Source organism: Leptosomus discolor, chromosome Z, assembly GCF_034619465.1.
Source record: "Leptosomus discolor isolate bLepDis1 chromosome Z, bLepDis1.hap2, whole genome shotgun sequence".
NCBI classification, from domain to species: Eukaryota; Metazoa; Chordata; class Aves; order Leptosomiformes; family Leptosomidae; genus Leptosomus; species Leptosomus discolor.
Window position 1 is genome coordinate 10,606,156 of NC_141419.1, and position 144,179 is coordinate 10,750,334.

Genomic DNA, 144,179 nt, shown 5'->3' on the forward strand with positions numbered 1-144,179 from the left:
TGTGCAATTCTAATTTGCTGAAAAGATGCAGACAGTTTCTAAAATGACTAAATAAATTGCATTTTTTTCACTTTTATTTTATTTTTTTATGTAGTTATAAGGCAGCTATCATTTTGTATTTAACTATGAAACATTTTGATTCAGATTCTCATTAAAATTATTCCTTAGTAACTAAAAAGAGAAACACAGAGAGACACCTCTAAGCCAGTTCAACCAAATATTTTACTCATTTGTAACATGAACCTCTGATTGTAGGGCAACATCTGCAGTCGAAGTTTTGCAAATGCAATCTTGGAGATGCATCAAAGGTGTCTTGTGTTAGGTCCTGGGTTTGGACTGCTTCTAGGACTCCCACTGCTGCGGCCTTTGCCGTCACCTTGCTATTTTGCTTCTCTTTTCTGCCTTTTCTGGAGAAGTCAGACCTTTTGGTGACAATTATCTATATGGACAAGAACTGTGCTGTCCTGACACGTGGTTCAGGTGTTACTGCTGTTGTTGAACTACGTGCTTGACTGTTACCTTTCAGCCTTTGGAGACTGGAGGATAAATAAACTGAGAGGAAAGTGGAGGTCCCCAATATCTTGTAAAGGGATTACCATCAGTATCTGTGTGTTTGAGCAGGTCATATCTTTTCATTTCAGAGCTATGCAGCGGTGAACATCAGAGAAGAAGGCTTCAAGTTTAAATGACAGACCACCTTAGGAACTGAAAACATAATAAGCTAACAGTTTTCTGGCATAAATGGGAAATGAAGGATCAAGTCTGAGATTAGTTACAGTACTGAGACTGTTTGTCTTCCAAACACACTCTGCCCCTGTCCTGCTGATAATTACAGCCACCACATCATTATCCTCAGAGAGAAATTAGGAAGTATACTTTGTCAAAGTCACTTTGGTGTCCAGCTTGTGGTAGGACTGCTCATGATTTATACGGATTCAAGAGTCACAAAATAAGTACATGTTGCCCTTAGCTTAGATAGCATTATGCTGAGTTGCTTCAAGAAACAGGAGAGGTGGTCAGGTGTGAACAAAATGAATGCATCCAAAATACGCAGTATTGTGAGATCTTTTGCTTTAGATGGGTCCACAATCTCACTGGAGCTTGTTCTCAAGATGTTTAGATTTCAGGGGGTCTTAAATCTGCAGGCTAAGTGTTTTCTGTTTTTAGTCTTTTGTCATAGTTCTCCATTTTCTGCACGAGACACCTCTGATTTGTGAGAGCATTTCTTGTTTAATCTCAAATCCAAGAGATTCTGTTTCCCTCATGATGAGAGAACCAGGAACCTCTTGCTCATCAAGATGAGTGTTATCTTTAGTTACAGCTAAGTGGAACTAAACATTGTGATGACTGTATCTATCAAAATATCCCCTATCAGACCAATTCTGTACCAGTAATGGTTCTGTCTTTTCCTGAATGGACCATAACCTCTGGGAGAATTTGGGCTGACTCCACTTTGTGGTGTGCTAAGCACAAGCGCTAGACTAGAAATTTTGTGAAGAGTACGGAGAGTAAGGTGAGAAGAGCAGCTGAACATCGATTTGCAGAGAAAGCAGAGTAAATTTCTTGGAAAAAATAGAATAACAGCTCATTTCAGCACCTCGCTAAATGCAGAGGGTTGATTTGCTGGATGAGATATTACAGATGGCTCTGTTCATTGATAGCTGACTATATCCACTGCCTAAGTGGGAAGGCATTCATTGCTTACACCTACAGCTGCTGTGGGGCGAGGTGAGACCTACAGAAGAGATGATCCATAGTGCCTCTATGTCCAAAGGCCTGCCGAAGGCTAGGGCAATCTTGAGTTCAGTCCAGCTTAGTTCCTTTTGTGTTCAGTTAATTTTTCAGTGAGGAGTGGACATGGAGTTTTCCAGGAAAATCATGTCTATAGGGTAGATGAGTGCAACAACTGAGGATAATTTTCTCTTTTATGACTGATGATATGTATACATTCTGTGTTAACTACCACAGCAATACTGTAGCTAGAATGGCAGATTTAATGCTTTCTCCTGTTAAATGTTGAAATGTTTTCCAGCTGAGGGTTCTGTAGAGGCAAAACCCTCACAAACCGATGGCCAATTAGTGTTGTAATTCCCATATTTCCAAAATTAAGCTAAAGGTTGAAGTAATTAGTGGTTATTTCCTGTATTAGGCACAGTAGAAATTAAGTCTTTCATAACACCACAATTCCTAAGTGACTGAGGATTACCTTTTATGTAACGTTTCCTGCTGGATTTTACTGTGCTACTGAAGTTGTATGATTCAGTCAAGACTGGACATGGATTCTCTGCATCTCAGAGATCCGATCACAATTACACCATCTTTGTGAGGCTCTTGTTTAACTGCTGTTACATGGTGATGTGGCTGAGCAGCTTGTTCTTACTCAGTACAAGTTGCTGAGGGACACACTGTCTGGGATATGAAGTTATTGAAGACAGGGATCTACTCCACAGCTTAACTCTGATGGAAGCAATTCCGGTTGGAGTTCTTTGCTTTTGTGCATTTCTCTAAGTGTCATGATCCTTCCAATTTATTATTATGTAGACTGTATGGATAAACAGATATTCTGATCATTTTTCAGGGTTGTATTTTTCTTGATGTTTTCAGTTCAGAGCAGAATCATGCCAACTTCAGGACCATCAGCTATTTCACTCTCAGCTATTGGTCAAGACATTTCCCAGTGAACTATTAACTACTCATACTAATAATCTAAAGATCAGTAGAATATAACACCCTAAAACTTTGTATTTATTTTTGAGGTACTGCACCATGCTAGCAGACTTCTATCATGTCACATTGTGTTACACAGACTTACAGTGAGAAGAAATTTAACTGGAAGTGACATGGTGTAAGTGATGCACTGACATGTATAATTTAAAGACTATACTCTTGTTGGAAGCAGACACCTGCAATTAATTCAGATATTTGGAATTCAAGATGAAATTGATGATTAAAGCCAGAAGGGACTTAAGATGCATATTAAGCTCATGAACTGGTGAATTTCTCTGTTTATCTAGCAGAACAGCACAGTTACAGTTACTAAATTTCTTCTGAGAACTCATCTGTGAAGTACCATGGCTGTTGCTTGGACAAGGTATTATCTATAAGATACACAGAAACTCATGTTTCTTCAGTTCCTATCCTCTCCATGAAGACAGAATTTGATTTGAAAGCAGTTTAAAAAGGAAATACCTTTGTCTTCTGTTCTCTTGATATTTTTTATCAAATCAATATCCAAATTGGTGACTTATTTAATCTAGGAAATTTCAGTTACTTTCTGTGTTGTTACGTTAGTGGCTTTAATGAATGCCAGGCAGAGATACTGCTTCATGGGTGTGACCAGAAGTCATAATCCTGTATAAGCAATTCTGCAAACATATGATGCTACATCTTATAAATACCTCTTCATAAGAAATATTAATGTAACAAAATACACTAGCCTTGAAGTGTGCCTACCCATCCTTCGGATTTTTTTTCTATAGTTGCATACCTGAAACCTGAAATTCAGTATTTTGATCATCTGTGATAGTGGGAAAATACTGCTTTGTTTAGCTGTGCCCTCCTATGAAAGCCCTAAATGAGCCCACAACTTGACCCCTGCATACTAATAATAATGAACATTGTGATCCTAAGATTGAAGAAATGTGTACTTTTTGTCCATTGAAATAATTAAACACATGAAGGCTGTAGATGTCTTTGCAACTATTTACTTAAAAAGACCTTTAAGAAAGCTACTGGAACAGCTTTGAAATATGCATAATGTGAAAAACATAAAAGAACAGCAGCAGTAGCAGAATTCACTATGACACCAGTAGTTTCCACTTTAAGTTTACACTTGCTAGCTTTATGGATAGCTTATCACTGATTAAGTGTTAACCTGTTTTATTTACACCTTGTCTGTTATTCCCACTGGACTACAGACAATCAAAAAGACGCTGTTGACAGACATGTAAATTAGTAAACTGGAGATTAGGATCTTTGTTTAAAAATATTCATTGTGCAAATGTTAATGCTTAGGGCTCTGTAAAAAATTTTGGCTTTGTTCTTTAAGTGTAAACCTTTCTTTTCCTGACACTGCGAAGGTTGACAGAAAAAAAAAGTAAAACTTGGAGCGTGCTCTGGAAATGAAAGATTACTCTGGCATGAAGTTCTCACATGTATTGAGAAATCCCAACAATTAAATAATAGTGTAGGTACATGAAATGCATAGCAAACTCAGGGGAACGTCCCAGGTGGACCGAATGGGTCAAGAACAAAAATCTGTGCAATCATTGTACTCTGAAGTGAAGGCAACATCGCCAAGATCCGCCCTTCTGAGCTGAGGCAGCCCTCCCTTGCAAAACTTCTGGAAGATGCATTTTCCTGGCATTGGAAATATATATAGTTGTATTTCTAACAAGGCTTTTAAGTGCAGGCAGTCTGTCTGATGCCCCCTAAATTGCTGGTTATTCATTTTTCCACATCCTGTCATTTCTGGGACTGTTTGATTAGGCAAACATTATTTTTTTTTTCTTGAATTTATTTTTTTTCCTGGCTAAGATACCTCTATCAGCCAATAACGGTGGTTTGAAATGTGAGGCTGGCCAACCTAATACAACGTACTTCATTTTCCCTGAAGAGTTTGGCAGTCCTGAAAGACATGCTCAGTGTAAACGAACAACTGAGAATGTAATTAAGAGGCATGTTAAACTATAAAAAAGGGGTAGTAACCACAGTATGCTTTCATTAATTAAAGCACTTTCTAATATCAGCCAATTACATCAACCTCCTCTGGCCCTTATATTTCTTAGGCTTTGTGTAACTGGTCCCTTTATCTCTAATGGGATCCTTATAATGCTGACCATGTGGCTTTAGAACGACACCAAAATGCTAATCTAATCCCCAGTGTTGCCCAAAGGCATTACATGGGCCCTGACATGGATCCAAGATTGGTGGCACCCTAATTCAAATAAAAGCAAGAATTAGAGCTGATCAGGTGTCTCAGTGACAACAGCACAATGAGCGACTGGGGGAAGGTGGGGGCAGGTTGGGGAGAGGGAGATGGCAGCGGCAAACGATCAGGCACATTTCAAAAGTAATTGGTCTCCAGGGAGGGTGCGGGTTGCTTCCTAGACCACTTCTACAGAGCCCTTTGCACTTTGCCAGCTGGAGGGAAAGTGCAGCCACTTCCAGAGAATAGCAGCAGGGCTGATGGAAGCGCATGTATGTGTGAAAACGGAAAGCAGGCAGCCTGAAACCAAAGGAGTCGATTAAAATGGGACTTCCTTACAGATTTTTCTTTTTTTTTTAAATTCAGTCTGGTCATTTTGCTGATTTCACAGATAGCTAGATTAAATATAGAAAGTCAGGATCCCTAAAAGAACCAGTTTAAAATCACAGGGCTACAGTTTCATCCCTGTCTTGCTGCATATGCAGCATGAAATGAGATGACTTCAAAGGCACAGTAAGGCTTTTCAGTATTTTTGTAGGGTTTTTTTTTTTTTTTTTTTTTCCCCATAACATTGCCTTTTGTGGAGCTGTTTTATTCTGTAGATCTGGAAGCATTCTCCAATTGTGTGACTGCACCATCATCCTTACTTTGTGCAAAGGGGAAAGATGCTGAGAGCTGGTGTTTTGTGCTCAAAGACTTTGAATGCAGCCTCCAAAAAGGACATCTTCCGGGCTCACACAGCTAGATTACAGGCATTGTCCTAAAATGAAATAAATAAAATAAATCTTTGCTGCACCTCTAAATGGAGCCACCGAACAGACAGTGGAATAAGAAACCAAATAACCCTGGAAATATTTCAACTCATTTTGGCTGTTAGAAACTCCCCAGGAATCGTTTATCAGACTTACCCTGGCTTCTTGCTCTGCCAAGTCAGGTACCAGCAAGTCTCTAACTTTAGCCTGTAACCACTATTCAGGCATGACTAAGCTTTTCCAATGCAACTAAAACACAACATTTAGTCAGTGGAATTTAACACTCTCTTTCAAGATCCGTCTCTGGGTTGTTGTGTCCTGGGCAGCTTGTCCAATCCAATCTGTGCTTTTGGGCATTAGGGCAGAAAATTTCACATCTTGTTGGGAAGGTGATTGTCAGATTTGCCTTCAGAAAGCTGTAAGAGGACCCCAATTTTTTTATTACTTTCTTCTGTACCTTTTTTATGGCTCTTTTTTGTGACAGAAACGTGTCACAAATGATTAAGCCTTCAATATTTTTTTGATCTGCTGGGGAGGTATAGAAAGATCTCAGAGTGCTTTAGAAGATAGGGCTTGCTGGCAGACTAGATCAACTTCTGTAAAATAATTTCTGAATGGGTAGCAGAAATACATTTACATACATAATTTTTATCATTTTTTTCCCTTTGACAATAAAAAACTTCACTTAGTTCATTATGACTTTACTACATAAGAAAACACAGCTTTGAATTGTGTTAGTTCACCTGAAAAGCCATAGCTTAGTGCAGAAAGTTTCTAGAAAGAGACAGACTGTGGGTTTTGTGTGTTTTCTGTCACAACCAGTCCTCTACAAAAACAACCTACCTGTCATTAGAGCAACCTGCTTTGTGTCCTCTTAGTACCATCTGACTCTTACCAAAATATTTCAGTCTTGCAGTCCAATTTACTCAATACTTTTTTTTGTGTCCCAAGATATTCTGATGAAGATTTAAATAAAAAATTGGCTACTATACTTTTTTTATCTTCTTGCTGAAAGAATGTTGGACTATGAGGGCCACCAGGCTATACATTTTTTAACCTGATAACAAGGCAGATTAAATCGAGACACATTGTCACCATCTTATGTCGGCAGGAAGAGCGGAGACAGAGAGACTTTGGATGAAAGGATCACGTTTGTGCTGAGAGATCATTCCACAGTGGCTTCCCATTCTTATAGAAGTTGATGGGATGCCCCTTAATGTAGTGCAGGACCTCTGGCTACCATGTTGTCACTTTTTTTCAGCCTTTCTCGGGAGGTGGCATCTAAAATGGAGGCACACCAGAGAATTATCCACCTCCTCACCTTGCAAAGAGTGACCTTCCCTTCACATGGAGAGACTGAGTGGAATATACCATGCACATGTTGCAGTTTTGCTTTTGTCCTCCTCTGAATGCATTTGCCTATTAGCAGAAATATGCTCTTAATTCCGGAGAGCGTAACAACTTTGATTACTTTTTTAACCACTTTACAGATCACACAACAGACCTGTAATGCATGTCCTCAAAAAGACAATTAGTTTTCATTTTCAATCAGCTTCTCCACAAGAGTTTTCACATAGCCTCCCTTCACACCACTAATTTCATTTTAGACCTGCCATGATATCACACATCCCTTTGCCTGCTGTGCTAACATGTTTTCACATGCTTGTCCTTTATTACTGCAAGAGAGGCAAGACTCATAACAATGCTCACCCTAATGGTTTGCAAAAGTTCTAGGGCAGGACCCTGGCTCTACCAGAACAAAAAAAGCAGAGAGAAAAAGGATTTAAGGATAAAGGAGAAGAGCAGGAGAAGAGCAGGAGAAAACAATTCAATTAAGAGTAAATAGAAGCTCTAGCCTAAGCATACTCTAGGTGACTTCAGCAGCACTTAGCTATCTAGGAGAGGAACCTGAAATTGCATTTCTTTGAAATACCCTGTGTAAAGCTATAAGCTCTGAGACAAGGGAATTTTTTAGTTCATATTCAAGCAATTTCAGTTCAGTTCAGGTAAGAGTCCCTTGTTACAGTTCAGCAAGGTTTTCACTTGAGCTATTCTGTATGACCATACAGAGGCAGCTTTTTGCATTCCAGATGCAGTGGATGGTGCTTGCTCCAGCTTGGTGGTCACCTCATCTGCGCAGTGGAAATAGCTGGTGGAGTGGAAGGGTTTTGCAGTCAGACAGCTTCTATGCATAGACATATGCTAGAATGGTCACCAGTGATAAGAAGACTTGATCCTCTCATCTTTCCAAAATGGCAAAGCCAAGGCTTTCATCTTTTATGGGAATTAGGTGTGCTGCAGTGATCTCCTAAGGCATCTCCTTTCTCTTAACAGAGACACCAGAACTATATTTTAAACATGCTCCTTGGCTTTCCTCTTGTGAGGGTGGAAACAGCAAAGGGAATAATTGCAGATCAAAGATCATGCAAGGAAAATGGTTTGACCACCAGCGTGGTGGGTCCCTGATCCTGGTGCTCCTGCTCCCACCTTGAGTGCATCAGCAGCAGCTCTGCACCCACCAGCTCCTGGTTGGTCACTGTAATAAGCTATTATTTTGCAAAGGCCATCAACTCTAATTATTCATGTGCCAGGAGCAGCGACATCTCTGCTGATGGTTAGTGCTCCTGTTACATACCTCGCTGAAATGCCCAGCTTGTTCCTTTGCGTTTGAGTGGCTCAGAGTAATTGGAAACAGAGCATAATATAAGGTTGCTGGAGTAAGATAAAGGTACAAAATATATTAGCGTTTCACGTAACAGTGACAGAAAAGTGAAGAGAATTGATTGGCTGTTTTTGCATGTTCATTGATATTAGCTTAAGTGAAGATCCTCTTCTACTCTTCAGCTCGAACGTGTGCCATGGTTTAATCCCAGCTGGCAGCTCAGCCCCCCACAGCGACTTGCTCACTCCCCACTTGTGGGATGGGGGAGAGAATCGGAAGGATACAAGTGAGAAAACTCGTGGGTTGAGATAATGGCAGTTGAATACATAAAGCAAAAGCTGTGTGTGCAAGTAAAGCAAAACAAGGAATTCCTTCACCACTTCTCATTGGCAGGCAGCTGCCCAGCTGCTCCGGGAGAGCAAGGCTCCATCATGTGTGATGGTGACTTGGGAAGAAAAATGCCATCACTCCCAATGTCCCCCCCCTTCCTTCTTCTTCCCCCAGCTCTATACACTGAGCACGATGCCATACGGTAAGGAGTATGGGGTCAGCTGTCCCAGCTGTGTCCCCTCCCAACTCCTTGTGTGCCCCCAGCCTGCTCGCTGGTGGGGCAGGGTGAGGAGCAGAAAAGGCCTTGGCTCTGTGCAAGCACTGCTCAGCAACAGCTGAACATCCCCGTGTCATCAACGCTGTGTTCAGCACAAATCCCAAACATAGCCACATACTAGCTCCTTTAATCTATAATACTTAACGAAGAAAATTAACTCTACCCCAGCCGAAACCAGTACATCATGAAATGGAAAAGTCTCTTGTGCGCCACTGCTTTTCTCAGCTGAAACAAAATTAATCCAGAAGAGAAGTGGGAATGAGCAGAATTTTTTTCTCCAAGTTTTGTTGTTAATTAAAAAAACAATTACCAAGGATTTCTAATTACTTTACAAGTACACTATAGCCTGTACCTCCTCCTCAGCAAATTAGAGAGATAATACTTGAAACATCTTATTAAACAGAATTACTCTTCCTCCACATCCATTCACACTTCTGCTTAATGGTCTTTTCAAGCAACATCTCTGTGAAACATTTATGTCCATTAAAGTACCACTATTAATATTGTTCAATAGTTTCCATGTTTGTTTTTTTTTTTGTTGAAAATGCAATAAAGTGACAAGATTAGGCTAAGGGGCAGTGTTGGAAAGACCTTCAAATATATGTCATAACAGATGGCCCAAGAAAGATGGCTGCATAACATGTTGAGTGCTGTGGTAAGAAGGTGACAATCACTTCAGAAAGTCTACAGGCAAACACTAAACACCATGGATATAGAGAAGGGGGGATGGGTGAAAACTTGACACAGACTTTGAGAGGAAGCTAATAAAGTTAGAGTATGTCTGTGATCTGTGGTGCAGTGAACAGAAAATCACCCTGGAATTAATCAGGTGAAAAAAGCAGCAATCGGTGATTTGGGGCAGCAAATATATAAGCATCATGGTTTTGCCGCCAGTGGTGCTGAGTGTTCCTCAGAAATACCGTGTTTAATTCCAAGCAATGAGTAACAGAAAAGTACTGACTTTGAGGAATTCAGCAAGAAAATACCAAAACAATAGAGAGATTAATGGTGATGGCAGTGATTAACATGTAGTTCAGAAAAAAAAAAAGGAAAATTGATAACTCTTGTGAAATATTTAAAAGGTGTGAACAGAGAGCATGTGCTACGAACACAACTGTAACATGACCTTAAGAAACCATATTGCTGTTTAGAAATGGTTTAAAAAAAAAAAAAAGTGAAATAAAGGAAAAAAAAAGGAATAAAAAAAAAAAGGGTGAAAAAAAAAAAAGAGAAAAGCTTCCTGACAAAGATGGTTTAGAGTTTGAAGTGGTTTTCAAAGAGAAGCAGTAGAGTCCCATTGATTTAGGTACTGGACTTTAGCTAAAGGGCAAAGCAATAGCTAGTAAAGCATATAGGCCACCCTGCTCAGGACTTCTAATGGTCTTATATTCTTTCCCAAATGTCAATGGTGTAATTCTTTGTTTCATAGCCTGAAATCCTTGGACTTCTTTCAATTATAATGAAAGAAACTGAAGTGAAATAGAAAATAAGAAAATTTCACAATGGTATTTTGGTGGGGGGTGTGTGTGTGTGTGTGTGTGTGTTACAACTTTCAACTCTGTAATGTGCGTTACAAGGTCCACTTCCTTTTTTCAGTGTAATTAATTGGTCACTTCCTGACATATATGGATACTACAAACATTAATCAGTTGAGGTAAGACTTTAACTTCTTCCCTACCCAGGTGCAAGTATGGAACCAAGAACTTACTTGCATTTCAAACAACCAGCTCAGGGGTTTTAGATGCTTTTAAAGAAAGCTTTCACATTTGAAATACAATTTTTGTGATAATTTTTAAAAATTTCTATTTTTTAGCATTGGATCAGTTACTGTTGAATCTGGTTGAATGTTACTTCGGATATTCAAATATTATTTAGGTTACTACTTACTGTCAGTATCAGCATTTTATATTTTAGATAAAATGTGACCATGCCAAAATGTAACATCTATTTCATAGTTTATTAGTAAATACTGCTTAAAAATCAAAACACCAGGAAAAAAAACCTCACTTACCTTGTTAATACCCTAGAATGAATTTTTTTCTCATTTCAATGCTTAGTAACCATATCGTTCACAATCGTAAAATATGTGCTATGAATGCTCTTCCTGAGTGTTTAAAAACACTTTCTAATTATTTATTTATTTTTTTTCTCCCTTACCCTGCGTGGATTTTCATATACTTTGGGAGGAGAAAGAGTCTCTGAGAAGTGAAAGGTCAACTTGGGCTTGTTAAACACAGCATACAGTTTCGTTACTCCAATTTGCTGCTTGCTTATGAATTTCATTTAACCATTTATGTTGTGCATCGCTCCATATTTACATTCAGCACATAGTAACAGTAACATACTTATGCAAAATACAAAAGACGGAACTTTTCCTGAAATAAGCAGTTAGTCTTAGAGTTTCTGTACGATCTCCCTCTTGAGTAAGTAATAAGAACAAAATCACATATTGAATGTTATTCTTAGGAACATATGTTTTAATTGGTTCCTGTGCACCATCATGTTTTCCAAGATGGCAGTATCACGAAGCAACATTAATATCTATTCAAAGCAAAGTAGATCACAGCTGGCAGGTAGATTTTATTAGAGACTTATGAGGAAGAAATAAATTAAGCCACAAGGGATAAAACTGAATAGGTTGAGGGCTGACTGAACCCAGAATGTTATCCACCCTCCTATGTCAAATTTGTCTGGCTTGCAACTTTAACTAGGTTGTCCTTGAAAACAATAAAATGAGGCAGTGTGTTTGTTGTGGAGGACCTCTCTTCCAGAAGGCATATATGGCACTAGCATTCGTCTGGGGTCCCTGTTTCTGCAAGGATCCTGCTTCACTGGTTTACTTTTCTGTGTTGCAAAGAAAGGGGCTGTTGTCATAAATAGAAATTTATGCCATAAAATTGACAGGTCTGCCCTGGCTGTTTATGTGACCCAAAGCTTTTCTTTTTTCCATTCTATCAGCTGGCTTAATAATAACGTAGCTTGTCCCTTAAAACCTTTCTCCAGTTTGCAGTATACATAGGGACTGAAGTTGGGTCTTTCAAATTTAGTTTAAATCATTACTGACGAGAAATTATTGCCGTCTGATAAACAGTGGTCTGTGGGTCTTGTTAAAAAAGGATAATTTATGGCCTATGAGATGCAGCAAAGCTCCGATGACACGTATTTGAGAAGGACCAAGCATCCTTCTGCACCCATACTGCAGTGTGATGCTTCCAGTAATGTCCTCTACTTGCCAGAAGTTGGACAAAGGAATTGGGTCCATCAGCTTCATCTCCCACAGATTCTGTTTAATTTGCTTATATTAGACTTCTGCACACACCTCCCTTTTTGAGGCTATGGGCCCCAGCAGGTCTGGGTAGGACTATCAAATCTTTGGTGATGCAACAGCTGCTGATTGATGAAAATTAAACAATTTTTTGTGAAAGTGCATGGATTTAATTGAGGTTTTTCAAAAGGAAATATTTCCTTCCAATAAGATCAAGTATTTAGTTTAATCTCAAATGATGCTAAAATAATAAAAAAAAAAAGTCAATGTATTGCATGCTCAGCTAAGAAATGTGAAATACTGTGACCTCTGCAAGTGATGCTGCAATTACCTTTTTTTTGATAGGCAGTCCTAAGCATACATAACCAAAAATAGTCTGAGAATCAAAAAGTTTAAAAACTTGACTTAATTTCCGTTCCTATAGGTGAGCAACGAAAAGTGCTCCAGTACCAGTGAAAGCAAAAACACGATACTTTTTAAAGAAGCATTTTTTTTGACACTTTTTTTGTTCTTTTTCACTAGTTTTTGCAAATCCATCTTGAATACCAATAGAATTATGGGATGGAAATCTTTATTCCTATTTGTTTAAACTTTGTTGTGGTGTATCATCTGTCGATTGTAAAACTTAGAGAAAAGCAGTGGTATACTTGCATCTAAAACCAATTATATGTTAAAGCATTTAATATTTTATTTTTGAAGGAAATTCTTGAGATTTTTATAATGAAAGGACTATTAAATTACACCTATTTACGTATTCATTTTCTTAAACCTGAAAGCACTCTGTGTGCATTTCATCACTTCCCTGCAGATAGGAAGCTCATTTGTCAGATTCCATTTCTAGTCATGCAGGTCTTCTGCAGTGCAGAAGTGGAGAGAGAAACATTTATCAAAATAAGAAACTTATATAAAGCAGTGGAAATTGGTGGGCAGCTTCAGGGACAGATCTGATTTCTTTTACAACATTTAAATTACTCTTTGCAATTGACTGTATTTCAAGTTGCCAGTGTCCCCTTAACTTTCAGGTCTTTGTGAGGACAGAAGTGCTTTATGCAGAAGATGACCTATTTTTATTTCCCTTTTCATGTATATTTCAGCACAGGAAAGTTAGTAGCATCCTAATAGATCATATACTGTAATTATGACATGGTTGTATTTGTGTAGTTTCAATGCAGATGCACTTTTTTTTCATGTAGCATGAACCAGTTGCCTTCAATGAGAACTGAAGTGACCTCTTTCTTTCAAAAACTATTTATTACAGTTGCAAGACCTACATTTTCTATTTCCATATGCGCTGCTGCTGGTTCTTGGAATATGCCGGCAGCAGGCTGTTTTCCTTTAGCTGTGATAATAGCCAATACAAAAACAAGCGCTGCTATGAATTCATTAAACCGGCAAATAAGCATTAATAAAATCGGACAATAAAGGATTACACAGACTCTTAAAACTATGGAAGGAAGCTTTGAAGGTTTAATAATGTTCTAGATGTAATGGAATAAGGATACAAAGATAACAAGGGAGAAGCCTAAGGAAAAGTGCTACTTTTATTATCCCACTGATAAAAAGTTGGAATAAACATTTCATGAAGGGCTTGCACATTCAAAAAAACGTCCATTTTTTCTAGTCATCTGCCTGACATGTCCAGCTTTCCATGTCTAAAAGTTTTCTTATGTTTTCCAAGTGTATGAGTTCTGAAAATAAATATTTTGTCTTCTTACTATCTTTTCATTTCTTGGAATCTTAAACAAATTAAAAAAAAGGAAGTATGAAATTATGTAAACTTGCAAAGGTATAAGTTTGCAAAACACTCTGTGGGTTGTTTATTAGCTACATCTCAGGTACTCAGCTTTTATCTCCTACATGTCTATACATCATTTCTGCCCAAACTGCCTCTTGGTTGCAGGTATCACTCTGGAGAGGTTGGGCCTTTCCCTGTCTACAAGTCTCTAATGCACTAGAACCTGAGAATTCTTTCAACTTGTCTAAGTTAGAAATGCCCCCTATTAGGCTAAGTCTTTTCTCAATCCCCTGATATTCCTGCTATACCATTTCCATGTGGCAGTAAGCAGACACTGACAGAGGTGTTAGAGAAGCAGCCAAGATGCAAAAAATGGCCCGATTTGATTAAAAAAGAAATTCTGTAGAAATCTTTCCTCATAATACAGGTTTGCCAGTAGCAATGTTCTTTATTATAACTTTTCTGCGGCAATCTCATGATGCACTGGCAAAAGTTTCCTGAGGTTTAAAATTGGTTTGGCCAAGTTAAGCTGTGTTTCTTTGATGTTAAACTCAAAACAAATCAAAGCTGTCTCCTTCAAGAAACTCAGTTTGAGGATTGAATAGAATTCAAGTAGTTTTTACTGTATTTTGTCTGCAATGTCTTACTGTAGAAATGATGTCCGTGTCATGTTACTAGGAGAAGTGTGTCCATGGCATGGTGCTGGACTTGACAGAGGCTCTTACGTATCCCACAAGCCTGCTAAGTGCCCCCTTGGCTCTGATTACAATCCCTTCCAAAGGCACTGCAGATCTACATGCTTCTTAATTTGATTACACCAGGAAAGTGGACCTCTGAGGACTCAAAGCACACTTGTACTTTATTTATAGTAATGCTCAGACAATGCACTACAATATCGTGTCCAGCTTTGGGCACTGCAATGTGAAAAAGAGATCCATAAGCTGGAGCAAGACTACCAAAGCTGGTCAGGTGCAGCTGCACTTGCCCCACGGTGAGATGTTAAAGGAACTGAGCTTCTTCATCCCAAACCAAGGAAGCTTTCTCTCTAAATGTCATCTAAATGTCTGCAAAACTGGTCTGCAAAAGTACCAAGATACGGATTTTGTAGCTGGTTATTTCTTTTTATTTTCTGGAAATTGGAGTACAATAATTCTGTTCCTAGTGGGACTCTCTCCTCAAACTATGGGTCTTGCAACCTTCAGAATAAAGTACCTTTAAAAGTGGTTTTCGACATAAAATATGATACCTGTGTACAATGATCCATGCTATTTGATTTTTATAAAACTCAAGGTATGCTTTTGACCATGTATACGAACTTTGAGATTATATGGGTCTCATCTATCTCAGCTATTGCTCTGGTATTTGTAGTCCCCAAAAACTGTCCTCTCCCATCTTAGTTTGTTCAAACAGATGACTCAGCAGTGGAGAACCAATTGTGAAGGACAATGAATATTGGAAAGGCGGCACTTATTTCGTGCATGTGTAGTACATTTTGCTGCCATTTGTAAGGATTTTTAGTCCTTCCACTTTAAATACTATAAAAGTAGAAAAAAAATCAATTAGATAAACTGGGGGACTGAAAAATATGACTAACTCCAAAACCCGTGAAACCAATGGCCAAAATACATGAGGGTCAGCTGAAGTAAAAACATTTAATCTCTGTACTGTATTATTACTTTTTCCTAGCCCTTTCTGGAGTGTGTGTACCTATAGGAAAAGCAATAGCCACAGATAATAATCATGCTGCCAGCTGAGGTATCGTACCTAGGATTAGCCAGGGCTTAGGAGGAGGACAAGGTCATTGCCAGGGCTCTCCAATTACTACTAGTATCACTACCTTTTCTAACATGTCAAGCGATGACAAGCTTTTGAAGGCTAAATCCAACAGCATCAGCTTCTGGATGGGTTAGTGGTAAATGAGTGACACCGAGTCTGAGAGTTTGATGTTGTTTGTCAAGATAACTTCACAATGAAGATGACTTTCATTTCCAATATAAGCTATCATAAAAAGAATTGCACCTATAAACTGTGCTGCTAAATGCTTGACCCTGTGTTCTGATTTTGGCTGACAAGAAAGAGGTGCTAAATAAAGTTAATGACAAATTCCCAGGGCTATTTGGGATAATTTATTTATTATTATTAATTATTATTATATAATAAAATATTATATATATATATAATAAAAATTATAAAAAAATATTATTAATTTATATTTTCAGTAGCTTTTGTTTCACTTTTTAGAGTGATAGCTAAATTTACAATGTTCCTTTAATTAACGGGGTTTTGGGGATGCTAACTTGTCAAAGGGCTATGCTGTTTCCTAGCGATGTTTTTCAACATTTATGTAACAAGATTCAGTGAGTGGAGAGAAACCCTATAACCAGAGGGCTCACAAGCTGAATGTTATTTGTTTACTCTTTAGCATAATTTGATTCCTGCTTCCCTGATAAACAAAAAACGACTTGATAATTCTCTCCCTCTTGGGGGCAGGGAGGGTAGAAGGGGAAGAAAGGTTGAGTTTGCATGCAATATGTCAGTTTCACAACTGAAATTCACAGGATCCCCTAGAATATGACTCAAAATGCTTAAGGAGTCCCTAGGATATTCTGTCAGTAAGTCACAGAGCAATTAGGTGTTTCTGGAAATTGTATTTATTCTCCACTGTTAGTTAAGCAGACAGGTTACTTGTTCTTACCTACCTTTAATTGTCAGGATCTGAAAAAATGTTGAAGAAAGTCAGCCCTTAGGGTCATTGCTTTAACCTGTTTGTAAATCCTGTGGCAGGAGGTGAATCTGGCTGCAGGGTGTGAGCGCCCCATGCTCCTGTGGCACACGGCTGGGTACGCTCCCAGGGAGCACACCATCGCACAAGTGGGATGTCCCAGTGTTGGATGTTACCAGGCTGTAGTGATCACTCTGGAGCACAGACTTGGAAACTAAGGTCATTCTTTGAAGGGTATAGTTTGAAACTTTTGGGGTTTTCTGAAGGAAATGCAGGAGCACAACCCTGTAGATTTGGCAGCAAATTTGGCAAGCCCTGACTTGTGACATGCAAATATCTAGAGAAAAGTATACAACAAATGTAGTATTTGTAAGCTGTTCTTTCTAAAGCAAATTGAAGTTTATAAAACTAGCATAAAGAATTTACCTCTCCCCAAAATTGTATAGTAGGGTCATTTACTCACAGTCCTCCAGAAAAAACGTCTGAGTGCTGACCCCAGTCCTTACTCTCCCTTGCTCAACTTGCTGCCTTTCTGCAGTGAATACAATGAAGTGTTTTGAAAAAGTTGCCATTCATCAAATGCTAGGCTGCATTTCTTGTAAAGACTTAAACTGCAGGATATAATAGTGTTCTCATCCTCTGTTTAGACCTTTGGTATAAATAACTTTTAATAATCTCTTACCTTGTTTTTATTTCCACGCAAATAATTTTGTCATAAAAAGGCTCCGATATGAGCACAACATTGTAGAAGACGTATAGACCATACTAAAGACCTTTGAAATAAGACTGTCTTCAAATGTGCATCTGACTTATTTAATAGGATTGTTGATTGTGATATAGATTTAAAAAAATCCACCCACCTACTCAACCAAAAAGCTGATTCGTTTCCATTCTATTTCAGAAGCTGATTTTACAAGTGGAAGGTTTTTTGTGTCCTACAAGAAGGGCTTTTGAAGAGGAATCTTGACCCTGAAGTTGAAAGAAGACTTACCTTGATATTTCTAATGGTGAACAAAAGACCCAGTTTCCAGCAAGAAAAGATAACATGCTCGTTCTATTAATTATGGCTTTTAGCTAGACGCAGTGATTCAGAAGAAGCATCTGACTGTAGTTTTATCTACTAGGGCTACAGCCTGTCAGGCAGGGGGTGTTTGTATCCTTTCATATAATACTCAAATGATATAACCGTAACTGTATATTGAAGAAGTCCTGTTTGAAATTTGTTTTGTTTTGTTTTGTTATGGTGTCCAATATCCCTCTGTTCTCAAAAATCTAACTTAGTCCTAAACCTTAGTTGGTTTTTCACAGAGCTCATCAGTTAAACACTTTTGCTGAGTGACTCAGCACTCAAGTCTAGACACAAACATACAGAAAAACTCCAGTCCGTGTCCTGCCCCCCCCGCCCCGTACTTTCATTCTGAGTTTCTACTCTCTTGACAGTGATCCCTTGTGACTCAGGTTCCATCTTTTTTTGGGAACTCATGGTTGTTCTCCTTCCTGGCAAGTTTGTATGCCCATGAAGCTGTACTGAGATTTAGCTGAGAGTAGCAATATTTTCCAAACACAGACACAGGGAGAGAGAGAGAAAAATGTGGGGTTTTCACTTGCATTTTTTGCCTCTCTACTTTCAGATAGTTTACTAATTATATGTACTGTGAATCTACTGTGTTGCTAGCAGATTCTTTGTGGGATGGTTTTGTTTCTCATCATCTAAGTTATTCATTCTCTACAACACAAAGTTGAGACTTCAAAGGAAGAGAATGTGCTTTGCATCTATTCATTATTTTTTTTCTCTTTTTTTCCTGTAAGATCTCCCATGAGCCCTGAAATTAAGCTGGTCCTGGCTCAAGAGGTACTAGGATGAGACCAAATGAGAATATGTTTGCAGGAGACCGGTGACCCAGAGGCACTCATCTTGAAGATATCTGCTTTCCGCCTTTCTTGATGATATTCTGACCCCCGGTAACTTCTTTTCCAGGAGGTACAGTGTTTTGCCATTATTGGTATCATTCAAGCTTGGCATGAAAACAGATGTCTGGTCCAGAAGCTTTTAGGAGTTGCATCTGCCCTCAGATGCCCTAGCTCTTTAATTTTTTATCTCCTTCTTGAACACATACAGAGCATTGAGCTGTTTCATTTTACAAGTGATTAGATCTGCGTGTATCTCCTCCCATCAGCCACTTCTTTCCCAGAATCTTGCATGTCAGTATATGTTGATGAAGGTTGTATAACAAACGAGTAATTACCAAATCAGAGGACAACATCATACATCAGAAAGACATCAAGAGTTTCTGAATACTTGTGCTGAATGTCAGTAGCCTTTCACCTCATCTAGCAATGGCACTGGTGTTTACTTAATGGTCCTTCAAGAAGATAAACTAACAATGTCATAGGTAAAAGTCTCCATAGGTCGACATCTAAGCGAAACTCGACAATGCATTTAAATTATTAAAATATTTGTATTAACTCAACTGTGCTTAAGTACCTTTTAAAGTGTCTTTACAGAATTTATGAGCAGCTGCTCTGTTGGGTAGGTTGAAGAAAGTACCCACTCCCCACTACAGCGTGATCGTTAGTTTAACATCTTGTTCACCACCACTGTTTCCATAAAACCTGAACTGCTGCCCTCCCTCTTACATGAAACAATAAATACATTTCCCTACTCAATCTTCATCATGGTGACAATGAATCACGATGCTACAAAACTCGAACTACCTCCTCTTTCTTAACAGTGTCACAAGAGTTTTGACCAGGAATGAGCAAGCTCTTAATTATTTGGCTTTGTGTCCAGGCTTAGACTTTAAAGGTAGAATTTAATCCAAAGCCACCTTAAACAGTTTCTTATGGGTTTATGTATTATTTTTCTTTTTTTTTTTAATGACTTGGACATCTCACTGCTACAATTATTGAATGACAAGAAAGAATGGAATAACATGAAGACAGTAAAATTAGAATCCCCTAATTCAAAACTTGCACTTAAACTGAAAGCAGAATAAAAAATGGTTTGAATTAACAACATAGAACCTAAAATGCAGGGGAGAGGTACTTTTCTGTCCAAGGTGTGTAACCACCACTGTATGAAGAGTCAAGCTGAGGTGTATACTGGCGCACAGCAATACCAGTGTAATAAGTAATCTTTTTTTTTTTTTAGTCTGTTTTTCTTTTGTTATACTTTTCTTTTTAATGATTTTAGAGCAGTTAGATTCTGTCCTTGTGGAAAGGGCACAATTTTCTCATCTTTTCTCATTTAGGTTTATGTAAGCTGACATTTGCAGTGCCATTTCTCTCACTCTTAGCTATTTAAAGGCGCTTGCCCAAAGAATCCTTTTGGGAACTGGCTTTCTAGACTCGGGGCTGATGTAGCTTTCTGGGTGAAACCTTCTAACCTCTTCAAAGAAAAGACAGGTTTGACCCCAAAGCCCTTATTTATAACAAACAGTCACAAGGTGACCATCCTGTATGACCTGTGGGATATACTACACACTATTTTTAGATACCACAGAATGCACTCAAGGGCAAATGACACAGTCCATGATTAACAAAGAATTCCTGCAGAAGTATTATTCAATATTAAGCCACAAAAATGAACCCAAAGAAAAGAAAATCAAGAAAACATAGATAGAGGTTTCAATGGTACTTGACTTCTTCTTGGGCATCTTGAAGTAGTGACTTTTTTCACTCTAAAAAAAAAAAAAGCAACTCTCATTTAAAGGTTAAATTAAGTGCCTTAGTTTTGTGCTTATACACATGTGTGTGTACCTGTGCATACACACATAAACTTAAATGTCCTATCCTATACATGCTGAAACTTCACAGACTTCTAAAAATGTTTCTTTTCCAATCTTTAATTTTCCACAGAAAATGGTCCTTCATATCTGTCAACTGACTGCTAACATGATTTAAGCAAACAAATATATGGTGACAATCGGTGGTCCAAATGTAAATTGACCACAAACATATAAATAAATACAGACTGAAGATAAATAACGACAAAAACCCCTTTTTACTTTACTGCATGTGGGTTGAAAAGTTTCTCTGCAAATAAATCATCAGAACACATGTTTGACAGAAGGCAAGACTTAGGGGTCTATGAACAAGACAGGAAATCAGAAAGAATTTCAGTATTTAAAAATTGTCTTCTCTGGAGGCTAGAAAGTCACTTAATCAGCCAAATTCAAATACCTTAATAATCGGACAATGGTTAGACAAGAGTACTAAAAGTATTTAGGTATTTAAAGTGGTTTAACAAACTTTTTTTCAATTGGATTTTTTAAAATTCCAAGTGATATGTTACTTGTTCAGCTCTCAGAAGTATTAAGAAATACTTTGATGATCAAATGCAACACTGCATGGCTATTTAATGCAAAAAAGAGAAACTTAGTAATTACTTTAACTTTTTTGATGGTCAATTATTACAGTAGGACTTGAAAAATTCATGTTGCTTTGCTAACAGTGGTTAGTACCTAGTTATATAGCTCTCCAGGTGAGCTTTGCTACAGGTACTAAACTCAAAATGTCTTTTTGTAGTCTTGTGAAAATGGACAATTTCGTGTTTTTACACAACTATTTAACTTTTGTTTAATTCTGAAGAAAATTTGAAATGCTGGTTAGGTAGGTAAATACTTTTGTGATGAAGAATAATAACACTTTGTTTTCCTCTGAAAGTTGTAATATTTCCATTTTAAGCATCAACTGTCAAGAATTTAAACTCAGTAATAGAATGCATTCCTTTTAGTGAAATTTGGCATCAGCATCCCAAACCAAGAAACTTGGAATGTTTTCTTTTTATCTAGGGATATATACACACACACACACACTGAACATAAATTATATATAACATAGACATAATTTCATAGGTAAAAGATGTTATTTTTAAGTAGAAGAAAAGCCCTCCCCCACCTTAAGTTAAAAGCACACTTCAGAGATGTACCTAGAAGTTTTAGAGGTCATTATTTCCAAATCTCTCTATCAGCACACATACTTCCAGATTTGTGACTATTATCAGATATTCTTGTGTCAGCTGGAAAAGTTTTTCCTGGAAATTTTCAGTCGTGCTGGCCTATGCTTTCAGCAGATCTCACCAGTTAAATAAGGTCAGCTCTGTTCTTTCTATGGCCAAGGGAAAAATAATGGTGCTGATTCACCCTTCCTCTGAATCAATATTAAGCTCAGTGTTGTGCTAGAAGTGAAGCTATTCTTTTTAAGGAGGTCAAAAAAAGATCTTGATTGCTTCTGACTTAAGGAATCCTTGATACATTTTGGGTGTGGGAGGCCATGTCTCAAAGCCAGATTTAAATTCAGAGGTAGTTTTCTGTTGCTTTAAATTATCCTTATGGTATCAATTAGCCCTGATACTCTGTCCTAAAGCTTTGATAATGCAGCCATGTGTTCATATGCATGTTATGGTTCCCTCTTGTGAAAGCCTTGAAAGCTGGGTGGGTTTTTTTTTCAAATTGTGATCACAGAAAGAAAACCAAGTACCATCTTGAAATGTAAAGGCAGTGGTGAAATAGACCCTTTTTTAGAAAACATGTGTTTTTTAGCAGTTCTTTCTCTTTCAAATTTGATCTCTTTATATGAGTAACCCTCCAGAAAACAGATATCTTTGAAAAGCTGGCAACATTTAGAAGTAATGAAATGCAAAAACTAGTGTTGGTCTCTATTCCACATATTTTTTATAATTTAAGAAAAATTAATTCTTGCCTCTGCAAGCCACTGCTTACATCAGTGGTACAGTATAGTTAGGAGTGCTGTATGTAGTCTCAAAATGAGATAACAATGAAAAGGGTTCACGGAGGAGATGAGAAAACATGCAAGGGTTCAGAAAAACTTAGTAAAAATAACACAAACAGATTTTAATTTTTTGATTAAAGAGAAAGTAACTTCGGATATTTTGTTTCTGCTTGTCTGCAAGAGAGCACAGCAGCATTCAGCTAAATCAACCAGATTTGAAGCAAACCACTTCGCGCAGTAAATATCTATGTAAGCATCAAAATTATCCAAAGCAATGATTAAAAAACTCAAGATATTTTTGAAAATCTGGTATTTTTAACACTTAAGCCAGGGACAAGCAAGAAAGGTAAACGTTTCTCTGTAGCTGAGTTCTTGCACCTTCTTCACTTAAATCAATGATTGTTCAATGATTGATATCAGTTTGAGGGACAGAAAACTGGGCTAAATAAGCCTCTTGTGTAGTCTGGTATGACAACATCTACATTCTCTTCTTGGAAACTCTCTGTCATGGTAAACAAAGTTTTCCAACATTGTGTTTTATTCTAACGGTTTCCCTGAGGTAGTAGAAGTAGGACAAACACGCTATGTGAAGACAGAACTTTGCTTTACATGATGAATACGTATAAACTGAATAAAAGTCAGTTCTCCGTTATTATTTTAGTCACCATTACATATTAACTTTTTTTTTTTTTTTCCAAAATAAAGCTGAAATAACCCACATAATTGCTTAAAACACACTAGTGAGCCAGAAAATTCACTTCCAGATTTATTTGAAATACACCCCAGAAACAGTTTGACAATTCTGTTTACATTCAGGAGCAGAAGTGGCAGATATTTCATGGAAGAGATTAATTTCTGCATGGTATTTAGTTCATTCTTGTCAGCAGAGGTGAGGGGTAAGCAATGAGAATTTCTTGATAGATCATTTGTTCTAAATGCACAAAATTAAAAAAAAATTCCCACATTTTCTGTGAAAGATGTTCTAAATTTCTTGGAAAACAGTTGATCCGTACAAACATATGCCCCCTGGAAGACAGCCAAGATTTTGTTGTGATGTGCTGTTCAGTAACAGGTAGCACAAATCTAAGCCACAAAAAGGAAAGTTTTAACGTCTCCTTTCCCCTCTCCAGTTTAGGGCTGCTATAGCAAGACGAAATGCCTGTTAGGTGTAGAGGGGTGGCTGCTGCAATGAAATTCCTAACGTAAGCAGTCCTAGACACACTCAAAGAGAAATGACTCTTCTAGTGCAACAAATGGATTGCCTGTTCCTGCACCATGCTGGGCTGCTCACTTTGCAAAGATTTCATTGAGTTAACACTACTCAACACCTTGCAAGACTCAACTTCTTGCAGGATCAGGCTCCAAGTGCTGAAAACTAATCTTTGCAAGCACTTCTTGCAACATATCTTTAGGTGACAATGCAGTAAAAGAAAAAAAAAATTGCAGCCAGCAGTTGTATTTTGCATACGATTCCAAGGAACTGCTAATGAGCTGCACAATTTATCTTCAGAAGAAAAAAAAAAAAGATGGAAAAGGGCTTACAAAACATTTTTGGCAGCTTCTTCAAAGTGCTTTAGAAAAATGCAGGAAAAGGTTAAATGCCTTAAAATGGGTATTTTTGACATTTGCCCTTTTATCTCACTGAAATTCTACCAAGAGTTTTTTCCTGTTTTTAACCTCATGCGTCAAACGTGCAATGGAAGAAAAGCCGTGCGACAAACTTGAGATCTGGCAAAACCTTAGCAACTGGAGTACCTGTTATTTTTGAAAGGGTATGAAGGTTTGGAGCCCTTCGGAGAGGAGCGGGGGGAAGGTATTTCTCATGTTGTTTTCAGCTACAAGCTGGCCGTGGTACTCTGTGTTTTCTTTAAGTGCGATTTCAGCGAGGTCTGTGTTCTGTCTGCAGTGATGTATCTCAGTGCAAACAGCTCACTGTTAGCCATTATGTACCTATTAGCACTGATTACTTTCTGATAGCTCTTCACCAGTTGGTTTCACTCACTTTGACAGGTTTGGTGCTTTGTTTAACCTTTAAACTAGTGGGGCAATAACATTGCTGACAGAATTGGAGAAATAATTAAGGAAAATTTAGCCAAGGCATAAGAAAACAACTGTAACAAGGCAGGTCTTTCTGGTGGGTTTGAGAAGTTGTCAGCTGACATGCAGGAAAAGGATGGAGCATCCATGTGGTGATAGCAGAATACAGCATAATTACAGCTATTTCCAGTTTAATCTGCAGGATCCAGCTAAAAGAGATTATTACTGCTTTACTAATCTTATTTTTTCTCTCTGTACGTATGTACTTTCTAGGCTAGGAAATAATTTATTTCTGCATTTGTTACAGAATGTATAATAGCAGTGAGAATACTAATAGCTTAGAGAGCATTTCTGTTTTGATTTATATAGGAAAAAGAAAACCTCAGTATTTTTAAATAATGTCTGTAAAGCTGTTATGAGAAATGACAACCTAAAATCAAACATTTGATCCATTAATGTTACAAAGCAACTTGAAGGTTACCATATATGAAAAAGATCAGATAGTAAAAAAAAAGCTGTTTTCCACAAAACTCTCCACCCAGACAATTTATGTTTGACGGTGTTTTGGAGGAAATGCCCTTGAGTGATACGCACTTCACTCCCACTGAGCCTTTACAGGGAACTAAGGTATGAAGTCCCAAGCAGGAATGAATTAAACTTGGATCAATTTGGTTATTAGTACATAGATAACACAAAAGAAACATCTTCTAAATGGCTGCGGTTAGTAGGTTGCTGTATTGTCATAAAGAGGCTCCAACCTCACTTTGCATCATTGCACCAAGCTGCAAACTGCATCACCTGCAAAGCTGTGTCCTGAAGTGCTGCAAGGGTAGGAGCTCTTGAGAGAAAAAAGAGCTGGAGGGAAGCTGATATGCTACCTTGCCTAGACAACTAGCTTCAATTTATTGCTGCTTGGAGGAATAACACTCTCTCAGTATTAGAAGATGTTTTCTTTCCATGAGAGAACTGCTTTGCTGGGGCAGAATAACCCTTGTGGTCCTCTGACTCTTGAGATATGGCATGCCAAACCCTCAAAGGGACTCCTTTCCTTAGGTGATCCTTGCCTGTCTCTAACCCTTACTCTCTCTCTGCAGCACTATGTGGATTAGCATGACTCCCAACATGGCTCAGAGCTTGCATGGCACAGACAGAAATCACATTGATCATCTCAGATTTCTTTCACTCTTCTCAAATTTGGTGGTTTCCTCTCTTTCTTAAAATTAGGAACTTTCTTTTTTTGTTTGAAGGATTATTCAGCATTGCCACAGGAGGAAAAAAAAATTTTTGAAGAGGAAAATGCGGCTGTTAACACACAGAAACAAAGAGGGCATTCACAGCAACTGCTGTACACATTCAGCTACTTTAAAGATGACCACCTACTTTAAACCTAGTCAATTTTCAAAAATGAGCTTTCACGTTGCCACTCTTCTCTTTTACTGAGAGTGATTCAACCTGTTTTGGAAGAAATATAGTGCTCCCTTTTATGATCAGCATATGTTCAGGTTTATGATCAGCATAATTTTTACAAAAGCTTAGTGAAGAGTCAGAGTTCTGAAAGGCAGTCTGCTATTCTGTAACTATTACAGCTCATGAAATACAGGTCTTTATAGCTGGGACAAGATAAGCAACCCCCACAGAAGCTTTTGTAGAATTTTTCTTGTGATCATCTTCTTTTTTTCTTTCTTGTATTTAAATAACTTGGCTAAAAATGGAGTTGGTCATAAACTTTTTGTCTTTCTGTCAGCCCAAACTGGCATGCAAATTACAGAGCTTGGAAAACATGTTTCATTACTGCATGCAGATAATTAAAATCTAAATAATATTCCAATACAGTAGCCAAAATAATATGAGAGACCATTAATATTTGAAGAGTTTGTGAGTCATTGAAATATAATGCAATGATTATTTTCCTCAGGTTGACTAGTATGTTACATGACATGATGTATTTATGATTCGTATCCCTCCTTGCTTTAGTTGTACTTTCTTTGGCCATGATGATAAGTAAAATAGGCTACTTACCCTTTTTGTCAGATGTAAGATACTGACATCAAACAAGTAGCACAGTTGTCTCTTAATTAAGTGTGGTAACCAGTCTAATTTAGTGTCCTTTCTTCAGTCATTTATCATCACTTTTACTGCTCATAGTATTATTTCTTATGCTAATTGCCAACTGTAATGCTCCTAAACTACATAACAGCATAAATATTTCCTTGCAAAAGAGTTCAGCATTTCTCACAGCTCATTTTAAAAATACTCTGTTGAGTGCATGGGTAGGAAATATCTAAAGGAATGTGAGTTTGTCTCTGTCCTGGTAAACACAGGGAATTTATGGGTTCTGCACTTTAATAGCTTCAACAATCAGAAAAGTCAAGAGAATGTAGATATTAAAGACAAAATGCTCTCCAGCCCCAATAAAGAGGGAAGTCCTGAGGCCTCCCCTCATTCTTTTACCACATATGTTTTTATTAAAGAGTAGCTGGAAACTGGAAGAGCTTTTGGTAGGCATCACATTTTTCACCCCTGTGCATTAATGTCTCTTGACAAATACATCATGTAAAGGAAATGGAATGATGTTTCCCCTACTACAGTATGTGAATTTGAAATCATCCTTATCTCATTGTAAAGTGTACAACATGCTTGACAACTCAAGAGGGTGCGGTTATAATGAGGGTAGGGATAAAGATATCAAGAATTGTGTTAATTAGAGGATTATAGTGCAGTTCTTGTAACAGAAAGCAGGAATACACAGAAACTATATATGCAGAGACTGTTCTAAAGCCAGCCTTACTATTAAAGATGCAGGTACCATTACTTGTGGTGAAAAATAAAAGTATTTATTTTGATAGAGCAGATCCGCGGTACTACAGGAATAAAAGGAATTGGGTCATTATATGTAAACTGAAATCCCCTTCTGTAACTGTAAGGGTAGAGCACTTATACATGAATTCATAAACCCAAATGGATTGGTTAGAGATCAGCAGCCACATGAATTTCTCAGTAAATGTCTCTCACCCCATTGCCACTTTTTTCAGTACTCCATATGCTAGATTGCAAACTACAGATTTAGCCCTTTTGCCCAAAGGCATCCGAACCTGTGAAAAGCCTAGCTGAAGCAGTGTCTATTGTTCATTGACAACTTGTCAATTTACTTCCAGGCAAAATAACTCATAAACATGATAAGTAAGGCAGATAAAACAAGAATTCTTTCACACTTTGCAACTTTACTGCAAAAATGCCTTATTTTTCATAAATGTGTGAAATCTCCCCTCAGAATTGTGACTGTGCACTGAACTTTAAAACTGTGTGGAAACCGCGCATGCATCTCACGATTTCTGTCTATAATAAGATGAATGTTAAATATTAAAGATGCATTAAAAGTGATAAAATGAAAGATATTCAAGGTTCAAAAACACTCTCGTATCGCTAGCTGGTTTTCCCGAGTTAATAAAAGTTCATTTTAAGGAAAAAACTCCAAAAGACAAATGTTTGAATACCAGTCTTTAAACTGACATTCGTGTATTTCTTTAATGGTTATTATATAAATCTTTCCACTTCTGGAACCATATACAACTCCTTTACTACCATAGACAGTGGCAAAGAGCATTAAATAGAAATCAATGACTTGCCAATTTAAAATATATTCATACAAATAGCTTCCTAGTGTTCAAGAATGATGATGATATTGTTCACAAAAGATACTTAAAGGATTAATTTTTTATGCATTGACATACAGACAATTTCACAATCACACACTCAGTGTTTAGCTGACTGCACATTTGCACACACATACTAGTTATCTGCGAGGAAAACTTCAGAACAAGTTGCCAAAAAGCAGCTACAGAAATGATATTATTGCACATGCCATTAGGCTGAGACCATGTTTATGATGCTAAAGATATTACTTTTTCTCCCCAAGACAACTGGCAGTCTCCTTTTCTCCCTTTGTTCATTTCCTCACTGTCTCACCAAGTGCTAAGCTTGCAATCCCGTGGGAGCAGAGGTGGTCTTTCGCGTGTGTGGGTGTACTTCCTCCAGCACCCGGTACTTCTGACCTCCAATCTGGCGTTGCCGCAACACATGCCTTAAGTCCTGCGAAACAGTATTATGAAAAGTTGAAAAGTGACGAGATAATTTTGTAGCAGGTTGCTGTTGGGTCATTGGTGAATCCAGCCAGGCATGTTGGGGCACGTCACCTTGCTGGGTGGGCCCAGAGCTCCCAAAAGACTCCAGCAAGCCCTGCTGGGCCTTGCTCCAGCAGAAAGGTTGTTCTCCTCCATAGTCTGATGGCACAGCCCGTTTAGATCCAAAGCTTATGGTGTCCCCCATTAATTAGCTAAGCTGTGAAATGGAGACATTGGGAAGCAGTTACTTTCCAGATTTGATTGCTTTTTTACAGATGCAACAGTCTTTGGACAAGGGGAAGAAACTGGGGAACAGTTTTCTGCTAAATTACCATCTTCTGAGTATCCGGAGCCCGTAAATGAGTATGTGGTGGTTTTCTTCTTGTTTTCCAGTTATACTTTTTCACCTGTGACCGTGGAGTATCTTGAGCATTAAACTTTTATTTCAAGTAAGGAATTAGAGTTACCAAACATTAAAAATGCAAACAAATATTTGTGAAACTTTTTCTCTTAATCCAGTCATAAAAAAGATTCCAACTTTAAAAACAGTATTTGCATTATGCATATCTTATTAATATTAGATGATTCTTTGCCACGTATAATTAGAAGAAAAAAGGAAAGCAGAATTATGAATACATCATCATCTATTGATTCATTACTGAAATTCACTTTCTGTTTACACATCCTTTCAGTTTTTTATTACACATTCATTTTAACCAATTACAACTATAATTATAATTTACACAGCATAGTGAATCCTTTGTTTTCAGTTTTATCTTTGGGTAGTATAAATCATTTGTCACTGTTTTTCAAAGAACTTCATTTCACTACTGTAGGAATAATGGAAGAGAGATTTTTGAGAGCTATACTTCTAATAACTCTGATATATAGTATGTATAAATTCACAGAGTGATTTAAAGTTTAATGTTCTCTAATGTACAAACACCCACACATGTTACATTTCTGCATATATGCATTCACAAACACACCTGAATTATATAGTCATAATACTCATCACTTCCATCTAATAATACACAGGTCCTCTTTTTTTTTTTTTTTTTCTGTCAAGATGTTGGTATTACTGCACATCATGTATCAGACACAGATCCATAGCACTGTGAAAAATTAAAAGCCCTGTAAGGATAAGTATCTCTGTCCGTTACAGGCACAGGTTTTACCACTGACAAAAGTACCAAACTCCTCAGAGTACGCTGGACCACCTTACTTAACATCCTCTCCTTCCCACACCATTTTGCCAGACTCTTTACCCCCAAGTTCTGGTATTAACTAGTAAAAGGACGCAAACAGAGTGCTTGGGGCTGGAAGATACTCAGCAAAACGTTGTGTGTGCAAAGACCATAAAACAATAGGAAAGAAAGCCAGCTTTAATTAGTTTGGGACAGAGTTAAGGCAACACTGAACTTTATACTAGTGATACTTACTGATCACCAGTCACCCCTACTAATATTGACTTATACATAGTAAGTAAAAGACTGTTACATCATCGATTTCACCAGCAGCCCTTGAGATACTGCTCTGCACGGTGCCGAGCATGCTTTCCTCTAAGATTGCTATGCCACTCTCAGTGACAACGACACCCGCAGAAACATCTTTGTTAAACTATCTATTTACATGTGATCATGAGTGAAGATCCTTTTATTAATAAAACTTGTTATGCAAAATTTTTCTTACCATCCCTCTCTTTTCACCTGTGATTAAAATACCGAACATTGCCGTGGGCAAGTTGTGAATGAAAGTCTACAATATACCTGTGAAACATGGGAAGCAGAGAGACATATTTTCATTTCACAAGCCAGGAAAGTTAAACTCAGTAACTAGCTGCTAAACGAATCATTGGTTCCTTTGAAAAAAAAACCCACAAGTGAATTTGAAAAACATTTTTGTCATTTGCAAGCCATTAAAAGGATTTTGATGCTGAGATTTTTTAAAAAATATTTTAATACAATCCTGAATGACAGCATGTTCTTTAAATAACTGGAAACTGCAAAATAAATGGGGAAGTTAACACTGGTATTTTGTATAAGACAAAGACTAATATGACTTTTAATTAAAGGTGGTTGATTTGACATTTGTACTCCACCAGTTCAGAAAATAAATGCATTAACTGTGAATTAAAAGATGTAATATTGATGATGTTATTTCTTTTTCCTTTTTAGTTCTGTTTCTCTCTGCCATTCCATAATGCTGCACTATTTAAAAATGATTTCACTTTTGCCTGAAATATACTTCTTAATGTGATGGAACACGCATTTAATGTTTATAATTTTTGATCAGCTATAGGAAATTAGTGTACCAATATACTCCGATGATAGCAGCGGTTGTTGGATAATTTCTACTAAAAGGGAAAGAGAAGGAAGGAACCAAGGCCCTTTTATTTTCTTCCTGGTCTGGATGCACTTGGAAGAAGGAGCAGTAAGATCCTTCAATGCACCCATCTCCAGCATCGAGAAGGAGCACCGATGATTCTTTACAGCCAAGATATTTTAAAAGCTGACCAAAATTCAAAAGAGGCTGCCTCCCTGTAAATAAGAAAGAGAGGTGGCAGGTCTGAAAGGCTTAGAGCCGAACTTCAGCACTGGTGCAAATGCTAGAAATATTTTGAAGCTGGGGTAGCTGTGGGTGTCAGTGCCATGGTGGGTTCCTCTCAGACTCTAGGCACTTTTCCTACCACCTCTGACATAAGAGTAATGGCAGATGAAAACGTTTGAATTAACTACCCTCAATTAATGGTTTAGTACATTGACTTTGGGGATTAGTTTTTTCTTTAGTAAATCAAATTATAAAACTGTCTTATTATGACTCCCAGTGTTAATTACGTGACACTTGACAGCTTAAGCTGTATGAGTTTGATGTTCTGTAACAGACCTCAATTCAATGGGAACTCTGTTTCAGAGGAAATTTGTTTTTGTAGAGTTCCAGGTAGTTTTAAGAGGTACCTGCCAACTTACATATTGTTCAGGATGTGGATTACATTGATCAACCCAAATCTCAGAAAAAATAATTTGAACACATCAATTCTTTTTCATTTAAGTATCATGATGCTCTTTTTTCTTGGTGTTCAGATACATCACAAACTGTAGTTAACTATCACAAACTGCAGTTAACTATTTTCACAGCCATTTGCTGATAAATAATGGAGGAGTAGAAAGATCAGAGATCACATTTAAATTCTTTTAACAAATTATTTTTAAAAACTCATGTCTGGGTGAATCACATCTTGACTTCTGGAAACAGGAAGTCTAAAATCAACACCTGCAATGAGAGATATTTACAGGATTATTACTGGAAAATTTCCTAAAATTCTTACTCAGACTTCTTCTGGGCAACACTGAACTTTATGGAACTTTACTGGGCAGGTTTATGGACATATTCTCCATGCTTAACTCAGCATTGGCAAGGACAGAAGACAAGATACACACCTGAGATAAAAGCAGTAGAGTAAACAGTGAAAAGGAAGGAAAGACACAGAGCAAAGGAGAACAGTTTTGCCCTCTGTGTTTGACTCTACAAACATAGATTGGCATTTGGGTCAGTTTCTACCACCATCTACAACTACCCAATAATTCTCAAGAAGGTAGCTTAACTGGAGAGAAGTTAAAGATCTTCTGCTAACTGAATGTGTAGTTAAAGTTTAGTTCACACTAGGTATTCTTAGAAATTCAGTTCTATTAACACGGTCAGCACTACCTGCTAACAGGATATCTATTTTTGCAAGTCATGCAAGTCCTTCCATTTGTGCTCAGAACATAGGTAAGCATTACATTTGGGTCATTATTTTCTTTCTTATAATGTGATGTACTGATGCATGGCTGCCACTCCACTGAGGAGAGAAAATTACAAGCCCAGCCTATTTTGGTTTAGTTTGTCTATGGCATACATCTTAGCCAGGCTCCCAAAACAGTGCTGCTACAGATAAACCACAGGAACAAAACAGCTGTTTTTTTTCCTCCATCTTTCCCAAGTACTTTTCTACACAAATTACTCCACTGAACCAGTGCATTATAAGACACTTACTCTGCAGTTACACATTGCTGCTTAATATATAATGTAACATAAGACCTTTTACTCAGCTTCTTAGTTAAAACAGTTTAAATAGACTTGTAGCAATACCTTTACTTATTTATTTTGCAATTTTGCTTTGCCACCCTACTCTATCAACCTTCCTTTTGGTCAAGTCCATTTACAGAGGCTCCAGTGCTACATCCTCTATATTCAAACTAATGGCAACCTTCATGGGTGTAAAGAAGTGGATCTTCTGAATGCATACCCAGAACAGAGTTTATTTGCAGAGGTATGAGCTACTTTGAAATAGTGGTTAATGAGAAAGGGGAGCTGGCACTTACAGTTGCAATAAATCCTTAATGCAAAGGGCACATTTGCAGATGTGATGCTATAAACACCATACAGGCAGGAAAGGGACCTGTGATCCTCCCTCTCAGCCAGGCTGTTCCCCAGCTGGTGTTATCCACAGCTGGCTCAAGTCAGAATGCTTCTTATCTTGCAGAGAGCCAGTAAAAAACAAGGTAACTGCGTTGCAGGCTCTCCCAGGTACCCTCTTGTCTTAACTCCAGCTAGTGCAAATCCTCTGGATCTTTTGAAACCAGTGCAATTACAAGACTTTACTGCAGCTGAGAACAGATGTCTCTGTTTCTGATGGTTTGGAGGTCATGCAGTGAAGGAAGTAGTGATAGCAGCGAAATGGCTCCAACTGCCATTGAGGGCATTTGGTGTTTGTTTTGGGCTTCTCTCTCATGCATCCCTACAAGAGTTAATGTAAATAACAAAAACATTCTGGTACAACTTCATAAATTCCACACATTACAGGTCGATCTCTCCGCACCCTCTCAAAATGCCCCAACTCACAGATATGGTGGAACTAGGAATCTGAATAAAATCCTCAGCAACAGTAGAACTGTGAATGTAGTTTTATCTTCTGTCCAGTGTGGAAAAAAGTAAAAAATATTGCCTTCTTCAGTGAACATGCAGTTTATCATTGCTCCAGATAAAACTTGCAGGAGTTAGGATAACAATGCCTCTGCCTAACACCTAAAGGTTGTGCTGTGGCTTGGTATTTGAATCAGGGACCATGTCTAACTCACATCTTCTATGTCCTTATTGTGTACTAAGATATGATTTTATGTTAAATTTGAGAATAAAAAGTACATCCTCATGGCTTCTTTTTTTTTGTATACTGCACATGGCAGGTTAAAAGGGCTTCGCTGTGTTGATTAACTATCCAAATGTTTAATCAATATGGCAATAGTTAGATGCATTCTGGCTGTGAAAGACCTTGGAGAAGTCCCATTTGCCTTATTCCCCACCCCCAAGTGGGACATCAATGAACTATTACATGATCCTTGCATATCAATGCAGAGGGGCTTAGACAAATATAATGCTAATAGATAATTGTGGGTCACCTTGTCAAAATATGTTAAATGCCCTGTAAGTATTTTTTTTTCCGATTAAAAAAAAGATGCCAGTAAACTGACCTTGCTGATATCATACAGCCTTTCAGGAAGCAAATACTACTCAGTCTGCAACGTGCTCATTGATTCATGGGTCAAAAATCCATTCCAACTAAATTATAAAAGACACATCCTTGTGTGTTGATACAACCCACGGTAACCGCCTGACAAATTGTTAAAGAATTGTACTCTTTAGCATGGGCAGAACAAGTTTTCTGACACTTATTCAGAAAATACACGTAGGGGCCTCTGAGTGATTCATAAGCAAAGGCTGTGGATCCCTGGGTGCGCTGGATGTTAATGCATCACAAAGTCAGGGAAAGTTCATCTTGTGACCACGGCTCCTGGACTCTTTCCAAGAATATGCCATTTGCAGAGATGGCATTAACTGCAAGAGGGCCGTTGTGGGATTTGGATTCCTGCCCCTGTATTTATCTACTCACAATGTCATTAACACCCACATTGATCCTGAACTGCTGCTGGTGCCGAGGCTGCGCTCGGGATTGCTTGTTGGCTGGTGTCACAAATCACAAACCAGAGAAAATCGTTCTGATAAAGATAACAGCTCTGTGGCTTTGCATTGTTATAAATGAGCCGTAGGAGCCCTCCATACCTGCTAGTAATGCGCTATAATGGTTTTACTTAGCTATTATTCAGAAGCATTGCCTTTGCTTTGGCTGGCAAAATTAGTACTAGGAGGACTGTAACATGATTTGCACTGGGAATGTCACAATGCATCTGTCATTATCTTTCTGGTCTTGGTATACTGCCTAAGACAATGCTGTAGGTTAAAATTGGCAACAAGGACAAAACATAATTAATTAGCTAAGTACTGCCTTCATCATGAGACTTGTTTTCAAAGGGTAAGAGAACTACACAGAGTAGCATGGTTATTTGCTCTAATTTCTTATGTATTACACAGAGGTTACTTGAATCTCCAACATAGTGGCACTAATTGCATGTATATATATAGCTACATAAATAAACACAAAGGTAGAAGCCTGTACATATGCATAAACGTGTATGTATAAAATATACATGCCGCATATGGGTTTTTTATAATCGCACACAAGCACAGATTCAATATTCACAAACAACCTATGATTTTGTAGCCATAACTACATCAAGCACACCAAGAAATCTCACAAGGTTTACTCATTTTGTGGTTGCACCATCCCATGTTGGAACACTGAAAGCAACACCTAGTAAAATACTTGCTGCAGCTGCTATACCAACTTTCGGGTCTAAATTGGTGTGGCACACAGAAGACCAAAATAAGACGGCTTGAAGAGGACCATGCAGCAGATCAACAGCAGAGAAGCAAAATCACTTTTAGTGTTTTCCTAATCCAATGTGCAGCGGTGGTTATGGGAGGAAGTGGGTGTTCACCGTCACTGTCCCGCATCAGCTTCAAACACTGGGAAGCACTTATCTATGAAAGCTTTATGAGAAATACTTAAACAGCCACAGGTAATAGTAGGCACTAAGAAGCCTAAATATTCAAGCATGGAACGTCATCCCTTTAAAACATTTTATTTGTAAGGAATGGAGAAAAACCATGAGAAGATTATTTACACCCTTGACAAAAATTCTTAAAAACACTTAAAATCCTGCCTCCATGATAACTTTGGCCACAGCTCCTGTTTAGCGAGAGGTCCTCAGACTCAAGCGCTGCTGGTTGTCACCAGCACAGTGGATCCCAGGCAGGAGGCAGGAGGAGGGTGAAGTACTCGCTTTGTATGGGTCTGAAGTACAGCGGTTCCAAAAAGCCTAACTTCTAAGGAGCAAAGAACATATTCCCACAGACCAGTTCAGTTTCCCTCTGAGTCCAATATTTCCCTACATCCTTTAGTCTTCTTGAAATATTCTTGTTAGTCCAAAGAATAGTTTTGACCTGGATTGCGATTCCAGGTTTTTTTTCCAAGCAATGCTGTGTTTTGATGCCATTCTGTGTTTTAGACTTATTGGTGAGGCTTACTGCCTGTGAACACTTCTGACTTCTCAAAATAAAAACATGGGGTTTTTTTACACCATATCTCAGAGCAGCATTTCATCTCAAATTGCCAGCTACAAGCATTGATCTCTCTGGAGTCTTCATGAGCTCAGCAAATGCATTTAGCTTCCTCTAAGGATCTGCTCATGGAAAGATTTTAAGAGCTCAGTCCGTTCAAAGACTTGTTCAGGCACTGAGTCTGCTGAAGGTTTGCAAAGTACAAATAGGCTACTGACAGAAGACAAAAATCTGTAAACAGAAATGCAAAGAGGACAAGCTTTAATATTGTCCTCTCAGTGATGTCTAGAAGTTGCTGTTTTAAGTATACCGAAATCTACACTCGTCTTCTGCTTACATAAATGAAGTGTGTTTGACACTTTGAGGTTAAATGCTTCCTTGCAGATGAAATAGAAGATTCTCCTATGCTTCAGTTATCACAGGGTCTATGCCAGCAGTAGCAATGTTCACAGTAGTGGTTGTTCCAGTGTTTGAGACCAAACTAAAGAAAATTTTGCTTGGAAACAAACCAGCTCACAGGTATTTGACAGGTGAAAACAAGGAAAGAGGATTTGAGTCTCTTCTGTCTAGGTGGTAAGTGCTTCCAAGGGAAAGAATAAGTCTTCCCCTTTCAAACATCATGGTTACATTGAGTCTGTCACCAAGCCCTGGATCTTGCTGTTTTACCAGTGCAATACTCGTCTTCCATTTGCAGTTTTACTGACTTGCTTGCAGACTCTCATGCTGGTCCATTCTCTCCTGTCTGGCACAGAGCAGGAAAGTGTAAAATCCATCACTGATTTGTAAAATGGCCATATAGAGAGGTTTTTGGGTTTGTTGCTTTTATTTGTTTCCCAGTGACCAAGGTCCCCCAGGATATAAAACCTTAGGAAAGTATCAAACAAAGAGGTACTATTTAAAATATTGTATGAACTGTAACCATATCCTGCATTGCACTGTTACTCATAGGACTATTATACACAAAAAAATATTTGTAATTGCTGTGAGGGAGATCTATTCTCTCTTTTACTGAAAGAAGACAAGGTGATTGTCTGTCTTACTCAATATGCATCTGTAAAGAAATGTTGCATCATTTATGCCTTTACCGAATGCAAGAAAACCACATCAACCCAGTAGGCTTCAAATAAATGTCTTTGATGGGTTATTCACAAATGTTCAGGCCCTAGTTAGTCTTGTATTTTGGCTGTTTCTTGCCTACAGCACTGATTGCACAGCTAGAGGGCTCACAAACAATTTAAAGACATACTAACCTATTCATACACAGAAGGACATGAAAAAGCCCTTTTGTATTCAGGATGACTGGTTCCCCGCCATTGAAAAAGGGCTTTGTTCAGTGTGTGACAAATGAGAGACTTTGGATAGCTGATTATGTGGAAGTTTCTCTCCACTCAAGTAGATATGGTGCTGGAAAAGCTGCAAAATTCAGCTGTTTGCTGTGTCATACTTCCACAGCATCATGGTGCAAATATCTTATGTGATCTCCACTGTAAGCTACCACTGCTCTGATGAGCAGAAGTTCGCATCTGTGGGTTCTGTCTTTCTCAGGGGCTTTGAACGAGTCAGGGATGGCAGAAAGATCATGAGGTGAGATCTCACTTCAGGTCTTGAAGATCTGCATGGCAGTTGAATTGAGTGTAATGGAATGTACAACTCACAGAGGGATCACATGCATTAATTGGGACACCATTGTATATTGAAAATGTTAGCTGCTTGCCTTACCAGGCATCAGCCTTCTGGTCCTAAGGGAATGGTGTATCAGACTCTTCAAGGGCTGCACAAGTACACAATGCCTGTGTTTACCTTCATATGTGGTTTTACTCAAAAAGGGGAATATATGGCCTATAGTAGACCAGGAAAATAATCCTTAAAAATGGAAGTACACAACAGTTCTGAAGGATTTTCTTTTCCTGCTATTTGTTTGTTTAAAATCTGAAGTTATAGCCTTTGTTTAGAGTCCTTGGTGAAGTAGTCCATCACAAGAATGTCCTTCTCAAACAAAAGAGAATCTTCTGACTCCAGATTTCAGTGTTTGTATTTAACTTCACATGGATTTTGATGTGATAAATAGTCTTGGTGGTCTATCATCGTGCATTGCTCTCACTGTCAGGGGAATGTTAATCATACTTGGCAGTCCCTCTTCTTCAAAGTCCAGTCTTCCTTGGTTTCAGTCTGACACCAATTTGCCTTTCAGCTGTGAGCTGCCATTTCAGTGCCATGCCTGCCATAGCAAGCAGTTCTGTTCCCTGCTGTAGGATTTACCTGGTTTTCCTTTTGATATTTCAGAAACAACAACCTGGGTTTTATTCTAACATTTACTCCTCCCTTGTACACCTCCGACAGAGTGCATAGCAAATGTATGACTTCCTGCAAGATTTTCTTCACTATTTCAAACTCTCCCAGGCTTACGTTAATATCAAAGTGACTTTGGATGACTTTGTAGGCCTTGTGTAATCTGTTCGAATTTCTTAATTCTCAACAATGCGCTGAGAAACGATAACATCTTTGCATGGTGTATTTCAGTTATTTTCCAGACTTTATTAAGTCACAGCCATGACGGGTCCTTGTCTTCCAATATTTTGACTCTTCTGCCTGGCTGTTACAGCACAGACCGTAATGTTAAAATGTAGAGAAAGATTAGAAAAAACCGCATGCAACTTTTCTGAACCTCAAAATATTCTCGCTATAGCTTTTCATCAGAAATTATTTGTGATACCCTTGCATGTGAATTCTTAGGAAAAAAATGCAGAACCCTTTAATTAAATTAAGCAACTGACTTTGCATGGAATCAACAAATACCAACAGGTCATTTTGTGATAAGGAAATAGCTAGTATTCTTACTGACCAGAAGGGATGTAAATTGAAATACTCACAGATCTAATTTTTTTCCACTCAGAATCAAGACAAATCAGTAATGGAGGACATGCATCAGCAGTGTTAGGGAGAAAAAGACAAATTATGGGAACTAATCCTATCTCCAACGTACAGCATACGACTATTGAATCACGAATCAACCACAATAGATCTCAGAAGAACGTCACATATCACAGGAAAATAAATGTAACTTCTGCAAACAAAACAGATTAAGGGCAGGGTATACTTTACCAGAGTGCACAGGGACATGGACGCACATCTTGCTTTAGCATTTGTTTTCTAAGCATGCCGCTCAGAATTTTGTTCAACAGAATGAAAAGGAATATCAACCGAAGCAATGACAGCACTAAGCAAACAAAACATAAGTCAGGTGAGATACATGCAAAAAGGTTAAGAGTCCACAGCCATACTGAGGTTACTAAAAAGGTTAATATTTAGCAACAGTTGCCCCATAGGGTGTGTGATAATGCTTATTTCCTATTCTAAAAAGCTATAATGTTCACAAAAGTACCATTAATTTTAATGTGGGCTATTCACAAGCGTCAAGGAAGGCTCTTAATTTTTAAGCAGGAACTGAAAACATACTTGTTTGGTAATGTTTTCAATTATTAATGTATTTAACTAGGTACTGTGATAGTTTTGGTGTTAATATTTCATCAATGATATTATAATTGTATATTGGCCCAAGCTATGCAAACTATCACGAGGTACATTTTTACTCCATATTTAAGCCAGTGTCTGCTACACTCAGCTGAAATACTACCTTGCCATGTAAATAGCTCCACATACTTCAGTGAAATGAATCTTGAGGTTTAGATAGTAGAATCAAATTCTAAATATCCCTACACTGAGAAAGCTCTCCAGCCAGGTTTTAATTTTCACTTGAATTTCTGTTTTCATGTTCAAGTGTACAATAAGCATTTTTTTTGATAGGTATCTTTTTGTTTATGGTCTGTTATCTCTTCTGCAAAATATCTCGTTCATTAGATAGTCTGCAAAAGGCATATTTTATTTTAAAGCTTCTAAAGTTGAAAAACCAAAAACCAAAAACCAAACCCAAGCAAACAGCCCAAAAGAAATGAAGTCTTGATTTTCTGTGGCACAATCCCATAGTCCAATTGTATGCCATCACTATTTTCTGAGACACTGTTCTCAGCTATGAGTGATAATGTCTGATAACTCACTGAGGTGAAACATTGCCTTATTCAGAAAAATAATTTGGGCCACTGCCGTAGAAAATGAATGCTACATTCTTTACACGGAAAAAGAGCATGGGATATGATTTCCTATATAAGGAATGCTCTTCTGCAATACATCAAATCTCTTTTCTCCTGTGTGTGCAAATGCACTCTCCTTTGTTACATTGTAAGAGGGTGCATAACTCCAAAAGAAATGGAGTTAGATGAAAAAGAGCCATTCCAAACTCTACTGATTAAAATAAATGTGCTCATAAAAGAGACAGGAGAGTAAATTACTGCATCCCCAGAACAGCAGTAACTTATACACCAACAAGTTATTTTCAAGTTTGCCAGAGGAAATAATCTGCTATCAACAAGGGGTAATTGCCTGAGCAAACTAGTCTTTACATCTCACACATGCTGTCACCTTGTGTAAGAAAGAAATACACCACATATCATTTCAGGAAAAAAAAAAGGAAACATTCCTTTAAAGGCTGCTTCTCTCAGCCATTTGAAAAAGAGAACATATACACAGCTTGGAACATATCTAATCTCTGCTCTTTTCTTATCGCTGAAGAGTGTCCTAACACACCACAAAATTCATAACCTAAGCAGCCTCAGGCAATATTAGAAAGGATCCATTTTAGATTGGAACAGAAATTTTAATCTGAGATTTACCTGTGGCTGTCATAGGTGAAAACAGGTTAGCGACAAAATCCTTTAGGAATAAATGAAGGCACTACCAAGTCAAAATTTTCAGATTTTTATACTGTCTGCTTAGAGACCTAGATGAATATTTACTACAGTGAGTATGCACAGACACGTACCCTCTTTTATATTCCCACTACACAAATATTCATTTGACTAAAATGATGTTAAGCCAGGAAAAGGAACTTTCAGCATTCATGTAGATGACTTTTTTGCTAAAGAAAGGTGAAAGATTTGCCTGTACATAAGTATTTAGCATGCATTTTGCCACATAAGACAGACTGCAACATGTATTCCACAAATATAAGTAGAACAGACAGAAAAAAAGAAGTTTCTCATTCATGAGAAGATCAATCCCTTCTCTAAAACCTTGTACTAAAAACGGCAGCAACTGTTAGTCAATAAAAACCCCATAAGTAGTGGCAATCTCTTTATTGATATTCTGTGAAGTAACAGTGGGGCTAGCTGTCATAGGTAAATAGTTCTTTTTTGAGAAACAGAAAATAATCTGCTTCTTACTAGGCAGTGCTGTCCACACTTTCTATTAGTATTATTTTACCTTAAGTTAAATATTGAACAATATTCTCTTAATCAGAAAAACACATTTTCCTCTCTTCCTCCTTAGCAGAGGAAACTATAATTGTCTTAATTTCCTCCAGTCTATCTCTTTGACGTTTATTTAATTACTTCAGCTCCCTTATGCTACCTGTAGCACTGTCAGTGTGAGGCCATGTAGCTAAAAATGAATAGGAACAACCCCCCCTGCCCCCGCAACTGGAGTCATCCCGATTAACGTTCTGGGATGATCACATTCTGGAACCTGGTAGGATTGCTTGATCAAGACAGTAGGGAGTGCAAAAATAGTCAGAACCTGAATTTTCCTAAATTAAAGATTATGGTGCATGTGGGAGGATTTCTCTCTTCCATCCAACCCTTATGATGCTCTTCCAACAAAGACAAATGGAAAGGTCTTAAAAGATTTTTGGCAGCATTCTGGCAAAAGTTATAAACTACTGTCAAGCATAGTATGGAAGAAAAACGGTCTCAGTTGACAGAAACAATATGCTTCAATTTTTCTCGTGGTCATGATTTTGTATTCCAACAGTACTTTGAATTCCAAATTAATCGTTACGGTTATTAAAGAAAAAAGAAACCTCCTTGAACCACAGCAAATGTTATGAATGAGATCTGTCAGTGTAGTTGACAATCAACTTTTTGGTCTCCCTGCCTGGCCGCCTGCACATACTGACCTGTGATTGGCAAGGTCTGAATTTTGGTCTGAAGTTTGAAGAACTCATACTGTACCCTAGCATGGTTCTATTTGTAAAGCATCAATTTCAGCTGGACAGGATCTGACCATGGAGTTGCAATTTCTCCTTAACTGTAAACCGAAGAAAAATCACAAGATTTAAATAAAAACAAAACCAGCCCAAAGCGGAGTACATAGACTGATATTTTGCACTCAAAAAATTAAGCTTGCTGTGTCTTTAATGTCAGTTTGTGTGGGTTTTGTGTATTTTATCAATGATAATTCCTTACACAAGAAATACACCACCTATAATGGATTGCTGCATGCAAGAAAGAAATACATCACCGACACCTGTCCCTAGTACAGTAATAAAATGTTACAGATTTCAGAGATAAAAACATCATAATAAAATATGCTCTGTATGCAAATAATAAGACTACTTCTTGAATTGAAACAAAGATGGAAACTTTTCTGAAATGGAAAACTGGAGGATTAAAATTGAATCATTGCTTCTATCCCTCGAATAAGAGAAAATAAAGGATTACAAATATCACTCAACTTTTATTAGTGCATGGCAGTCATCAGAAATGGGACTATTCACCCTGGGAACAAAGCTGGTGATGTTTCTTAGGAGTGAACAGTCTCATTTTGTTGTTCAACAATATTGAGACTGAAACTAGAACTGAACTACTGGGACACTCTTAGCTTGGTTTGAAGAAAGAAAACAGACTGTATAGACTTACTTGATGAAGAAAAATGGCAGAGGTGAGCTCTTCCTGTCTCCTCCTGCCTTTGGTGAGTTCATCCCTGACCACTGCAGCTTACTTCACATCATTTTTTGTCAACCACACCTTATGTCTCCCAAATTGAATATTTTTCTATGCCAAACTATATGTCGTCGATCACTAAGTAACACAAAAGACATATGCTTTCGTGACATCAAGTTATTTAAAAAAGTCTTATTTATTGCAGAAGGATGCATAGGTTACATTTGCCTCATCTAGCAGTAGCTCATCCTCAGAAACCTGTGCCCAATAATGGATCAGTTTCCAGTCTTGTCAGAAGATTTCAGAACATAAAAGGGAGTTTTCCTAACTGCAGCAGGTGTCGGAAATTCACAGAAATGTGAAAGCACAGACATATTGGCTGTGCCACATCCTCGGAGATGGAGGACGACTTGCAAAAACTGAAGGGATACAACAAATTACCTTACATTTTAAGGGTTTTTCCCCACATTTGTTTACACTTTCCATGATAGTTTCTAGAACAGTGCATAAGACGTACCTAAATAATATTCTAACAACTACAGCTCATTATGAAAGAGCGGGTATTTCAAAACATTGTAGTATGTGTTAAATACACCATGGAAGTTAGGATAGGAGCCTTCTTCACAAGTGAGGAAGGCAGAATGAGGGATACAGATCAATCCAGACACATACCAGTGGAATTCACAAACCAGTTTCATGTTTGTTGCTTGCCTCCCAACTATGGTTCAAAATATGCCAGCAAGTGTTTATAAATATATATGTGTATATATATGTTTGTGTATACATATTTTTACTGGGAGTCTATCTTGTGTTTCTTAACGTCAGTCTTCTCTCCTGATTCACAGTTGGACATCTCCATTCCGGCTCTCAGCTTTTTTGCTTCTGCATTACTCTTTCTTCTCTTTGCAGCTTCATTGAGCTTCCATTGTGGATCCCTGAAAACAGGAGCTCAGATGTTGAGGGCATGGTCCAGGCTGGCATCATGCATGCATGAAGAGGTATGCACTCTTGGGACTGGTGTGAGCTGAGGCAAATAGGAGCTATTGTATTTTTCATACTTCTCGTAGGGCACCTGCAATGGGAACCTCTCTTCCTCTGCCTTCGCTGTCTACAAGGCACAGGTTATTTGTTCATCCCCTGCCTGCCAGTGCTGGGACCTGCTGCCTTGTTGGTGTCCTCATGTTGCTCCATAAAGGACTTAAAGAGGCACTTTTGTCCCTCTCGTGTTTTATCAGTAGGAAAGCAGGGAACATGACACAAAAGATAAATGAGGATGGTCCTTGATGACGTCAGTTAATCAGTCAGCTATTTTTGAGTACTGACTGACTACTCACTAAATTGCAGGCTAAAAAGTCCTCTCGTACAGACATGCACCAATCTGACTGACATACTCTGGCTGCTGAATGCCCTAGCGTTTGAAAACACTTGAGCACTATATACCTAATTCAACAATTTCAGTCTTTATCAAGATTTTACTTAAAAAAATTACAGGAAGCTTCATGAAGGAACTCAAGAGAGACTGAAGTAAACATCTGGTTATAATTCTGAAAATGTGCTCCAAAGGAGCATTTTAAAATACGAGGCCAGCACACAGTACTCCAATTTTGCATATGTTTTAGGAAAAATTAGACAGATGTAAATTTAAAAAATGCATAACTCTATAACTGTTCTCATTATTTATCTAGATTGTAAGCCACCTGAAAAGGTTTTATCCCTAAGTTTGCCTTAGGTTGAAAGAATGTGAAGTGAGCTAAAGATGATTGTAACCCTATGACCCCTATAAGCTCCTATTTATAAACTCTATGTCATAAATATCTATTACAAAAATATTATGAGCGGGAGGTGAAAAAATCAATAAAAAATAAAAAAGAAAAGTGTGCCTTATAAAACAGACTGTCATGAGTTGAAACACCTTCAGTTAAATGTATATATAACATACATCACATATAAAAGCTATTAATCCAATTTAACAACATCCAATGCATTTATGCTAAGAAACTGCTAAAAAGCACTAAATGGAATTTACTGAGATGAATAAAAAGCACAATTACCAACTAGATTTGGGAGATTCCAGTTAGTAAATGAGGCTGTGAAATTGCTTTGTGTTAAAAGAATATTAATGGCTATGCTAGCACTTGCCTAATATTTTATGATGCAGGCTGTTACTAAATTAGGCCCTTTGCATGTCTTCCTGTAAAGTCATTTAGCTATACTTGGAATACTTCTTTTTTTTTTTTTTTTTTTTTTTTTATTTTTTTTACAACATTTTAAAGAGTTTTCTGTGTTTTGGAAGTTCCTAGTCCCGAAGACTTTTCTGTAAGCTGAAGCTACTCTTGCTGCCTGTTCCTTGCAGAGACTTTGGTAGTAAAACAGTGCTGGGGGTCAACCCTTGTTTCAAAGGTGATGGCAAATGCTCTCTTTTGGCAAGTGGTATGAGCATCAGTTAACTCAAAGGAAATCATGCCAGGCTAAAGCACATTCAATACCATAATTGCATGTTTTTGTGTGTCAGCGATGAGAAGTGGTGTGAACTTTGAATCATATTATAGCTTGCAGAACTGTTGAGCACAATTTTTCCACCCTGATTCTGTCCTCCCTCCAAGGCTGAGACTGCAAAGATGCTTTTGGACAGGTCTTCTGCAAAGGCAAAGGACCAGTTCCCAGCTCTGTGCTAGAGGACCTAGTCTGAATAATACTACTGCTCCTTGCTTCTAGTTCGCAACTCATTCTTCTTGTCTCTTGCAGGTTTCAAATTTTGTTGGGAAAAAACAATACTATGGAAATAGCCTTTATTAGCTGTCTATAATAATGACCATAAATGACAATGTCCTGGCACTTTTCTTTGGAAAATATTTAAAGATTATATGTACCTTATGATGGAAGCAGGAAAAAACTTAGATTTTTCTTAAATAGAGGAAAGCAGCAGACCTTGCATCAACACTTAATTTATTGCAGTCTTTTAAAACTTTGGATATAAAAGTCTGAGCAAATCTCTTGGAAAAAAAAATTAATTAAGGCATGCATACAAAAGTCCTACTGTGCTTAAACTGCTATTTCTCTGAACAAGTATTATAGTGTTCTATGAAGTGGTACCATATTCAGTGAAATTTGAAGGCTGTATCGCTTTAGTCTTTCCCACCATGCTGTTGAGCAAAACCCACTGTTCTGCATGGGAAAGTGCTTGGGATGCAGCAGACCCATCACATCACAGAGTGAGGTCCCAATATCAAACTTTTAGACGCCTACGCACAGTCAAATTTGCCATATTAAAAACTGATTAAGATACAAATTCTTGTCTCAATTAACCCTGACCTGATGCAATAAAAACCTTCCTAAACTTCCCCAATAAGGATGATGTGCAAACTACAGTGAGGAGAGCAGCAAACTGGACAGAAAACTTGACTGAGGGGCACACCACAGTCTCTGAACAGAACTTGGAGAAAAAGCAAAATCCACCGTAATGTACTGAGTCGTTATTGCTAACAGAAGCATAGCTCTTCTGTAACAGCAGTAACATTGGTCTCAACTGGGGAAACACGGCAGGAGGTTTGCAGAGTGCTCTTCCAGCATGCTGGGGAAATGATCCCTGGTGAACGCCCAAATGCAGCTTGAAACATCAGAAGTGCTGGTACTCAGATCATCTGAAGCACCAGTTACAAATATATTACAAGGATGTACACTCTCAAAGCTGCTGTTATATGAAGCATGTCATCTGTATAGCCCAGAGGAGAAGAATTAAATTGTGCAATCCTAGTTAGAAGCTGAATGGATGCACTAATACTTGGAGCTGGAAGGGGTAAAATGCAATAGCAAGCAGTCAGAAAAGAAACAAGCTTTGGCCTTTCCTGGGCTATTTCTACACCCCAGAATAAACCTGCCTTGCCACCAAGGGCTAAGTTAGCTATAGCATGGGAGCACTGAACCCCAAAAGTAGAGGGCGGCCAGCTGGATTGATTGAATTTAACGTTATGAATGGCGATAAATAAACCCAACACTACAGTGGAAGCTGGAGCTCCAGCTTTCCACTATAAAAGATTCTTGTAGCTCTAAAACCTCCATGGCTTGAGCCGGCAGAGGCGCCTGGGCGGGAGGAGTGCTCTTTTATTTGTCCCATGAAATCCCATTCAGGTTCTGCTGCCATATGAATAGCTGATAATTGCCATTTCCTTTCACTCGCTCGTGTTCCCCAGGAAATCGCAGCTGGCTGCCAACCCTGCCGAAGGCAAGTGGGGCGGGGAGCAGCACAGCAGCAGCTGCAGGCAGCACAGCTGCCCTGGGAGGGTCTGGGAGCTGCCAGGTCACCTGTACCGGGTGCGAGCCCCCGTGGGGATGGGGCTGAAGACGGACCAAGAAGAGGTACTTCAATGCCACTGACCAGCTCAGTGGCTGGTTATATTTTTCCCTTCCTTTTCTTGCAACCACAGCCATCACTGGCTGCTGAACAAAGCAAAACTTCATAAGTAACAAAGCACAACAGCACTTGTTGACATATAAAAGAAAAGAAGTTTTTTGTAATTGTGAAGAGAAATTCTGGGACTGGGGGTAGGAGTGGGTTTTTTGTTCTGTTTTGATTTTTTCTTTTTACAGCTATAATTATACAATATTTCTTGATTTTTTTTCTTGAAGAAGATACTTATGTGACAATATGATTTAAAAAATAATTTAGAAGCAGTGTTTAGGTGAAAGTCATGCACCTCAAACTTAAGAAACATGTTGCTTAGCACTGTCCATAAAAATTCATAGTCCCATTGTGCCTATCAGCAAAAAAAAATGAATTGAATTATTTGACTTTTCAAAAAGTACTTCCTTCATCAGTAAGTAGGTACACAGGACACCCTAGAAGTCCGAATTAAGTTGCATGGGCAGAGAGACGTCTGGCATTTCATGCATCACAGCTTTCACACGCTTAACTGAACATAGTTTCATTTGCAAGGCTAACATAGGGGGATTTGTAATTAACATGTATATTTCCACAGATGCACACTCAGGCACATATAGATGTAAATGTGTGGGTGAGCTTAGACTAGAAACCACGCCTGCCATGCAAAGCAATGGAAACGGATTATTCACTTCACTGGGGCAGTTTATAAGGCAGCTTAACACAGATGAACAGCAATGATATAACATTATTAGTACAGCACGAGCATCGCATGATGGAAAACATGCATAAAGAGCACCTGACATAAAGGCCTATTGGCACAGTTTCTGCTCAGGCAAAATTTCCACTAATGCTTTCAAAACCAGAGGGAGGCAGTGACCCTTTACTACTTACCACTAGCATAGCTTCAAAGAACAATTGCAGGACTGGGCCATTATACCACACTTTCCATTCTACAGTATCCCCTGCCGCTCTCCAAATTATAACTATTTACAGGTAGACAGACAATACTTTATCCATGTCAGACTTAGTGACCTACAGGGTAAAACGCAGCAGAAATCCTGCACACCAATTCAGAAGGGCAGCAGTGATCTTGGATCAGCATGTGCCTGTATTGGCTGAGAACCGCTGATAACTCACTTCTACCAAAAAAAAACCAATTAAAGCAGGCCTTTAAGGAACATAAGTGTCACCTGCTTTTGTCCTAGCCCAGACATGGCATCATCACACAGGAATGTTCACCTGCCTCTGCTCCAGAGAAGCAGTGGGAGCCCAAGTTTCCCTCCAGGTTGTGTCACCCAGCTGCTAGGTAGGACGGATGCAGCATTTATGAGATCTGACAAGATATCAAACCAAGGTGACTCTGTGGTGAAACACTTCTGAAATGGAGTTCCCATGCAGGCAGCCCGTATGCACTAAGGGTGAGATCATGATATACTTCTTGCAATTAACATTTTACACAGCAAATAGTCTCAAGGAAATCCATGAGACAACTCGTGGCCTTAAAGAGCTTTTTAATATGGGCAAGAATATCACCACTGGGCTTTGGCATGCTTTGTGTTTGATACACAGAATCCCGTGACTGACAAACAACAAACAAGCTGAAAATATTAAATGAATTCCTTACAAGCAGCAGTATCTTTCCTGGCTAAGCTTGCTTACAGCACAAGTCTGATGCACTTTTATGAATAAAACTCCAATTCCAAGCTAAGGCTGCATACGCTTCCTGGGTTACAGAAAAACCTCAAAACTGGGTCCATTATGAAAATGCTGAGAGGCACTTCACCATGGCAGCCTTAGCTGTTCAAACTGAAATGCAAGAAATTGCTAAGCATTACGTGGTAATGCTCCTACTGACAGGTACAAGTCTACAGTCTTTGGACTTAGAAATGAATCATTGGAATTTTGTCATTATCTCTGGAAAGGTTTCTGGCGTGACTTATGGTGATTATAGAAGAAAAAATAAATAGCATTCAAAACTATGAAAAATAAGACTTGATGGCCATTAACTACTAATGGAAAAAGTTCATCAGGGGCGTGATGTAGCCAACAATTTCTATTTTAACATACTGATAATGTATCCCAGCATAACCATTCACATCAAAGTCAGTATCTTTTCTTTTGTCCCTATGGAAATTTAAATCAATAATACTGGCATTATCCATATATATCTTTATGTATATCTGTGCACATGTATTTTGGAATTACAAAGTACTATTGCATCATTTTACTCTCATTTCAGATTTTTAACACAGCCGTGCACATTTCCATTCTTCCAATCAATTTATTCTGTTAGTGTTTTTCAGCATTTTAAATCCCTAAGCTGAGTCAATAATGTTGATTACTTACCATAAGCACTGTACACGCCATTCTAATACAAGTTATTAGCAATTTGACATCCTCATCTATATGCATTATTCCACTTGGAAAATTAAATGAAACCCTTGATTCAGAATCTGAAACACTTAGAAGTAATGATCCTGTTTACTGATTGACTGAAGTTGTGATTTTCAAGCACTATTTAATAGAGGAAACAAAAAGCACTATTAAGTAAAAAGGAAGCATCTAAGTTACTTTAGGAAGCATTTGTACTGTATGAATAATAGACATTCATTGTGTTTTTCATTGTTTCATTCCTCCAAGACAGTTACTTAACACTGTTAGCTTAATACTGCTTCAGATTTCTTACTATTCAGAACATGAACCTAATAAACTCAGTGTAAAAGAGTTTACATTTAATAACATTATTTTGTCAGAATCCCTTTTCCATATTGTTTGCTTATTAGTGTGTAGCCAATAACAGCTGTATTTTATTGACAAAGATTGAAATAAATTTGAGGTTCTTCGGTCCAGCGTGAATCATAAGCCCAAAGAAATGCAAAAAGTTACTTTTACACCTCCACTGACGTTGGTACCTTTAATAACAGCAGTAACAGTGATGGGCAAAGCTCTGGAGTACAGTGAGCATCTAATGGTGAGGATGACATGATATTTATGCTCAGATAGGGCTCTGCTGAGGACTACTTTAAAGAGAGGGAGCACCTCACAGAAACTGTGAGGGTACAAAGATGGAACCACCTGGGGGCACAAAATTTGGTCCGTGAATCACAGGTTTAGTTCTGATTTCAGACGTGACACAAATTAGGCATTACATTGTGCTTCGGGTGCTAGCATGAAGGGAAGACAGGCTGTCAACAACATCAAGGGTGTTTTGTTGTTAATCAGTAAATGGTAGTGAATAACACCGAAACAAGAGAAAAGTGGATTTTGGAGGGCAGATGATTAGTTTTTTTTTTTTGTTTCCCCCTTCTACTAGAATCCAATTTGAGGTCTTGGTGAAAGTGGTGCTTTTAAGTGGTTCATCTCTATTCAGATAATATTATTTCAAATTCAAATTTATCAGCATAAATTTGGGGAAATTCATTCTCACATATCCACAACCTTTCAAAGATTTTATCAGCCACTACTACATTGCAGATAGACAGTGTACTTCCTGATCTAAACCTTTCACTTGAGATTTTAAATGTATTATTTACCACAGAAGCATCATGAATTTAGTACTCGTACTTATTAGCATAGAATTAGAATAAATCTGAGGAAAACAATTGAGAGAATTAGAAATATGTTGCATACTAACTTTAGACAGTGTAATGAGCAGATGCTGAAAGCTTGTTTGATGGCATATTTTTATTCAGAATTATTTTAAGGATTATCTAAGAGCTGCACTGTGGATTATAAAAAAAGAGTAATTTCAGTTTAATTTAGCCCTATGAACATGTGAAAGTGTTTCAGACAGGTGAAGTATACTGAGGGATGTCTTAAGCTACCACTCCAGGGACTACGAACGAAAAAAAGTCAGTTGCCAAGTGGAATTGGTATTTTACTAAGTCTGGATATAATTGTACTAGAAATCTTGAGGATACTTTGAAGCAGTCTTAAGAGAGGATATTGCCTACTGGAATTCCTCCTTAGTGCAAGTTTCACTGCAATTTATTTTAGATCAAATATACTCTTGACATAAGATTATACTCCTGCTCTGGATATGTATATTCATTTAACCAACTGAAATTGTTGGGAGCTACGTACACTCACTTCTGTGCCAGCTGACCTACTTTACGGGTTCATGTCTCGCTATTGGAAAATAGTCATGAAAGCCAAACCAAGCTTTTTATGATGGACGTGCACTTAGCTGCCGGTCCATTTGAACTGACTGCCCATCAGCCCATGTGTTTTTACTGCTTCTGTTGGACTTCAGCACTGCCTTTCTGTGGTTTCTCTGCCTCATTTGCTGCACCCAGATCCTAACCCGTGCAAAGCAGACGCCAGCCCTAGGACCAGCAGTACCACTCACAGTACCCCAGCAACACATTTATGGACATTGGGGTTTACAGTGAGGTGCAGCCAGAACATGTAGATATTCTCTTCTGTCTCAGCTTCCTTCCACAAAATAATGGTAAGAGCTCTGGAACTTTTATTACTTTTCAGGAAAAAATCCTACATCTGCTATCACCCTTCACTTTTTTCCCCAGCCTTTCTGTTTCTGACCTTGTTCTTTCTTTAGTGGTCGATAGGAGAGCCCCCTTTTCATGAAGTTGCAGTCCCCTTTGTCAGGTATCCCTTAATAATCAGCCTGTTAAAGGCTCTGTCACTTAGTTATCAGCATATTTTAGCAGACTGATTTTCCTGCTCTGACCAACTATTTTATCCCAGGAGACCCTACCTGAATCAGTTCTAATGATCCTCTCTTATTGACTGTTGATCCTCCACTGCTGATTCTCTGACAAGTGCAATAATTTCTCCTGATGCCCTCTAAGCTTATACCACACAACATAATCAAGTTTACTCAGAAAACCAGAATTGAAATGGGGAAAGAACACTTGCAAACACATATTTGGAATAAACCAATCCTGCCATTTATTTATTCCATCATTTGAGCCTGAAGTAGATCTGTATCACTGGAGAACAGCAAACACAAGAAAAAAGTGACAAAAGTAAGATTCTTTGTCAGAGTTTAATGATGTGAAAGCATGCAGAATATGTTTTGAAAACAACAATAATGATGTTGAGATGCAGGCTAAATCAGCACAGAGTACTACACTAAACTACAACTATGGGCTGGAGGGAAGGAGTTCTGCAAAAAGCCATTTATCTAAATATTTCATTAACACATCTACTGCCTTGAGAAGGATGCAAATCACACCATTCAGGTACTGTGAGAGTTTTGGATCCTGCTGCTAAAGGACACTGAAAAAAAGACCCTGCAAGGTGGGCAAGTCAGCCCTGAGATTACTGAAAGAAAATACATAAGGCTTAAATAATAGCAGATTGTTTTTCTTTTTTTTTTGTAGTATCACCGAGGAAAAAGCATTCAGATGGATATAAGTGGCAGAATTTCCAATCTTTCTGCCTTCTTACTTTTATCAAGAAGGCAAAGTCTCCTATGTCACAAGTGAATGTTCTGACCACAAGGTTAAAAAACGTAAGAAATGTGATCATTCTCAAGCTATTCTACATTTATAAAAACTGTTTTCAACAACATGAACTCTTTCTAACCTGAACTGGAGAAAGTGCCAGAATTTGTGACTTCTGCATGAACATCCCATTGACAAGGCTGAAGAGTTATACTCCTTGCCTTTACATTGACATTTTTGGTGCAACTTGCAATTAAAAGAGATTTTGCAATATTGGTGTAAAAGAGATACAGTGACAGCAGAAAAACAGAAATCCTCAAATACCTAATTTTCAATACTGAATACTTCAACCCCCCCCCCCCAAACAAGATTTTAAGACCTTATCATCAGAAGTCCCAGTGTCTTTGTGTTCTGAAAATGTGTTTGCAGCTAAGCAATTGCCAGCTAAAAAGAATACTAAGAAATAGAATGTGAAACCCTTCAAAGTGACTGCATCTGCAGAGGTTCCTCCCCATGTTAAATACTCACAGGGATGCACACCCTGGAAGTGATAAGGAGATACAAAGCTGATTAAATTCTGACTCAAGCGTGAGCCTTGCCAGGACAGCAGCACAGACAAGTACTCTCTTAGGCTTATTCCTGCCTGTCTGTCAGTGGCGTAAAGCCAGATGCCATCAGTGGCACTGTTTTGTCAGACACTTAGCAGAGACTGTCTAGGATTTACTGTTTATAAATTAAGTATTTGTTAAAGTACAGTATGTAACTATGCACTCCACTTATCTTTGCTTTAGAGAGATTGACACGGTGAATTATGAAGTCAAACCCTAGGCTAGAAGATGCCTATAAAGATTAAGTCATTTCATTCTTTTCCAAACAATTAGCAGCACTAGACTGCTAAGCGGAGATCAATCGTAATTGGGGAACTGAGAGAAGGCAATAAACAAATTACTAGTGTTTTCTCTGAAGCCTGTTGGTTTACAGACTCACTGTTATTTAATCCAGAAGCTCAGTAGATTGTAAATTATCCATTAGAGTTGTCACTGGCCCCTTGAAAAGGATTTACTTTGTGATAAAGGTACAAGAAAGGAAATCTCCCTGGTTATTTCAGGTGAAATAGGATAATCGCAGCTGATTCATCATCATCATCATCACATTTGTACTGCCTGATTCTAGACAAGGGACAAGAGGTTTAGAGGTTTTGGCCGACAAATATCAACATTTGGACTTTATCAATTTAGGTGGGAGGCACCTGGTGTCCTCTCCATCTTTTGGTACTCATTGTGTTATTCATTGTGAAAAATGAATGAAAAGTGAACAATTGACTTACCCATTCAACAGAAAATTGAGATAAGTGGCTAATTACAGCACTAGAAAAATGATTTCTTTTCGACAATTAGAGTTGAAGCTTTGAGGATCTCCTTCCTAAAGACTATGCTATACCTTGGAAGAAAGCAGGGCTGCCTTACTGTGTGGCCACAGCCCATGGATGGGCCACGTTAGATGATATTAATAGGGTTGGAAGGACCTAGAATCCAGCCTGTGGAGTTCACTGCAGCCTTTGGAAGGATTTACAAGGGTTTTTTTTTGTTATTGTTGGTTTTGTTTTGTTTGGTTGGTTTATATTTTGTGGTGGGTTTTTTTTGTTTTGTTTTGTTGTCCCCCCTCCACCTAACATTGGTAGCAAGGACAGGAATACTGTTTTTGCAGCAGGACAACAGCCTGTGTGCTAGTATATTAGGATATCTGCATACTGCAATGAAGTCCGCAGTATAGACATGCACAAAGATAGTTATTTAAATGAAAGAGACCTTATTCTTTGCCTATCCACTATCCCAGTGCAATAGCTACAAAGCAGAGGAATTAATGTTTTTCTTCTCTTCTAAATCCCCTCACTCAAAGGATGAAAGATGTTAAAGAGACTCTTTGTTTTGTTTTCAGCTCTTTTTATTTCACTTGTATATGTTGGCAGCTGATAGAGCCCCAAATCTTGTCAATCCCAGTATGCTAGGCACAGAAGTATAAAGAACATTACAATTCCTGCTCAGAAGAGCTTAAGGACAAAAATCTAAAGGACAAGACATGGACAAGACAGCAATATCATTAGTCACAAAGCTTTTGCACCCAGTCCCGGAAAATAATGAGAAACAGTATAAACCCCATGATATTTAAAAATTTGTATGTATATTACAGTTTTTGAGTTCAAGTTTCCAGAACTTTTTCCTGCAACAACAACAACAAAAAAACCCCCACCAAACCCAACAATTCTTTTAATTAAGAGTACAAATCTTATTTTGATCATGGGACTCGTGTGCATATGTAATCTTAAAGAAAGCACTGAATACAAAAATAGTATAAAAATTATTAAAAAAAAGGAAAATTAAAAATGTTTAGTGAGCACACATTGGCTTATCTGTCTCCACAAACACTGCCTCAAAGCCCAGAAAGCCGTAAAACAGGAGGAAAAAGGAATGTGATACATCAGAGGGTATAAAGGAAGAAAATGCAAATACAACTACATTGTTGGTTTCTTCCTAGAAGCTGCCAAAATTTCCTTATTGACAGAATTTCTAGTGATCCAAAATGATGTAGCTACAAAGGGCAGATAGACTAGAGAGCTAGAATGTATAGCCAGCATTTACTTGTCTGGTTTGTCTAAAACTCATACAACCTCTCTTGTCCTCAGAATCTTATGGCTGTTTGGATCATCATTAACCGAACCTAAAAATTCTATTTTTCAGTAACAGTTACAGAGCACAGTCCACGACAACCCGGAAGCCAATGACAGCAAGATATCATGCAACCTTGCAACAAAAACTGAGAAAAAATATCCAACTCACAGAAGAAAAAAACATGTCTTCTGTGGATTTGAATTTTACCTGTCTTTAGCTTCACCCCTTGGCTTGTAGGCCACATACAGTAATAGTCAAGCAAAAGAACAAAAAATGCATTCCCAAGTGTTGTTTTTGCCCAGTTTGCTCACTCTGTGCTTGATGACAACAGTCACTAAAAGTAATCATCCAGGTTACAAAGAAATAGTGATAATGAACAAGATAATGCTGCCTCTACCCCACTGTCCCCCCAAAATATAGTGATATCTGCCTATTAAATCTAGAATAATAATAAAAACCTCTTGGCAGTGCTATCTTTGTTCAGCACAATACAAGAAGCTTTCAGAGAAAGGAAAAAATTCCTGAGGCAATATTTTCACATACATTAAAAATATATATGTGGGGTGTGATATGCCATTAACAGACTTCATATGCCTCCTCTGGAGATGTTAATTCCTAATCTCATCAGGGGAATGTGTGTATATGTGTGTGCGTGCTGTGTGTATGTTCACCAGTAATGTTCCATAAATTGTCTGTCTCTAGATGAGAGGTTATATGCACCTGAAAACTTACATTGCTCTTGGTGTTAAACAACTAAAAATCAGTTGTGGTTGTTCCCATATTTAGCATATTTGCCATAACACATTGTAGCTGCAACTGATGAACAATGAGAAGGAGTGTTGCTTTTAATGAATGTGAAGAACTGCTGGATTCAGTCTTGACCTCTACTCTAACGAATCTCAAGGAGATTCTTCCAAGTAACGAGTTTAGGGAAGGGTCTGTTTACAGTCTTGATGTATACCTTCTGATTGAAAAAACTTAGCATTTGAGCATAAATTTTTTATCATAAATGACAGAGTTTTGCTACTGTGTTTGGCAACAGGCAATCCCTCTTAAAATTAATGCAAACTGGAAAGCACACTTTTACCTTCAAAAGCTGATTATTGTAGAATTTTTCCTCAATGAACACTTTAATAGGCTTCCACTGTGAGCTTTACCTTTACAGTTATACCTTTCTAAATTATGCAGACAAATATATGCAATTTCTCATGAGGTCTGTGTATTTCATTGGGTAAGGAAATTAAAACTAATGGAAATATAAAATGAATCAGATGATGTTCAAATCAAAAGTCTTTTGTGTCATAGAGGATTTATAACCCTTTTATGTGAACATCTTTCAATGAAATTACTTGATCTTAGTTTCCTTACTAGGATTTGTTTTAACTTTTATTCATGAAAACTGGTATTTCAGTTTGATTCAGAATTTTGTATTAAATTGCTGTACTTCTTGACATTAAATTTTCCACTATATGCACTTATATCACTCTGCACTGTAGTTTTACTGGAGTCTGAGTCACTCAAAAACAGTGAAAATGTTGGAGCTTTAGGGTCCTTTATAATGGAACTAACTGGATGAATGTGTCTTAACAACCGCATGATGAAATGCACTTTTTTGGTGATCTGACAAAAAAATGAGTGTCAGGGTAGAGGTGGTTTGTTTTGTATGTTAGGGCTGTGAATCCTGAGGTGAGGCGATAGATGTGACAGAGAGTAAAAGCTCCTGATGATTTTATAAAACCCTGATGAACTACTGAATGCATTTATATACCCACACAAGTTCTCCTGAAAGGTTTATAAAACGGCAGGAGCTCCTATGGTGGCTATAAAACCTCCTGGACTCCTGAGGGTTTGTCAAATCCACGTGAGATCTTGTGGAACTTGTAAACTGTCTGTGAGGTCCTGCAGAGTTTATAAACTCTGGCTGGACCTTAAACAAAGTCTGGGGTTCCTGCAGCAGTTACAAAGCCCACCAGGACTTTTGTTCACTGTGTTAGTACTTCACTGCGAGAAATAGACCTAACTGTTCCAAAATGTAATGTGTTCTCTAGCATCACACAAGTATTTGTAGGAGCAGTCAAGGACATGGAGAAACACCAAACTACAGAGTTGCTATCTACATCTCAGCTTGCTGGCAATGAAGAAAAGTCTTAAGAGATTAATGATGTTATTCTCTCTATTACAACGCTCCAGACAAACTTAACTGTATGCATTTTGCAAACAAACCCTGTAAAAATTTAAATCAAGGGGCCTACTGGAAATAAAACATTTTCCCCTCAAGAAGTAGAAGTGAAGACAATGTGTTCTAAAGAGTGGCTACACAATTTTCAGTTGTTTCTCTAACTCAAGAGAAAAGGTGCAAGCCTTTACTTTACTTTGTCCCTGCTGCTAGGGCACCTACGTATTTTGGTCATCAGACAAAATATATAAGAACAAAGAGGACATGAGTCATCATAAAGTGTTTGTACATTGGGGATTGACCTAAGGGGAAGGAGTCCTCACATAGCATCTCCCTTCTCCAAGGACTGCTTCTGATGTAAATGATTACATCATCTTCAAAAGATCTCTGGTAGCAATTAGCTTCTGTTTTCCTCCAGGAGCAAAATCAGTCAAATCCTAATTATGCTGTAATGTCCTCCAATGAGGTATCATCATGCCATAAATAAAAACCTACATTTATGCTACTGAGCTTTTAAATATTATTTTTATTTCACTGATATGAAGCTGAAATTTGTGGGTGTACAGGAAGTTTTTGTCACAAATGGAATTTCAGTTTAAATAAACAGTTTACAGTCTCTTCAGATGTTAGGTCATGCTTAATGTTGACTTAAAAATACATCTTCTTAAGGATATATTTTTTGCTTTCACTCCTTTGTGTCTCTCAGCAGCTGCACCTTAGAACATCATCTTAGGGGAAGGAGGGTTGTTGAATGTTGTGTGTGGAAAGCAGAGCAGTTCTTTGTAAACGTCTGTCATTGCTTCTTACGTGGATGAATACATAACACTTCCAAGTACACAAATCACATTTTAGATTTAGATCTCATCTACATAATACATAAGAATGCAGAAAATGTCCCAGAGGGCAAGTAAGCACTTTGAGCATAAAATGGAAAGAAATTTTGAGAACTGTTTCATTGTTGGATTCTGCAATGTGTTTTAAAACCGAAGAGATGGTTATTGCAGAAAACAACGTTGTTCTCAATCTATCTGCCTGTAAAGGTTGTTTTGGATGAAGCAGTGTCTGGCCCCACTATTGCTCATCCTGCTGCAGGAACTTCCCTCACACTGGTGAATTTCAGGAATGCAGTTCCAAGTGACATGTGCTTGGTTATCCGCATAAAAACAATCATGTATCTAGAAATGCAACAGAATAATTTGTCTGAAATGTTCAAGTTCTGTATTAAACAAGACGACCTCAACTCCTGCTCTATTAAGCTGAGAACACTATTTGACCTCTGTTGGAGAGGGCCACTTTGCATTTTTCATGATTTTCTATGATTGTGACTGGATCAAAGTTTGCACTACAAACACAGTTTCCTGCACTTGAGACCATGACAGAGCTATCTCGTGGTTGCAATACCTTGACAGTCTTTTTGTCAGCTGGAGAGCGACGGAAAACAGAAGAAAGAACACATTAAGATTAAATTCTTGAGCAAGTAGTGACAAACTCCTTGTCCTTGAAGCTTATATAAATAACTTTCTTGTGTTTTTTTAACCTGTTTCCCCCTCTCCCCAGCCACCCCAGCAGCGAGGCATGTCACTCTGATGGTTCACATCCATCTCCTTTTATTGATGTCCACTTTGGTATCTGCACAGGTCATCAATTTTGCTGCCTCTCCAGCAGTCGCTGGGAACGGCAAGGCAGTCTTGCATGGCTCAGCATGTGGGGGGGAGGCTCGGCTCACCGCCGGACTCGTGGTTCCAATCGGATGCCGGTACCGGGGTCTCATAAATCTTGTAGGTGACCCAGGTGAACTCTGAGGCTCAGAACTCACTGAAAACTGATCAGGCCTCTGTTTAGTTTAACAGGCCCTTTTCAGTGACAAGTGAAGGGTTCAACAAATGCACAAAACAGATATATATTAGTTGAAAAACTAATGGCTTTTAAAAGAATGTTTGACAATTGTTTAGGGCTGTCTGTAGATCCATTATACTGATAAACGACCAACTTGGTCTACGTCAAACTGGAGATGACCAGCAAGAAAGCAACCTTGGTTTTTATTTTTTTCGCCCCCTACTTCCCTGCACACTTCCCACCTCTTTGGTGGGTTCATAAGAGCCACATGTGCTGTGGTGGTCAGGAAGACTTAAAGAATGCAGAAAAGGATACCTGTGCAGCTTATAGTTAACATTGCAATCAAACTGGAATTAAGCAAGAGTGCAGATGCCCCCACTGACCTGCTATTGACCGCCTGAACTTCTAAGTTAGGGTCAGTTGGGGCCCAGAATAGGAGGTCAAAAGCTGGTCAGTGCTCTTCAGCTCCAGCATGTTGAATAGGGAGACTTTATTGCTGTGATTTATGCAACTTGCACAGACAGGTTAAGGAGACCTTAAAACATGCCACAGTGCTCACTTACACTGGGTACACCATCCGCTTGGAAAATAAATTCCGATTGTCCATATGAAATCTCTTGTGGATACGCCTTGAAGTTTTTTACCCTCTGTACTCCAGAGATTCATTCCCACACTCGACCCCTGAACGTGACAAGGTTAGTGTTTCCAGATTTATTTAAACAATATGAATACACCAAATGAAGCACTTTACAAAGCTGATTAATTACAAAGGCAGAATAACAATCAGTAATGAATTATTTTTTGAGGGGGAGGAGCAGCTAAACTCGTAGAAAAGTTAAGATCTTAAATCAGTCGCAGTGGCAATTTTGGCATAGTGAAGACTAATTTTTAATCTGCCCACAGATACCAAAGTCTGGTGTTTCTTTCTCAGTTTTAACATATCTTCTTTTATGTAAAAAATTTCTAGAGTTGGTGTGAAACTATCATATCAAACCTAAAGAAAAACAAAATAATTAAGAGCTCTTATCCCTTTGTAATCCAAACCGTTTTTTCTCCTCATGAAACTTAATATGGATTAAATTAATTTTATCTTTCCCACCAAAACCAGTTTCAATGTCTGTGCTACCTGCCACCCAAGATCTTGGTCTTTCTCAAGCAGAATCTGCCAGAGGTGATGTGGATGTTCTGACAGACTTATCTCTGATCGCCAGACTTGTTTTCACTTGTGATCAAAGCAAGAAATTGAACCCTGGTCGTCGAAGGTGAAAGTGTAAGGCATTTTTAAAACTTTTTAGTGCTAGTTCTTCTTCATTGTAGTAGTTCATAATTCTTCAGTGTGTGTTACCCTGATTTAATACATCTAATTTAACAAGATATTAGTCCATAATAGGGTATAATTGCATTTGACATAATGAAGGGGAGGAAAGTGTAAAATTTGCCAAGCTCTACTGAAAAAAATGGCTTTACCAAATGTAGCTACGCTACTCATTTTCATAAGTATTTTAAGGATACAGTTTTAATAAGCATATTCTATGTCCTAAATTATATTTACATGAAGCTCAAGAACAGCTGAGCATAAACTGTTTGAACCTATCAGGTAAGTGCACCGTTATTAATAAATATATTTATAACCAGCTATAAAACAGAGCAGCTGTGGTGGTTAAATAATAATTTGTTTTTAAAAGACTTATACATATTATTTAAAGTGATAGACTAGTCTATCGTAAGCATAATGCATATTTTTAAGGCTGCCAAAATGTGTATTTATCTGAAAGCCTGGAACAGATCCAAAAGACACTTCTCAAGTCAATAACACACATCACAACCTCTTATAGAAGTATCTTTCTCTTTTAATGAAATATAGGAAAAGCTATCAGCTCCTTACTTATTTCTTTTAAATCAGAGGCTAAAACACACAGTGCTGACCACTGATTTACACATAAAAGTGTCTGCAAACAAGTAACAGGAGTAGAGTATGATCTCTCACTAATCTGCAGTGCTAGCGCTGACAGCTGTGGTCTTGTTTTAGCCTGCTGTGTGTGCTTACTTAAAAGCAAGGCAGACAGACTTCCCGAAGCACAGAAGAGTGCTGTTTTTACCATAAGTTTCCACAGATCACCTTAAACTTTTCTCAGCCAGAAGAACATAAGTTGGCCACATATATTGTTATTGATCAATTGGCATTTTTAAAGGGTGTTGTCATGAGTCAACTTGTAGTTTCATGCTTTGCTTTCCACTGGTTAGCAATGAGTGATAATTACTGGGCTCCTGAATGGTTACAAAACCTCCACGAAATAGATTCTGGGAATAAGGAGGTAGTAAGTGAGGGACCTAACATCCCACGTCTTTGATTACATTGTGCAGTAGAAGCATAATATAGTATAAAATACAGAGAATAGTAATTCTTATTACTTTCATTGTGAAAAGGACTCTTCCTAGTAGACTGTCTGTCCACCCAAATTCCCACTTCCCATGGTTTTTTCATGCTATTCTCGTCCTTCTGAGGTGGTCACCTGGTAGAAGAGCCCATTGTCTATATCTCATGGTCCAAAGCTCTAGCTGTTGTTTTATCACTGTGGCTTTCAGATGGGAGTCTATCCCACATTCCTAAAGAATATGCGACAGAAACCTAAGAAAAGAGAATCTCATTTCGAAGCAGGTCTAAATTTGTTTAAGCATTTCTGTAAACTTAGAAAGGTTGAAACCCACCAGTATAAAAGCAAAAGATTTCTTGAAGTTCAGTTCAGAAAAGCTTCAAAGCTAATTTGAATCCTATTCAAGTTTCATATAAAACTTGAGCTAGATTTCTCACAGGAACATGGTCTTTCAATGTATTTCTGAAGTTCAACTCTGGATAGAACTGCAAATACTGCAATAATGCTGGATAATTCTTTGTGCATTGATGGTAATGAAAAATAATCCCAAAAGGAAAAACAAAACCTTCCCTGAACACTCCAAAATACTTCATGACGGGTACAATGCAAAAATTTTTTTCAAATTTTTGTTTTCCGAGTATAAAAAATATTCTAGACCAGCATCGAGAATTCTGAGAAGAGAGAATCTTACAGCTGCAAGAGGCAAACTTTTTCTGGAAAATACACCAAATATAAACAGCAGCATTTTAAGAAGAATTCTGTATCTGAACCTAACACAACACTGACAAAGAAGTAGTTTTGACACCAGTTCATCAGTTTTGGACCAATATAGTTTTTAAATTACCAAAAAATTGTGTGATTTGGGAAATGACAATCCTAAATATAAACACAGCTTCAGTATGGGGAGGCTGTTTCTAAACAACTGGAAAGATGAATAGAGTCACAGGTTGGATATACATAATTTTCTCTACTTGTATTGCAACAGCCTTTCCAGGGGCAGTTAATGAATTCTGATGCTCCTTACCACTGCCAATGCAAAAGCCTTTTGACTTTTACCACTTGCAGCATAGATCAGAAAAACCTCAAACAGCCCTAAAGTTTGGGCTGGGAAGAGTCTGCCTTTACATAACATTGGGCTGAGTTTTGGTGCATCTGAGGTCTCAGCTGGTGAAAAGTGAATGAAAAGCTGGATGAATATGTTAAGATACTTACATGTTTGTATGTAAAGTAAAATAAAAACTGTTATCAACTGACAGGATGTGGTCCAAATAGCAAATTTCACTGCAAGAACAGATCAAGACTAAGCCTGCATATGGATGAAGTAGGTCCAAAATGAAGGTTAATCCAGTTATTAATAATATAACATAAATGCTTTGTCAAAGAAATGTAGCATGTCTTTCATGTTTGTGTGAGGGAAGGGCAAGATCAAAAGGGTTTTGGTGCTTAATGTTCACCCAAGTGCAACATTTACACTTCAAGTACCTGGTGCCTAGCCCTAAACCCCAAAACTATGCATGAAGTTCAGTTTTTGGATTTGTCTGCATACTCTACAAAGAAATCCCAAACTTGACCTGCTGACATGTTTTCTCACCTTTGACAACAGACCATAAAGACAGAGGGTTGAGTATTTTCCTTAAACTTTCTTTTACTCTCTTTGAAAAGCAAATTCTTAGCCTGCAAATTCCTAAGCAGTTTGGATATCTGGGTGTTCAGCACTCTGTACACATTGAGAGAAAAAGCTTAGTGTCTTCAGTTAATTTTATGATCACATTACTCAGTCTGGCATTCAAATAGAGTCAGCTTTCCTGTCGTTTACCAAGAAACTTGGAAATCGACTTATTCTTCATTATCTTATACAATGAAGACTATTTATTATATTTGATTCCTTATATTAATATCTTAAATATTTCATTACCATACTGGGATTAGGGAGTTACTTAGACTGATGAGCACAGAGGAATCCTAAAACTCTGACAATGTGAAACATGTTCTTGAGTGGCTTCTATAGAAGGATGCTCTAAATAACTAGATTTGTAGCTAGGCTTTACATTTTAATGTGAAAACAGGTGGCTTCTTAGTTTTATCTTCTGGGAATACACAGTGGAACAGACAAATATTGACTTGGCTTCGTGGCTTGCAAAATCATCTCATGGACTTCATACAGAGTGGCTTTACTTTCCCATAAATAAAGGAATCTATAACCTCAAACTCAGGTATGTGGCTTATTTTCACAAGGCTAATTGTAACTTGTGTTCAAAAGAGCCTCATGAGAAGTCAGGTTAGAAACAAAAATGCTATCTGCTTTTAAGCGAAGCATGAAACCCTGTCTGAGGTCAAAACTGAGGTCATAAAGGGGATAATATGGGTTTAGCATGCAGTGCAGCTGCTGTATGCTGTATTTAGCCTGCAAATAAAAAAGGAGCTTTTGTTTCCACTACTGTTACTCCCTGCATCATCCTAAGTAATTTCTTCACTCTTCTACCAGTTAGCTTTAACGTGTATATATGTGGCAGCCAGCTATTTACTTTAAAATGTTTGATTTCAGAAATAAAGCAAAGAGTCACCATAGAAGTTTAACAGGCTGAATCTCTCTTGAAAAAATGTATTATGTAGGCACATGCTCCTACAATGGCAAAACCAATTTTTTTTGGCGGCAGAAATCAGCGAAACCCATCATGTGGTGGGGTGGCATTAAATTCTGCAATATAGGGGGAATCAACAACAGAGGAAGTTCTGACTTATTTATATTAGGACAGAGGATCTAAGGAAACAAACATGGTTCACAAGGAGCTAAATTGAAAAGAAATTGAATAAATAACCTGTTCTCTGTGATATATCCCTCTCCAACTCACAGTGACGAACCGGAGAACAAGGCAGTCAAGGTTTTTTTTTTTTTTGCAAACACCAGGAAAATTTGGAAAAGGCACATTCCAAAGAGGAATAGAGAGTATTGCACAGATTTAACCCACTAAACAGAACCATGGAAAAAATCTAATTCCATTATTCAGAGGCTGCTGAGTGTATATTACCTTAGGGGAATGTGCTTCTACTCATTTTCAGCAACTCTATAGTCCATTTCAGCCTCTATGCTTGAAAATTAACAGCACGTTAACAGGACTATTGCCTGTACTTGTGGAACTGTCTGTTTAGGATTAGGTCATTAAATATTGATGGAGATAATTGTTCCTGCACTTGAACAGCAGAAGGGTAGAACTGAAAGTAGTTTAACCAGCATTTGCATTTATGCTTGGTAAACAGAGCTGGGTTTGAAAGCGCTGAATATCCAGTATTGCCTTCTGCACAGTTCGCATTCCAAAGCATCACTGATCACAAAGATCAGTTTGATAAAATGTAGAAAAGGTCAAATCAAACCATTTCAGCAGTAATTTATCCCATCTAAATAAATAAATGCAATGGCAATACATAATAAAATACATCTAATTGTCCTTTGGTAATTATATTTTCTTTTTTGAAGGCTCATCAGTCACAATTTCTCATGATTCGAATTTTAAGTGTCACCTTTTGTCTGCACATACTTTCCAAATTGTATGTAACTTGAACAGCAAGATTTTCAAAGACAGCTATGCACTGGAGGAGAGCTGCCTTTTTGTTTCTTTTATGTTTTCCATTAATTTTACTTTTTAACCTTTGTTCCTAAATCAGAAAGTTTGTGAATTGCTCTGTGATGTACATCACCCAGGAGGAAATAGTTTTCTCACACTCGGTTTTCTGCTTCATTAGGTAAGACAATTTATCATGCAACTGGTCGATTAGATAAGGAGGACCTCACCCTAAAATCATATAGTCCCCAGCACTATTTTACTAAGAGTTATTCTAAATAAACTCAGTATGAGATCTTTGCAAATATGATGCAGCCAAAACACATCAAGGTGAAATGACTGACAGTTCTGCTCAAGAAGACCATTTAAGTGAAGCGTACAGCACATTTTGAAGGAAGGCTGTCCTCATGGGGGGATGTTCAAGGTGCATTAAAGAACTGAAGGGAATGGACCCTTTCTCTGCAAACAGCTGTGTGCCTGATGTTGTCCATGCCTTGTATAGGTGAGTGATGCATAAAAAGCCATTCAATTCAATAATGTGAATTACCTCTGGCTTGGGTATAATAACTGCTATGGGCTCTCTCTGTGGGAACTACACTTACTTGAAGGCAAAGAAAGTGTCTGGAAGTTATATCAAATTAAAAAACATGCTGCGGCTGTTAATGAAGGGCCTCCTGCACTGGCTCTGAATATGATGCCCATATATCAAAGACCTCTGACATTGCCTGCCACTTGATCTGGACACAGGAAATACAGGATTCCAGGCAGATGAGAGCTGAAACTGAAGCTCCAAAAACCTTCCTTGTGCAAGTGATTAGGCGCAGCTGTTTCGCTTCACATTTCGGAGCACTTGAACTCTGCAATCTGCCACATTTTTACAGGACTGCATGTGCAGAGGGTAAAAAAAGGTATCATGCCCTGGCTAGACAGCAGATGTGGGGATAAAGAAATATCTCCATTAAGAGAAAAAATAAATGAACAAAAATTGAAAAAAGCACAAATTGGGAGGCAAGAGGAAGAAATTAAAGGGAGGTTATCAGAACAAGCATAGGAAATAAATCTGTTTTCCCAAGACAAAAGGGGTTAATTCTGTAAAGATTTTCCACAAATGTTACAAGAACAACATATTCACTCTTTAAAAACCTCTTTGCACTTCTAAATCTGCCCAAAGACACAAAGTTTTTAGGTACAAAGACTAGGGGGTCTGGAAACTCAAATGCCACCTCTACATTTGCTGATTTTGTATAATAAACCAGCCTGCTCAACATTATTTCAGGATGAAGTCTCCTTGAGCTCAGATCAGCAATACTAGGCTACATAGGAGAAACAGCACAGGAGAAACGTTAAGCATGTCAAGCTTAATGTTTTCACAAACTCTTGGTGCTCTTAATTCTCCTAGATCCTGGTCTGTACTGTAACAGGACAACAAAAGGATAAGGATTTGCTTGAGAGTAACTCCCATAAAATGAGGAAATATTTTTATTCTATAGTTTTGATCAAATAGCTATTTAAAGTTCAATCCTGCCCAGAAGCATATGGGACACTCTCACTTTCACTCCCAGTAAGACCAGGATCAGTGCTTTCAGTGACAACTTCTTGAAGCTAGAGAATGGGTGGCAGTACAGCTTTTTAAAAAAATGTATTAAATGAGGAGGCAACCGATATGTTCAACAAAGGAATATGGCAATTCAGCGTAAAGAGTCTGAAATATAGTAAGGAAGATACATACATTTGCAAACATACATATAAGAGGAAGCAGTATGAAAGATTTAAAGAAAAGTTTACTGTCTCTCCTGTCCACCAGTAGAAAGCTTTTTTCAGCAAGAACTCTTTGGGTTCTTTCTGTTAATTTTCTATGACTCAAACATGTTCGACTAGAGGTGCTTTTCTGATCACAGTGCAACACAAAGAAAATGTTATTGGACAATCAGACTGTCCTAGGTGTCCTGAGCCAGGACCGTTTCACAACGCAGAAGGCCCTGACTCCTGGGCCATCAAGTTATCAGGGAAACGGTCAGTCTTCGACAAAGGGGGTGAATCCCCTCCATCACAAGAGCTGCAGAGTGGCTGGAAAGAAGGTTTATTTTAATCAGCTTCCCATTTACACAAAAGCTTCTCCGAGAATTAATAATTGAAAGGTTTATCTTAACTTCTGCAAGGGTGTGGGACTTTTTTTCACCCTTTGGGATAACAGATGCTGTCTATTCCTGTGTGTAATAACAACAGACGCACTCTCATTTTACCTGGATTAGGAATTACGTGTGGTAGAGGACAGATTTCATCTACTGTGGTTTAAAAGTTGTGATTACTGAGCTCTCCTTCCAGTCCCACCTTTTACTAAGAGAAGACAAAGCCCTAAGGGTTTCCTCCATCACAAAAGTAAAGCTGACTTCTCTTATACTTCCTAATAACACAAAAGAAAGCGTTTTCTTATGCCCCAATTACAGCAAAGTTTCAAAACTGGCTGGTGATGGGAGAAAACCAAAAAAGCTTGATGCTGGGGCAGGAGTGAGGTGAGTAAAGTTCTTGTCTTGTGAAGAAGAGGAGGATTTTATCTCATTTCTCATTGTTCTGTGGGCTCTGGGGGTCTGGGAGGAAGCTGTTCTAAGAAACTTTATCATACCTGATACCTTTCTTGAAACCCTACGTGCCAGCATAAAATTAGAGCAACGCATCCTCTGCTGAAAGATAAATCATAATCATGACAGGCTCAAAAATAACCTGAAATCATGTCCCAAGAAGACAAAAAGAAAACATTTGAGATGTTTTGGTGTTTTTTTTTCACCAAGTGATTTCCTTGGTTTCAAAACAAATTTGATTTAAAGGGATGAGCATGGGAAAGAAAAGGGGGGGAGAAGAAGAGGAAGAGGAAGAGGAGAGGAGAGGAGATGAGAGGAAAGGAGAGGAGAGGAAATGGAAGTGGAAGTGGAAGTGGAGAGGAGATAGAGCAAAATACAGAGCAAAATAAGCTTAGTAAGAATAATCAGATACAGGAATAACGTTATGCTCCATTGAGTAAAAAGCTGAGAAAGAGAGCATTCAAACTATCCAGAGTTGGCAAGAAAAATTGAATTCAGAGTAAAACACCTTAATTAAATAAAGTACACCCTAAACCTGGTAAGTCTTTTCAGTAGTTTCATATTGCATTGATATTTCTCAGATAGGGTAAGGAGAAGAAAATATCTTTTTATGAGATACAGGATGGGAGAGGAAAGAGACAATATACTGACAATAAGAAGTCAACATGGTATTGGAAGGAGGTAAAAAATTCTAAAACCTAAACAGTTGATTGTAAGAAAGAGAAATAAAAGGAGGAAGATTTCAGTATATTAATAACAACCTAGAAGCTTGACATGGAAACTTTGATGGACATTTAGAAACACACAACAAATACAGAAAACACATGGGTGGCTGCAAAGACCTCTGTGTGTGTGACACTGTGGAAGTCTGCAGTAGCTCGAGTCAGTTTTCTGAAGATCTTTGAGGAATGAGAGTTTCTCCACAGCATGACACATGGCTTTCCTGGAAAGACACTGTAGATCTTTGACTCATAGCTCAAAAAATGTAAGAATAGGACAGGAACATGGCAAAGACTCACAAAATATTTGAAAGCGTACAAAGACGTCTCATCGCTGCTGATGTTCATCTTCTCACACACTTTGTGGAATTACCCATCACCTGAAGTCTGGAGGAGAGAATCTCTTGGACAGATATGGAGGATGGTTATGTCCAGAAGGAGTGAAGGGAATCCTTTAAATAGATTAACAAAAGATTGCAGAAGCTGTAAAGGAAGTCTGCTCATGGATGAAAGTGTGGTGAGAAGGCAGTAAGGAGGCAGATGAATCATGGATGTGAAGTGTTCAGCATCCTGGTGTAGGACGCTTTAAAATGGTGACTCAGGCCCCAGCAGAGCCTCAAATGAGAAGGTTGTCAGATCTCTAGGGCTTGTTTAATTTCAGGATTTGTTGTAAAATATCACACTGAAGTTTGGTTTCCCACAGAAGGTCTGCAAATCTCAGTGTTGATCAGAAACATTCACTTTAACACTTCTGCCTCCTATAATTCAACTGAAAATTGGAGCTCTATGCAGACAAAGAGCAGAAGAGTCTGTAAGTCAGAAGCACATGTCCCAGTTTTCTCTAAATCTCTCAGGTCCATCTTTCTATTATTACAATATCTCCCTTTTCTTTCTCCATTCTCTTCTTTTTGTGTCCTTCTTTCTCAACTGTTTCTTCCCCCTTTCATAGAATCATAGAATCACAGAACAGTTTGGTTTGGAAGGGACCTTAAAGCTCATCCAGTTCCAACCCCCTGCCATGGGTAGGGACACCTTCCATCAGACCAAGTTGCTCCCAGCCCCATCTTGAACCTGGCCTTGAACACTGCCAGGGAGGGGGCAGCCACAGCTTCTCTGGGCAGCCTGTGCCAGTGTCTCACCCCCTGACAGTAAAGAATTTCTTCCTAATAGCTTATCTAAATCTAACCTCTTTCAGTTTAAAGCCATTACCCTACATCCTTTCTAGCGTTTTGTTTTCTTTGTCCTAAAAAACCTGCTTTTTGCCCCCATTTGTATAAATGCCCACTGTTTTGTTCTAGCCCTACATTAACACAGTCACCTTTCCACTTTGCTCTCCTCTACCTTCCCTACCTCTCCTCTATGCCACTCCCTTACTTTATTCCTCTTTTATTTTCTTCACTTTTTCACTACATTCTCCATGCCAGAACTTCAGCAGAAGATCAAAAGGGAAAACCCGGCAACACAAATTAGAGATTTGATGGCAGTCAAGTGTAACTAAATAAAAATGCTTTTGCATTAGCCACAGTTACTAACAGCATTTAATAGTTGGTGATCTGTAGTTTTTACTAGGTGAACGAGAGGTTGAAAACATAAGTAGGCATAGCAGGCAGCACAGTAAAAATTGCATTTCTTCATACAAGCTTGTTCAAAGCAGCACATCTTTTCTGGGTAGTTTTTTTTTTTCTTCTTTAGTATGAAGTGAAAGCTTAAAACACGTTTGTTGTAAAATATGGTTTGAGACATAAGTTACCTAAATTTGTATTCTCCCTCCCCAGCCCTGCAATGAACATAATCCCATTTCACTTTCTGTCACTAAAAGGCAGAAGTGAGAATGACATTTACTGATTAGAGAATTAGTACTATTCCACACGGCTTGATTTAAAGGATGCAATCACCCAGATGTTGCTGCTGTCAGTAGAGCTGCAATACTGTGCATGTTCACACTTCAGTATGCACTCAAAGCATAGTTTATAAACGTATGAGATGCATAACACTATGTCTGTATGGAAATATTATTCTAACACACCTTAATTGTATTCAATAATCACATTTTATAACCCTTTAATTGACTAGTATTTAGTGTTTGACAATTAAATGATTCTAACCAACCATCCATTGAAGTTAATTATCTGTAGAGTGTGTTGGTCACTTTAAGCGTTTCTTTTACTATGTTCATGATGTGGCATTTTTCCAATTTCTTAATGGGCTACGTTTAGAAGGAACTACAGAAACCTGTTATCTGTAGCGTGTGTATTACAGAAGAATAACTCATATGACAGCAATCTTGTTAGAGACTGTTATGAGCAACATTCACCACAGGCCATATCTTAAGCTGTCAGTGTAGTTACTCTGATTTACACCAGCTGAGGATTAGGACACATCCATGATTGCAAAGAATGGTAACTCCTTTAGATGCATCAAATCTTTCAAGATAAAGAATGTCAGTATAAAGCATAGCTGAGTTAAAAAACAGTGTTTCTGGGAACAGAGGAGTAAGGTAAGAATAACTACACTGAAGATAATGCTAGTTCCTCTACATTTATCTCCATGTAGGACTCAGTTTGGTCATGTACAGAAGGAGCAGTTGTGAGGTCCTGAAGGCATTCCACTAGTGCAAAAATAAGGCTTGAAATTGAGAAAAATTTGAATTAATTGCTCATGTCAGGTAGCATTCTCTATTTTCAAAGAATGTAATAGAATATTAATGTGACAAAATTAGCTTATTAAATGGTCTCACATATATTTAATTATTTTTCTCTGTTAGGCTAGCATGGCATACAAACTTTAGCCCTTTGACAATGTGTCAAGTGGGCCATTCACAGAAATACAGGAGGGTAATAGAAACCGAGTCTACAAGTTTTATAAGGTCAAAGTACTCTGATTTCATAAACCAGAGCTGACCAAACTGCAGGTCAGCAGAGGCCATCTGATACAGAAGATTCAGATTTTGTGGCTCATAACAACATAAAACTTTCTATACAAGTCCTGCTAGAACAAGTGGTTTTTCTGAGCTAATATGTACAGGTGAAGTTTCAACTGAAAAATATGAAGATCTTTCTGTGTAATTTTAGGCCTTTACTGTGTAATGAAGGTCTTTACAATGACAATGCCAAGCTTTCACTCCTTAGTTTGATCCAATATTGCAATCTGTGATTCTGTACGATTGTAAGGATTTTGAAACACAACCTGCAGCAGAGCAGTTACATTGAATCAGTGCAAATAATTGCTGCAGAACCGGTATTTTTGTTTGTGATTTTGAAGAACTTGGGCTGAAACCATCTCTTTGCCTTCACATCCATTTTCTTCTCTTCAAGGCGATTTTTCAACTTGATGTAGTCATGTGTGATCTCTTGTGGTATGCTGCTTAGAAAATAACATTCCCAGTTTCTTAAATGGATCTCTGTAAGCTGTGTGCAAGGGCTCACCTAAATGCAAGTTCTGTCCAGGCACCCAAACAAGCAGGATCACAAATGATACGGGAACAGTAACTTCACCTATGGGATGCTGACACAAGATCTAGAAACAGACGCAAGGCCCTATGTTAGACGGACAGATGTACGCCGATGCTTTGCCTTGTCTTTTTATCTGTATGCGTGATACTTTTTGAATCTTAATGAATCTTGAACCTCAATTGTTGGCATACCAACAACAGTAACACCTCTCTCATCAGCACATAGAAAACTAGGTCTCACCACATCTTCTGCTGAGCCCTGGCCGTTGGACTTGTTGCCAGAGCAGGCCCAGGATAAGACCTTCCAGTGTGATCAGCAGAAAAATACCTTCTTACCCTGAAAGAACAAAGGCAAAGTGGGTAATGTGTCCAGCTTCTCAAGGCTGGAGTGTTTCTATGCACAGTTAAACCAGGAACAAGTTTTTGGTGCCAAGGAAATATTGCTGCTGGTAACCGAGGCATGGGTAGAAATGGGCTCTTCAAGAGCTGAGTTTTGTGTTTGCTCTGCAGAGAATTGTGGTGACCACAGTCTGGGTCCACTCTGCCTTAGGAATATAAACCTCTCTCCATGATTTACTGAAATCCTCATGCAAAAAAACCCTGTTACTGTTATCTTCAGTCTTCTGTTTCTGAAAAACAAAATTTAAAAATGGACACACAAGGAATTTGCAAAGAAAATGTGCTTAAAGATTCTTTTTCCAGTGGTATCTTTTCTGCAAACCTGAGTTGTACAGGTTTATATGTGCAATGTAAAAATGTTTTTTAATGAATGCTAATGGATATACTAGGTTGTCTTGAATGGATTTTGTTGCTTTTTTTTACAAATAACATTGGTCTATTGTTTCAAATTATTTTGTTGTCTTGCATTGGGAGGATTTAAGAAAAAAATAAAAAGAACTGATCTCTGCAGAAATTTTTGGCATTCTGGAAAGAGAAATCCTTTGATAAATAGGGAAAAGAGTAAAGGAGACAGAAAGGATAATCTTCACTGGACTCATCTAATTAAAAGGAAACTCAAGAATACAAACAAATATCTTTCTAACAAAGTATCAAGTAGATCATTCATGCACCTTACTGCAATAATGAATAGGGCTTCACTAACATTTCAAAACTTTATGAAGAACTAGCAGCAATTGCAAGCCACGGATTCTGATCAGCTTGCTCCTCATATTTGGGACACCAACTGTGTAAAAATATTCATATATAGTCATGATATCTGAAGACCTGAAAGAGCAAAGACATCAATATCTTTCTTTCAGCTTAACATTGCTCCTCTGCCAAGGGACAGGAGACTTTAATACCTTGTATAGCAATTTATATATGGAAGAAACAGCACTGCAGAGCTAAGTGGTTCCTTCATGTGAAGTTATCTTATTAACTTTTTTCTTTGCACAGCCAGCTCATTTCTCTTGCCTCAGCTACATGTATCTGCCATAGTACTGTTTTTGCCAGGTTACTAATTGCCTGTCACTAATTGTAGCCTACCTGGAAACATTGTGCATATAAATGAGGCCAGATTAGGTCTGCCCAGCTCAAACAAGCTGCATTAATTGAGTATAAACCACGTTTAGTAACATAGGTCTAGATACAAGGTGCTTCGTTTAACCCTAGGAGGAGATAGGAAGAGATAATCATAATGAACAGGCCGATGAATTAACGAATTCTTCAGGATCCATGTTTCTTTTTTAAAACTTGTAGTTAATTTTGCTCTATGAGAGAGTAGAAGGCCCAACACACACACATGGAGTAAGTTGCTGTTACTTGGTTAAGGTTGTAGAAATCTGTAACAGGGTGACACCAACAATTATGCCGTTCTAGATCTCTCACTTTCCGGCTAAGGTGACTGAACAAAAATTAAGCCACGTTTACCTTTGAGAAGGTTGATGTTTTTCTCTCCAAGAGTATTTTTGAGAGTACGATTCACTTACTCTGGTATTCTAATTTATGCTGAGCTGCTGATGTTAGCATACCCGAATATAAGATAATAGCTTTCTTTGCATTTTCAAATGAGAGTTGAAACTGGTTCAGTGGAAAATTATCAGCAACTTACCTTTTTATGGCTGTGGAAAGAGCTAAGACATTCACTACTTATTACACAAGTGTCAACAACATTTACCAAAACTAATAGTGTCAAAATCCTCAGTCCTTTTTCAACAGGACAGTCTCTGATGGGTATGTTATTTAATTGTTTAATGACTTCCTTAAGACCAGTTAAGTTTTTTTTTTTTTTTTCTTAATGGAAGCCACAAAATATATTTATAAATGGAGGTTTAAGACTTTAAAATGGGCAACAAACACATTCAAGATATGAGTAGGAAACTAAAAAATATTAAACTTTAGTATCACTTAAGTCCCACATAACAAGACCTTGCAGACTGAAGAAAGCTGGAAGAAGACAACGTGATGAACATCTCCTGAAAATATGAACTGTGGCACATTACAGAAACTGCTAGGAAGGTATCAGTCTGCATCTGACTGACCTGATTTCATGGTAAGTGAAGGCAGGTTGAGAACCTAACGACAGTGTGGCACTTTGCCTGAGAAAGGATTACAGAGGTAATCTAACATCGTTAGAGTTGCAATGGTTGGTTCAGCCTAGTTAACTGTTTCAATAATGGTCTACTAGTTAAAGGTTTCCCAACCAAGTTCCCATGGTTTCCTATCCCATCCCACCCCCCTACTGAATGCATTCACATGCACTGGGAAAGAAGTGTGAGCTGGAATGTGTTCTGCTACCAGCCCTGGGGCTGTGTTATTTCAGGTATATAAGGCTATCCGGTCCAGCACAGCAACATGGGAAGCTTCTAGAGAGACTTTCCTTTTTCAGAGCCAAAAAATCAAGCCAGATTCGTGCATTTTTTTGGACTTAATAGTAGGATTTCTTCCAAAATAATTACATTATAGATTTTTTTTTTTTTACATGATGCATGCAGGAAGTGAAAAGGAACAGTATAAGAGACTTCAGTTTCCTAAAAGCCAGCATTTCTAGATGCAATTTTTCCCCAATTACATTCATATTTTACAGAAATTACATTGCAAATGCATCTAACCTACCCTATTATAAGTAATGCACTCCAGCTCCCTTGTTTCTTAAGGAACCAGTAGTGTCACGAGATGGCAATACTACAAACAGAGAAAAGCATACTAATCCTGTGCCACACAAAATTAAGTACTCAGAAGATTCCTGTGTTTGTCCTGCTCTTAATTACAAGCCTTGGAAAAAAGCATCATATATCATGCACAGAACTTCAAGGACAGCTTTGTTGGTTTATTAATCCTAATGTAGTATCAGATCATAAAAATAATTTGAATGATTTGGTAATGTGCGTTGGTAATGTTCTGATTAATGCATTACCATGAGCAGAAGAGACAGATTAACCATACCATGAATTGTAACACGCTAATTCCTCACTGCAGCTCTAACAACAGTCACATGCAGTTTCAATTATTTTACATGTTTGGCAGCCATTCTTCCCAATGGAACAATAAGCATTAACACAATAATCTGAAAGAAGCTTATGAAAACATGGTTGACATAAGTTCTCTCTATTAAGAAATATTTGATGTTACAATGCCAGTTTTGTTTTAACCATACTAACTTCTACAATTACAAGATCTTGATCTGAATGCCTTGAAAATACTTTCAAATTTGTCATGCTCCACTAATATGTCAAATCATTGATAGTCCAATAAATTAGCGTTATTTTAAGAGAAATTAATGAAAAATTACGGGCCGCAGGTGTTAATGTACTCTGATCAGAATGAGCTCTTCTGAATTAAACAGTGCTTTAAATTGGAGACACTTAGTAGAAGAATGATGCTACAACTGCTGCTGCTTCTAATGCCTTGTGCTTCACACAGAGCTCTGCACTTAGAAATTCCCAAACACTTTACGAAAACTGTAAATATAATACTTATATCTGCAGAAACTACAGCCGAGAAGCAGATTGACCAAAGAAACAGAAAGAATCAGTGTCAGAGTTGGGATAAAAAGTTCTTGTCTTTTCTGTCCATCCTACAAAACTCAGAATTCTTAAAAAAAATGAAAGAGGCATGCTTTCATTTGTTTCCATCATTTACATTTTAGTCCAGCTTCGTCTACTCTTCCATCCATTATGCTAAACAGGATACATTGTCCTAACCTAACTTGTGAACAAGGCATGAACATAGGATCTGGACAACTGTTTCAACTCCATTACGTTGCTTGGATGAAAAAGATGTATAAGACCAATAGATGCGCTGTGCAGGTTTTACAGTGGAAGATGTGTGTCCTACACACCCTCTTGCCCCCAAGGCAGAAAGTGGGCAGTTGTCCTCACTCAGCTTCCTTGCGAAGAAACTTTCTCCTACAGTGGGACTCTAGCTTCTTGGAAAGGGTGGCCATTTATCACAGCCCTAAATGAAAGCATTCCTTGGACACAAATGTCTTTTTCTTCCTTTGTCTGATTACTGAGGGGAAAAGTGAGAAGGAAATGTCAAAACAGTGAAACAGTGGTGTATAGAGAGCAGTCACTCTGGAGCTCAACCAGCTTTTGTGGAGGCCTGGGCGATTTGTCAAATGGTTGTGGCATAAGTCAAGCCCTGAGGTTGAAAGGTCTTGACCTAAGGAGTGCTGAAATCAGGCAGTATAAGCAAGAGGGCTGCTAGAAGTTTCAGCTGTAGTGGAGATGAACAATGATGGGTGTTGGACACAACAAAACCTCATCTGCATAATTCAGGTAAGGAATTTTATTGAATCTGACAAGTATGTGACAGGCTAAGAAAGAGAAAAGAACATGCTCTTGCTGGGAACCTTTAAAGCTCTTCAGTTAAGGTATGTGGAAATAAATGACAGCTAATCTCTTCACTAAAAAAACTGTAAACAATGCCATTTTACACAGGGCTCACCCATGACCTTTTCATAGATCAGGCTATCCACTTTCAGGCCAGGCCTCAGAACTTATCACAAACAATGCGGCAAATTCAGATTGCACAAGGAGAGCTTTACTTCTCCCAACTGCTTCATGTAGAGCTGCTACTCGCTTCGACAGGTATGCTTCAGCAGAAAGGCTATCACTTAAATCTAGTGCATAACCCCTCGTGACAAATGGAAAATCCATGAGGACACTTTTCAGTGGAAGTTTTCTTTTGCGTTTCTTTCTTTTTTTTTTTTTTTTTTTTTACAGTTTTGGCCTGCATGGGTCACACTGCAACTACAAATCTCAAGCTAAAGGTCATACGGTGACGAGACAACTTTTCTGCACTGAGACCTGTTGATACTATTAAAGTGAACAAGGCTTTTAGCATCCTTCGTTAATCTTGACATGTCGTTTCCCAGAATTTTTCTTTTAGTTTATTTTAACCACTTACCTCCAATTTCAGTCTTGTCTAGGTAAACAATAGAATTTAAGAAGAATATGTAATTAGCGCTTTCCAAAATACAAATAAGATACTGACCACTGGCTTTAGAGGACAAAATCTTTGTATGCAACTTTAGTTCATAAGCACTAAGACAAGTATAACCTTAATACACACAGAAAACTCAGAAGTAATGGTTGAAAATCAAATCTAGCCTCTATGTAGGGTTTAACATAATCAAATAAAATAAGAAATGACCTTGCAGGCAAGCAAGAGATTTTATTTTGTATGAATATCTGTATTCTTGAGAGTTCTTTCTTAACATTGAATTACCCACAAAAACTAGAACTCGACATCTATATAAGGAGGGTTTCTTGTTAGATGCAGACGTCTAAGCCTGACATGAAAACAATTTGTTGTACAGGCTGCTGAGTGATCGGAAGGAAAGCTCAAAATCTAGAGGAACACGGTGCAACTGACGTTCAAGAGCAGAAATTCAACTCTAAAACTCTTCAAATAAATACAAAAACAAAGATTAGACTGACTTTGTTGAGCGTGAGTCACAGAATCCCCAAGCACTTCCCTGGATTACTGGCACAGCAATTTCTGCAGTGTACAACACACATGTATGTTTTTACCTATCTGTGGATCATTCCACCTAATGGGAAGCAGTTAAAAGTCCTGGCTGGATCAACTATGGATCTTGGTGCTATATGCAGACCAATGCATAATTCACAAGGCTTAATGAATATTCCAATTCATGACAGCCAACTGGCTCCATAGGTCACACCTCCCAGTCTCATATAAATAAAGAATGAGATACTGGAAAGCATACCAGCTGAACCCCAATGAGTGCCAAAACCATGCATATTAATGAGGCACAATAAAAGATATACTTGACTCTCAGGAAGTGCCTCTATTGTTTTCCAGCTTTAGAGAGGGAGAGAGGAAAAGTTTGCAGTGTACCTTTCAATATACTGCACCAAGTGCAACGCAAAGATGGTTTGCCCTGGGGCGAAGAGGGAATAATGATTCTGGCAACAGCATTTCACATCCAGCTTCATCAGGTCGATGACATCCTCCGTCATTCCCACCACAGTAGTGATATCCATGCTGGAAACATCCCCACCCTCTGCTCCCATGTTCCTCTGCAAGTCCCTGTTTGGTAACTAAGGAAAGGAAGTGCTTCAGCAGTGCTGTTCTTTTATGTGCTCTGTTTAGACCTTGGAACAGGATGAATGGTAGCTTAGATGAATGCATTTGTGCCATTTTTCTTGGCCCTAGACGATGTTTCCTCACTACCATGACATCTGAACAGAAGGAGAAAACATCTCCCTTTTGTGGCAAGCTAATTTAATTTGTACCTTCCACCTAGGGGTAAATATGTTTGTCTGTCTTTCTAAGCTCTCTTTGCCCACTTTCTTTTCTCACGGGAAACCCTGCTGAGTCAAAAGCAGGATATTGCTTAGTGCCCTAACTTTATTTTAAAGTAATTTAATTTTAAGCATACTCACACCCACCCTAAAGTGAAGCAACTGTAGGAGCTCAGCTGGGACAGCCTTAATGACTTTTGCATGTCTCTTGTGTCAGAGACATCAAGGGCTTGTTGTTAGGGAGGTATTTGTCTTTTAAAACAAATGCTTTAAAACAGGACCTCTCTTTTGCAGTATCCTCAGCTCAAGATGTGTTTCTTTATTTTCAAAAATCCTACGGCTTTGCACATTGACCTACAACCTTTAAAAACCAGCATTACAAACCATTGACCTTTGATCTGGTGTTATATGTGATTTGACCTTGTTTTGTCTGAAAACTTTGTAAAAGGATTTAAAATAAACAACGAATGCATTTCTTTATGAAAAATGGTGGTGAAATGTGACTCAGATGACTCAAAATTTACATCCTCATCGTCTGATTTATGCATGTCTTCTTTAAATCGGCAAATATATTAAGTTGGGGGCATTATTTAATCCAGTACTGAAAAGTTTCTATAATTGGAAAAGCAATGTAAGGTAAAGAGTGGGAAAAGAAAACTGAAATCCAAATTGAAGCATCATTTAAAGCCCATTTTGCTTATAGTAACACCTCAGCTTCTTTTATTTGAACCTTGTTATCTCATACTGAAGTGTCAATGACACACACAAGAACATATATATTAAGCAACTTCTTGCAATTTCTTCCCTTTAAAAAAACTCCATTTCAGTATTACTACCGGGTAAATATTTTGTCATCCTGTCAGATGAGAAAAAGAAAACATACAATACTTAAAATGATAAAGTGTATTTCTAATACATACAGTAATAAATATTGCAGGTACTGATTTTACCTGTAGTTACCAGTTATTTATTATTTGCGTAATATTGTATCAATATTTTTTTACAATAATTTACCCTCTGTGTTCTAATCAGAAATGGGCATTTCCGTCACATTCAAAACAGAAAATGTACAATGCTTAAAGTCATAAAGTATATTCCTAATATCTGCGGTAATAAATATCACAGAAACTGTGATTTTACCTGCAGTTACCAGTTACTTGTTATTTGCATAATATTTTGTCAGTGCTTTTTCACAATGATTTGCACTCTATGTTTTGGATTTATCATTTATCATCAGCAAATCACACAGACTTACAGGGAAACAAGTCTTGGAATCAGCCACAACATTCGGGAAGATTAATCATTACAACATTGCTGTTTTGCTCGGAAGACTTCCCTCCATTCTGTTTCTATTGCACTGGTGGTTTGTTTTTATAAACAAGCTGCATTTGTTAGGAAGAGGAAGCAGCTCTCTTATTCAGACTTACAGTTTTTGAGTCTAAACATGCAATACTATGACAAACAAATAACAGCCAATATGTCCTCTGGAGCAACAGGAGAAAGTGCAAATGCCTCGCCTGTCCTGGTCTGCTCAGTGTACAAAATATACAAGCTGTAAAATGGACAGAATGCCTTTCTTTGCCCATGTAGAGGGTTGTTCAGCCAGAACCCATCGCTCCCATGTGCCTTGTATGATTTTACACCAGTTTTGAGAATAAAGGAAGCAATTCCCAAAGTAGGATGATGCATCTCCACAGCCCTGAGCTGAGATGGATCAGGAAGCAAAGCTAAAGGGTTGTTGTAAATTGGTCCTCTTGATGGATGGCCAGAGGACGGATCCTGCCCTCGTACCTCTCTTCAGTTGAGGTCTCAGCCAACATTTGGACCTCAGAAACTCTGCCTGGACTAGTGTGGGCCTGAGGCGTATGTTAACAAATACATGGAAGCCGTGGTAGCCCCTGATGGGGGGCAGCTGGCCTGTGTACTGTGTCAGAAAAACCAGAACCGAGGTGCAAAGAGAGGGAGAATGGCAAAAAAAAAAAGGGACTCTGAAGTACTTCTTTGAATTTCACCTACTGGCCTCTTAAGTTCACAGTGCTTCAAACAAATTGCTTCAAGGTCTGGAGCTTTCACTTTAAACTCCAAAGCTGGGTCTCAAGACCTGGCCTCTGACAACAGTGGAAAACCTCGTTAGCAAAATCCCTTAAACATTTGCTTTGTTGCGCAGTAAATTTGCCGTCTTTAAGGGTTATAAAGTGGTCACAAAATGCCTGGCGTTAAGAAGATAGTTATCTTTAGGGCTATAAAAAGGTATTTCCAGCCTTATTGCTGAACTGTGTAAATCAAGGCCATCCACCCCTCCATTAGAAGCTAAGCTCTTAAGGCCTATATGGACAAAGGACTTGGTTGTTTATGCAGCAACAACATCTGCTTACACTCAGCCTCATTGTCAAAGAGCTGTTGGTTAAAAGCACAGGATCTCCTTTCTCCCCATTTCATGCCGTATTATGTTTCATGCGGGAATATCTAGTCTCTGAGGCTTGACCACTGCTTTTATCTACTGGACTTTAAAGACTTAGCTGCTTGTAGTGAGAATCCGATCATTGCCTCCCTAGCAGTCCGGAGGGTGTGTTTCGCCGGACACTTGAAAAATTTCTTTTGGTCTCCAGACACCTTTCTGCAAAGTATTAACTTTCCTGTGCTGCTCTGAAGCTAAAGCTCCTGTGTAAACAGCTCTCCGGTTCAGTTTAAGATTAAATATGGTGTTTGGATCTGAATTCCTCAAATACTACATGTGCACAAGAAAAGACTATCAATTACACTCAAGCCACAAAATGCCAATGCACTCTCCAGACTGTGTGATTAGTATTGCTATCAAATAAAACACTTCTGAGCTTTGCTTGCTGACACAACACAGTTTTTCTTAGACCCGCATCACTAATACAGTCAGAAGAGAGAACATCATGTTGCAGTTAACCAGGTTTTTATATTTTTTTGAAGAGAAAGCACCTGAAGAAACCTGCCCTGCAAATTAGTGAGGTTTCATTTTGCTGCTCTTCCCTATCTTTCACTCAGTATGCACTCAAAGATAGAACATGCCTGATGTATAAATTTAAATAGTCATATGTTAAGTGTTCCTGTCCCTAATCTGAAGGGTATAGTGGATTGAGACATTGTCCTGACCAGCTCAAAAATGCGTGCCCAGAATAAACCCAAGACATATTTAGAACTTATATAAGAAAGCCGTGGCACAGTTCACAGAGATGCCTTTTTTTCCCTGAGACATTATTTTCACAGTATTGTACCCATTAATTTTACTGCAGCACCACAGCACATGTTTTGATAATATGATTATCGAAACCACAGTCTAATACATGTGTCATGCATGAAAATTTGAACAGATTTTGCAGAGGAAAAAGGTGTAAATGTTGACATCTGACTTATTTAGGCATGCTGAGGTGAATATGTACCCTCATGGCCTAAAACTTTAAGAAGAAAAGCGAAAAGTGAATACAGGCGCAAAGCAGACTCGTGGCAGGGAGGTGAGGGCAAAGTGCAAGCAAAACAAAATGACAGCTCAATGAGCAGGAACCTGAAGGGCATCATGGGAAAAAAAATACCCAAACCAACCATCTTTGAAGTGGAAACAGTGGGTGACATAAGGATTTCTGACCCAACAACTGGTGAGTCCAGCCTCCAAATATTGCCACCACTTAAATCATGCAATGCCTTCTTAGAAGTGAACAAGTCCTGCTTAAAATAATTTTGCTGTTTCAAGTCTTTTTCCCCTGACTTGTGTTTTTGTTCTGGATGCTTGCTTCTTTGATAGTTAGTAACTTCTACTTTCTGCTGTAAAAATGCTTATGCACAGCTGAAATAAATGTGTTTCTCTTTCAGCATTTTGGCTTAAAAAGTTTTTCTCTCCCCCGACTATTTACACATGCCGTTATTTATAGGCACCAAGTCTGCTTGGCCCCCATTTTGCATAGGAAAACAGACCACTAAACTGGCCTGCTCCCTCAGTCCCACTTCCTATCCTATCTGTTTCCCTGACTAACTCAATCCCCCTTTCCTGCAGTTTGGTTTTCTCTTTTTCAGAGATACACAACCAATCTATTACAGAGTACTCTAGATGCTTTCACCAATGTCATGGATGGAAATGTTAATATTCTGTTTTCCTAGCAGACCGTATGGCACACTTGCTTTTTTTCAGAGCTATGTCAGTAAGGTCATCTTCTTCCTTGGCTGCCTCCTACTCTCAGCCTCCTCTGTATACCCACAAATTCCTGCTATTTATGTGCCTACAATTGCACTTTGTACTATTAAATTTCAACCCATTCCTAATAATTTAGTTCAGAAACCCACAAATATTTTGCCACCAAGCAAAAGGAAACACCTGCTGTTTGGTAGATCATGTGCCACTTCCAAGCGGATTGCACTCATGTCACATGTTGATAATCATGTGTTAGGATTTCACCTGGCTGGTCACACTCCTGTGTTCCTGTGTTCTTTTACCTTATCTTGTATACTTTATTACTTCATTCTCTTCTTCTGCAGAATCAAATGAAAAGGAAAGATAACGCACTACTTTTTCAGTCTGGTCTACCTGCAACAGCGGCTTCCATAAACCTCACTTACAGAAAGATTGGTACCCTGTTTCACCAGCTACATCAGCCAAATGTACATTGAAGCTTTGGTAATTTTAAGTGTTTAAGAACGTAATAGAAATTTAATTTTGAATCTGGGTATGCAAAGTGAATCAGCTGTCTCCCTTCTGAGGGCATGTGTTCCCAATACAAGAGCTTGCGAAAATACTTTCACAATACTTTCTTGCAAAAACTGGTGAACCACTGATACAGCATTTTGTCATCACAGTTGTTAAGATACATAGACATCTGTTTTTGTATTCATCAGAAATAAGTCCTAGGCAAATGAAAAAACCTGAGTTGATGCAATATTAAGATATTCAAGAGGGATGGGTTTTTTTTTTGCTTCTGCCTTACTTTGCATACAGAGAATTTGTACCTGTTTAACAGAATGGTCAGACTTAAGGATTTCAAGAGGGAGACAGATCAGTAAAGCGGCAGAGCTGTCAAAGAGGGTACACTGCCTTCACACAGGACATGTATGATTCAGCACTTGCCCCCTGAAAGGAAACTGTGAAGCTTTGCATCATTAATCTACTTGTGTACATTGGGATAAATATGTGGTGGTGTGCCATCAGTGGCTAAGAACAGAGTACAGGGGTGTAAGATCAAAGAAAGAAGCAAAGAACCAGATTCGGAGCAAGGGTAAAATATGGCAGCACTTCTTCTGCAGGACATAAAGAATTATTTGCATGTGCCAATTCCTTCACCTGGAGAGACAGCAGATCTGACTTTATCAGAAACATTCCTCCAAAATAAGATCTCTGTCCTGAATTAGATATGACGTTTGTTCTTTTGAATTCAAATGCAATGTGTTCTTACCTAGTAGTTTATGGCTCCTGAGGATGTTTTCATACAGCCAGCCTCCATTTGTGGCTTCCATGGAAAGCAGTCACTCTTTTTTTTTTTTTAAATTTCCTTTTTTTTTTTCTTTTTCTCTCTGATCATTTTTCTGACATATTTAATTTACGGGAAAAAGCAAAAAATTAGAGATGGAGCAGATGGTATCATTGAAACTCGCTCCTCACTGGTGTAATGCAAACAGCCAAGTGTCCCTCTGCATTTCCCACTGAGGCCTTGCCACTCATGGTGTTGAGTAGATGACAATAGTGAAAAGCTGTCTTCTCCTGCAAGCAAAGAATGCAGTAGTTCAGAGGTTTTAGCTCATGAAGTAGTACAGCTGACATTCTCATTACCATCATAACCCCCCATGGGACCCCTGTATGGCATTAACCTCAATTCTGTAGTCTTTTTATTTATTTATTTATTTATTTTTTAAGATGTTCAGGACTGAATGTACGTTCCTCTTTGCTCAGGGTTGCCAGTTTCAGGAGTAGTCTGGGTTGTGGCTGGCAGGCAGTTTTGGGAACATTGCAAACACACGCTTCTGGTTGTGGCTGGAAGCAGGCACAGCAATATTAGTCCCCCTTTCCTGCGATTTGCATGAGCAGTATCTGGAAATCCTAAAAATTAAGAGAATTAATTGGTTCAGAGTAACAGTTTCTGCAGCAAGTTAAAAGCTTCCCCCCCATATTAAAAGCCTCCAGGAATAAATTGCACGGCATGACCTTGCTAAGACCAGCACAGCACAGCCCCACAGTCTGTTTTCTCCTTCTCGCCACTTAGAGTACACTAGCTGCAGTTTTGCTGTGCAGTCGGATTGTGGATGCAAAGATTAATGCTATATGTTGCCATAGTTTAGTCCAGGTGGTTTGGTCTGTTTAGCTGTGCATTACCCTTTCCTGTTGTCAGCTGTAGTGTATACGTTCCTTAAGTTTATCTTACTTGCTCAGAAGGAGTAAGGGTTAGGATTTTGGTCATGGATTCAAACCTGGGAGCCCCATAATAGATCCGATCCCACCACCCAGCTGGGTTTATTGGGAGGTTTTCAATGCATGATACCATGGCAGAGCTTCCACTGACATCTTCAGAATTAGTCAGGCTATTATCTGCATCACCACTTTGAGCAAAAGTTGGATGTTTGAAAGTTGGGGGAATGAATTGTGGAAGCTAACAAGTAATTGAGATTAAGACAGTTAGGAAGACAGCAATACCTCTTTGAAATCGCACTACATTTCATTGCCAGTAGTTTATGTTGGTATGGAAGAAAATGCAAACCACAAATATTTCTTATGGCAGAAAGTGTTTGATAAATGTCAGTAACCATGTCGTTAACCACACTCAAGTCCACTGATCCACAGGGGGAGGAACGTATCTCCAATGCATTAGGATGTGTTACACTGGAAAAAACTTTATTTACCAAAAAACCACTGAACATCCTACCTACTGTTTTATTTCCCGAACAGTAACTAAAGCTTATTCACATCTTTAGAAGATTTTTTTTTCACATATCCTGTGTATAAAAGAATTTGTGAAATACGTTTAAGAACACAATATAAAAATGGAAGTAAAACACCACCAGTGTAAAAAAGGAACAGTTAAATAAGAGATGTTGACTTTCATCCCTGCATTGAGTGAAAAAATAGATGCTGCATACACTGCCTTCATTTAGAAAAGGTAATCATTGTTGACAAAGATAAATGGAATATTAATTTCATGCTACTTCCAGAGCACAGTTTCTTCCCTCCCACCTTTCAATACTCCAGTTTCTTCTATCGTTTTTTACCTTCTTTGCTTCATCACTTCTTCTCTGGGAGACAGGTTAAGAAGAAACAGCTGTTGGTGTACTTCAGGGTCTTTTGCTTGGTTTGGGCCAGCGCCTTTGTAATCTGTTTCTTCCCTTCCCTTCCCTTCCCTTCCCTTCCCTTCCCTTCCCTTCCCTTCCCTTCCCTTCCCTTCCCTTCCCTTCCCTTCCCTTCCCTTCCCTTCCCTTCCCTTCCCTTCCCTTCCCTTCCCTTCCCTTCCCTTCCCTTCCCTTCCCTTCCCTTCCCTTCCCTTCCCTTCCCTTCCCTTCCCTTCCCTTCCCTTCCCTTCCCTTCCCTTCCCTTCCCTTCCCTTCCCTTCCCTTCCCTTCCCTTCCCTTCCCTTCCCTTCCCTTCCCTTCCCTTCCCTTCCCTTCCCTTCCCTTCCCTTCCCTTCCCTTCCCTTCCCTTCCCTTCCCTTCCCTTCCCTTCCCTTCCCTTCCCTTCCCTTCCCTTCCCTTCCCTTCCCTTCCCTTCCCTTCCCTTCCCTTCCCTTCCCTTCCCTTCCCTTCCCTTCCCTTCCCTTCCCTTCCCTTCCCTTCCCTTCCCTTCCCTTCCCTTCCCTTCCCTCTCCTTCCTACCTCTTCTCTCTGCTTCCCAACAGCCCATGCCACAAAGCCTAACAATGAAGTTTGGTAGCAGTTTCATATCACTGAGTTCTGTCCTGATCCCTGCGGCCAGCATGGCCTAAGTACAACTGTATCAAAAATAGTTGTGAAAGTAAGAGTGGAGATGACGTAAAGCACTGCCAAGATTAGCTTCCAAAAATATTTCTTATCTATAGCCTACTCGAATGGACAGGACCTCCTTGCTCTGATACCTTTCACACATTTTTGTCTCAGTTTACGTGGTATGTGAATTATTCATTGTCTGCTGGGGCGTAACTTTGTTGTCTATTACAGTTTTGGGTAAGATGCACTTCTCTCACCTGATCCACCAGCAAACATACCATCCCCATCCCCATGATGAGCCCTTCTGTAGTACTTGTCTGGCAGGCTATTGTGAGGAAAACCTCCCAGCAAATGGTCTGTTAGGGTCCTGGAAATGGTTAGTTCAGGTCCTCTCTGGACTCTTTGGATGAGGTAACACTGGAGCCAGAAAAAGTTAAAGTCGATCTCCTGAGGCTATTGGGTGACTACCTGCAAACATGAAGAGATTTTTGGGGCATGGATGCGTGCCCAATATCAGAGGTAGAGGAAGCCATAAAACTTCTCACAGGTATTATTCTACAGAGGTATAAACAAATACTAAAAATGTACGCAAATATTTAACTAGAATGAATATATTCTGGTTTGGATTTATGTATGTATTTTGAGTGTGGCCCAGGATGTTTTCTGTTTACACAGATACAGTGAGAGGCAGATACTTTACTAAGATAATACAGAAAGTGAGGTGATAATATCTGTGTCACTAAAGTAGTGATTTCATTGAAACAAAAAAGATAAGCTTTTCAATGACAAACTGTATATGCTAGTACTATATTGTTGTTTCCCCTGATAATATGAACGAATATGCATGTAAAAGACAAAATGTTCTCCCCCACACCAAAAAAGACACCAGCCTCCCCCCATTCAGAATAGATTGCCCCAATCTTGTCTTCCAAAGATGAAGTCCAGTTATGGCACTTTCGAACCCTCATCTTTCAAAGGCTGTTAGATCTTTTAGCAGCACTGTCCGACATTCCACAGTGTGCATGACTGAACTTCCAGGATTTGCTCCCAAACACTCTTGTACTTTGTGGCAATAAGTGAGCTCTCAGTACAGGAGTTGCAACTGTCAACACTGAAATACAAGTCAGCCTGTGTACTCCACCCCACGTACACATCAGGTTTGTGAAGAATCTTCTTCAGGGCCAGGGTCCTGATTTTCGGGCCCAGATGCATATCGTTATGTTTTGTGTCTTAAATATTCCAAGTTTTAAATATGACATACTTCCATCTTTACCCATGGAAGTGTTTATGTTTCTACGGATACACACTTTCATTAAAAATAGACATGCCTCTTGATCTTCACGCTTACAGAAAATATGCTCAGAAGCAGTGACTGTTTCGGGAGCAAGTAATCATAAAAATCTGGCATGTATTTCAGTATCGACATGCAGTTATGCACATTCGTTCTGAATTGTATGACAGTATTGTTTGTTTGTGCAAAGCAAATATCGTATATAGCACAAATCACCATGAAATTACTGGTTAGTTACTTGATCAGTTAATTATTATGCAGTTACATAATAACTCCATGACTATTGAAGCCCTTCAGATTGCATTAATTATACTCAGAGTAATTATTGCCATCCGCTGACATGGGTATATGTCATACAGTTTGCTAGACAAGACAAATTTTTCAGAATCTCATGGCTGAAGAGAAGGTTTTAAAAATGGGCTGGCCAACACAGTCTTAATTATAACACTTGGCAGTGAGAATTTATTTCACCTAACATTGCATAATGTAATTATACTGTTCCAACAGAAAAGGATATGAGTTGTACTTTATAGCTGATATATCCCTAACAATAAGATGCAAATACATAAAGAACAATTAAGTTAAACTCAGTCACATTCCACAGTAAGTTGATCCTCTGGTCTGCAGTGACTCTGTCCTGAAGTTGTAGCTTTAGAGGGCAGGTTCAGGCATTCGTGGTCTCTGCAGAGGTGCCTGTAGCTGAACTGAGGACCTCTGCTTGCTCTGCAACCAGGTGCAGCCTCTGGCTGCCTATTGATCATATCTGCCCCTAATCCCTCAGAACTGAGTAGCGTCACTCTGTGGTCAGATGGGATTCATGGGAGCAGCTGCAGGAGTGTTCACTCACAGAGTAGGTAGCTACAGAGAGGTCCATGTTAAGGAGTGGAGAAAAATCAGAGTTTTATCCATTTTCCCTAACAAAACCTAAAGGCAACTGCTTCCTGTAAATATGGAATGAACATATTTTATCCAAATATGTGCTGAGACTTGCTCTCAAAAGGCAGAATATGTGTATGTGTGTGTACATATCTGTATAGATAAAGTTGTGGTTCATTAGCCTTGGAAGAACTAAGTTCATTTCCAGCTCTACAGGAAACTTCTTGGCTGATGCTGGGAAAATCAAATGGCATTTTTGTGATGTTGCTGAGCTGCAGGATCCTGTCATCTACTTAGATTTTGATTTCCTGCAGCAGAGGCGGTTTCTCATGTGCCTATCAAGTCCCAGCACAACAGGGCTCTGATTTTGGTTCAAGTAGATGAACGGCACCATGAGCTAAGGAAAACAAGGATGCAGCTAGGAGCTGATATACCAAGGACATGAAATGGCATCTGAAAGGGCATAACTAACTCAGTTAGCACTGGCCAGTTTGGCAGCTCCTTCTGTGTTACACATTGCAGGTGGGTTATACCTCTTTCTTCTTATCTTGTTTTGATCAGGGCTGTGTCTATCACTATAGAACAAGCAGAACCCTGTTGCACTCAAAAAGTAGAAGCAGACTAATCATAATAAAATTACTGTTTTCAGGCCTTGGAACCCACAAATAAGCACACTAAAACGACATAACTAATGACTGCCTAGGCATTTTGCAGCATCGTTAACACCACTGGCAATCTTTCGTAACACAGCTTGCCTTAGGCATATCAGGAATAACCACAACCACAAAGGGGCATACTGAGATTTGTGGGATAGTTGCCCAAGTGTGGAGTAGGAAAACATGTGCAAAAAGGAAAATCCACAAAAGAAGAACGAGTAGGTGGTTAAGATGTCTAGTAAAACCAAAATAAATCTGCAAAACAGGCAGGAAGAGCAATTCTTCAGAGCAGTCCAGAAGAATAAGTGAAGCTGGAAAAAGTTCTCATCCTGAAAATAAGCTGTCAAGGGCAAATGAGATGAACTCCCTTTCTTTTTGGGGTGCAGGGGGAAGATGAACACAAGAAATTCCCCATCAAAGACTGAGGAAGGATGAGGAAGAAAGAAAGCATCCTGCTTTTGTTCTGGCTTCCTCCATCAAAGAGTCCCTGTGATCGGCTGCTTTGTTGTCCTTAGCCACTGAAGATCACCAAAATTAATGAGTGATGTGTAACATTAAGGAATATCAAACCAATAAAGAGTTGTTTTAAAGTTTGGAATTGGCCTGATTTAAATAATCCCATGACAGCCTTCTCTAGTTGCCTGGACGGTATACAGATCTGGAAACGTTCAGCTGCAACAGTCACTGGAAATTAAAAGCACACAACAGCACCAGGGCCTTGCACACTAGAGAGAGAAATCTACTGGTTACTCACAGGGTGGGTTTCTTTTAAAATTATTTTTATGCTTTTTACACATTAGAAATGTATGAGGAGATACACTTCTAGGCTTGCATCAAAGGATGCCGCTGATCTCGGATGAGTTAGATGACATATCAACTTGTGTGTCATATAGCCTTCAACATATAGTATCTTCAAATATAGTTAAGATTTCACATCTTATGTGGCATGTAAAATTTAATTTGTGCCACAGAAACCTTCCCACAACTCTATTTTCCCCTTTAATCTGTTCACCAGCTGCAACCTATAAAAGGTAACTTTTAATTCTGAAGTTATTCTGATAATAATGAGTAAATAATTAATAAGATAATAGTAATGAAAAAGTCTCTCTTATTTTTTGTTTTTAAATCCTAGAATTAAACCCAATGTATTAGGGCTGTGCCTATATGCTCATGTAATTGATTGGACAAAGTGGACTTTCTGGTTTTGTGGCCAACGAAAGTACATTGAACACGTTCTGTTTTTCAGTGCTGACAGGGAGTGGATGAGAAAGAGCTGTACATGCCTTTTCCCACCCATAGGCAAGAACTGAGGGTAACTTCGCACCTAGTTAATGAGGGGAGGTTGACTATCTCAGTCTCTGCTCCAGCAAACTGAGACAGCAGCTAGTTCCCCACTTTCCTTTGTAACCTGAATTTCTGCGAAAATGATCCCAGTGAAACAGGTAACGTTTTTTATACTTAAATGACCATCATTAGTATTCAGAGTGCATGTCAGCTTGAGCTCAACAGAACAATTTCCACATGGCAGTAAGGGGAAAACCTGGCATCCCTCTACAGCCCTGGATCGTGCTGCTGGTCCCCGGCTTTCTGTGGCACTTGCCCAAACCCAACCGGGGCTGTACCCCCATGCTGGAGATGGGCTCTGCACAACAACTTCCTGGCAGCTGTTTTCTCTTCTGCATGGGTTGGCTGCATCCAGGACTGTCACTGCCCACAGGGTTGTGGGTGGGATTGTTTTTTAATGAAAACCAGCAATTTAAAAAATTTTATGAATTCAGGGTTTCTTTTTTTGAAGCCTAAAATATTTAATTAACTACTCCCTGAAGTCAGGCTCAAAAAGTCCTAAAACCAATATTGTTTCAGCTGTAATACGGTAACAAATTATGTACCTTGAGAAATAGTATCCTGATTCATTAGTGGTATTTTGAGGAAAAGGAGGGATGGTAAACTAATCAGAATATCTATATGCGTTTAAAGCAGCCCGATCTCTGAAAGTGCTGTACCAAACACTTTATTTAATCCAGTTTCAGCTTTTAAGTTTTGTGTTAAAATGTACAGATCTGAATGAAAGGAGACACTTTTAGGGGGGTTCTAGAGGCTACACACACAAAAAAAAAGATCAGTATCTTCAAGAGTGGGAGTAAGTCATTTGTTCCAGGGTTGTCGGTGCATTACTTCAGTACATTTTGCCTATGAATTGTCTTCATGATTATGCCTGCCACTATCATTTAGGATGTTTATAGATGTTTTACCGTCGCCTTTGTCAAGAAGCAGTGTCCTGGAACAGAAAACTCGATAGGTCTTTCCCATAAAGTCAAAGTAACCAAACTAATCAACCTGGAAAGTTGTTCTCTGTCCCTTATTACCGGCTTCTCCTTGAATCAAAGTGTTGAGAATTGATATCAAGGTACATAGCTAATAGCTTTATTGAACATCTCCACTGCATAGGTATCTATGTGCTCTTGAATAAGCTCCCAAACTGCTGTGCCAGCATGCTTTGGGCTCATTTTAAAATTTACAACTCTTTTTTTTTATTCCAAGGGCAATCTTCTCAACTGCTCCAAAGTCTAAAAGTCATGCACCTGGACGATAACTTTTCAGGCTCTCAGCTAGAGTGTTTTGCTCTACTCTGCCAAGAGCTTTTCATGACTTTCCCTCCTGCCCTCATCACTGATAGATACCGTTAACAGAAAGCTTCAAGTTGTCATGAGACACGAAGCAGAATAAACAGACTCTGCCCTTTCACCTAGCAGTTTGTAAACAGAGATTAAGTTAACAGTGTGTGTTGTCTACACCTATAAACATCCTCTCAGGACACAGGTGACTTGAAATACACCTTGTCCTTACCACAAGAGAAAGCTCACTCTTTCATATGTCTGTATTTTTGATGTACATTACTTTGATTAACACTCTTTTTTCGAGATAAAACCAACATTCTGTACTGGTATAAATCTAAGTTCATTTGCAGCTGTTATGCTTTGGAAACCATTTGACAATTCTTAGGATAATAATACTAAAAAGCAAAAAAAAGTGACAATTAATGAAACCTAGAAACATTAAAAGAAGATTTAGGTAGAAATATATTCTTTGGAAGCTGACTTTCAAAAAACAAGCTGCAAAAATAGTATTTTTGCGTCATATTAAACTTGCCCTGTGCTTTTCATATCAATTGAGAAAACAGGAAATCACTGGTAAGCAATCCATTACACTTTGGCAAAAGCTGTCAGCCTCTGCTTGAGAGATCCGAAAATAAGTCACATCGAGGAGTGTAAAATACCATTGATTTTAAGAAGCAGAGCTCCCTCAAAGGTTGAAATAATTGGTATATTTATATTAGGAAAATTAGACAATATCTTGATAGTGCTGTGACTCCAACCTCCCTTTATGCATCTGCATGCGAGCCAAAAATCCTCTGTTGAGGTTTTTGTGACTTGTGATGTTCAATGTGACTACACTAGTTGAGGGCCAAGGCTAGCACCTTGTATGTTAAAGTTGCAAATGTCTGTAAGCAAACAGATAAAACCTACTTCGTAACCATGCACAAATGAAGCCATCAGCCCTTCCGTAATTTGGGAGTTATTGAGTTATGTAGTTTTGTAGGTACGAAAGGCTTTCGTACAACCTCTGTCAATGATACTGCTTTTAGGCACATGAAAAATAATCAGATTTCTTCCCAAAAATCCACAAAATACAGATTCACTTCAGAAATCAAGAAGTAAATGTTGCTGATTTCTTGGCAGTGCTGTGGGTACAGTACTGCCAAGTCGCTTACTGTACAGCGTGAGGCCAAACCAAGAGGCATAAAGAAGAGCTAACAGTGCTAGTCACATGCAGCAATTAGCTATGGTAACAGAATTGTTTTTAAACTGGGATTTGGACTTCATTTAGATAAAACTCGCCTCAAATTTACATGTTACAAAGCACTCTGCCTGCAATGAAAGTACTTAGTGTGCTGAGTCTCTGTGATTAGATTTTAATTTCAGGCAGCCAGACAGGGTTGGATTTGGAGGTAAAAAATACTCCTTGCTTGTAGAAAACATATTAATTCTTTAGATAAATAAAGATTCACCCTTCTCACCCCTGCCAGAGAATTATTCAACCATTTTTAAAAAAGCTATATTGTTAAATAGTTCTCTTCAGTCTTAAGCTGAAAACCAATATACCTTGATTAAGAAGTGATTAATATTACTTGGTGAGAAGTTAAGCTGTCATATAATAGTCTGGAGGATCCACAGAAAGTCAGAAAGATATTACAACACAGCATGAGCTACTCTCTGATCTTCTAAATACCTGGACTGTATTTGCTTCTACAATTTCTGTCTTATCTAACCTTCTTTATGTTCACCTGTAAGTTTATATTAAAGCCCCAATCAGTAGTATGGTTTCTAACACTGAGGATTTCACACTGTACAGAAATTAACCACCTCAAGTACATGCATTTGCACTTTAAAATCCTCCCTGCCACTGCAGCACGTTTCCAGGATAGGAAAGTCCAGACAGAAAGACCAATGCAAACACATAGACATTATACCATGGAGATATAGACACAGGCAATTTAACAATCAGTGTGTACCTGATTGTTAAAATGCAAATATCACTAGATACTAGAGGTTATTAATAAGAGGAATAACAATAGCAATGATAATAACAGCTGTATTGGAGTGTTAATATGGCTGGTGGCTTTTCAGACAGATTTACACCAGGTGTGGTACAAATATCTTTAATATCCGGTATAGTGCATCCTTACAAAACAGGTGTTTATGTGGCGACAAAGTTCCCTCAGGAGAAAGAGGTAACAATTTAATTCAGCCCCTAAGAACTGGCAAAACCTGTGTAAATGCTGTGCGAAGGTAAGCCATGGCTGACGGTGGTCCCCATGCAAGATGCTTGTCCTTTGCACATGTGGCAGACCTGAAGTGGGGAGGGAGAACCTCCCTTCACCTTAGGGCACGTGGTGGGTCAGCAGCTGTATTAGCAGGAGAACCCTTTCTCCCAGCTCCCAGGTTTATCCACTTGACCATGGCCACTCTTGATGGTGAAGGGAATTAATTGGCAAATTCACCCTAATTTGCTGTGACCTCACCAGCAGCGATGATGACTGCACACTCTGGGGTGCATCACACCTGTTGTCGTACGCTCAGACTGTCACCAGCTCTCGAGCAAAAGTGGAGAAGCAGAGGGTAATGTTGTAAGACGAGGTGGCCTTGGTGCAGGAGCCAAGGACAGACCTCATTCCTGCTTTGGGAGACTGGAGGGTAGTGTAGGACCTGTGTCCTGCAGCCCCCTGGTTTTGCCTCTTTTTGATGCTGGGAGCAGGGAGCAGGATGCACATCCCAAGGCCTGTGACTTCTGGGTCATGCTGGCTACTTGCCACCCAGGGAGGTTCACACTGGTTTATGTAAAGGCAGTTAGCAGGGATGAACTCCTTGTAGCCCATTGTACTGCAAAAAAACATCCCTCCACTGAGCTGCTGCAGTCCTTTGGTGAGATGTAAGCTCCAAGCTGGTCAAATGAAGTACAGGCTCTTCTGCTGAATCTGCCTGAAACATTTTTCTTATATCCCAGCTGTTACAGCACCCAGTCGATGGAGCTGTGAGATGAGGAACATATGCCTGTAACACTTCATTTCAACAGGCTCACTTAGTGTCTCTTACTTTGATCTTTCACTGTATACTTCCTGTAACTGGAGTTAGTTACAGGCTGAAACAAAGCCCAGAGTTACCAAAGAGTTTTTTTTTTCCCCCTAAATATTCCTTTTGTACCAGATTCTGTTACTGAGTGCGTCAAACGAACCAGCTGGAGGACAGTGTCTCTGTGAAAACACTGCTGCAGCTCGGGCTCTTTCTAACTGCCTTTGTGGTCATTGGTGTTGCACCACCACGATAATTCTGAACTGGCTGCAGTTTTTTGGACCTGGTAATGTCCTTTAGGTTCCCTCTTCAGCTAAGAACAGCCCAAGTTAAGTGTAATTAAAGTTGTGCAGAAGGTCTCTGCCTGAGCTTGGGGGTAAATGCCTTGCTGCTAGATCTTTATCCTTCATCATCCTTCACAAAAAAGAATGAATTTTCAATCCTGAGCTTTGGCCCCTGTATTTCCTATTAATGATTTGATAGGGTTAAGTGATTTCTCTAGAGTTCCCAAATGCTGCAGTAATGTTCTCTTTGCACTGTGTTGGGTAGAGAATGATAATTCTCCATTAAACATAGAGTGACCTCTTCCCAAAGAAGTGGTTGAACTGTCATGAACTAGTTTTGGCTACAATGGAGATGAAATATGACTAAAAATATACCGATGAACTCAAGCCTGCAGGAGTAAGCAGTCTCTGAAAACATTTCGTTTCCACAATCATGTATTCACTTGTTTTTCCAGTATCACCCTTGCAGCATGACAATCAGATGAAAATAAACCATCAGAATTGCCCTATAGTAAGATTATTTGCTAACAGCACCACCTGGGTCTGTGTACAGAGAATATTTTTCACTGTCTTGTCAAGTGCTGTGATTCCAGAGATATTTGTTAAAGGAGAAACAAGTCTTATATATACATATGAGCAACATGCAAGAGTAAAGCTTTGCTAGAATGCTGTGGTTTTTAAAAATTAAGTATGTAAATGTTGTGCTGCATAAGCATGAGGTACATTTCAAGCATATGGGGAGTAGAAATTGAACTAGAATTCAGTTATTCTGGATTCTCATTCTTATGCTCATTTCATTACAATATGGAATTGCAGAGGGAGTCTCGTCATCTTCAAATTTCAAAGCATCTCAGACTTCCTAAAATGCATGTCAGATTGCTTGATTTTTATTGTTCTTGTAAGTTGAGGTGACTGCTTAGTGCTTTACAACACCATCAATGATCTTTCCTATAGAGTCAACAGGAAAAAGAAAGTCAGTCCTATTACTTTTCCCCAAATTCTAAACTTTTTGCTTGTGAACCCAAGAACCCTAACTGAAATCTTTGAGTTTCCCAGCATATACACTCAAGCAAAAAAAAAAAAAAAACAACCTGAAGGAGAATTCCATGATGGATGTGGAAAAAAAATGAAGATAATCATTTGAGAGCTATGGAGGAAGTTTCCTTATGTGTTCTCTGGCCTACAAGACAAATCAAAACAGAGAAATTTTTAAATTCTGAGTATTGTATGTGTGTTCTTTGTGAAGCTGTTCTAATCCTACATGCTTACCATTCTCCTCTGCATTTAACTGTTAATAGTGTTTGTGGAAATGGGACTGTGTCCAGATTCTTTAGACTGTGTTAGCTACCTAAAGAAGGGAACAGCAACTAGAAGTCCTTAAAATGTAAATGGTTGCCTGATTTTTTTTTTTTTTAAATAGTCCACTGAGGGCTGCTATACTGCTAGAACTTTTAAAGCTATCATATGCAGTCTTACCTGGATTAAAACCAACCAAAATACGAAAAGAAATATGTGGCACTGAACCTCAATAAGAAGTTACAAACCAACCTGTTCTGGGAGAAATTCAAACCTCTAAAATCAAAACTGGGAGAAGTTCACCTCTAAAATTTGAGGGAGTGGTATTAACAGGGGGATGCATAGTGAAGAAGAAGATTCAGCAGCAGAAATAAAAAGCATTTTAATAAGATTATTGATTAATAAAGCTAATATATGTATTAAAATAAATTATAATCCAGAAATGTTTACCAGTTTGAATGACCAGCCTGAAGCATCTGGAATGGGCTGTCTTCCCAGAAATCACTCATTCTGATAAAAAGAGTTGTGGGGGAAAAAAAAATTGAAAAAGGAAGAAATGAAAAATCTTTGAAGAAACATGTTAAGCCTATGGCTTGTTTACATGTCTACTTACTAATCAGGTATCTTAAAAAAAGCGATTTGTGAATTTAGTGTCTAGAAGACTGCTGCTCCATTAGCGTGTTGCAAGTGTGCATCAGGTCTACCCTGAAGTCTGTGGCAGAGAGCATTAGCTTTGAGCATGCTTTGCTTGCTTCAGCTGAAATCTTGTACAGTGTATTAACCAGGTATTATCAGAATATTCTGGTACAGCAAAATAGACACCAATATTGACTTTCTGGTGACTGTCATTAACTAGAATTTGTTGTACTGGATTACTTCAGCAGACCCTTAGCCTTCGTCCAAGAGAAGCCGTTGCCCTTTGCTTGGCTGGAGGATTGCAGCCTCAACTCAGGCTGTGTCCAGAAAAGGCAGTTTATCAGGATTTCTGATTCTGTTGGTTGAAAACTGCCTTTTGTGCTGTCTGCCCTCTCCATAAAGGTTGATATTCTGCAAGACCTGTGGAGGGAACCAAAATCTCATCCAGCATTGGAGTGACTGGGAAACAAATTACTCTCACCCAGAACAGAGAAGGCTTCTTAAAAAAATACTAATAAATCTTCCAATTCTGGTATCTAATTGATGGACCTGTCCTCTATGATAGACTCAAAGGTCTTCAGGACTGGGCAGAGTGAGAAAGCCACAAAGTGTGGAGACACCATGAAAGGGGGAAAGAGGATCCAAGAGTCAGAAGAAAGCATGGCTTCTCACATATATACCATTAGGGTCTGCTTGAAGTCTGATGTTTGAGGACAAACAAATACAACTCCTTCCCCAGTGAAGGGAAAAGAGCAGGAAGACATAGAGAAAACCCAGGCTAATTCAGGATCCCCATGGTTACAGGAAGCTTGTAATTTTGAAAATATTTTTCAAATATAATTATGTTGAGGTAAAACATCTTTTAAAAAATACTGCTCAACAATGAAATGTTTCTGTCCTCTTCAAACTGTTAGGCCTGAAATCCTGCCAACAATACCCTTTGCAGCTGTTTATATTGGTTCAGTTCCCTTCCTGTTATCCATTTATTTGTTCTGTGCTTGTTAGCATTTTGTGCTAGTTCTAATTTCCTCTCTCTATCTAATCTAAGCAGTTGACTCAGTTCAACTGTCAGATTCCTCCTTTTTCTGTTGTATTTTCATTTTTTTTTCATCTCAAGGTTCACATACTGTTTTAACTCTACTTTAACTTATGAAAAGCCATATATCTCTGTGTTAAATACCGACAGTATATGCTACGTTTGCTAGCAAAACAAGGCAGAGCTTTGGCTTTCCTATGAATGCATGAAGAGTCTTTGGGATTGTGATTCCCACTAACAGCATATGGGAACTGCGTATGTAAATCTCTGTTTTGCTTACAGTACCTATTTATTCAGTCCATCCTTAACATCAAAATAATCAGATCAACATTCAGTGTCTTGTAGATTTTACTAATAGAAAATAGAACAGTCTGTCTCATTTTCACATTAAATTATAGGGTCAAAATAGTTGACATTTAAAACTCATAAATGTGTACCTAGAGATGTTCTCACACTCTTGGTCCATTCTTACTCCGGCAAAACTGGAATAGAGTTCAGTAAGAGTTCAGCCTAAAATGAGTTGCATAAATCTGGTTAAAGAAACCAGGATTTGTCAATGTATTTTTAATACCCTTGAATATTACGGAAAATTCTATTGATTCATTCTGACTTCGTAATCAATGCTCACATATTTGCTAGCTTTCTCAGACAAAAGGGAACAGTACACAGAGGAGATAATTATGCAAAAGTGATGTCAGTGCTCATATCTTTGGTTATTATCCCACGGTCCATTTTGACCAACTTCTTTAGCTCTGTTCACCAAGGCCATAAACCAGAGCTCACAGGAGTCAATTGCAATGACCCAACCCAGTGCAGTGAGCTCCTGGGCCAACATGAACTGAAATTTGGTTTGAAAGACAGTGAGGAGGCTTTGCCAAATGTCTGCTCCTGCACTGAAGGTTTTGGCGATAGAAGTGCTTCAGTAGAAGAACAGAGTCAGCCCTTTGTTTTCCAGGCACAGCCATTTGCAAAAGTGAAGACCTGATGGTACAACTATTTTACGAATTGAAAGGGAAGCAAAGCAATGCATGAACCTTGCGGTGAAAGGGGTTCTATTTCTAAATAGGTATTGTAGAGTCTCAAACAGGTGTGGTGAGCTTACTCACCCCCTGCACTCTATTACGAGAGGACGTATGAAGCTCAAATGTCCACACTCTTTGGTGATCTAGGAAGACAAACTTTACAGAACTCTATCTTAGACTGAAATGTTAACATGGTATATGCCTTAAAAACAATTCTTCACCAGCAGCAAATTTCATAAAAATTTTCTCTTCTGTGATGGGCCAGAAATGTGCTGAAAGCCATGATGTGTAACAACACCATTTTAGTGATGGTATTAATGTCTGTCTTCAAGGGAGTTTCGAATCCCCAAATAATATTTGTTTTTCTTAAGTCAGTGGATCCCCCTAAAACTTTCTGTCTCTAGAGAAATTAGGCCCCTGCATATGCCAAAACCAAATGCTAAGTGAAGGCGCTGAGTGGGAAAGAAATAAGGAAAGTGACTGAAAATCAGAGCCTAAGTCACTGCTTTTGCAACCCTAAAAGCTGCTACAGCAAAGAGGCTGTCAGTCAGTCTGGGAAGTTAGTTAAGAGCAGGACGCTGAGAGAAAGCTAAAAGAAACATCTTGTTAGGCACAAAACTGACTACAGTGTCATATGCGGGAGCTCTGGGCTGGGAAAATGCCCTTTGATGCTCCTTACAAGTGTGGAAAGAAGACATCCGGACATATTTTGTAAATAAACAGGGTTACACTAAATAATATACCTGACTCAGAGCATCCATTTCAAATGGTTTATTTTAATGATTTAATTAGATTGTAATTTCCTGCATTATTCTGCGTTTTGTACCCCTTATGTTTACTTTGCAGTAAGTGAGCCAGGCCAGGAAAATTATATGCATGATCGTAAGGCTTTCTCAGTGGCGAGCAATCCAAAAGTGACATTTTGCTGCTTTCTGGAGGGAGCAAGCATGCAGTTGATGCTCATCTCATCTCCTTCAATAGCTAAATTAAATTGCTTGCAAAGAAAATGAAATGTGGCGTTAGGATCCAGGCGTGGGTGAGCTCTTACCAAAATGATTGCCCATGGTTCAGCTCACAATAAAATACACAGGAGCTGGTATTGTTGCTGCAAATGTTGGGGAGCAGCTAGGTCAAGAGTGTGATAGTCAGCTGATGTCAGCTTACCACTGAAATCACATGCGATGTTCTGTACTGTGTTCTCACTGCTCGTGGGAGAGCATGAGAACATATGGCTTCTCCAGAGCAGCCTATGTGGTGAATTAACAGTGTATAATCCTGGAGAGATATATGCTGCCTTGGTCTAGCTTTGCTCTGGGTACCCAGACTGACTGACCTCTGCCTGGCTAGGACACCTTATGATCTTTGGGGTCACTGACAATATTTTTTTTTCCTTTTCTGTGTTTTTAACTTATTTTTCTTGAAGAGGGCAGAGGTGTGTGTCTCATGACGAAGCAGACTCACAGACACTGGAGCACGGACTTCTGCTCTTGAATAGCTGAACCAGGCTCAAACTCTTTGCAGGCACTGTAGTGCTGTGTGCCAATAATATCCCACATGTGTCATCACTCTTCCTGAAATAGCATGTCCTGACAGAACACTTGTTGCAAGGAAGATATCCCCAGGATATGGGAGATGGTGAAGGAGTGCCTAAAGACATTACTTGCACATGTGCTTAGAGGATTTGTTATGTTTCAGTGGGAAAATAAGTTTATGATTAGTTTCAAAAGATATAGTGAGTCCTCTGATGAAACAGTGAAAATATCCAAATGTCCCAGTCAGAGCAGGATTTTGGTTTTGTGAGTACCGTGCTGGATCGTGATCAAGATCCATGCCACGTGTTTCTTCTTCTGCCGTATGTTGGGCACAGAGCGATCTCCTTCCTTTAAGATGAATCACTGGTTGAAAACCAGTGCCATCTTCTCTAACACATGTTTTCTCACACCCAGGCTGGATCTTACCTCTTCAAGTGTTTGTAAAGCTTTGAGCAGAATATGGCCATGGGTCTTGGCAGTACACTGTTAAGTCACGGACAGTGAAGTTGCTGTCCTCTTGTGATGGACTAACTGTTCCAGGCTCACCAAAATCTGGGTGATCTTCTCTGAACTAGTTAAGATATCTAAAAGAGGAAGCTTTTGAATATGTGTCTCTCAAATAGAGTATTGAACATGGCTGAGTACATGCTACCCGAAGACGTGGTGCCTCCTGAAACGCAACTAAGCGTTATTTCATCACCTTGCTCTGTGACTGCTTGACCCTTGGCATGGAGGATTACTCATTTCACAGACTCGTGGAGCTCCAGCAGTTCGATACAAATGGAAATGTGTCCGGGAGGCTTTATCCCACTAGTTATGGATGCTCCAATGACAGGCTTATCACCTGAACCTGTAACTCTTCTGTGAAACTGTTTTGGCATATTTCATTAGAGGAAGTTGGTTGAGGCACAGTGAATGAATACAAAACTCTGAGCACCTTTCTTCAGCCTAATTAAATAGGATTCTTTCTGTTTTCTTAGTCTGTTGAATCGTCTTGGGAATACTTGAACTAAGTTAATTTGATCTCATCCAAGATTTGAAACTGATTTATTTCTTCGCTTGCCTTACAGATTAACATCAGGCTTCAAAGTAATTTCCTACTTAAGTGCCTTTATGCTATGCACAGGATCCAGCTCTTTCTGCATTTTAATGGTCTGCAAGGACTTTTTCAAGGAAGCAAGTGGAAGGAGGAGAGCCTCAGATGAGCGAGGACAGACCTGTGTGTACTCCTAAAAGCAGATGTGGCATTGGTCCCTCTGTCAAATCCAAGGTGGCAGAGGTTTCTCAGAACACAGCATTTACAGTCTGCATGCTTTGGCTCTGAGTTTGTTTTAACAAGTAGCTCACCTACAGGAGACTTGCTCCTTGAGCAGCATGCATGCAGGTGCTGACCCTTCTTATGACAGCTGTGATATATGGCACTATTAACAGCATGTTCATCACATAGCTGCCTAGGGACGGACAGAGACACACGAGCCTCAGGCCACACAGGTTCCTTCAGAGATCTTGTAGATCTGTCGCTGTTTCAGCTTTCAGTGCTTCCTCTGCAATGCCAGAACTGCTGGCGTGCACTGTTTTTACTCTTATTTGGGTAATGTGATGCACCATGTGTGTATGTGCTCTTTGTAATGCAGGTAGAAGTGAAAGTGCTTCTGAAAAGGTATGAAAAAACTTTCCATCATCCAAAGTTATTGCAACTCATACTCCAGTGCCACACTGGTGTCACTTATTAGGCACACTTCTCCTATGGAGGGTAACATGCTGCAGAGGCCTTAACTGGTTAAGATTGGACTAACCATCTAAACTTATGGGGGAAACAAAGTTGAGTATGATTTTCTGACATGCAGACTGAAATGTATGACTGCTGAGCAGTGCTGTTCTTGTCTGCCTACTTGTGTGACTTACTTCTGCTGAATCTCTGATTTTCTGTGTGTAGCAGCATCTGATGTTTATAGATGTAGTAGACAGTATGCAAGTAGAGAGTATAGAGAAAGAAACTACCTAAAGAACTTAACATTTAAGTAATTTATATGTAAAATAAAAGAAGGGGGAAGAGGTAGGGCTACATAATTTTCCCTAAAATACAGAGTCATGTGAATATTGTGAAACAATGAATGAAACATGGCACTGAATTTTCTGATCAGAGAAGAATACACAGGGTATTTTCAATCAAGAACAGAAGATGACAATTATTTGCATTTTACCTGTAGAGAGACAGAACTTGGCTTATCACAAGCAATAACTACTACAAATCTTTCAATTTCTCAACAAAACATGAGTATTTCTATTCTTTAAGATGCAAATACTAATAAATAATGAATAGTTTTGGTAATAATGATCTAATTTATCCATTTAAGGAAACTCATTATAAATGTAAACAATAGTGCAATTCAACATTTATGAAGTCCTTGTTTTCTCTTCCTATGGAATTTATTTAACAGACACCACTAGACCATCCATTATTTATCATCTTTTAAAGTTTAATGAATATGGATACGAAAATTGTTAAAAATTGAAATACAGAAAATGTCTCATTATTGCATTGATGAGTCTGGCCTGCGAGTTCAAACCCAGAAGTGAAAATGCGTTGGCTGGTCTAAGCCACAGACTATTTGTCTACTAAATAGTTAGAAGAATTAATTGTTCACAGCCAGCAAAGAGATGTCTTGAAAAAGTAATATATTCCAAAGTCAAGACTGTGAAATGTAATAATTGTGAGAAGAAAATTAGCTTAAAAAAATGATCTAACTTGAATCTTTGCCTAAAATCCCATGCAAAATGAATTAAAATGGAACCAAATAAAGTGAGGTATTTTATCTGTATATTTTTGTGTGTTTCTGTACCTTGTTGCTTATATGGACAGGATAAGTCAGTAGAAAACTCGGTTTGAAAAAGCTGAACAACATCCCTTTTTTTCTGATGTGGTCAGACCCGGGACTTTTCAAAGAGAAAAGACTTCACACTCTGCTCTTCTAAGATTCAATTGAGGTTTTCAAGAGCAAAAAAAAAAAAGTCAGATAATCTTTGTAAGTTTGCTTTTCAAATCAATTTTGGCAGAATACTGTGAGGACGCTTGCTACAAATAAAGTATATTTGGCTGGTCAATGCAGATTTCAGGACAAATTTAAGCTCTAGTCTTCCAACAACTCTTTTCAAAATATGTTAGAAGAGAAACTAATTAAAAAATCAGACTGAATTTTTATTTCTTCGATAATTGGACCTGGTGACAGAAAATCCTTTTCCTGCAAAAGACTTGCTGTTTCCAGTGTCTATGAAGATCTGCATTATTAGAAGGTAGGGTATTTTTTTAAACAAATATTCTGTGCAAGTAGTCTTGCAACTTTGCACGGTGTTGGAACACAGGAGGAAAATGAAGCATAGGAAGCTACAAGAGGCTCCAATCACTGCACCTACAAATAAAGAAACACAGAATTGCAGAAGAATAAAAATTACTCTAACAAGGAAGTGTTGAAAAATAAAAGGCACCATACAGCTTACAGTTCTTGCCAGGAAACCATCTATCAGGAGACTACTAAAGAGGTATCATTTTTGGGAGTTTGCCAGTGGGACCTGATGATATGCCAAAACAGGTGTCTTAACATTAGGACAAAAGATAAAAGCTCAGACACTTCAATAGTTTTCATCACTGGAAGCTGGGGAGCAAGACTCTGCTCCTGAGAGGGAGTTATCCTTCTTTCCCTTGGCAGAAGGATACAGGAAGAATAGAAGGATAAAGCACTTATATTTTAATCAATGTGAAACCAGATCAGAGCAACATTAAGCCCTGAACCACTGTCTTTGGAAGGGTTGTCATTGGGATGTTAAAAAAAAGACTTTTAGATCCTACACTTATTTAGCTTACCCTCCAAATGTAATGGAATATCATCCAGAATTTTTTTTTTTTTTTTTTTTTTATTGTGTGTGTGATTATACTAATGAGCTCCCAAGTTTGCAACATAAAGGATGACTTCAGGCCAATGGCTTAAAAGCTCTGGCTGTTGTCTGGGTTGCCAGGTGGTTGCCTTCTGTGGCTTGATCTGCTTTTCCAGCCCAAATCAGCACACCACATCTCCTTCTGCTCTGTGCATCTAAGTCTCCTAGAGAAACCTGAATGTGTGTGTATAAGGGGGATGCGAGGAGGAAGGTGTATGCCTGAATCCTACCATTGTGTGAGCTGACATTTAGCCGCATGCTACCAGACCTGGGAGGCACTCATGTCTCCCCTTGTGTGGACTTATCTCACGTGTCTCAGGTCTCAGAGTCTTGATATTTTCCTGCTTTGCCAGTGTGCTAGGATACATTCACAAGCACTTGTAAGGCTCACATATGTTACAGTAATAGGTCTTAAAAATAGAGAAAAGGCAGATTTATAAGCTGCTCATCAAAGAAAGTGTCAAATATTTTTTGACTTCTCTAAATTGTTCTACTCTTCCTCGTACAAGAATGATATTTAGCAGTGCAGACTGGAAAAAGTCTTAGCCGGTAGTAATTTTTACTGATTGTTTTACTGTGGAACAGGCTATATTATCTACGAATAATTGGATATCCACTTCATAACCAGTCTACTCAAGTGAAGTAATTCAGATGATGAGATAAGTAGACTAGGACGAATTCAAGGTAGATCTTTCCTCACATATCCTTTTATGCTCCTTCCACTCCCACACTGGAAGGAACAGCTGTCTATTTGCTTGGAAATAACATATTACAGCTCTTTTAGTGAGTAAGATTACAGATTTTGATTAATTCACCAGCTTCTGTGCTCTACTTTTTTAACAAGGTAGGTGACTGTCTACTATAATCATCATTACAAGGTTAGAGTAGTGGTGGCATATATCTTTGGTCTCTACCCAAATGCAGCGTGTTTTGGTATCAAGACTCCTTAATTAAAAGGATATTCAGTGACAAGCAAACTAACAGCACTTCACATTAAGCTGAATTATAATACCCAAACACTTTATTGTATTTCTGCCAGTTCCAGTAACTCTATAATTGCATCTGCATTCTGACACGCTTCTGCTGGTATCACAAATGCATTGTGGCATCTGAGTCTGAAACACACCCCTCATTTTGCTAAGCTGGAAACAAAAGAATAGTGTGTGGAGAAAACCTTGACTGTAAATGCTGAGTAAATATCTCTGGGTAAAGTGTCACTGCACAATAAAACACAACCAGCCTGCAAGACGAGGTCCGAACACAGATGTTGATGGTTGTTAACCAACTTCACATGTTCGTATCACAATTTACAACCCCCTCCCCATCCTACAGTCCTTTGCCCAAAGTCAAATCCCTTGCCTTCTGGCTTGCCCCTTCTCTTCCTCCTGCACCACACACCCTCGCCCCATCTTTCCTCTGGCTGCCACCATGGGCGGTCACCAAAACCTGGCTGCATATGCTGCTGTTGTCCCGCATTTCAGGGGGGGATACAGTTGTCCTGGTGGTTTACCTTGGCAGGGGGCATTGCCTGCAGTACACCTGACTCCCATTCTGGCTGCAGGATCACAGGGGACCCATTCTCTCAGCAACATCTATGAAAGATTCTTGGGCACCAGGAGGGAGAAACAGCGTCCCCAGCCTTCCTCCCAGCATTTTCTGCTGGCTGCTGTTTTCTGCTTTTTTTTTTACCTTATTTTTGACTCTTCTTCTGAAATGTCTTTGTTTCTTTCAAAGGGGCAATTTTTAGATAGTTAATGGGAGTATTAACAGCTCAAGAGGAAAATGCGAGAGAAAGACAGTGGGCAGGGGGTGTGCATGTGAGTCAGGCAGGAGCACAAACACTGCTAGCAAGGCCACAGAAAATTATTGGTAAGTGGCGTCTGGGTTTGACCCGCAGATCAGGTGTATAAAGCACTTCTTAGAGAAAGGAATGATAGCTACTTACCAAAACTCTGTCAGTCGTAAGTCTCTTATGTTGGGTATAAAAGCCCAGCTGCAGAGAAAGACCACTTGTCTTTTACTCGCGACAGTCCAAAAAAGAAACAGCAGCTAGCGAGAACACCTCTTCAGTTTTTACTGCTAGCTGGATCAGCCTCATAAATGCCTAAGCTCATATATAAAAATGTTAATGTTTTCCAATTGCCATTCTGAATTTATATTTATTGCAATACAACGTATCCATTAGCACATCTATCACTGGTAAATTTGTTACTGCTTCAAATATACAGTACATAACGTTGCAGCAATTTCATTTTACAAGCTAATAATGTACTGTAATGTAGCTTACAATATCGTGTAGATGTATTTGATTAGGGAGGTTCAACAGTCAGTCAGGTTGAATAGTGGAATATATGAGAACCAACTTTTTAACTTATTTACTGTACAAATGAACAGCTTTGGTGCACATTAAGTGTGTTAATTTAACAGGTGTGTCATTTTATTTCCTCAAATATTCATCGCAGAGGAACAAATGGTATTTTGACTCAAACTGAAGCACAGAAGACACGGAATGTTTTTTGACACTTGACACGCCTATTCTTTAAAATGGAGTCATAATTGTATTTAATTGTTGTCTAAATTTATTTAACTGCTGCATTCCAGCCACTGCAATAACTTCTCAAGAGCAAGACATGTGACTAAAACATATTTTCCTGAAATGTTGTCAAAATACAGTGATAGGTCTTTTTACAAACAAACGAAAGCTTAATAAATGTGCTATCTAGAAGGTAATTTTTTGAAAAAGTTTTACACTTTGTTGAAAAAACAGGTGTTGCTCTTCCTACGTGGTTTTACCGATACTCACAACTGTGTGCTGTGCAGGGAGGCAACATCCACTGTGCCATCTGCAAGGCACAGTGTGAGGCAGGGTTGTCCTCAAGCAGCTCTTCTTTCTGCAGGTCCTCCAGGTGGGAGTGGAACACCTCCAGCGGGCTGAAAGGTGCTCCAGCAGGCAGGGTGTGATTAACAGGGGTTAATATTTGGCTTCCTATTCAACCAACCATTGCACTGAGGAAAAAATTTCAGGGCTGTGCCTTAAGAAAAGTGCCTACCAGGATTTCAAGTGCTTGAAATCCTGTTCTTGAAAGTTCTTGAAAATTTGTTTTTGAAAGTATATCTTTTTGAAAGGGCATTGAAATGAATCTATAAATCCTCCCAGGGACCTATATGCACCTTCTGTAGCTGGTGCATCCTATGGATCAGAGATTCCTCTAGGCTCCTGGTCATTGCCACCCAGGTCAGAACAGACGTCATCAGGTATAAATGCAAGAAGAAAAGACCAGCTTGTTGTGGATGAGAGGGCAGTGCCTGCTTTCCTTCCGAACTCACACCAATAGCAAGCTTATCTGGAAGAGCTCTTTTGCACACAATCAGATAAAACTTGGAAAACATACATTCATATTTGCAGAACTGCATATAGGCATTGGTTTTTAAAACCTTGTCTAAAGACATTGTCTTTGGAATGCACATTTATGTTGAGTTTATTTCTTATACTCAATTAAAAAGTCAGAAGTTATTAGGCTAAATTAATCGTTGATAAAATTCCATGCTCAACGTTATGTTTGCACATCCATGAAAAAAATGAAGGAGCGTTTAAGCTCCCTAATCCACTTCTGCTCCTTGCAGTACATTCCAGCTGAGAAATGGGACACAACAGGAAATAGTTTACAATTTTTTTATGTGAAAGGGGACTATAACTGTCACTTCTGTTTAGCTTATAGTTTCCCGAGTTTTGCCAGTCTTTTAGCCCATTCAGATAGGATAACTTTTAATTTAGCTGTTGTCATTCATAAACTACCCACATGAGTATTGCGGCAGGGAAAAGTTACGTGAATGACTTCTGGAAACACTGACTTCCTAAGGACTGTTATGAGAAGTAATATTACATTATATCTGTAGTCATCTTTGGTACAAGGGATCAGCGGAGAGCTAAGGGAAAAAGTTTGACAAACAGAGCAGAGTTACTGGAAAGGGAAGCAAACTTACACAGTGTTAATGAAGAGAAATATTTCTCCTTTGTGATGAACTGAAGTGACATGTGAGGGTGGCCCTTAAAAACCCTCCATTTACACCCCTAGGGCAAAATCTCTTAATGGGCTGGGTCTAGTTTCACTAAAGGTGATGGAGATTCTTAACTAGCTTCAATAGGCTTTGGATCAAGACCACAGAAGTCATATAGATCAAAATATTTTCAGCTATCTAGCTGGATGGCAAGAAGCGGCTGAGGTGATAAAGTTTGTGCAAACAGTTTGCTTTTTTATTCTATTTATTTCTGTGGGGAAAAGACTTGTTTGTTGTTTATTTCTCTGTCCAATGACATCTACAGTTTTCTAATGTCATGCAGAGGACACTAGTGCATGCTATATATGTTCTGTTATGTCATTGGCTTTCACCTCGCCTCATTTGTCTATTGAGTCTGGAAGGTGGTTGAGGGGTGATGAGAAGGGAAATACCCTAAATCTGTCAGAATTACTTAGACATGTTGGTACGTTTTGAAAAAAATGAGTACTCATTGCTCTGCTTTGCTTTTCTGAGGTAATTTCTGAACTGGCACATTAGATTCTTTAAATATGCATAACTGCATTGATCAGCCCCCGTTTTATTATTTTTCCTTGTGTGGTATCAATGATATGTAATTAACTGAGGTTTATTAGAGAGACACTTGCAGGAAAAAAAAGTACTGTATCTACCCTGATCTACTTTTTCCATTTCTGATTTCTGTTTGCATATTTATTTCATATTCCATCTATCCTTTCTATGCTTTATTAACGTACTTTCATCATGAGATAAAACAAGTACAGTAGGAATACGCTACACGGCCCTCTGTAACTAAAGAACATGGACTCCTATCCACTGTGGTATTGTCAGCATCCACACAGTACCTACCATGTGCATTTTCCCAGAGCAAGAAAAGACTTTAAATGAAAATACCCAGTCTTTTCTGGATCTTATGCAATTTACTGAATAATATTCTTGTGAGTTTCCTTATCCTTTTTTTTACTCTTTTTTTTTTTCTTGTGGAAAAGTTAAAGGGAAATACTTGAAAAAATCGTGACAGCTTTTATTAAGATGTTGAAAAGAAAGGGAACTGCTGACTATTAGCCTAAATGATTAATATCCTGTACAATTTAGCTTGAGACGGAGAAACAGCATTTTCTGAAATACTTGATTGCTAAAAGGTCTTGGACCTTTCCTATTCAATGCTTTTTGTTGCATTTCATAACACAGAATAACATGATAGCTTCCATCTTACCATTATACCTCACTGCACAATACTTCTGTACTTGTGTGTAAAGAAAAATTGTTTTTTATACAACATTTTAAAAAATGTTTCAAATTTAAAGAATATGCTTATTGATTCATGAAACGCCTAAAGCTGTTCATGAATTTCCTAAAACTGTTCAGGTTTGCTAATCAAGGAATGATAATGTCACTGCTGAAATAAACACCGTTTGAACGTTCCATTATAATTTCAGAAAATAAAATTATTAGTAAATTCAGCTCTGTCTTGACTAATTTGTAATGTGAAGATGTTACCAGACATTAGGTTTTCAAGTTGCTTGTTCTCAGTGACTCTTTCAGGACTTGGGCAGCAGTGGCTTAAGTGCTGTAGACACTGTCTCTCTTCCTTCCAAACTCTTGCAAATCAATAAACTAGAATTCACTTGCCTTTGCCAGTAAAACACAAAACAAAAATAAACTCTCTGAAGGCTCCATATTCTTTGGTCTGAAATAAGGGAGAGATAAAACAATTTAATTAGGACTCAAAATAAAATATAAAAAATATCCTCTGAGAACTAATCCAAAGGATAAAGCACAGAAAAACAAAGAATACAATGGAGGCAACATTTTTTTTCCCTCTATGTGTAGCTTTTGTTTTCTTTTTATGCAAAAACAAATTATGAACTTTGGATGTACTCTAGGCTGTTTTGTTGGGTTTTTTTTTTTTTTTCAGTGCCTCCATCATATCCCCACTTCCTGTGAAACGAACAGGATACTGCAGATAGTCCTAATCCAAACCAACACCATATTGTTCCTTTGGAGAAGGACTGAAAAACAGGTAGAAACAGACCAACACACGGTCAAAGGAAATGCAGATAAATACATAACAGAATGGGCAGTGAATCCAATTGAAGAAATTGTCTCTCCTTCCCCAGTTCTCTCTCTTGTACGTACACGCACACATCTACACACTTGATTTGTTTGTGAAACAGTGTCTTCTAAACATAGAATTTTGCATAGTGGAAAGGCAATTAAACAGAACAGCTTGAAGCTGCCAATCACTCCAACTACCAACAAAAGCATCTACTATCAAAGCAAATAATGTAAATGTACAAAAAAATACATTCTATCAAAGCAAGTAGTGTAAACACGCAAGTAAAAAATAAACTTCTTTATCATCTGTCATAGCAAAGTATACATTCTTTAACCCTTTCCTCTCAGGATACGTCTTTTTGTATTTTGTTACATTAATTTGTCCATGTATCTGACATGGAAGGCAAGGAACAACAACAGAAGTTAGGTTTTTTTGCACAGTTTTCTGTTGGGGAAACATACTATTGCTATTGCAGGTTGGTTCTTTTTTCTTCTTTGGCTCCTGGTGTACAAATAAATTGACAGTCCCAGCTTATCATCACTTAAAGATGCATGTGCATGCTGGAGTTTACTGAAACATGATTGGCTGCTACATAAATCAATCTGATAGAGATCGGTCCCATGAAAAAAAGATAAATCATTAGCCTGTGCTTTTGGAATGTAATTCATTTTAGATAGTGATTATTGATGATTTCATTCCATGGGTACATGTACATGTCTAGACCGTGTTTTTGTATAAAACGTTGAAACAGTGGAATGTGTTCATTTCAAGAAAGACCATGAAGAAATAATGATGAAAACCTTCTTATTGTAACAGTCCAGACGTAAAATTTTCATGCAGAAAACTTGATTTCTCTTAAAGTCAAATATATGGCTTTTATAGCAATGATAATTTAGTCCTCTACCTCACATGCAACATTTTCTTGCGTATTGCCGTGAGTATTTCTTCACTAGAGTAAAGGTTCTGTGCAGGCATGTTCATGTGGCCTCATTACAGTGACACTAGGTTTTGCTGGTGTGCAGTATGTCAGACTAAGCCATTCATTCAAACGTCCTTAAATTGCGCTGGTTAACCCGAACTGGCTTTGGGTTAACCTTTGTTACTGAGGGGTATATCTTTGCTGTGCAATAATTTGATTTCATATTTGTTGCCAGCTAAACATGTAACTATCTCATTTTATACAATGAATCATGATGATGATAAGAAAATGGACTTTGAAAGCATCCTGTATAGACACCCAAAGGCTTCTCACAGCATCGTGGAAAAGGAGGTGAGCAGCCTAATGTCATTTTGCAGACATGGGGTATGAGTCAGAGAACAGTAGTGATTTATCAAGAACTCACAGCAAGTCACTGGTAAAAGAGTATTTTTGAAACATAACCCTGATCTCCTCCTTCCTTTAGCGTGTTTTAAATACTCAATCACATACAAGTTCTGTGCTAGCTGTAATTCAGTCCCTCAGCAAGGAAAATGATACGTTCTTAATACTTTCTATGCAACATTTACTTGGTTTCAGCTTCCTTTCTCTCTCCTCCACCTCTTTTTCATACTGAACAAAGCATACATTCCTGAAAGCAATCTCTTCTAAAATAAGCCAGTTTTGACATTATCTAAGCCAAAAAATAAAGCATCCTGAAAAATATCTTAAAATATGGAAAATATTTTATTATGTGCATGGCTAATTCAAAAATCAGCCAAAAAGACTCTTTCCAAAGTTTCCAGAAGAATTTAACTTCAGGCTGAGAACAAGCATGGAAAATCCAGGGCAGTTCTTCAAATGTTTGCTCTTACTGATCTCACCTCCCTGTAGAAAGCACAGAGGGGCAAATGAAAGATAGATGAGCACTGTGCGCTCACAGTGGAGGAGATCTCAGTCTCCTGAGAAACACTCACAGTGGAGGAACAGAGTAGTACTGAGTTTGGTAAAACTCTCAAGTTCAATGTAGAAATATTTCTAAAACTGTTTCTTCCAGAGGCCATAGATTTTGAAGTTTGCACCTTATCTATACCCAGAGATTTTGGGAAGAGGTTTTCTGAGCTTGTATGCCTGCCTGTCTGTCTGTCCATTCATCTCTTTTTCTAGCAGGCTACTCTGAGAAGACAGTTTTTGCTTCCTGGTGACCTGGCTGCTGCTGGCAGGTTTCTTTGCTGTATCCCCATAAAGGACATGGAGGAGGCCCATAAAACAAGGTCTCAAACAGCAGCATTTTTCACTCACTCACTGACAGAAATCCTCCAGTTTTCCTGCAGATGTTTTCCTGTCATTATTTTAATCCTAACTTTCTGCTTATATTGCAGAGCTTCATTCCCAGTGTTTTTTGATGAACAGAGAGCTGGAGGAAAGAGGAAAGAGGAAAGGGAAAGGAAAGTAAAGGGAAAGGAAAGGGAAAGGAAAGGAAAGGAAAGGAAAGGAAAGGAAAGGAAAGGAAAGGAAAGGAAAGGAAAGGAAAGGAAAGGAAAGGAAAGGAAAGGAAAGGAAAGGAAAGGAAAGGAAAGGAAAGGAAAGGAAAGGAAAGGAAAGGAAAGGAAAGGAAAGGAAAGGAAAGGAAAGGAAAGGAAAGGAAAGGAAAGGAAAGGAAAGGAAAGGAAAGGAAAGGAAAGGAAAGGAAAGGAAAGGAAAGGAAAGGAAAGGAAAGGAAGGGAAAGGAAGGGAAAGGAAAGGAAAGAGAAATTGCAGAGGAAAAATCTGTATTTTTCTGCAATTCCCAGCATGCACTAACAGTGGTGTAATTTTTTTCATGGCCTTGGGGACACTTGCGTTTGAGCAATCACCTCCTTCTTGAAAATCTTCTGAGACAGTCAGGTTGTTTAAATTGGCTTTTTAAGAAATGATTATAAATTTGACATCACTTACAAAGAGTGTGGGTATCAGCCCAAGGACACCTTGCTTTTATACCACTGTTTCTGTCACTTTCCCACTTTCTAAAGATTACAGGATAGTTTGCTATTTTGACAGAAAACCGGCACAACATACACTTATTTCCAATGAAAAAGAAATACATTTAGATCCATTATAGCTATGTAAAAATAAGGTTATTCTAGGAACTAATTGATCATACAGTATGTCTGATTTCATTACATCTGACACTGCTGGAAAAGATTATGCTAACTGCTAGTAGGTGGCTAATGTGTTTAGAGTGAAATGCTTAACAATATTCTCAGAAAATACATTGGTGTAGGAATCTTTAGCAGGGAGTGGGAAAATCAGGCTTAATTGTTCTGAGTTCTGCGATCAGAATTAAAAGTTACTCTTTGCTGGGCACTAAGTTTATGGAAGTCTTTGAATGCTACAAACTTTTTCCAAGTGATGTTTTATAGAACTGCTTTTAAAAACCCCAGAGGGTAAATAGTATTCTCAGAATAAACAGAAAAATGCTGACCTTGTCAGATTTAGCTGCTGAAAGCCAAGCTGTTTTAAGACTTGGAGGATCAAGGGTCATGGTTATAAACAACACAGATAAAAAGAAAGAAAGGAAGGAAAAAAGAAAGAAAGCTAAAACTAAAAAGAATTACACAGTGAATATAAGTAATAAATATGTTGACCTTGACAAGAAGGGAATGAGATATTTATGCAAAAGGCAGGGAGGAGGGGAGAGACGGCAAAGAGAGGAAGAAGAGAAAGTGCACAAACTGTACTTGGGAAAAAAATGTTTCTTAAATCTTGTTTAAAGCCGGAAATGAGTCACTTTAACTTCATATGTTTTTGGTTTCAGAGGGGAGAAAGGTCAAAGCTTCTTTGTTTTAAATAAACTGGTCACTACTTCTGAAGTGTAACATGATAGGGTTCAAGAGTCTTAATGAAACTGGTATTTGCCTGACACCCTGGGCTGCCGCACCTCAGCAGTTGCATGGTCATGTATTGTAAGCCCAGGGAGTTTTATAAACAAAGGCACGGCAGAGCGTGACTTTGCTCATGACCTTCATACCCTGGTGCTCCTGTGGCAGCCATATGGGCAATGTGATGGCTAAATTTGCCACTACTTATGTACTTTCACAAATTACAGCTGCACACATGGCCCTCCACCATCATTCTTAGAAACATGAACCAGCGCTGTTACCCTGAGCCCGGTATGAAACCTCTTTCCAAAATGATTCTGATCAGATAAAGTTTCACAGAAAACAAAGCGCTAGAGACACTCGAAGTGACACCAGAAATTAAAATGGTCATTGTAAAGAAAGGTAGCAGGAAAGCTGCAGAAAAAAACCCCAACACAACCCAAAAATAAACAATGCAAATTTGAATGAGGTTTTTGGTGGAAACGGGTTTGCTCAGGCTCAGGGTTTATCAGGAACACCACTCCAGGGCCTACTGGGAGTTTGTTTATACTTCCCAGATTCTTCATCTAATGTACTTAGCTACACCCAATTCTAGCTGCAAGCCAAGAAACACTTGCAGAGGGAAGGGGGTAACAACAAAGAGATCATATAGTTGATTTTTAAGGACAATACCTTGAGCACTGTCTTGCAGTGAAGGGCCTGATGTTAAACGAATACCTTCAGGCTGTCCAAACAGAAGAGGGAATAGAAATGTCCTGCATCAGATAAGAATTGAAAAGAAAAGCCCATGAGCAGGACAGGAGAGAAGAGACTCCACTAAAAATAAATTGAACAATCCCCTCTTCTCTCATTATTCAAGTTACGCTTCTTACTACTTAAACTCTTCCTGTTCTTCTGCAAAAAGGTAAGGCTTCTTATCCCTGTCTCGACTCTCATACCACTACTCCTTCCTTCCTGAGTTTGTTTCCTGCCATGCTTCCGGCAACGTCCCTCTTCCAGATTGAGAATTCCTCCTCATTTTTTTGCTGTTTCATGCTGCCACATGCGCTTAATGCAAGATATCAAGCTGTATCTGTAACACATCATTCCTTTGTTTTTTGATCACCTTCCAAGCTTTATCTTTTGGATGATGCCCTGAAGTCCATACAGAATAATATCCATCTAAAACTTCTCTATATTGCTCCTGTAATTATTTTAATATTAGTCTAAATGTTCTTTAGGAAAGTAATTTCTTCTTCTGGTGTTCATAATGTACCTGCTGTAAAAGGCCATCTGTTCCCAGAACACTAGAAACAACAATGTAAGAGCACACTCATACAATAGTGTGGGAATATGTATCACTGGCGGAAAAATTGAAAGGCAATTATGGTAATGAAAATTGTGAACTTTCAAAATGACCAGCTTCATTATTCTTTGTGGCATCAGTCCCCAAACTGGGACAATTATTAAGTTTACAATAAAACTAAATAAAAGGTGACTGATTCATTGGACGTTAGCTGTTTCAGAGCTAGTTCATGCTTGCTGTTAGAAGTAGCACTTGAAATTGCATATTATCCAGAAGCACCCCGAGAGTCTGGATTTCCTACTTTGACCTCGCTTCAACATTCAGCTCTCTATTGTTCCCACTCCTTTCTTTCTGGCCTTGAGTCAATTGGCTTTTCTTTCAAAACCGACCTGATAATCAAAGGTAACAAATTCTTTTCCTGTTTACTTGTTTGACTTTCCCTCCTACCTTTATACCTTCTTGTGTCTGCCCCATGGTTGTCTCCACTTGTGCCTGAAAGAAGTTGACCTGCCTATGAATGCTGTGATACTGAGGCATCTGAATCTCTGAGGATACACTGATCATGCAAATATCATAAAAGTGAAATAAGATCATTTAACAGAGGAGAATGATAGTTCTGCCGTGATAGGACATGGAGCAATGGTTTTAAACTGAAAGAGGGCAGATTTAGGCTAGATATAAGGAAGAAATTCTTTACTATGAGGGTGGTAAAGCACTGGCACTGGCTGCCCAGAGTGGTGGTAGAAGCCCCATCCCTGGAAACATTTCAGGTCAGGCTCGATGGGACTCTGAGCAACCTGATGTAGCTAAAGATGTCCCTGCTCACTGCAGGGGATTGGACTAGATGGCCTTTAGAGGTCCCTTCCGACCCAAACTGTTGTATGATTCTAGGACTCTAGAAGATTCTCATAGCCAACCCTATGCAAACGATACCTCTAGCTTTGCAGAAGGCAGGAGGACAAAAAAGCCAGGATAATTTCAATCTGTTCCTTGAGTATGGGACAGACAACTCAAACTTCTCCAGCAGTTCACTGCTGTGTCCAGGTTTCTAAAAGATTGAAGAGATTCTTGATTGGAAACCACCCATCACTAAATATTATGCTGTGTTGGTGGTACAAGGGAGGGTGTTGGTCTTTATTCAGCTCAGTGAACCAGGCTGAAACTCTGCTTTCTTATCTTGAAACATTTTATGATTGTCTTCAAATAAATTGATGTTGACAAAGCATGCCTAAGTCATGTTATCCTGCTTATCCATTTGTTGGAAAAAAAATATTGAACAAAATGAGAAAATATTTGGTCCTATGACAAGCTTTTCCAGACTTTGAAAGTGGATGAGAATTAATCAGCTGTCCTTCTCTTTTTTTTCATTTTTCTCCCTTGTGGAGAAAGAGAGATACAATGTAAAACGCTAGCTTCCTTTTCCCTTCAGTTCTAAAACCAATGCACTTCTTGCAGGTTCAGAAAAGCTTCAAATATGTCATTGATCTCTGTGAATTTCTAAACCTTTTGAAAGTTTCTTATTGAAAAGTCATCAGATTAAGACCTAAATTGAAGAAGGATGTTCCCGTGGGTTAAAACATTGAACTGGGACTCAGAGACGCACATTTCAAGACCTGGATCTGCAATAGACTTATTTTGTGATTTTGGTGGTGATCCAGCAATGCACTTAAATTGGTGTTTAATTTAAAACCCTGAAGTAGTCCCATGAAAGTTAAGCACAGACTTAAGTCTTTGTTGAATGGGAGATTTACTCTGTCTGAACTCATTTCTCTAGCTGTAGAATGGGGATAATACTTACATTCTGCCATAGTTCATTTTTACAGAAAACCTTATGGTGCAAAAAGTGTATCTTCTTCTGATCTGTGCAACACCGAGACCAACAGATGTCAGCTGGAGCCTGTAAAAATTGACATGCTGCAAAGCAACGATAGCCAATGAATTAGCTTCTTCGCATCCTCTGGAAGCAATATACCGCCATTGAAAATTTCATTTGTATGGAGGCTTCATGGGGAGGGGGAAAGGGGGCATTTACCAGCTTCTCCTCACTTGCATCCGTGTGGTTTAAATGCCCCTCTCTGCCTGGCTGCTGTCCCACCATTTCTAGCTGCTAGCTGGGAAAGGATTCAAGCTGCTCTTACAGCAGCCAGTGGTAATTGCTGCAGTGCAGGGCAGCTGGCAGACTAATGTACCTACACTAAAGCTTTGGCCCACAGCTTGGGAAGGAAATTGAATGAACCTGCAATCTTTTGTCTTATTTGTTAATATTTTGCAATTTCTTTCGATAAATCTCTTTTCCCCCTTACACTGTGTTGCATGAGGCCTCCCAATGCCTCATTTATTATTTGACAGCTCTATGCATGTGTCGAACAATGGATTGTGAAGTTGCTATACTTTTCCAAATGTGGTTAGAAATTTTGTTCATACAGTGAGAAAAAGTGCTCACAAGTAAGAAGGAAGATTAATTTCCACAGCAGCACCAAGAGTATGTAAGCAATACAAATTGTCAGTATTTTACTTTAATTTAAGGCTTAATTGAATCCTTAAAGATCCTTTGCATACGTTTTGGCTACATATATGACAGACTGCACATTACATTGCATGAGGGGCATTAAGAGCAAAAGTATTTATCTTTTCTTTTTAAGATTCTTTACTTATGCAAAACCACAGAGAGAAATCCACTTTGTGCCTGTGTGTGAGACAGCCTACCTGAAATTTCTCAGACAGGCCTGAGGTCTCTAAGACCCACAACTTCTCCCTTGTTCTCATTCATCAAAAAGCCCGTGATCGTGATCTAGCTTCTGCTTTTGGGTGACAAGCAGGAGATTGCCAATTGTCTTGGAAATGTAAAATAAACACTTTTTCTACATATGTTAATGCCATTGTTTATTGACTACTTACTCAGCTTGGACGTAATTGGGGTCATTAGGGAAACATAAGCAGCTCAGTGCCTGTCAATACCTGACCTTTAAAATATTCAGTACATTCAGTGTTACATGATGTTTAACAAGCTGGCCTTTTCATGTGAATGCAGCTGTTGTCGCCACGCAAGTAGGAACGAAGGTGCTGTTCCTCCTCGCAAACTTTTTTTAATGTTTTTTTTTTCCTTCGTCCGTCGTGTTGAAGTAACTCCGAACAAAAATAAATCTCACTACTGAAGATTTAGTTTGGATTCACAATCTTTCCAAAGTGAAAACCAGTTTCATGTGAAAGGGTAGGGGGATGGAAGCAGCTACAAAACAGCAAAGTGAAAACGGGCCAGGATGTTAAACTCATTTTAACTGAGAGTATCTTCATGCATTATGACATTTGGCAAATGTAAATCAAGGCACCTTCAGGATGTCACAAGCAAAATTTTCAACAGTGGTTCTGATGACTGAGGGGCTGTTGAAGAATCTCTCATCAGCAGACCATAAAGACTACAGCGCAAGCTATCACTAACGTGCAGATGTTATCAGGATGTGACTTCAGCACAGCTATGCATCCCGATGGAGAGACAAAACTGCAGATGTTTAACGCATTATCGTGGAAACTAACTGCAAAGTATTCTATTTTAATTATTTAAATTTTACACAAAAGAGATATTCTATGTCTTCTGCTTCTATTGCCTCAGTGCAAGTTAAGAGTTCCTGTAAATAAAAGCAAACAACTTTTTCACCGAGGTAATTAAAGCTGTTAATATTTCTGAGCAGGCTGATAGATAAATGTTTCCATTTCAAATTACTCTTTGAAACAAACAAACAAACAAACAAAAAGAAAACCCCAGACATCCTGCCTTCAAAGAATGAAACACACAATATTACTCTCTTTTAACAAAGAAGTAATAAGAAACCGGTGTATGTTCAGCCAATGGAGGCATATTTTTACAATGCAGATTAGGAAGAAATACAAAACAGAAAGACAAAGTGACAAAATGAGTTTAGAAGATAAAAGTTAAGTCCAGCAATTTAAAATCAACATTTGTTGTGAAGTATGAAACACAGTAAGAAACCAGTTATACAAACTTTAGCGTTTGTGAATGATTTTATCTGCTGAGCGTGATTTCTCCGGATGGCTCTTTCCACGGTTTTCACCAGCCTCATAAACTTCTGAGTCTGGGGGAGCAAGGAAAATTGTTATGAAAGCGTTGCGAGCACAAGGTAAAATTGTGAGCTCACAAGTTCTCTATAGCAAATACGAATTCCCCTTTTTTGTTTACTGACTTTTCACTTCCACAGTCTGTCTTTGCCACATTTAAAAAAGCTGGAAGTCAAAGGTTTTAGTGACATTCCTGGATGTGAAGATGACCACTTTAATGAATAAAATAAAAAAAAATAAAAAACTAAAATAAAGCAAAATAATACAAAAAACCGGTGCGATGAAGTAAAATACCTTTGATGCTACTCCCTCGCCAAACGGTATGATTGCCTTCAATATTCAATCAATTGTTTTGTTCTGCTCGGAGTGTGAGTTGTGGTTGAAATAGGTCAGTTTACTAGTGCCCTCTTCTGCTTTACATTGGTCTCTGCTGCCCTCCTCTAACCTCTGCTCTCCCTCCAGCAGTTTCTGTTCTTTCACTCACTGATCCAGCAGGACCTTGGCCCCCTCAGGTCCCGCATGTCAAACAAGCAGGCATCCACTACATTACACGGCCTGAAGGTGACTGCACAGGGAAAGGGAGAGCGAGAGAGAGAAAGAAAGTCCTTGGAAAAGCAGGATGGCATCCCTGAGCAAAAATACATCAATCACACCAGTCCAGCTATCTCAATTAACCCTTAGTTAAGCTGGGACCTCCTGGAGAAAATGAAAAGAGTTTGAGGGAATAAGAGATGCTATCTGCCACAAGGATTACCACTCTACATGCGGATCAAAGACAATTCCACATTTTACCCTAGTGATTAGCTGTAATTAAATAAAGTAAGTCTTTTTAAACTTCATTAACAGCAAGACGTTTGCTACAGCAGAGTGGGCACAAATCATCCATTCTTAATTAAAAGATAATCCACAGGATGACCATAATCTTCTTCTAAAAATACACTGTTTCCCCCTGAAAGATTTCTTCATCAAATAAGGATAAATAACAGTTTCTCTGTGTTCACGCTATGAAGGAATGGATGCTCCTTCCCTTTTGCTTGAGTGAGTGCTGAATGTGCCTGATAACATCACTTTGGCATGCTATTATCTAAAATGGTAGAATACCTCACTTCAGCAAAGTCTGACATAAATCTTTGAAAACAAAGACATTGCATATGTATGAGCTGAAATAGATATGACAGTGTTGGCACATTAATATTCCTGTCACTGGTGGGTTTCAAACTTTTAAGGAGATGATATCAATGAATTCAGGCTGTAGCTGGTGGAAGAGGGCGATGTACTGTAGGACAATTATTCATTACATACAGCCAAACATATTCAAAAAACATAGAATAATGTCCAAAGTAGATCACAGTGCAGAATTTCAAGAGCAATTAAGAAGGACAGAAATCAAGACCTCTCTGAGCCCTACTGCTACTCAGTTCTGGGGGGATCGGTCCTAATCAACAGCAAAAGGACATGTCCCTTTCTACTGCTGTAGTTGTGGTGGTGGTGCATGGACAACATATGTTTTCAATTACCCTGTAACAGCCCTCATTAACAGTAACTGCAGTGCCTAACTGAACAGTTCTCTGCCTAGTTGCAAGCGATCTGAAAATGATTGTAATGTAGCATGATATGGGGATATTTCGTTGCGTTTTTTTATAACTTGATGTGAAAAACATCCACTTCACCCTGGGGTGAAAGGTAGTAGAGCATGTAGGAGTAGACGTTAAGAAAAAAGCAACATACCATCTTCTCAGAAACAACAAAGCTGAAAAAATCCTATTCCATTCATACAAGGAAGAAAAAAAGAGCGCAAAACCTCTTTATTTATAGTCCTTTTGGCTAGTATATACACTTCTTCCTCATCTCTGCCCCTTGTGATGGGAGTACATGGACAAACTGCAGGAATTAAGGATCGCAGACATAAAGATTCGATTGCAAGTTCTGTGGGGCAGAGGCTGTTTGTTCAATGACATTACATGTCTTTTGATCCATGAAAGTAAATGAGGAACATGAAAGCCACTTAATCAGTGGAAGAAAATTCATACTAGAATCAAACCCAGGATCAAAACTCATGCTTGAATCTGAAATAATTCTACAAATGACTCTTTTCATTTTTTCATTTTAATTTAATACAGAAAGACTTTCAGGCAGTGACCACACAGCCTGCACTAGTCCAGTGACGTGTTGACCTTCAGGTTTAGGACAGAAGGGCTACTTAGAAGCTTTTCCATGTACAGCTTCTGCTTTTTTACTCTCTAGCTGTTTCTCGTTATTTTCTTTCTTTCCTCCTTTTTTTTTTTGTCCCCTTCCGTCTGCATGGTTTTGCACCTATGGCAGGCTGGTCTGAGCCCTGACACCTGACATTCAATAACCTCTCAGCAGTCATGGACAAAAGCCTAAGAAAATTCCTCTTTCACAAACAGGCATGAAACTAGATCCAGATAAAGGCATCTCAAACACACTTGATGACAAGTCAGCTCTTTTAGGCTATTACAAGAGAGCACTGCTCACCTCCAAATATTTTTAGACTTTACTAATAAAATCCTGCAGAGGTGCTTAGGTCAGTGCTTTCAAAACGACTAGAAATACATCCGTGCTTTGGTTTTGATTTAACTCTTTTATTACACTAATGCTATCTGTCATTTCCTGCATGTGTCAGCATTGCTTCTGAATGGTAAAAACGTCACGGATACACCATGCAAAAAAGAAAGAATCTTGTACCCTGCTATGATAAGCAACACAGCTTTGAAAAGAAAATAAAAAAATACGTGTTGATAGATTATCTGGCAACTGCAAGGTATTATATTTGCCATGGTCTTACACCAAGGCAGTGGAAGTTGACAGCAGGAGCGGTATTGCTCGCATAACTCCCAACCATCCCTCTAGTTAGTTCCCAAATCCTTTGCAGCTCTAGAATCTGATTTTGAGACAAAGTTAGACTAAAGTTTGAAATTGTGGAGTGACTCCTCTGTATCAATGGACCAGGTGATGCCACTTTCCTTTACCTGAAGTAGTATTTTCTGTCCCCAGGCAACAAGACACCTAAGCATAGGCATAACTTTAAGCACTTGTGTAAACCCACCAAAGTCAATGGGGCTACTGCTTGCTCTCAGCGGCAGGTACTTGCACATACACCTCGGCAACCAGGGCTTTACATATTAATCCATGCCAAGAGAGGTGACATGCTATGACTTTGTGAGCATCAAAGTATCTTGGGAGTAAGATATTTTTCCTAATTACTTTAGTGCTTCTTTCTTGAGGAATTACAACACCAGCAAACTCTAGTGAGACTTTAAGTTCTCTTCACAAAACCCAAAATATTTTAAAACAGAAGAGCTGAAGGCCACTACATTTTACTCTCAGAAAAACACAGACCAGGAAAAAACTTTTCCAAAAAACAGTTTTCTTTTTGACCAAAAATCAACACATTGTTTAGCAAATAATTCATTCTACATGAATAGGCAAAACATCCCTGGTATGGAACCATTGATAATCAGTGAGCAAAGAAAATGAAGTCATTGGATTCTCTAAAATGTAGTCTTTCATGTCAGTTTGTTGCAAAAAATAATGAATTACAGCCTTGTCTTCTGCTTCCCAGTACATTTTTAGGATAGTTTACATAACTCTGGAACGGCTGAAATACTTCACTGCCTACTGTAGAATGTCCTTATGAAGACAAAAAAAAAAAAAAAAAGACATTTACTTTCATGGTTTAATTGCACGGGTTTTTTACTACCATTCAGGACCAAGGAAAACGTAGACTCAGTTTAAAGAAATAGGAGTAATATGTTAGAAAACATTTATATAATGCAAAAGTTACATGAGCAATATCTAATCAGATAAAAAGGGAAATCCAATCCATATATGTGGCTTTTAGTACTATAGAAGATTCTGCAAATCCTGTGATAAAACCGAACTAATAAAGTTGGCTTGTAAAGTGAACTAGAGATAAGGATGCATCTATTTTCCTCATAGACATTGCTTCTGAAGGTTTGCACCTATAGAAATGACATCCATGTACCCTGTTTAAACAGCTGGTTTGACTAGCACAGACCTTCGGTGGCTATGTATGCTCTGGATTTCATTCTGATGAGTAAATCATTTCTTTGTCCCTTTTGATTTATGAGACTGGATTTATTATGATTTCTTCTTTTCTAAGAACTAGAGATTAGGTATGAGAGGTTACAAATTACAGAAACTGCAATGGCTGGACCTCCCCTCCACTTGTATTTATGTATTTCTGCATCTGTAAAACATATTATTGTTTCTATTTTTTAAGTAAATTTTAAGATATGTTACTTAAAAGTAATATAAAATTATTGGAGCAGCAACTACTGCTTTCTGGTTTGATTTTCATGTGCTTATGTGCCTACATGGTTTATTTTAATTGATCATTAAAGCCTAGATCTTACTGTGTAAATAAATCTGCTGGGTCTCTGCAAAATATCATTGAAGTCAACTGGGTTTCACGTATGTGAAGAACCTTATCTGTGTCAATCACGCTGTAAAACCAGGCAAGATATAGGAACAATTTTCTCAATCAGACATTCTTATACAAGTTAAAACAATATGAATATAAATATGTTTGTATATGTTTTGTAGATTATGTCTTTACCTTGTAAAGACATGAATAATCCTAAACGCTTGGAAAAGCGTGTATGTATACAGGAGAGACAAAAGGAAAGATACAAATACAGATGCATGTATTTAATTCCATAAGACAGTAAGCAGTTAAACATGATAACAATAGCATTTAAAAACTACACCTTCATGAAAACATATCCTTTTATTTTACTGATGGATTCCTAAGAAATGTGGCTTTTTATTAGTACTAGGGAAAGAAACACTAAATGTATTCACCTGAATAGAGTAACATATGTCTGCGCTTCAAGAGAGTTTTTTTTAAAAAAATGCCCTGTCTGGCTTAAAATAGTCTTGAAAGATGACTTACCTGGATCAACTGTTTCTGACAACCTTAAATTCTGATTTGCAATGCAATTTTTTTTAAAGTTGTTATACTGCAGTGTCTTCTTGCTCCTAGGAGACAGTTCAGAGCACCTCAGCTGCCACCAAAGTTGCAATGATTCTTTATAGTAAAAAGTAATACTGCGTATATAAAAATGTAGTATATAATGTAGAGTCATAAGTAACTATCAGAGCAAAGGCGTTTTTCATTTTAGCGTTTGGGTGCTGTTTACCAGCTTACTATCTGCAGACAAATCGTTTTCAGTGCAACTATGATGATTAGCAAGTCTTCTGTAAACTTAAGTCAATTCCAGTTCTGATACAGCATCAATAGCAAGAGAGTTGCAGGCATGTACTACTTCCTTATGCTTCCAACCCTATTTATTTATGATTCTGAGAACTTTAACAGCAGTTGTCCTGTTCCAGTAGTCTGGAACATGGTTGAGGAAAGTGAAAATCAGGGCTTTTCCTAGACACAGAAGTTTATACAACACTAGGTAAACTGTAACACTTTGCTGTGGTTGTGAGGGTCTAAGAACACACGCAAAACAGACTCGTAGGTGATAGCAATGCCTTCTGTCACATAAAGCAGTTTCTGTTTTGTAAGAAACCTACAGGAAATTACCTAGTCTAAGGAAATATATTTCCCTGCCTACAACTTTGTTCTTTATGAAGGTAAGCCAAGGAACTAAATTTTTTTCCACTCTATCAGAGGGACAAAGAAAACATGGATTCAACACTTACTGGGTATTCTTACTGGATATTACAGCTTCCCTCCATGTATTTAAGGATTTCTGTTCCTCTTGTCCAAGAGGGGACTTTTTTTTCAGCCTCCCTGATGTCACCTCTACACCACAGAGATCAACCCTCTTTTAATTCAAAGGTAGTCTAATTGATGTATACCTACCTGGTCTCTGAGCAACCACTCTCAGGTGGTATTTTGCTTTGAGAGCTGTGGTTTTTACACATCTAAATAAGAGCTGGAGAGCCCCAAAAGTTGTTTAATTTTTCCAGCTCTATTGGTTAGTCTGCTACATCATATTCCTTCTACCTAGAAGCCTTGTCTCCTCTTAGGAAAAGTGGTTATTGGGACCATGCCGAGGTTTAACACAAATGCTCATCCCTAAAGGTTAACTCATACTCCCCTTGACTTCAGGTCCATCTGCCTGTTTGAATCAGGCTCTAGCATGTCAATCAGACTTTAAATCAGGAGTTACATCAGGCATTATAGATCTCTAGAGATTAAGTATCTGAGTATGGCTTAGGTGTCAGTGTACGGGAACAACTATACTGTCTGTAAGTCATTTAATAATTCAGAGAGTACGTAGTTCAGGATAACCACAGAGCCTCTCTCAAAGTGGTCAACATCAAGACCTTTTCAGAGAAGACATTGCTCTTCTTTGCCCATGTCAGTCACGGGACGTGACAAGATGAGAAGGTGGATGGAGCAGTACAGCAGATGGGATAGGTGTCTGCACCCTTGTGTGCACCAGCATATCCTCCACCCAGAACTGGCTTTCTTGACATAGAGCCTATCTCTGTACACTACTGGTGGAGGGAGTCTTGTAGGTATATGGCACACTCACCTTTGAGCAGTGTGGACACAAGCTACACTGACATCCTACCCCAATACATTACAGTACTACTGGTAGCATCTAGAATGAGCCCCACTGTACTGAACTGGATGAGATATCCACAGCAGCACCCCTGTTTTGTAAGTGCTGTTGGGTAGCACACATCTGTGGGTACAGCCTAGGCCAGGGGTGTCCCAGCAGTATGTGGGACCAGCTACCAAACACCTTGACTGTAGGACCCATCACCAAGACAGAAGGACACTGAGACCAAGCAGAGTGACAAAGCACGAAGGAGACTGTTTCTCCTTCTTGGCAGCCTGCTACAGGCCACATGAATGGAAAAAGCACACAGTCAAGAGCTAAACATGTAGCCTACTGCTGGAAAGGAACCTGAAAACCAAGAAGCAAGGGGACTGGTTCTGAAGTCATGGAGGACAATGAGACCTAACAGACCGCGGTACAATGGTAGTAAAAGTCACGTCCCTAGGGCCCACTGTGCTGAAGACATATTGACCCTTGAAAGTTAGCAAAAACTTTTTGATAGTTCAAAAATAAAACTGAAATGACAAGGACAGAAGCTGGAGGCAAGAGAGCCGCTTGAAGGAGGGAAGAGGCAGGAGAAATCTGTCCATGTTCACACAGCTGGGATGCAGGCTGGAGTTGTGATGTCTTTTTGGATGCTTTTCTTAATGCTGTTTGTCGTTTGTTTTTTTTTTTTTTTAACCAAGGATGTGAAAGATGGGGCACTGAACTTAAGCTAGCAATAGGCTCTATTTCTGGTTGTTAATATATACACACACACACACACACACACACATATATATACACACATTTACAATACATGAAGATGAGGTGCTATATATGGATATGCCCTCTTTTCTGGTGTATTAGTTACAGAATAATTTTACATGTTATAGTATTAAATGTATAGAATCATCACACCCCTCAAACACTCAGAAAATCTCACCCTAAATCAGCAGTTTTCAGAGGCATTATAGAAAACATGGGGCTCAAAAAGGATTTTGGAGGAGGATGGTTTTGCAATCCTGTCAGATTGGGGAGAGCACTTTGTATGAAGGGGTGGGTACGGCATAAAGACATTGACTGGAAGAGCGAGGATTGAAACATTCAAATGTGACACTGTACAAGGAAAAAAGGGGATATGTCAGTGTTGACAAGAAAGCTGGATATGGATCTCACGGAAAAGGGTTCGACAGTGAAGGAAACTGTGTGGAGCACAGACTGAAATGGGAATCTGTATTCTACGATATATGCCTGTCTTTGAAACATCTCAATTACTTACGAGGAAAAGATGAATTTTCCATTTCCACCGCTAAGCTTTTCCACTTCTTTCTCATTACAGTAAGTACACAACATTAAAAGACAAATCCTGCAGTTCACAGAGTAGGGTACACTGCTGAGCTCTCTTTAGCAGCATACTGTACATGTGTATTAACCAGCATATATCCCTAACAGTGTCTAAAATTTTTCTCTCTTACGTGGATCTCAAAGTTATAAAGTATATTGGCAGGTTCCAGTCAACAATAAAGGCCGCAAAAGTCTTCTTTTTTTCCAATCCTGAGCTTTTTGTCTAATTGCTTATTTGCAGTCTCAGCAAGCCAGAGAGAAAAATTTTATCCTCTTTGCGTTGTTTCTGAATACTAACTAGCCAGCCCAGTCAAGGCTCTCTAAAGAGTGAAACTGCATGAGAGACACACTGCATTTGACACAGTCAGGAGGCAAAAGAAAGAGCAAAACAAAAGTCTATTCAGGGCTGAATCCTCTGATATACTCACCCATCCCCCACCTCCTTTAAAAATACAGAGAAAGGGGGAAACTCATGAATCCATGGCTGAATGCCTGAGGTTGTCAGAATAAAGGACAATGAGTGACAGCTGACTGTCAGCACAATTCTCAGAGTCTGAGTTATCACTTTTTAGTATTGTTCAAATAGGAAAAAAGCATGCGCGCTTAACGAGGAAATATCGCAGGAGCTCTTTGTGAAGGGCTGTTCTCAGACCGGCTGCAAACAGCCGAGGAAGCTGTAGTTCCACACGGATTTTTCCCTTACGAGTATATTGCTCTGTAAAATCTTCCCAGCTGAACTCATTAAAAACTTTTCTAAGCATGCTGGCATTAAATGATGCCTTAAGACAACAGGAGTCAGAAAACTATTTTCCTTTAATGAAATCAGGCCAGGCATACTTAAAGCTAAGACAACTGTATGTTTCCAACACTCTTATCTACCTGTTGGTTATTTAAAAAAAACCACACCCTTGAAGGCCAATCTTTAAACATTTCGTGCGTGTTCAACTTGTTTAGGATCTCCTTGCAAGCTTACTTTTTTTTTTCCTGAAGATTTGCCTACACTTTCATCTTCTCTGACTGCCTTAATCCTCCAGTTTTTGCTGTTCCAATGCGCGATCAGCTTGTTTTTAAGTCACATCTACCCACATTTGTTAGTGCTGAAACATTACTTTAGGCTTTTACGTCTCCATAAATCCATACAAATGATGCACAGGTTTTTCTGAGAAAGGTTGAAAAAGCTAAAGCAGAGAAGATTTTAAGGTTATTTAAATAATACATTTTAAGTTGGCAGATATTTAACTGCATGGTTTATGTACTAAAAAGAACTACCTGAGCAGAGCGACAGCTCGTGACAGAGAGACCCTGGAATGACAGGGGTTTTAGTAATTAAAATAGATCTGGCCTGTGCTCAAAGCATTAGCTCACTTAAGCCTGTTGACCATCTGTACTAGAGAGACATTGATTTTATTCTTGGCTCCATGGGTCTGTCAGGGTCCATAACAACTGCAAATAGGACCAAGTGTTTAGGTCTTGCCCCACTAGGCATGAGGGCTGCTCTGGAGTGTGGCTATCCCTGAGAGGGAGGATGTGCCCAAAAAGTGGGCAGTGAGAGGGACCGAGACACTGATCTATATCACTGTACACGTTAGCAGAGCACCATTATGGGAGAGCTCAAACTGCTGTTACCACCCCAGCAGGTGTTACTGTACGTTATGAATCTTTAGAGAGAAATGAAGAAATGAGGGAGGGAGTGCAAGTGAAGTGCAACAAGAAAAATAGGAGGAAGTTAATTTGCAGGCTTAATTTTTTTTTCCCTGCTAAAAGGGAGAGATTTCTGTAGCTGACAGAGATGATATTTAGAAGTTCCAGACTTTGCATAAAATCGGTAAAAAAAACTGTTTGTAGATAAGGTTTTATCTGTTTCCATAATCTATCTGCACTCTGGAAAAAAGACTGTGTTTTCAGGGTAGGGAACAAAAATTGTGCAAACCCCTTGCTCTTTTACTCTACAGAGCACAGATCTGCCACTGAACTTTGCAGTTTTGCTTCAGTGTGTGTGCTGATATCACCAATTGCTGATCTATGTGCATACAAATGTTAAGTGTATGAATGTATAAATGCTACCTTACTATGAAGAATCCTGTATTTTACAAAACAACCAGCAACAACAAAAATAATTTTATTTATAGAGGAAGTGCCTGATCTTGCTGGATAGGTGTAATGATTTGCAAAGACTTTTTGAGGGCTTTGTTGTGGGGAAGACATGGAGAAGAGCCTTTCCCACTGGCAGCCTTGCAACGTTACATAAATTGTTACATGAAAAGGTTCTGACAACCCAGACTATTAGTCATAAGATATACTTCATAGAAGAAGTTTCTGGAGAATAAAGAAAAAAATGGACCAAAATTTCCAATGCAAACACAGGAAATGTATTTTAGATTTTTAAGAACTTTCAATTCTCATTAAAAGACATGCTATTTTTTCCTGGCCCTTTAATAACGATATGGTACTATCTAAGGCAAGAGCTGTTGCTGTAGTTTTCCATTTTTCGGGAGTTATCTTCCCTTTGTAATTGATTTTGAAATAATGGAATGCCTGCTAAAGGTAGAAACCTTTGTGAGAGAAAGAAGTATATGAGAAATTATTGCACAAAAAAAACATAAATGTGATCTAGGTTCAACTCTTTGTGAATAACCACATGGAAAGAAATAAAATTAGTAACCTTGTTACAACTCCTGTAAAGGCAAAAGAAGCTCAGCCTCTCCTGCTCTAGTCTTGGCATCTACAGGATGCCAAATAATAGAGTATTTTTGCCACATTACTATCTGTTCCGACTTAAGCATGCAGCTTGGTTAGCTAAATTAGCTGTCCAGAATTCCCTGGCTCCCTCTCCAGTCATCAGATAGACTTTCTCAATAGCTAAGGTAACTAATTTAATTTTAAATGGCCTTTTGCAAGAGGCTCTCTCTCCCCTTTGACTGAAGAATGAATTTAACTTACATGTGGAGAGATAGAAGTCAGACTGAATTTCCTGCCTGTGTTCAGGGTTAAAATAGGATGACGTAAATTTCTGTTTAGGTGTTTAAAGTCACTTGTCCTCTCAAAATTTTGGAGTCAAGAGAACCTGGGAGTGATATTGCTTCTGGTGTTTGCCATAAAGCAAAGAGCCTGGAGTCCTCCACTCCTCAACAGTGACTTTGTTCAAATTCTGAAGAGTTGAAGCAATATTCCTAAAAAACCTTTGGAGGCACAGGGCTTTGGTAAATTCTTGTGAAAGTTTGCACATCTATGCTAGCAAGAGACACAATACACAAACCTGTTAATCTACATGTAGCAGACTGTACTTTACAGAGCTGTTAATGATGTGTATCACCTTGTAAGGACCATGTAAGCCCCTTGACCATTGTCTAATCTCAGGAAACTTTCTAGACCTCTGGACAGTTCAAAGAGATTGGAAATATGCCTCCAATCTCTAAAGCAACATGAACTTGTAACCTAAAAACTAAAATGAATCAAGCTTTGGCTCTTAGGTAGTTAGTCTTGATAAACTTGCTGAGTTGCTGTACTACTGTACTGTTGCTATAACCCTAAGAAGGGAGATGAAGACCATAGACTTTATTGGTGGAATGGATTTATTATTGTTTATTCCTTTTGCAAGGAATTCACTGGGGAGCCAAACTCTGAAGATGTTCAACTGTTTTTGCTTTCTTTCAAATCAAGGTCCTCATATCTGAATTTATGGTGTTACAAAAGTATGTTTCTATCCTGAAAGCCAGTGTATAGGGTATATTCTTGAAATTTTACCCCTTTTGCATGGATACCCTGATGATAAACATGCATTCACAAGAGATTTCTGAAGAAGTATCTCAACCTATGGGATTTCTTCAGTTGTGTATTTTTTTTTTTCAGGAGTGATGAGAGATGTATGGGAAATATGAGAGTGAAATCCCAGTTGTAGAGCAATGGGGACATTTCAGCAGGCTTGCCTCATACTTTGTAACTTTCATCTGCACTTTCTGGTGCATTGGAAGGATATCAGCAGATCCAGGAACTGACTGTTTCACCACTGGCTTGAGAATGCATCCTGCCACTCTACAGGCTGATATAGGCATACAGGAGAAATTCGAAAATATGTTATTCTAAGAATTAGAAAACGGATCTCCTGAGATCCTGTCTGGGGAGAAAGTCTGAGAAAAATCTCTGGATGTAAGTAGGCTTCTTTCCTTTGCTTTTGCCCTGGGAATACAGTTGGTAATCAAGATGTATTTCCTGCTTTGGCAGAGCTTCCCGATTGCTGTAGGCACATTCATCACCCATGCCAAACCAGTTCCCTCCGTTTCTTCAAGACTTACTGTCTAATAACCTCCAGAACAGGATTAGAGCTTCCCAGGCTACAAGAAGCTTTAACTTCTGCTGAGCAGAGTATTTCACAAGTTATACTTAATCTCTGGAGAGTGGAAGAAATACCCAGTCAATCTTTGAAACATCTGTTTCTGGGATATATGGAATACATGTACACAGTCTTATATCTCTAAGACTAGACTGGTCTCTCCTGTCTATAAATACTCAGCTTCCCAAGAGACAGAGGCAGACGTCCTGATGCACAAAGGTAATTAGTGGGAGCTAGGCTCCCAAAATACCTTTGTGGAACAAGTCCTATTAATAATTGTATTTTATATCATCCCCTACTTCCTAAAGCACATGCTGTTGCATTCCCTGAATGCCTCACAACATTTGCTAGGTCACCCCTATGCTTGTATCTAAGCAGGGTGACCAAAGGAAAACCAAAGGTCAAAGCAATAAAAGACCCTTGGACCTTCAGATGTCAAAGGAAGCAAGCTATTTCTGGACACAGAATTGATATAGATTTCCTTTTGGACTAGAGAATGCAAAACCTCTCAAGATGTACAGAATTCCCACTTTTTTATTGACCACTACTGGAGGGTAAAAAAGTCCACGTATCTCACAAGTGATTCAAGACCTCATAGGATCAGGACAGCGTGGGAATATGGCCCTGATAAAAGTATAAGTTCTCTGAGTACCAACTAATGAACAGGGTCCAGAAAAAGAGCACAGATAAAGGCTGTGATGGATGGGATGGAAAGATGGAACTGGGGAATACGTAGCATTGTAGAACACATCTCAAAAATGAAGCTTCTTAATATGGTTTCTATTTGGTTGGTTGGTGTGGAATGACAATTTGGGAGCTTTTGTGTTTTAATGGCCTAAAGTGTGGATGAGCAAGTGATAAAACTACCATGGCAAATGATTGCTATTTTAGTTGTCTAATGAGAAGTAGATAAGGAGAAACACAAGTTTTGAATATACTTCCATGAAATTAATTCCTGATGGTAAAAGTAGAACGGTTGTTTAAAGGTATCTTCAAAAGAGAAGGCTGGTTTTGCTGTGAGAGCACCACACTTAAATTCTTCTTTCAATCTTTGGTTCCAGCAAAAAATAAACATGTGCTGAAAATCTTTTACAACACCTAGTACCTTGGCTGAAAGTAGTGCTAACATAACATAGCTCTGTTGAGCTGATGGAGTCTTATGCTTGCATTCCAGTTTGAGAGGAAGATCCACAATTACCTCTGACATTTAGATGTGGCAAGAAACATGTAAAGAGGTTTTGTGTTTGTTTTTTTTTTTTTTTTTTTTTTTTAATCAGTGAAATCTGTACAACAGAGCTGTTAGATGCAGTCTTCTGCCAGGTAGGAATCTTTCTGCCCTATTCTATTAAAATGGGCGATCACCAGTGAAGAGTGGTTGGATTAATATTTGTTAACAAAACGTGTAACAAGTCTTTCTCTGTTTTGGTACTTCCAAGTAAGTTGGACTGGTCTGAAAATACACCTTGAAATGGACTGCGCAGCAAGGAACAGATGTCTAGGAAGTGGAAGTAGACAGGCAGGTATCCCTAGAGGAAAATGGATATTATCCATAAAATTAATCCCAATCGTAGAACAAAAAACACAAATGAAAACGGAAGATTTCCTTTTTTTCCTCTTCCATACAGAAGGCAGATTGACCTGCCCCCCCGCCCCCCCCCCCCCCAAAAAAAAGAGTAGAAATAGACCAGATTTCCAGCTTCTTCTGTGTTGCCTAAATGGAGTCATGGAAAAGCCTGAGGTCTCCTGTCTTGCTTCTTAAGGGTAAAATAAAGAGACACGACCACTGAGTTTCAGGAGTACCTGGATTTCAAATACGTTAAACAAATGCTGTCAGAGAACCCACCATGGGCAAGTGAGCCCTAATATGTTCTGTCTGACAAAAGCAGGTTTCTCTCATTATGTTGTATAATTAAAGACGTGCCGACCTCCCTTCTCAAGCGGAACAAGATAATTTGGTGTCTCATTTTATAATTGATAAATTCTGAATGTCGTATTCTTTCCAGAGTTTTTATTTTTGATTGATTATAAAATTGAAAAAAATTAGTTATATTTAGCTAGTTTGGGGACTAAGTTCAGGACCAGTTTTAGCCATTGATCACAGTTTTTTGTGTTCAGGTAAATTTTAATGGGTAACACCAAGCCAATGTTTTCCAGGGAAGTGTGTTTTTACTCAAGTGAAAAATAGTTTTTACTCAAGTGAATAAAAATTTTCTTTAAAATAGAATAGTGAATTCTATTTCATTCACTTCAATAGAATAAAAGTGGTTTGTGAAACTAAATGAGAGGACCACGCTGGCAGCAATCCCAGGCAGTGGATCCACAAAATGTGGATAATTGGAGTAGGAGCACGAAGAAGAAGTAAACATTTTTGCCATTTACAGCTGAAAGTTTTTCCAGTCCTGGCACAAAGCTAGTGCTGGTGAAGGTGTCTAGGAAAACTTCACTAGGGAGCCAAGTTTTCCTTTTTTATTTGCAAACAGAATCCGTGGCCTTGAAATTGCCTTACAAATCCTTTACCAGCAAATATTGCATGTCAATATATTGTCCACCTGAGCAGACAAAGATCATCAAGCTAATTTTCTGTGGTTAATAAATAGCTATTAGGTGGTAGAAACAGATAACTTCAGACCAGATCAGAAATATCAGGCTGGGTGTGAATGATCTGTATCTTGTCATCAACCCCTTGCATGATCCATCCCTGCAATTTTGCTTCCTATCATCATGTTCATTTCAAGAAATATTTTTTCAGTGCTCTCTTGATCACTATTTGGCTCCTGAAGTAAGGAATAAAGATAAAACCAAGTCTGAAAACATGTAAAAGCTTGTTTCCTCTGGTACGATGATTATGCATCTGACAAACAGTGAGCAATGCAGAAAGGACATGTTGATGATTGCTTATAGTTCTCTGTGATAAGCATTTGAACACTGGGACATGCTCAGTGCACAAGTGGCTTATGTTTTGGGTGAGAAAAAGAAATAAGAATGAGTTTTCCCCTTGAGAATCTTATTTCATATTTTGGCATAATTTGCCATTTTTTTTGTTTTCTGTTTGAATAGCCAGTAGGCAGCCATTAGGGACACAGGCTCATCAAATGCACAATAACAACAGGGAAGTTTATGTATCTTGGCTGTCATCTACTCCAAAAACTTGTGGAGTCCTCTTCTGGAATAAAGAATCTGCAAAAGCGCACAGAACCATTAATTTTTAAGGGCTTGCCTACTGAAGAGTGTGTAGAAAACTTTTTTTAAGGAGAGCATAAAAGAGAGGTGGGGAATAAATTGATTGCTTGGACCGTTTGGAATATGACATGCAAAATCTCATGTTCCAGAAAGGGGTATTGTAAAATCCAAACCATTTTGTTTTCATGAGAAAAAACCCACTGTTATCTTTTGTTAGGTCTCTGATTTGGTAGTGGAATACCAGTACCGTCTTTCCTCACGACTATTAGAAATGAATGGCTTGAATTCTCTTTAGATAATATGTAGTATTTCTCAGGAAGTGGCCAAATATTTCATTGCCTATTTATCATTTTAAAAGGTCTTTTTAAACTTATATTTTATGTTCTGTGTCAAAGGTTAAGTAAAGATGAATAGGCTTTTTTGAACTCACAAAGAAAAATCCATGCATCTTACTTGATGCTTCTGTGTAAACCATCATAACAATATTCTACTTTGCAGTGTGTTCAGTCCTGGATGAATTACGGCACTTTGGCCTTGTCCTCCTTCTATAATTACATGTAAACACGCATACATTCATGCTTAATTTTGTGTTCTTATATATATTATTACATATATATATAAATGAATATCTGGAACGATATTTACATTTGTTGGGTTGAATGTGGAAAATAAAATATAGAAGATAGAAACCAAATTCAAAACAATGGTAATGACAAAGTTAAATAGATATTTACCTATACATTCCTTTCCTTTGAATTTAACATAAATGCACACACAGAAAAAACTACCCTGGCTGCTGGGGCACCAAGTAAGTCATATGAAATGCTTCTCTGATTCCCTGCTGGTTTACAATCCTAGCTTTTCAATGCAGAGCTGCTATTCAGACTTCAGTACTTGTCTGAAGAGCTTTGTGTTGTCTTTGGGTGTTTAATACTTATAACAAGGCACTTTCATTAAGTGCAGCCCAGTTTTAAACATTCTGTGCATTTATCTGAGCCCTCTGTAAATGTCTGAAGGAGACCAGCTGAGTGTTCATACTGACTCACCTAGATAACATTTCTTAATTTTCTTCTGCTTCTCATCAGCTTCAGACTTTGTAAACAGGCTCCCTTTAATAAAGCCTCAAAAGCATAGATGTTTAGCAAAGGCTACATCACAAAAACATTTCAAAGATTTATTTTATCCCCTGTTTAAAGTGGAATACACACTGTCCTTTAAAATACTGTCTCTCTTCAATTTGCTGTGAAAGTATGAAAGTATTCTATAGTTCATTGTCAATCAGCACTGACATTTTTTTTCCCCTGGAAGAACTTACGGCCCATTTCAGAAGTGTTCTCTAGACTGTTTGAATGTAAAAATCCTTTAATTTATACTGGGAGTCTGAATCGTATAAATTCCAAAACACTCCTATTTCTGGAACCTCCCACTCAGGGAATAAAAGTTTTCCTCACTCTTAGTATTTTCCCAAGGAAAGATCATATGAAGAATGTTTGTTTTCATCCCTTCAGAAGGGTATGAATAAGAAGATATTATTCTCAGTACCTTCAGACAATAACTCTATTATTAAAAAATGGATATTCTCCAAAATATGCATATTGTACAAGTTAAAGTATGTGCTTGTTAGAAAAATTCTCTTACTTTAACTTTGCTCTCTCCTTGAATAACTTGTTATCTGTCTGACCGCACACAATACTACAGACTAAGCATTAAAAGGATGAATATGCTTTGGAAGATCTAATGTTTTGCTATGATGCATATGAATAGTAAGAAATACTTGTTTAGAACCAGTGAGTGCACTAATGCAAACAATCAAAGACCTGCATCAAACCTAAAAAAGTATACCCTTGGTAAAGTCTCTGTTGGGAAACTAGGACATCTTTTCATCTACAGAAAGGTGTGGGGGGGAAACGTGCAATTGGATAAGCTGTAGAACAAACTATTTTCTCCTTAGTTCTTTTTAATTTTTTTTCCTCCTATTTCTGACTAGGCTTGAAGAAACCAAGGATCATCTTCCTTGCAAAGTTTTTATTCTTTTTATTTCCAGTTTTACTCTGAACGTAGTAACATAGGGCTAATATATTAGGGACAATAAACAGCAACATAAAATAAACATTTCTGAACTTTAAAAAAGTTAAGGTTCATTTCCGGAAGTGTTGGGGAAAAAACCCATTGTTTTTTCTCTACCCATTCACACAAATCTCTTCCTTTCCTTGGACTAAATTATTCATGCTGGCATGTCTTACAACCAACTGCAGGTTTTAAGAATGGTTTAGGACAAATGAGGCAACGAAAGAGCTTGGTCCACCCATGCTAACTTCTCTGGCTCCTATTTGTACTGGACTGTGCTTACTTCTACTGCTGGATGGAAAGAAGAGCATTGAATGCCCGATGCCTCAGTACTGGAAAAAAAGCAGAACATACTCTAACACTGAGCTTTCTTCTAGCTGCTAGGCTCAATAGTTATTTTTAATTGTACTGAAGTGCAGGAGTTGTCATGTATCCAGTTTTACATCTAGTCCAGCATTATTGCACACTTTACAAAATGTTCCAGAGATGGATGAGCGGGGCATATTGTCAGGAATATTGAATTTATTACAACACATCGTAAAAATGGAGATGAATAATGCAGAAGTGGAAGGTCAATATATGGAAGATTGACCTCAAATATTCATAGGTATGTGAAGAAAGCAAGTAGTAGGCCGTTTTCCATTTTTGCCTGAATTTCTGTAATTCCATTACGGCATTTTGGAGCCTGTTTCTCATTCACCAAAGGATTTAATCTTAAGGAGTGCAGGTAGCAGCACTATGCCATCCTTGCCCCTAGCCCTGGGAAGCTGAGAGCTCATTTTATCTGTAATCAGGATTCCCACCACTCCCCTTGTGACTTTGTGTGGTACTGGTGGCTAAATGACGTATTTTGAGTTTACATGGCAAACAAGCTGATTTCGTTGTCAACTTAGCTTTAGCTGTGAAGTTGTGACCATACAGACAACTATCAAAATATAAGATAACTATAATAATGTATTTCTTCCTTCACATACTAATTATGGGAGCAGACCTTGCTGAAGCCTTTTCGTGTTTTTTTTTTGGTTTTTTTTTGTTTGTTTGTTTGTTTGTTTTTTTTTGTTTTTTTTTTTTTTTTTTTCTGTGTGCCTACCTAGTATCACCCACAGCTAAAAATGACGTGTGCCTCTGTTTTCCAGCTCCTCCTTTGGTATCCACCCCATGGGTCACTAACAGCCTCTCCAGTCATCCCTGCTACCATCTGTCACTGCAGCTGAGATGAAAGGGAAAAAGACTCCTCGGCAAATGCTGCATCAGCTCTCTGCCACTAGGTGGACTTAGAAGTACAGTGGGCATCTCATCATCAGACGTTCACTTCTCCGGTATTCCCCATATATATTGGATTAGGCAACAGGGAGACATCAAAAAAGGAGATCTGCAGAGAGAGGTGTGATGTGCATCACCCCTTGTGTGGAAGGACAGCAATTTTCAGCATTCCTTGTAGTGTGTGTACACAATATATAAGTATGATAATGATACATATTAAATGATGATACCTATAAAGATAAAATATAAGCATCTGTAGCCCAAGAACCAATAGTTGACCAAAAATGGGGAAAGGCACAAGTCCATGCACCTTGATATGATGCATCCACAAGTCCTGAAGGAACTGGCAGATGAAGTGGTTAAGCCACTATTCATCATTTTTGAGAAATTATGGCAGTCCGGTGAAGTTCCTGCTGACTGAAAAAGCAGAAATATAACCCCCATATTTAAATATGGAAAAAAGGAAGACCCGTGGAACTGCAAGCCAGTCAGTCTCACCTCTGTGCCTGGCAAGATCATGGAGTGGATCATCCTGAGAAATAAGCTAGGGCACATGGAAAATAAGGAGGTGATTTGTGACGGCCAACATGGTTTCACTAAGGGCAAATCGTGCCTGAAAAATTCGGTATCCTTCTAAAATGGGGTTACAGCATTGGTGGATAAGGGAAGAATGACTGACATCATCTACCTGGACTTGTGCAAAACATTTAACACTGTCCCACATGACTTCCTTGTCTCTAAACTGGAGAGATATGGATTTGATGGATGGACCACTCGGAGGATAAGGAATTGGCTGGATGGTCACACCCAAAGAGTCACGGTCAATGGCTCGATGCCCGAGAGGAGACCAGTAATGAGTGCTGTTCCTCAAGGGCTGATATTGGAACCGGTGTGGTTTAACACCTTTGTTGGTGGCATGGACAGTGGGGTTGAGTGCACCCTCAGCAAGTATGTTGATGACACCAAGCTGTGTGGTGTGGTCAACAGGCTGGAGGGACGGGATGCCATCCAGAAGGACCTTGAAGGTCTGGAGAGGTGGGTCTGTGTGAACCTCATGAAGTTCAACAAGGCCAAGTGCAAGGACCTGCACAAGTACAGGCTGGGTGATGAGTGGGTTGAGAGCAGCCCTGCAGAGAAGGACTTGGGGATATGGGCAGATGAAAAGCTGGACATGAGCCAGCAACGTGCGCTCACAGCCCAGAAAGCCAATCGCATCCTGGGCTGCATCAAGGGCAGCGTGGCCAGTAGGTTGAGGGAGGGGATTCTCCCCCTCTGTTCTGCTCTGGTGAGACCCCACCTGCAGTGCTGTGTTCAGCTCTGGGGCCCCCAGTGCAGGAAAGACATGGACCTGCTCATGCAGGTCCAGAGGAGGCCACAAAGATGCTCAGGGGGCTGGAGCACCTCCCCTGTGAGGACAAGCTGAGAGAGTTGGAAGTGTTCAGCCTGCAGAAGAGAAGGCTCCAGGAAGACCTTACAGCAGTCTTCCAGTGCTTAAAGGAGGCTACAGGAAAGGTGGGGAGGGACTCTTGATCAGGGGTTGTGGTGATGGGACGAGGGGCAGTGGTTGCAAACTAAAAGAGGGGAGATTTAGATCAACTATTAGGAAGAAATTCTTTACTGTGAGGGGGGTGAGACACTGGCACAGGCTGCCCAGAGAAGCTGGGGCTGGCCCCTCCCTGGCAGTGCTCAAGGCCAGGCTGGATGGGGCTGGGAGCAACCTGGCCTGGTGGAAGGTGTCCCTGTCTGTGGCAGGCGGTTGGAGCTAGATGAGCTTTTATGTCCCTTCCAACCCAAACTATTCTGTGATTCTATGATGTGAATTAACATTTGTATTTTTGTAGGCCATCTATTTTTTTTGGGTGGAAGTCAACTTTTTAAAGCACTTAGAGCATTATTTTTGGTGCATTTTCTGTCTCTGGTGTATTAGACAATTAATAATGTTATAACAGAATTCTTCCTCTGGGTTGCATACTAAACAGACATGTGTGAATACCATTTTTCGCTAAGGTAAAAATAAATTAAAATATAAGTAAAAATTTTGAAAATGAAAATAGAATCTTTGAGGTGAAACAAAGACAAAGTAATAGTACAAGTTGAGACATTTTTAATAACAAAAGAAGTTGAAATGATAGGCAAAATGAATAAAATGGGGTTTAGATGCCATTTACAAAACTGAGAAGAAAGTGACAAATGTGGCTTTATGTTTCTCTACAGCCTAGTGATTAGTACACTTACATGGTAAAAATGAGGTATGGGCTCTTCTGTGTCTAACAGAGGTTTAACTCAAGCCCGGATCCTCTCAGGGAGTGCCTCAGACACAGGGGCAGAAGATATTTTAGGATCTATATATTCTGATACGAATATAATAGTGTTTTTTATTTGGAACAGTAATTGACCTTTTTGTGAACAAGAAAAACTAAGAATGACCAACCTAGGACTGTCCTACTGACAGGGGTTGATGTTTTGTGTGCAAGGCAACGACTCAACTTCCACATTCCTGGCCCAGGTCACACGCCTCATGGATTAAGAGGGTTAAGACCTCGTTTTCCTGCATAAGTTCCCTACATGTCAGGCCATAGTATATGGGGAGGTGGAGGAGCGTTTGTAAATCTCACATCTCCCCAGTTTTGTGCTTGGTAGGTAAGGTTCTTTGTGAATCTAGCAGTTAAACCAAAATCTTTAATTTTGGAAATACCAGTACAAATAATGTCCCTATTATCATAAAATTGTTGATTTTCTCCTAAAAATATTTTTTATAAATTTTAGTCAAATTGTGAATAAAAGAACTCCCAAAATTCTCTCTAGCTGCTGAAAGACAGGTCTTGCAGGAGTGTAATTTAAGAAAGCTCTGCAAGCATGACCAATAGCTTTCTTACTCCCTGATGGTTACTGTCAACCATAAAAGCTCTTGCTTTCTCTAAATTTTTTGAAGGTTAGTTTCTTCCAATTTTCTGAAAACATTGCCCACAAAGGTATGTATTTTTTATGAATTTACTTTTTTCTTGCATGATCATTTCTTGATAGATTTAGGAAATCCCTAACTTCTCTATCTTGTGCTTTCTAGCAGAGTATGCAACTTTCTAGCAGATATATGAATGCAGTTAATATAAATGTTGTATTTTACTCACACTACTGTAGAGTGAAACCCCAAACCAGAACAACAGTGCAAAGTTATTCTTAACCAATCACATCTCTCAGAATGTTCTCTTCTGTCTCCCATACACCAGGATTGGTATCCTTCCAGTTAAAAACAAATGCATCCCACATCCAAACTGCTGCATAGTTCCCTGCGGATACAAGATCCCAGTGCATAGCTGTTGCCAGAACAGATAGCTCTCCAGTTCTGTAGTTTTTAATATATATTTTTTCTCATGGGCTTCCTCTTTTAAGAGGTCAAACAATGAAAACCATGTCAGCCGGAAGACAGCCCTTGGTTAACAGTGCTGAGTGATAACACACTGCTTTCAGAAGCCACTGGACACAAGCTGCTGAGATATAGCTATGTCTGTGAAGGATGAGCAAGGCCTTACCAGAAGAAATGGAGAAAAAAAAAGTTGTTGAGTACCTTGGCCTTTTCCAACTCTTTGGTCACCAGGTCTCTTGCTCCATTTTCTTCCTCCTTCTTCTTGCTACTGTTAATGGCTAGAAGTCCTTCTGGTTTCGTTCTGCATTCTACTCCTTAGCTTCGGCTCCAGCTGAATTATTTCCACCTCCCTGTCTCCACCCCTCAGTGCTTGCGCAATTGTTCTATAAATCTGGGTCATCCAGCTGCTCTTCTACCTTCCTTTCAGCATTCATTTTCACTCAGGACCTCTCTGGTCGTCTGTGCTGGCTTTCTGCCATGCTTGTTCAACTTCCTGCATGTTAGAACAGACCATACTTCTGCTTTGAGGAGGTTACCCTTGAAGATTAACCACACCTGCTAAATGACAGTGGATGCTGCCAAGTACATTCCCAAGTAAGGCAAGTGGTCTGCTCTCTTGAAGTCCAGGGTTGTAATTTTTTTTTTATCCTACTTATTTCTCTTAGGATGTCAAACACTTCAATCACATGGTAGTTACAGCCAAGGCTGCCCTTATTCTTCACATTATACATCAATTCTTCCTTGTTTGTGTGTTACGGATCCAGCGATACATTTACCTTATTTGCCTCCTTGGTCTCTTGTATCAAGTAGTTGTCATCAACACACTCCAGAAAACTCTTGTATTGCTCATACCCTGCTATGTTGCCCTTCCGGAAAATATCAAGGTCATTAAAATCTCCCATGATTTCCAGTCCTTGCAATTGTTTCTTGCAGCTGTGTAAAGAAGGCACCACCTTCACTTTCTTAGTCTGTATGCATCCATTGCTGTTTTCCAGTTGCATGAACTATGCCAGCATGTCTCTGTAATATGGATGAATTAACTTTTCAGCTGTTCATGGACTCTTAACACCTCTGTTTTTCCCTATAGCGTGTGCACTCACATGCCTACATGGGATCCATCCCCCTGTCTTGCTGCTTTCATGAGGGAAGTGTGAGAGCTACCAACATCACACTGTCCCCTGGACACTTCCTTACTGCTCCATGTTAGTTCATTTTTCTTCAGGTTTTGGTTATCCTCCTCTGATACACACAGCTTAACTTCTCATCATTTTAGAAGAATAGCTGATACTCAGCAAGAACTCAAACTATTCATATCTAAAGAAATGGATGAACAACTTTGTCAACAATCTACTGTCCAGAATCAAATCTTAAATCTTTGCTCTTAAAATTTTGTGTGGATTTCAGCTCAGAATAAATCAGCGTAATTGGAATGCATAGATCACATTTAGCAGAGAATTGCCATGAAATACACTTGAGTTCTGTTTAAAATTGATCTCAAAGTAAATAAACTAAATGGTTAAGGAGTGCAGCTTGCAGCACAGTGGCATGGAACAAGAGTGTAAACCAATTGTGGTTTAAGTATCAAACCCGTGACTGTGGTCCACAGCGTGTTCCTCTTGTGCAGTTTGCCTTGTAGCCTGATGGAAGGGGAAATTTGGAACATATCCCACTGGAAAATGGTGGAGGTGTAAATTTATATTTGGCCTTTTTTGAACCTGACTATAGTTGACATGATAACTAGTGGAAATACTTGTTCAAAACCAGTACAAAATAGAATCATACACAAAACACAACCTTTTCTAAGACAACAGTGAGTGAAAAGCAGTGGAGAAATACATTCCTTGCCTGAGATAATCCATCATGAAACAACTATTTTTGTATTGTGACCCTGGTCTTTGTTCATAAAAAGAAGTTAAGTAGCTGATTTTATTTTATGCCACTCCTCTTTGTGTGTGTGGCATGATGAACAAAGCTCCTTACACTAATAATTCACACTTAAGCTATCGTAGAATTATAGAAAAATATGCCTGGAAAGGGCTTTGGAGAGGCTAAAACATGTGTCAGAGT